This window comes from Cheilinus undulatus, linkage group 5, assembly GCF_018320785.1.
Source record: "Cheilinus undulatus linkage group 5, ASM1832078v1, whole genome shotgun sequence".
NCBI classification, from domain to species: Eukaryota; Metazoa; Chordata; class Actinopteri; order Labriformes; family Labridae; genus Cheilinus; species Cheilinus undulatus.
Window position 1 is genome coordinate 33,218,716 of NC_054869.1, and position 144,179 is coordinate 33,362,894.

The 144,179-nt window shown below is 37.9% G+C and overlaps 7 protein-coding genes across 17 annotated transcripts in view; 3 read left to right on the top strand and 4 right to left on the bottom strand.

The window, feature by feature from the left end:
- Window positions 1–526: 526 nt before the first annotated feature.
- Window positions 527–42,580, bottom strand: nsd3 (nuclear receptor binding SET domain protein 3). Of its 5 annotated transcripts, XR_005991898.1 has the most exons (26): window positions 37,202–37,709; window positions 34,122–34,975; window positions 31,616–31,864; window positions 31,365–31,527; window positions 26,969–27,123; window positions 25,975–26,598; window positions 25,730–25,889; window positions 25,544–25,644; window positions 23,492–23,537; window positions 23,250–23,380; window positions 22,500–22,625; window positions 22,282–22,408; window positions 22,000–22,200; window positions 19,062–19,241; window positions 18,305–18,451; window positions 14,976–15,132; window positions 13,293–13,495; window positions 13,089–13,201; window positions 12,862–13,008; window positions 12,654–12,776; window positions 9,085–9,201; window positions 8,849–8,990; window positions 8,635–8,741; window positions 8,342–8,546; window positions 6,089–6,529; window positions 527–5,930 (listed from the first exon to the last, which is right to left on the bottom strand). XR_005991898.1 is itself a non-coding variant. In XM_041787508.1 (25 exons), exons 2-25 carry the CDS (start codon window positions 34,929–34,931, stop codon window positions 6,264–6,266), a joined length of 4,800 nt encoding a protein of 1,599 aa, XP_041643442.1. In that variant the 5' UTR covers window positions 34,932–34,975; window positions 42,564–42,580; the 3' UTR covers window positions 527–6,263. The 5 variants fall into 5 exon arrangements, 4 of the variants coding, with proteins under 4 accessions (XP_041643442.1, XP_041643443.1, XP_041643441.1 ...); XM_041787508.1 differs by lacking the exon at window positions 37,202–37,709 and adding an exon at window positions 42,564–42,580 and having other exon boundaries at window positions 527–6,529; XM_041787509.1 differs by having other exon boundaries at window positions 527–6,529; window positions 18,305–18,328.
- letm2 (leucine zipper-EF-hand containing transmembrane protein 2) lies at window positions 41,647–60,598 on the top strand. The gene is made up of 11 exons (XM_041787511.1): window positions 41,647–41,879; window positions 42,608–42,676; window positions 48,114–48,654; window positions 51,374–51,517; window positions 52,441–52,584; window positions 52,895–53,098; window positions 53,467–53,586; window positions 53,736–53,855; window positions 54,797–54,901; window positions 56,317–56,385; window positions 58,080–60,598. The coding sequence occupies exons 2-11, from the start codon at window positions 42,630–42,632 to the stop codon at window positions 58,134–58,136; spliced, it is 1,551 nt and encodes a 516-aa protein (XP_041643445.1). The 5' UTR covers window positions 41,647–41,879; window positions 42,608–42,629; the 3' UTR covers window positions 58,137–60,598.
- A 6,185-nt stretch (window positions 60,599–66,783) lies between these two features.
- prnpb (prion protein b) lies at window positions 66,784–74,925 on the top strand. Of its 2 annotated transcripts, XM_041788597.1 has the most exons (5): window positions 66,784–67,093; window positions 67,683–67,735; window positions 67,854–68,031; window positions 69,743–69,842; window positions 71,977–74,925. In XM_041788597.1, the coding sequence occupies exons 4-5, from the start codon at window positions 69,837–69,839 to the stop codon at window positions 73,492–73,494; spliced, it is 1,524 nt and encodes a 507-aa protein (XP_041644531.1). In that variant the 5' UTR covers window positions 66,784–67,093; window positions 67,683–67,735; window positions 67,854–68,031; window positions 69,743–69,836; the 3' UTR covers window positions 73,495–74,925. The 2 variants fall into 2 exon arrangements, with proteins under 2 accessions (XP_041644531.1, XP_041644532.1); XM_041788598.1 differs by lacking the exons at window positions 66,784–67,093; window positions 67,683–67,735; window positions 67,854–68,031; window positions 69,743–69,842 and adding an exon at window positions 71,115–71,205.
- Window positions 74,926–76,563: 1,638 nt separating this feature from the next.
- On the top strand, window positions 76,564–82,189 carry LOC121510149 (prisilkin-39-like). Its single transcript, XM_041788082.1, has 2 exons — window positions 76,564–76,676; window positions 77,465–82,189. The coding sequence occupies exon 2, from the start codon at window positions 77,472–77,474 to the stop codon at window positions 78,660–78,662; it is 1,191 nt and encodes a 396-aa protein (XP_041644016.1). The 5' UTR covers window positions 76,564–76,676; window positions 77,465–77,471; the 3' UTR covers window positions 78,663–82,189.
- Window positions 82,190–86,645: 4,456 nt separating this feature from the next.
- sprn2 (shadow of prion protein 2) lies at window positions 86,646–90,639 on the bottom strand. The gene is made up of 2 exons (XM_041787424.1): window positions 90,577–90,639; window positions 86,646–87,184 (listed from the first exon to the last, which is right to left on the bottom strand). The coding sequence occupies exon 2, from the start codon at window positions 87,168–87,170 to the stop codon at window positions 86,646–86,648; it is 525 nt and encodes a 174-aa protein (XP_041643358.1). The 5' UTR covers window positions 87,171–87,184; window positions 90,577–90,639.
- A 364-nt stretch (window positions 90,640–91,003) lies between these two features.
- On the bottom strand, window positions 91,004–111,419 carry rassf2b (Ras association domain family member 2b). Of its 3 annotated transcripts, none has more exons than XM_041787997.1 (11): window positions 111,190–111,419; window positions 104,085–104,140; window positions 100,660–100,724; window positions 98,539–98,614; window positions 98,219–98,370; window positions 97,112–97,227; window positions 95,648–95,787; window positions 95,322–95,475; window positions 95,077–95,198; window positions 93,888–93,985; window positions 91,004–93,686 (listed from the first exon to the last, which is right to left on the bottom strand). In XM_041787997.1, the coding sequence occupies exons 3-11, from the start codon at window positions 100,701–100,703 to the stop codon at window positions 93,617–93,619; spliced, it is 972 nt and encodes a 323-aa protein (XP_041643931.1). In that variant the 5' UTR covers window positions 100,704–100,724; window positions 104,085–104,140; window positions 111,190–111,419; the 3' UTR covers window positions 91,004–93,616. The 3 variants fall into 3 exon arrangements, with proteins under 3 accessions (XP_041643931.1, XP_041643930.1, XP_041643932.1); XM_041787996.1 differs by having other exon boundaries at window positions 95,648–95,790; window positions 111,190–111,417; XM_041787998.1 differs by lacking the exons at window positions 104,085–104,140; window positions 111,190–111,419 and adding an exon at window positions 99,976–100,079 and having other exon boundaries at window positions 95,648–95,790; window positions 100,660–100,700.
- A 901-nt stretch (window positions 111,420–112,320) lies between these two features.
- The window catches only part of slc23a2 (solute carrier family 23 member 2), a 59,191-nt gene continuing 27,332 nt past the window's right edge, over window positions 112,321–144,179 (bottom strand). For all 4 annotated transcript variants that reach the window (XM_041787084.1, XM_041787082.1, XM_041787081.1 and 1 more), the window contains 13 exons: window positions 137,819–137,917; window positions 135,259–135,375; window positions 133,024–133,181; window positions 129,238–129,326; window positions 128,916–128,983; window positions 126,615–126,796; window positions 125,668–125,788; window positions 122,417–122,573; window positions 121,818–121,965; window positions 121,592–121,697; window positions 120,239–120,506; window positions 119,502–119,597; window positions 112,321–118,041 (listed from right to left, as the gene is read on the bottom strand). In XM_041787084.1, the coding sequence (XP_041643018.1) occupies window positions 117,764–118,041; window positions 119,502–119,597; window positions 120,239–120,506; window positions 121,592–121,697; window positions 121,818–121,965; window positions 122,417–122,573; window positions 125,668–125,788; window positions 126,615–126,796; window positions 128,916–128,983; window positions 129,238–129,326; window positions 133,024–133,181; window positions 135,259–135,375; window positions 137,819–137,917 (1,887 nt within the window). In that variant the 3' untranslated portion in view covers window positions 112,321–117,763. The remainder of the gene's footprint in view (window positions 118,042–119,501; window positions 119,598–120,238; window positions 120,507–121,591; window positions 121,698–121,817; window positions 121,966–122,416; window positions 122,574–125,667; window positions 125,789–126,614; window positions 126,797–128,915; window positions 128,984–129,237; window positions 129,327–133,023; window positions 133,182–135,258; window positions 135,376–137,818; window positions 137,918–144,179) is intronic.

Consider the following 144,179-nt stretch of genomic DNA (forward strand, 5'->3'; position numbering starts at 1 on the left):
CTTTATGAACCGGATATGGATCTGTGATCACTTTATCCGACTTGCCTAGAGGATGCAAGAAGCCACGTCACGTTAAAGGTTGCCATCTAGAGGTCAAAACACGGATGTTTGAATGACTTTAATTGCCTTGCAATTATGATTCTGGTGCTATTTATAGGCCTAGTTTGCTGATATATATCATAGGTTTATTTTATCAAGGTTTCTTTATTTTTGTGACATTTATACATGTTTTGAATATGTGAATGTTTAGAGAATGAAAATACAATGGCCTTTTATCGAAAGTTATTTCTAACTTTTACCTTACCTTACTTTTACCTAAAGTTACTTATCTGGTTAAATCTGAAACTTTTTGCAGACTGTAATGTCACAGTCACTTACATGTAAGATGTTTTTCTTAACTAAGGTTTACTCAGCTTTCATCAGATAAGTCAAAATATGTTAATATTTTAAACTGTCTAAAGTTGGTTGGGTTAAAATAATAATCTTTAACTCAGAGAACCTTTCACTGAGACAGAGTACAGCTTTATTAAAGTCAAACTTCAGGCATGTCTGAACTCTTCAAACTCAACTTTAGAATGAAAAAAGGACAGAATCAATATTTCCAAATAAAAAGACAGTCATGTACAAAAAGAGTGTCGTCTCAACAGTCACACACATTTAGAAGCAGAATTGTACAGGCAAAAAGAGCACGCCACAGTAACATGATCCTATGCAAGTTCAATGCAAACTATTTACAGGTTTTTCAACAATATGCAGTATGCAGTAACACAGGTTGAACAGTAATCAACATGGTATTTTGTGTTCATCCACTTTTTCATTGAAGCAACACCAAGAGAGATAGATACGACCCCAGTTAGAGTTACTGTAAGTAAGTTTACTACAAGTAAAAAAGAGATGATGAGTGCTCACAGAGGTGAATTTCATTATTTATTTCAACACTATTTCTCCTTTGACAGCATGTCAACTTGAAAATGTAATGACAGTCGGCAACATTGCACAATAACCAAAAGACATCACAGTGAAAATGAAACATACTCTTATACAAACAGGGAGGTGGTGGTCCATCCTAAATTTAAGTGTATACAAAAAATATTGATCAGTAAATTCCTGGACAATTTTGAAAAAAAAAAAAAAAAACATCCTCAGACATTTTAATGGTCACTTAAATGAGAATGAACATGCTGTCTCATAAAGAAAACAAAGTGGGGAACTACAATACAAATTAACTAACTGAACATACACATCAGATAATTTCTTTTAAAGTGAAGCAATGATTCACACCGAGACATAAATCAGGCATACGTAACACTGCTGCTGACAAGGGCAGAAGAGGACAACTGGCACAAAATGATGCATGATCATGCGATCTGCAGGTGCAAACAAAGAAAATAAAGGCTGTTTTGCACAATTTCCGTGCAATATGGTGTTAAAAAAGATACAAAACAAACAAAACTGGCATGAAATCAGGCAGTTCAAGATCCTCCAACAATTCACACACAGAAGTGGAGAAACCAGCGTCTGATGTTGGAAGCATGTGCGTCAGCCACCTCAGTGAAAGAAAAAGGCTTTAAAACAAGAAAACATTTTCAGTCAGACATTTTTCGAGAAGCCACAAACATAGGAGTCAAAAGGTCCTGCAGACTAATGATCACATATGAAACCTTTGTAAAAACAAACAAAATAAAAAACATTAATAAATAAAAAAAAAAGGAAAGAAAATTCAAGTTTTGACATTCAGACCATTTGAGTACGCAAGTGACTTGTTAGTAAAAGTGCCAAAATGATGCACCTACAATGATACAAGTACTGAAAAAAAAGGCGAAACTCTTAGAGAAAAAATTTGTCTCTAGAATATGAAGTTTGGCAAATGTGGGAGCAGTTCACCAAGAATTTGTCATGTAATGGGGTATAAAAGACCCCAAAAGAAAGAAAGAAAGGAGCCTTTAAATGCAGAGAACATATTTCTATTTGAATCCTGTAACGTTTTTAGCACTTTAAGAGCAGGTTATGCATAAGTTAAGGGCACATAAAATCAACATTCTCCTCCACAAACATTAAACGTGTACTTTCCCCCTGTAACTTAGCTGTGTAAAAGGAAAAATGTACACTGTTTTAAAGTGTTATTTCCCAAATATTTGCATTTTCTTAGTTTTGGGTGGATTTTTTTAGTCATATGTTTCAGACACAAATTATTATTCCACATCAGCAGTTTCTCTTGGATGATCATTAGATTCTGTCAATTTCCTACAGAAGCCAGAAGGAGACAGACATCCATTCATGTTATCCAGTCTTCTAATGATAATGAGTAAATTTAAGTTGCTTTCAGGAAATTCTGACTTATTAAGTTTAACAGCACTGGTTATCCCAAGGAAAATAAAGTAAAATAAACTATAACTTTGCATTTCCTCTTAGGGCTAACTTTCTGCATTCAATGGCTCCTGTTCTTTTTTGACTTTTTGTGGGCTTTTAATCTTGATGATTAACACCTTTGTCACTTCATAATATCTTAAACTAAAGATAAACCACTTCAAAACAACAGTCCTGTCAAATATTCTACAATAAAATAAGTATTAGGGTTCACTGATGAGGAGGAGCAAGTTTGCACAAGACAGCAGTGTTTCTGTTATTTGACCTGCTCTTGCTGATATAAAGAGTGAAAAAGTAGTAGATAGCTTTGAAAAGTAATAGTCATAATTTAAATTAAAAACCATTTTCCTCCTGCAAAAATGGCTCATATATTTATTCAACATTAACAGAAAAATATATTGATATCGTTACCTTCTCAAAGCACCTGTGATGAGTTTTTTGCTGGTTATGAAACACATTTAAATGATTACTGATTCTTCTATAAGAGCTATAAAAGCAAACCAGGCAATCAGTGCAGAGACTTACTTCTTTAAAGTTAGGTTTAAAACCAGTCACCTTTAAAGAAGGGAAGGTAAGAACCAGCTTGCTGTAGCGACGACTTTTGAAACATTTCCTTTCTAAAGAGTTGAAGATAAGAGAAAAATAGAGGATTGGGTAAGCAAAGAGGTGCAGTTTTGTCCATAGGGGGCACCAAATCAAAAGTGTTTCACAGGCTTTAAAGGGAGTCCTTCACATTAGACATTTTGACTTTATAAGATTCACATTAATCTTTTATAAGGATGATATACAGCTAAACACTGTAGTTCTATACATTCAGAAATTTAAAAAAAAGAAAAGATTAATTAACAAATTCGCTGCCATTGCAGAGCAATGTTCTTCCAATGAAGTGTCAACCTTAAAACCATTTTAATTTAACCAGAGTGCAGTTTTAGTGAAAATGACAGTAAGGAAGAAGTTCCTGTAATGTAAATGGAGGTGAGTACAATCAGAGAGATGTAGGAAGAACAATGACATCACTACCCAGAGTGCTTTGTACAACAATGGCATGTGAAACTTTCTTTTTTAAATTTCTCAATGTGTACAAATATAGTGAGTTTCTTATACATCATACATTTAAAGTCCCTGTAAAGAAGTGGAATCCAATTTTGTGTCTTAACACACTAGATATGTTGGAATAAAGTTGCTGTCAACAGGTGAAAACACTGAGATCTGCGTGACTGAATTGTTGATTTAGACCGTTAGAACGTTGTTCACCTCTTTCCTGGCTTGGTTTTATTTAAGCGGGGCAAATATAGGAGCCCATGACATCACCAGCCTTGATGGGGAATAACCCTGAAAAACTAGAGATTTTTGTCATGGCTGAAATTTGGCCTAGCAGTTCGTAACACAGCGTCCTGTCATACAACAAACCAAAATAATATATGTATTTTAAATCTTTTTACAGGGACTTTAAAAGACACCAGTGTTTTTCCTAATAAGGCCAAATGTCTTCGTATGCAGGGTACCCTTTTAAAGGTAGGATATAAAACAGGACCGTTGCATTAGACTAGATTAATATTAGCTAGGTGTACTGAATAGACTAGCAGCTGAGGTAAAAGCCGGTGTATCTAAAAAGACCCTTAATAAATTGAAACATATGGAAATATTGGCACTGTTTCAGTCTGTAGCTTGACCTTTAGCATATACAATTATGGAAGGCAGTAAAAAATCAAAACAACAATCAGACAGTAATCTGACCAGGGTAGCTTTACAAGCAAAAGGCTGAGGCATAAATATTAATGGATTAATGTCCTCCTGTGATGAATATTTGAGTCCAGGGTTTTTTAAAAAAAGCACAAAAACTGCTCTGAACTGAAACTTTACATTCCTATATTGAACTGCTTCACACTGCCTTTAACACCGATTACAGTGAGTCACGATACAGGGTGATGAGCAGCGGCTGTCACCAAATGTGGAATCATCACACCAAATGTACAGAAACAAAAAACGGATGCAATGACTAGATACAGATATATATATTTATATGTCATGTAAAACTCCCCATGTTCTTTTAAATAGTCTATTTCACTTACACCGTTGTGGAGAGGGAGACAAATTACTGCACTGGTGTTTGAGAAAGAAATTGGTATAAAATGTGGTGCAATAAATAGAAAAAATTTGGATTTGACAGATGAGAGATTTAAAAACACTGTACAGAAGTTTGTATTTATACATTATACTGAACTGGACTGTTGTTATACCATTACGTCTTTATATAAAAGCCCAGCCTTGAGCATGTTCTTCAGGTGGAAAATGAAGACACTCCTTTCCAGGAGTCTTTGTGTTAAGCCAGGCTGGCAGTCTATCCTACGTGTGCCCGAAAAATAAAATAAAAAATAAAAAACACCCCAGCATTTAGGGCACTTTCCTCAAAAAAACACCCAACCACGCCCAGCAAAGTTTCTGACCTTGAGGAAAAAAGTTACAACACAGTTTAAATTCCGACGTTACTACAAGAAGAGGTATCCATTTTGAAACACTTGTCTTATGTTCTTTACATTTTTTGTAAATGTACGACCTAGCTAAGTTGTGTAGCGACAAGCTGTGTAAAAGTGCTTTTCAGAAAGTTTGGCAAAACAAAACCAAAAAAAGGAAAAAGAAAAAAAGAGCATGAAAGCGATCACAGTACTCAACGTAACTGAAAACAGACTGCATCTGAGCAGTAGTTTGTACAGAAAAAGTGAACTTACGGCTGATAAACAATACTTAAAGACAGCACCAGTGATCACAGCTGAGCTCCTCGTCTATGATACAAAAAACAAAAAATGCTCAGAGAAAATGTGAGAAAAAAACTTCACAGAGAGATGAAAATAAAAAAACGATCTGTTTCTTGTTTACAAAAGCATTTTCCTTCTTTCGGAACAACCAGACAGGCGGAGCCGCAGCCCTCCTGATCTTTAAGTACTTTACAATATTATGAGCCAATTATGTACACAATGGCGAGTGAGACTGGCAATATGAAAATCACAAGTACTTCTGTAATGTCATACCATTACACTATTTACCATTATATTTCACCTTAATATGACTATTTTCACAAGGAGGTCTGCGTAATGCTTAAACACCTAAACAAACAAACATAATACACCACTCACCGAGATGAAGTGAGAGAATCCGTCTGTAAACATTAACAAACATAGATACTGTATATAATTATATTCATCTATACCCATAAGTATATTAAACCATGTTGAAGGAAGATTGGAATGTAGTGTGGTCTTGAATAAATTGCACTAAACGATCATTTCCTCCCTCAAGAAGAGATAAATATGATGACAGACCACGTCAGGAGTGAAGATCTGCTGTGGAGGAGGTTGGCTTGTCTCTGTACAGCCATCGTGTTTGAGAGATGTCGACCACAGAATACAGCAGGTAAACACAGAGAGGAGCAGCGTGGTCGCGGTGTTGGCGACGGAGAGGTTCTGCCTCCCCCTTTTGTCCTCTTCGTCTTCTCTCCACCTCACTCGTTGAGTTCTTCAAAGTGCCGGTTAATGACAACGGGACAAGACTTAAAATTTCCACAGCTGTAAAAAATACAAAAGGAAACATGATGATGTGGATGTGTGGGCCTTCAGTGGAGCTGCAGAAAGCGTTAGTTGGGTTATGGCAAGAAGAGGAGGGAAAACAGTGCGCAATTCTCTGCCGACACTCCATTGCTCTGCTCTAACCAGCTGCAGCTCACCACAAACAGCACCGAGGTGTTCATCGTCTCCTCTCTGAACAGGGGCCATCACATTGGTAAAAAGCACTGTATTCCCTTTTTCTAGCGCACTGCTTCCGATCAGAGGGTGACTGGAGTTGAGGAGACCGACAGGAGTGCACTTCACAGGGAATGAGGTATTGTGGGAGCTGCAGCGTCACTCTCTGTCCGGCTTATCTTGCTCAGGCTCTTCTTTCACTCTGACAGGGCTCAGAGCCGAGCGGCGTCGCTGTGTTGAGCTGGACTCAGAGCCCAGGGGATTGTTGGGGTTGTGACTGGAGCAGCAGGGGCGGCCTTCCAGGGAGGAGGAGGTGAGCGCCCCCGCCTCGTGATCCTGGCAGAACGAGCGAGGGCAGAAGTCACAGAAGGACGAGGCCGAGGAGTCGCAGATGCTGCAGTCATGCCACGGACACTCCCAACGTCCTGCAGACACACAGAACAGGATGGAGAAAGGGTGGCTTGTTAAATCTTGTGAGATGATAAAAAGGATACAAGAATCAAATTACTTTTGAGTTTTTTTATGTCTCAGACATCCTTAGATAACAAAACATTTGGCCTTTTAGTTCTTTTTTCTTCACGGTTTTAAAATTGATGAGATTAAACAATAAACTGGTCAAATTTATCAGATAGGCAGAATACCCCCCCCCCCCAAAAAGTAAAGCTGGAAAACTTGGAGCTCCCCCTACTGACTGACTGCACTGTGACAACTGTGCATCACTCACTACAACTGCCATGTGGAAATACGACAACAATGCATTTTTGTCTGTGAAAACATTCTAGCTTTATTTTGAAGCTGTTATCTATGTACGTTATGCTCACATTGCTGAAGCTAGCTTAGCTACAAGATACAGAACTAGGGAGCTGACGTAACTAAAGATAAGCTCACAAAGCAGATACGTATCAACGTATGTGAAAGTTAGCTTTAGCTGTGTTTAATCAAGCTCACGTTGCTAAAGCTAACTCAGTTACACTGGCTTATGAATTAAGGTTAATTTTGTAGCTAGTGCAAGTATTTTAGCTTTAGCTTAAGCTAACGAAGCCAAAGCAAGCCACCATTCATGTAACTCCTTCTAAAACGGGCCTATACATGATTTAATCCCATATTAGACCTCTGACCTTTTCTGTTTATTTATGAAACATTGCTTCGTAAGCAATGTTCGCAATGTGGTTATTTCATGAATTTAAACTTTTAGACTTTGTTTAAGAATAAAGTTGAAAAAAAAAACACCTTGAACTGCAAATACGCTGTACCTGCAAAATAAGGCACCTCCTTCCTGAGATTTATGGCGTCTAAGATGAACGGTCTGTAAGAGTGGCCGTCAGAGATGTACAGTCCTCTCTAAAAATCATCTACTGTGCAGCCAGTTCTACACTGACATATCAAGGTATTGAAGCTTTTCAGGTATGAAATTTTCATTACAAAGGACAAAGGGCAGTCTGTGTGGAAAAGGTCTATCGGCCATACCCTGCCTCCTTAATGTTAAAAGATTGACATGGGGTAAACTTCATAACATTTAAACACACATAAAATCATTCTTTTCAAAACCTGGATTCTATTGTGTCAATTGTAAACATGCTGTTTTCTGTACAAGTGTTCTTTTTCCTGGAAATTTAAATTTAGGTAGTTATTTGATGCCAAAATGAGCAGACTGCCACAGAAATCTGTTCTGCTATATGCTGTACTGACCTGAGAAATCTGAGGTTTGGTCAGTAAGATTACTGTGTGTTTTGATTAACAGAAGTGGCAGAACATCAACTCCATGACCCTACCAGCCAGCTCTAATCTGTGCAGGTCTCTTAAATGGCTTTAAATGGTTTCACCGGCACAATATGTCAGCACCCATTGGGGGTGGGGGGGGTACTTTGACATTAGTTTTGACCAAAAGAAGTAGATAGGGACATGTAGTTCATATTTTATGCATCCAGTTGATGGTCAGCTTGGTTTAGTTGGTCAAAAATTGGGGGGGGGGGTACAGTGACTTATGACTCTTTTATGATGTGGTCATGGGCCAAAAATACAAAAAAAGCAATTAGAATAAAAAAAAAACCATTTTGTTCTTGTATTAATTTAAGGGGTGAAACTGCAGCTATTTTAAATTTAGTGCTGTGTTGTTGGTCTGTTGTTATACAAGTCAGCATGGGTGATCATAAAGGTATGTGATTATAAAAATGTTGCCATTATCCATCTTGAGAGTTCAATGGATTCATGTCCACACAAGCTCATTTTGGCATTACCATATGGAGGCTTGGTGAGGTTGAGACACAGCAGGTGATACGCCTTTGGACAGTCCTTCCTGTCACACATCACCAGCTCTCCTCCCTCTCCGCACCAGAAACAGAAGTATTCATGAGTGTGTTTGCCCTCCATGCGTAGCTTCCTCTTCTTGGGCTTCAGCTTTGCATTCCTCGCCTTCTCTTCTTTCTCCATCACCACAGCGCTCTGAAGGAAACATCAAACACAGGTTCCAAAGTTAGACTCAGTCCAAAGCTGGTTTCATGTTGATGGGAGGGGAAAAAAATGTCCTTACTGTTGGCTGAACCCCGAGGAATCCAGAGCAGTTGTCTGACCCACAGTGACAGGATGTTCTCCTGTTGCCCACACAGTGCAGGTTGTAATTGAACGTTAGCTCCGCATCTGCAGGAAGAAGAAAAAAATTAAGAGAAAAATGCGCACCAAGCTTTGATGCTTTTAGAATTAGGAATTTAAAGGTAAGTTGATGAGTTATCTTCATGTGAACTCACCAGCCTCAATATCACTAAGGGCGAAGATTCCGATGCGTACGTCTCCGTTTACCGTCCACTTCTGCGTTTCACAGTTTGGGCTGCAGCTGTGGTTTATAAACCGAGAGGAGTTTCCTTTTGGGCCGGCATCGATCACACGGTCCTAACAGAACAAAATTAAGTTAATGGGGTTAAAAAAAAAAGGTAATTGAAGATCTTTACTCTGAAAACATGTTTACTGGGGTCTTTGATGCTACCTTGGTGAGGGTGAGCATGTAAAAGTTGGTCACATGGTTTTCATGGGCACGTTTGATTCGCTGCTGGCATTCCTCCGAGTCTATCACCTCTCCAACATACTCCGTTATAAAGTCACCCTGAAGGAAACAACAAACATTAGGTTACGTAGAGTTAGGCATCATACAGGCAATGTATCACCATAAGATTGTAATAAATTCAAAATTTATAACTTCAATATGATTCTGGGAAAATTAGGTGTACAATACAATACAAGCCATTAGCGCTAAATATAGGGTAATTTATTGTTTTTTTGTCACAAAATCTGCAAGCAAACTCCTGCAAACCACCTAAATTGGAAAAGTATATTGGCAACATTATCAAAAACATCGGCCATGTTTTTGCCCAAATTAGACAGCGCTTTCTCTCTCACACACTCTCTCCCAGTTAAAAATATGGCAGAAGATCCATAGTTTTTACAAAGTTTCTGAAATAGAGATTGAATGTTTTTAAAACGTAAAGTACTTTTTCAGGTACTTGCAGTTACCTTTGTGAAAACACAAAAGGAGCTGGATAAACTCATAAAACCTACCCCTTTAGAAAAATGTCTTATTCTAATACAAAAGGGGAAGGAAAACAATAAGAAAATAATCTCTAAATTATATAATATATATTTTTGACTATGACCCTAAGCAGTTCTTCGGAGGTGAGGTGGAGATGGGAGGTGGAAACAAATATAACTTAATTGGAAGATGATTGGAAGGAAGTGTGTACTGAAGCGTATTTAGTTACAGACTCAAACACGTGGAGGGAATTTACATGGAAAATGATAATTAGATTTTTTAGGACTCCAGACTTGACTTCAAAAATGTTTCAGACACAATCCAGCTCCTATTGGAGAAACTGTGGAGCACACGTTGCTTAATCACACTCATATTTTGGACATGTCATAAACTCTTGTCTGTTTTTGAGGGAGATATTTGATGCATTAAAGGAAATTTTTCAACACGACATTCCCCAGGATCCTAGAATGGCACTGCTAGGGGTTACACCAGGGGGTCTGAATGGGAGATCCAAAAATACTTGTTAAACATACTATTTACAGCAGCCCTGAAGTGCATAACCATAAGATGGATGAAACCAGACCCACCCACTTATAATATATGGATACAAAAAGTCTGAGATATCTATCAAATGGAACAAATCACTTACCTATTAAGACTCCAAAAAGACATTTTTACCTCGCGTTGAAAACCTGTTATGGCTTTACTTCTACAGTAAAGATGCTCTTTATACCGATCCACTGTATGAGTCATGTGCTATTCTGCTTTACAGTCACTGTGCCATATTATCTTAAGATCAATGCTGCACCTTACACCTGGACTTTCTAGATTGTGATATGTGTTGAGGGGTTTCTTTTTTGACTAAAAGGGACTCTATTTTTCTTTATTGTTTAATTTTATGAGTGCACAAATTATATGTATGGTTATATGTATATGCTTTTGAGTAGGTGTGTATAATTACATATATACATATATTTTTGTTTGACTATTTCTTTAAATTCTGTATTTTCTTTGTTTACTCCATATGGAATAGATTAATGTGATGGGTACAATTGCTATACAGCTGGAAGAGAAGGAAATGTCTATATTGTACTGCTGTTGATTGAAAAATAAATAAAAAATAAGTTAAAAAACAAAAAAAAAATGTAGAGTACTGAAAAATCCTGCACCCTTATGTCCTGGAATGATTTACAATTGATGAGAAAATCAGAATCCATTAGCTATTTTTATATTTTTGTTGCTTGTTTGGCAATAATGCTGCAGAGAGCCTTGACCTCCTCATTGTATTGTTTATGTCTGGTCACTTTGGTGGTGATTGCCCATGCTGCATTGGCCAGAGTGTTTGATAAAGCAATGTAGGCCTACATCTTGCCCTGTCACTATAAAACACATAACTCATGATTGCTGTATCCGATGGGGGACAAAAAAAAAATTCCCACTACTTTTTTCTCTATATCTGGGCTTAGGCTAGTCATCTATTTAACAACTCTAGCTGTTCACTTCCTCAGTTTGAATAGCATAACGTTTTGCTGTTGGCTTTTAAAGTTGGCTATGGACTTACCGTACCTAGCTGAAATTCTGAAGTGATTACATTCCAGCTACAGCACTCAAGTAAACCAGTCAGCTGCTCCAGGATGGGCCTCAAAAAGGCTTAAATTGAGGGGAAATCCAGCCTTTGCAAAAGCTGACCCAAACCCACAGAACTGCTTCCCACTTCAAAAGATCTGCCCCCACTTTTGGATGCTTTACATCAGTGGTTCCCAACCTGGGATCCCCCCATCCCTAGGGGGTTGCGAAAGATTTCAGGGTCTTAGTTTTTTATATGAGAAGACGAGTCCTAGGAAAAGGTTGAGAACCACTTACACTTTACATCATTCTTGAAGAGCCACATTTTCTCTTTAGCCCCTCTTTTCAGATGAGATTTTTTCCGCAATAGATTTTACTATAATTATAATTATGTACTGTGTATATTTGTGGGTATACTACTCTACTTTGTAAAGCACTCTAGTCAAACTTGGTTGTTTAAGTGTGCTTTACATATAAAATTCAATCTGAGCAAAGGCTTAGTCTGTAGGGGCTTGGTTTGGGAACCGGTTCAAGTCCTGATATGGACCAAGTAAGGAAACTAGGACTTGTTGCTGAGTTGCACTTGAGCAAGACACAAAATCCCCAACTGCCCATGGTGCCAGTCCTTGTGTGGCCCCCTCACTCAGACAGCTCTCGATTAGTGCATGTCTAAAGGTTTTGTTTGTGCATTCAGGCCTGTATGTGTGAAGTGTATCTTGTATAATACTCTGAAAAGTAATAATTTCCCTCTAGATCAATAAAGTTAATAAAATCATATAACTTCTCGAAACAACAAAAGGGTTGGAGTACGCCACTTGTTCTTGGAATAAAATTCATGAAGTATGACAAGGTTTAGAAATGGAGGGAAAGGCTGCTTTAAGTGTTGCTGCATCTACTATGTGGAACAATTTTCAAATAACGGCTAGGCGTCTCTCATGTTCATACACTTTTAAGGAGGTAGAGTCTGCACAACTTGAGAAAGAGGATTTCAACATCAAAAAAGACGTGTAATTTTGAATGTGTGATATGAGTGTTTATGTATCTTTATTAGTTTGTTCTTATTTTTTCTGAATTTATTTGTATTGCTGCAGGGCAACCCTGAAAAAGGGGTATCCTGGGCCCACAATTTTTCTTTTTAAAGGATTTTTTTGCTTTTATTTGATAGGGCAGCTAAATAGAAATAGGAAATTTGGGGAAAGGGAGAGAGGTGGAAGGCATGCACCAAACAGGGAAGGATCTGGATGAGATCCTGCAACCTGTGCATTGACTACAGCCTCTGTATTTGGGTGCCAGCTCTACCAACTGAGCCAGACTGGTGCTCGGATCCGCCCTTCAAAAGTAATGGATTTTAAAAAGAACAAGAAAGAGAATAAAGGGCATGTTGACTAAACTACAGACTAAATAACAGTGACATGTTGATGCTGTTATGGCTTAAAGGAGTGTAAATCATGCTCAACACCTACCTTCCTGAGAGCCTGGTTGGTTTTGAGGCCCCATCCACGGCCGTCTGTCTTTATCACTTCTGTCTCTGCATACAGACGCTTGGAGAAACACTGATTCTCACAGCTGTCTCCTGCAGGACACACCTGAAAAATACAACAACATTAATGTCTAACCATCTTACTAGTTTTATTACAAACAATAAACAATAAGAGAAATAAGCACACAGACCTGCGGATGACACTCGTACTGTAGCATGCGGTTCAAACACTGGGAGTGGAGACTGCAAGGATGCTCATCTGAGGGTCTACAGTTGCATCGTGGGATTTCTGACAAGTCGGCTACGTGTACCTGGACTTTTCCCACTGGTTTGTTGGACTGATAAAGAAAAAGGCACAATTATAAGTCCAACAAGAATGGAGAGATTTTTACAAGAGATACTCGAACTGTTAAATTACCTTGATAAACTTGTAGGGTGGAGGTTTGCGTGAGTTGCGTTCCTGCTCTAAAGCCTCCCTGCTCTCCCTCTGGGCCTTGAGCTCCTGAAACCTTCGAGCTGCTTCTTCCAATGCTGAAAACACCAAAACAACACGTCAGACATTCATCCTTCTACCATGTTTACTACGACAGGTTTGTCCTTAAAGAAAAAGGGGATAAATTACCCTTTTTGAATGTTTTGTTGATGTTGATTTGACCCGTGACAAAGTTCTTATCGTTCTCCACGTAGGGGAAGACCCGGCCCTGGTTGATCCAGTAGTAGTCATGGGAGCCGAAGAAGAAGACAGGGAAGTCACCGATATCGTGGCGAAGGCTCTGGATGTTTGACGGCACCAAGCGGGGGTTACAGATCTCGGCAGGCCACCACCTGCAAGGAAACAGATCAGGGAAATTAAAGGAGAGAGAAGACAATCATACTCTAAAGCTTTATTAACCTTTAGTAGTGTGAGACAACACCACAGCTTTCATGCAATTACTTTTCATAAATTATTTATGTATATAATGTTTTCAAACAGTCTTCCTGACAAATCCTGAAAAGAGTTTCCATCTATTGAACTATGACCTATAAGATCTAGATGCATGGCTTATGTAAATGCTGTTCTGGGGTTGGTCTTATTCATCTCACTGACACAGTTCTATAAAAAACCATACTAACCGACCAAAATCTACAAGATTTATATGAAAATGCAAAGCTCAGTCAGTTTGTAGAAGGAAAATGCTGTTGCTGCTGCTTCGCTCAACATTTCCTGAATATCTGCATCTAAAAGATCAAAACACATCCTGTTTTTATGTGAGTGCAAAGCAGACTTGTTGTGTTGAACTAAAATATGATGATAGAGGTTGTCTATTTATTTAACATTTAAAATAATGATAGGAAAAGATATCACCAAAATCACACGTTTCATTACTTTACATTTTAGTCATTTTGTTTATCTCTTGTTTTATCATTTTATTTTGGTTTGTTTAATGAATTATATTTTAATGTTTCAGCCGACCATTTCAGTCTATTCATTTATATTAGGCATCAGGTTAGATTAGTATCAGGTTAGTGTTTACTAGCCTATTTTATTGTTTTATTTTATGTTATTTACAATCTAAGTACTTCTTTTATATATTTATTTTATTTACTCTGCATTTCAACATTTGAATCCTACTTTCTTCATTTGCTTTTTAACGGTGTTGACAGCATTTCCTCAGCTCATTGGTTCCATTATATACTAAGCCTTTTACTTTACCATATTTGTTTTGACCTTGGGCATGCTTTTGGGATTTACTTTTTGTTTTCATTGACTTTCTGTAAATGTGGAGCACTTCACATTGATATAAATTTCTTCTTTAAAATGTTATACAAATATGGTCTGATTGATCACTAGATAGTATGCCTGTAGCCCACTTTTTCAACAAATTAATATTTTAAAAAATGGAAATATACAAATTCCCTTTGTAAATACTAAAAGGACTAAGGTCTTGAAAAAGACATTAACAGAGGTAAAGAATTATATTTCTTCTGAGGCTACTTTAAGATCTGTGGTAGTCCATCATTGATGCTCTCACATATTTCCAGCAGCAGGTGGTGTATGCATTTTAGAATAATATGTTCACTGTAATAAAGCAAAACTATGGCTGCACAATGTAGCTACACTATGGTCAGAATAATAAGAAAGGTAGCTCAAATGCATCAGCGATGATTAACTGTTAAATCAATCTTTTTTGTTTTCCAAAAAAAAGAAAAAAAAAAAGAAGAAAAAAAATCACACAAAACCTCTCCTGACCTTTTAAATGTAACACAAAGATTAAGTGACAGTTACTAAAACCCTCATCAGGTGTTACACGTGCTCACTGCGTACCTGTAGTTGCCCAGTTTGACCCAGACAATCTGTTTGTAGTGAGGCTTCTTCCCCGCCCTGCAATCGCTGCAGGACCACGCCCCCTCAGGCATCTCTATCTCCAAACACTCCGGGTGGAAGGACGCAGGGCAGGAGTCGCAGCACAGCAACTTGCCTCCTACATTTGTATATATGTTTGTGTGTGTGTGTGTTTGTGAATATGTGTGTGTGCATGCATTGTGGGAAATTGGTATGCAGAGAGAGGAGGAGTGTATAATTAGGTGATGCACCTTAAAACCTGGACAAACTCTGAATCTCATTTGCAGACAAGCCTAAAAACTTAAAATACTAGGAAAACCGTATCGACACAGGGATTATCAGGCTTTGATGATGTAAAATTGACGGCCTTGTTTAGAGAAAGGCTGTCATAAAAACATCCGGGTGTTATCTGGAAAACTAAGGCCAAGAGCTTTTAACTTCAGTAAAGGTAACATAATCCTATGAGGACTGAAAATAAGGTAAAAATCCCTGGGATGGGATTCACATGTCTGATAAACTCTCATTATAACAGCAGCATGTCTGGCAATCAGATTCAGAGCCCTGTACCCAGACCAGTCTGAGGGAAATACATGCGGCAGCACAGGAATAAAATCAGCCAGCAGGTTAACAATGAATGGGGGTTATAGTCCAATGACAAATTATTGGCAATAAGCAGGCATGCAGTCCTGCCAGTAGAGCAAGCTATTCCCATCACACATATTGCATCCTGCACTGACCAGCTTGCATGGAATCAATATTTTTCATTATTAAATTGTAATGGTTTTTCTTCTTCATTTACATAAAAGTCATAGCATTACAAAAGGTCAAATTTCCCCATTCTTGCTGTTGGGAACTTAAATGTTAATCTACTTCTGATTGGGTTTTATTCCATCCAAGGCAGGTCAAAGCTAAAAAAAACATGAGGTGAGCCAAAAAATTATTCCATTTAAAATTTTCTGTCAAAAATAAATTAAAACATTTGCAGTCGGCAAAGGGGAAGTGAGGCTAGACAAAGCCTTTCAAATGGAAAAAAAAAACAAGCCAGGAGTGCTGAAGCAGAGAAGCAGAGCGCCTCCAGCAGAGATAAGCTCCACAAACCACAGACAGAACCTGAACTAATCCAGAGCATCCTGCATCAGACTCCAGTTTACTGAAGTCATGGTAGTTTGACGACAAATCACATTTTCATACAGATTAAATCTTACTTCTTTGAATCAAAAGAACATTATTTTTTTTGTCTTCTGCATTTAAAAATACCCAGATTGCAAGTTACTGCACATCACAAACACGTCTGACAATGGACCTCAGGCAAAAACTCAATAATATAAACATTTGTGAGAACATGCTGCTGTTTTGCTGAGAGGGATTTTTTTGTTTATACATTAAAACTTTTAGTTATTTTAAGTTAATCAAAAAATTGGTACGTAGGTTACTAGCGGATTTAACAGTTGATTTTTGACATGAGGATTTTGGCAGGAACATGTGAAAAAATCCAAATGGGAAATCCTCACTGGTCTTTTGATGTAGATTATTACTATCTATTTTGCTACCGTAACAAGTAAATTTGCGACTGTCACGTGTCAAAAGGGCCCTTGAAAAAGCAGATATACAAGCTGCAGGGATGCAACAATAATTTGCTGTTCACAGTATGAAATTATCATGATTTTTAGGGTTTCCAAGCTTTACAAAAGTATTTTTCACAGTACATTTTCCAGACAGCATCACAGCAAAGCTCATCATTTCAGAAACACTGCTTCTACTGCAGGACAGTGAGAGAGTTGATCCCTTTCTTGCCTCTGTTACACCTCTATTACTATCTCTGAAGCCAGCACATAAGGGGGTAGGGTGGTACAATTTGAGCTGGTTGCAAATTTGTGCCTGGAAAAAACTTATGTTGTATAAAGTCTATGAAGTACGTAAGTCCCACATGGATGAACAGACATCCATGTAATTTTACTTCGTTTTCTCATTACAAGTAAATTTAGGTCTTTTTCTTAAGTTTGCAACTTATTTATCTCTGTTTTTAATAACAAGGTATAAGGTCTATGATGAGGTTATTCATCAAGAAACTCTTAAAACCTTTATGCTATCTCAGGAAAGTGGAGTAAAATAAAGTGAATGTTTGCATGCCCTGTAATTATACGCTCCAGTCCACTTCAGAAGTTAAACAAACTTAATTAGATCAAATTTTTTATATTTTCTTATTCTATTAGTTTTATCCTTCAGAATCATTGCTTTTAAGACACAGACACAGTAGACTTTTGTCCTGGTTGATGCTGAAATGCTTGAAAAAGTTATAACCCAACTCAAGCCAAATGCCTGCCTTTTAGATCCCATCCCTCTTAAAAAAACAGCAATGGCTTTTTGAAACATGATCTTCTTGTTAATTATTCTCTTCAGACAGGTGTCTTCCCTGTTGCTTTTGAGACTGCTATCTAAAACCTCTCCTGAAGAGAGGCAACTTGGATGCTGATCAGTACCTGACAATTACATACCTGTAGCTTTGCTATTTTTAAGTAAAATTTTAGAAAAGCTTGTTAAATGAGTAAATTCATTCTAGCATCATAAATAATTGTTGTTAATCATGTTTCTAAGATTGCAGGAGGCAAATTTTGAGATCACAATTAAATTTCAATTAACTGTGCAGCTAGAAGTAGAATGAGTTTGACTTCCTCAATATATCTCCATGACAGTCGTAGTGAAATTTCCCAGAGGCGAAGACATCACGTCTTGAAATTACACTGTCAATCAGCTTAAAGACACTGAGGTGAATTTATGCAAACCCTTGAACATTTTGAAAACATATTAGGTTATTTTGATTTTCAGAAATAAAAGGCAAAACAGGAATTTTCTTTATTTTTCCTCCAAATCTTTTGAAGGTGTAGTTGTAGAGATTTAACTTAAAGTCACTGACCAAACTTTTATTTATTTATTTATTTTTTGTTAAATCAATTCCAATAGTCTATATCTGTATCAGTCTTTTGTTGTATCACAAGGTATCTAACATCCCTAGTAAAGTTTGATAAATATGGCTCCTAAAATCCCTCTGATAAATGTAATCCAGAGCTGTTTTTGCATGAGGTCCACTGTTTTCTGTTAATGTGTCAGGGAACTTAGCTGAGGTTTTTTGTGCCGCTCTGCATTAGAATTAACTGCAGCTTTGACCAGTTAATTGGCATTGCACCTGAAGGCTTTAAAGAGAGAGATGCGTAAACGAACAAAAAGGGGGAAACTAAATCAGAAGGGGAGCAGGCACAACACAAACACAGACCAGTGGGACAAAAGGAGAAAGAGAAAAACTGTACAGTTACCTTTCCCAACATTCTTTTTGGTAGCTGACGAAGGAGAGGGAATCATAGGTAATTTCAACTCAGCACGATTTGACTCAGTCAGAAGGTAGTGGGACTTATAGGCATATGAACTTAATATGGTGTCAGTAAGGTCTTGCACTAACAGCCCTACACAAGACACACAGGAAGAGACGGGGGTGAGCCGCAGTCAAACTCCAAATTACCCAAAGAATTCACAAAAAGAGAAAGAACAAACACATGTGCTCTGTTTTGCACACGCACGCGCACACACACACATACACAAGAAACAAGTAAAACAAAGTTTGTCCCGACACAAAGAGGCCAAGCAGGGCACTCGACTTTTTGTTTAACAAGAAAAACATCAAAACTAAACTGCTTTAAAGCTCAGAACCCATCAGCATCAAGTTCAAAAGGGTCATTTTAAGTGCTGTTGAACAGCCTCAATCATTTATAGAATTAGTGTCATAATGGAAAAGAAAACACTACATTATACAGCTGCTCTCCATGAACAACAACCCCAAACATGAAACATGTAGTAACAAAGATTAGAAGATTTAGTAGAGAGGTTTTTGCATGAAAAACTTTAAATTAAGATAAAAAACTACAATCATGGAGGCTGATCCTGTAGACGCCCCAGTGTGAAATTGCGTTGTAAAAAATTGAAATTGTTAAGTGTTAGAAATAATTCTTGTGGTTTGAAATGAGAGGAAGAAATACAATCACATGTTTTGAAGTGCATTTTGCTGTGAGAGCTCACCTCGGGCACACAGGAAGCACCAGCCCACATTGACGGGGGAGCTGAGGAGGCCGTTCCTCTTGGCGCTTCCGTGGCTGCTGCAGATCATGATGTGATGGGTGAGGACGACGCTGCCTGCAGCCACACAGCTGTCTCCAGTGTGATAAGCCACCGGACAGCGGATGCAACGCATCAGGCGACCTGGACAGGGAGCAGAGGGGAAAAGATACGTTTTTATGAGCTTCTTATTCTTTCACTGGAGTCATTCAGCAGTAAGAAAGTACAGTGCACACAGACGCCCATGTCATTGCAGAGTTTTATAATGAATTAGGTCAGATTCCTTTATGGTTTCCAGCTGTAATTAAAGAAAGTCAGGAGGGAGAAATACAACAACTTTGTTCTTCTTTTTTGGCTGCTTAGAGAATCAAGATTTCTTTCATCTCTGTCCTAAATCTGGATTGACATTGAACACTCACACTTGATGTTTTGGGTCAATGGTAGGCCAGGGACAAAAGATAAATCTGGAGCTGAAGGATATTATTTATGATGAGACTCCCAAGGGGTTTAAAGGAAGTAAAAGAAACCCAAAAATTAGTGAAGCTTGGTGTATATCTTCCACTTTTTACAGTTTTAGGACAGTAGATACAAAATTATCTCAAGATGTTCCCTGGTACATTGCAGTTCTTTTCTTTCCATGATTCTTACACCTGGTCCTAATGCATTTTAGTCTGAGGTCAGGCTGGCCGAGTTTAGCAGAAAATGTCACCAAATATTCAAAAAAATAAGATTGTATTGCTCAACCATTGGAGGAAGTAAAGGTGTTAATTATTTTGAACAAAATACAGCACAAAATGCTAGAAAATAAGCACCAGAGCACACAGCTGCCGTTTATTTATTTATCTATTTGAAATAGCAGTCCTAATTTTCAATACAAAACTAATGCAGCAGGGTGGGAGATGAGCACCTGCCATCAGCCAAATGCAGGTATTTTTGAGCAGTGTCTGATGAATTTGCTCAACCTAATGGGGCAGGTAAATATAAGTAACATAACAGACTGATTTTGCAGGAGCAAACAGTGTCTTGCCTGTGTAATGTTTATAGTCTGCACCGTGCTGAGATGGTTTCACTTTCTATGACTAATTATTCAATTTGTAAACAACCCATATTTCATATGATTGTGATCTCTGTGTTTCATTAAAACGGATTATTTTATAGAGTAGCATATAAAATGAAATATAGTTATAATCATAAAACAATGATCAAGCCCAATGCTCATTAACAGTCAGACTGGTCTAAACTTTACTGACCCAGCCATGGATGTAAAACATGTTTCCTACTGACAAACAAGACTCCTGCTCTGTCAGACTTTAATTCTCATCATAATTCATATTCTTCTTCTATGTTTGATTGTTTATTAAACCCTTTCTAAATCCCACCTCATCACTACTAACTCTTTTAAAACTACTGATGTTTATAATCTGTTTTGCATGGGTTAACAACTAAATTTGGACAAGGGCTAGCTTATGTCTACGCAGACACTGTGAGGGCCAGCACATTAAATGAACTTAATAAAAGATACATTTTTGTCTAAATTATTGTATTTTCTTTAAAATGTACCTTATTTTTAGCCTTTCCAGTCCCTATTCACACATTTAGATCCCTATACAGCAAGCCAAAAGGGGGCGATTGAGATATTTAATCCACATATTTCTGGGGCTCCCATGTAGCTTGATGTGAATATGCTGCGTCCTCATTGGTGGAAAAACACATGAAGGAAAAGGATATTTTGTTTTAATTCTCAGTCAGTGAAGAATTCTCACCCCACCCCCCGAGCAGTTAAATTTATGTAGAAATCTGCTGCTTAAATCAAGAATGGACTTATGAGTATGTTCATCGTGCATCTTATTTGCTAGTAATGGTTTAAAAAGTTGGATTTTGTACAACTGATCAAACATTAAGCCAATCTTTGAAAAAATGTTGCATCTCACCTATCCCTGGTGTTACTTAAATATGTGGAGTGATCATAAAAGGATAGAAAGAAAATTACCCTAAATATAGCAATTTTTTTTCTTCAGCACTTTTTCCAAATTCTGTCTAAGCTTCTCGGGGCCAAATGAGAAGCTTTGGGGGACCTGATGTGGCCACCGGGCCTCCAGTTGATGACCAGTGTGTTTGGTATCTGTTGTGTCCGTTTATCGTCTATTGTAAGCTCCATTTCTCCTCCGTTGACAATGTCCACTGATGTTGTGTAGTTTCATTGAAGCCCACTGTGCAGCAGCGTCCAATCAGTGAGTGATATCCAATAAGGTGGCGTGTCTTTTTAGTGAAAAAGAATTTTGGGAAGTCTAATCTCATGTGTCTCAGTGCACTGGTCCTCAGACCAGATAAGAGGCTTTGGAGCCTTCATTAAGATAGCGGGTCAGAAACTACCTCCAGTTCAACCAAAGACCGAGGACTGATGAAACAAACAACTTGGGATGCTTTAAGACTCCAAGTTATGCAAAAGCTATATATGCACTATTCAATACATGTTTTTATAATCACAGTATAACATATACTGTAAAATATTATCACACATAACATTTTTTTCCATAATTGCATATGCCTAACAAGCAGACAGTCATTGAGTAACTTTACCCTTGACTTCTTGTTTTCATTCTTATTTTCTTGGGGAAAAAAACTTGTTTTCTTATGTCTTTGTCTTAAACTTGTCCCTCACATATTCTGCTGTGTAGGTTCAACCTTAGCCCTTGCAGTTTTTAAAGTTTGAACTCTTTCTCTGTTGGCTTTTGTTAATGACTGAAGGTAGCAGCCTCAGATGCAACAGGAAATGAAAGTTATGGTTTTGTTTTTTTTTTTTGTTTTTTTTTTTTTTCAAATTTGCTGATGAAGCACTGCCACAGATTAGAACAGGAAATCAAAGAAGGTGAAAAGAAAAACAATTTATGTGCTGGTTTACCTTTACTGGCTCGTTGCAGGTCTCTCTCCAAGCAGCAGGTAGAGCAGCTGTGCTGAGGGCAACAGAAACCTCCGCCCTGATTGCTGGTGGTTCCTGGAAGTTTCCGGACACAGTCTTCATGGTAGAAGCAACCACATCCAGACACAGAGCAGCGTGTTACCTCCCGGCCTGCTGTTTTACAGCTAAAACAAGGATGATTACCTATAAAAGTAGAGACACAGAGTCATTGTTAAAATAGAGGGAGCACAGCAGGTGTAAAAGTGACGCTGTGTTATGACTCACCATTTCTACATTCCTGGCAGATGTATCTGCCTTCAGGTAAAGATGAGAGGCCGAGACACTCAAGGTGAAACTGTCTGCTGCAGTCGCCTTCACACACCACCAGACCTTCACCATACACCTCACAGATCTACATACAGAAACAAAAAGAGAGGAAACTGAACCATCGTGTAACCTTTAAGAAGACAAGACTATGAAGCTGTATGAGGAGCAGCACTGACCTGGCAGACAGTGTCTCTCTTGCCAGTGCTGCCGTCCTGACGGGACAAACCCGAATCTACAGACTGGGTGTCTGAAGCATCTGCGTCTGCTGCTGCTGGACTGTCAAGACTCTTCCCAAACAAACCCTGAGAGACAAGGCAGAGTTAGCATGAATTTTCACAAGAGATGAAATCCAGCTCACAGACCAACCAGGTGTGAGGTCTTAAATGGAAAACTGTTATTTTCAGTTTAAATAATGTGTAAGTCCTTTTCTTGATCAGATATTTGTTCCAGAAGCTTCAGTAACATTACTTAGGCAGGGGTGAAATTTTCTAGTCTGTTGTTTTCACAAGAAAATTATTCTTAACAATAACACATCTGACAAGTTTGTAGAGCTGTCACACTTTATCATGCATTTTACATGAGGAATGTATTTAATTAGCACCCTTGTTTTAGTCTTGGCAGTTCAAAGTGCCTCACTGATTACTGAATGATTACACAGAAAGTTTAGACTTCAATAGCAAAATGTGTCAAAAATATTAAAAGATAAAATAAAACTAAATAAGAAGACAACATTTAAAAGGCAAATTGAAAAAGATGGTGATGAATGGAGCATCAGTGCTCATCTTTCACAATAAGAGCACAATGTGATGTAAACTTAATGTATATTCTCACTATTTTAAGTTTTATATTGGAGACATTTTGTTACAGGAGAAATACTTTTTTTCCTTGTGTGGTTTGCTTTTCATATTCCTGCTTGATAATCGTACCTGTGGGTCATTGAGACCTCTGGAGTCTGAATCGGAGGTGTCTCTGTACTGAGAAGAAGTCATCTCCACATCTGTTGATGCTCTGCTTCTCTTCTTTAGAGGCTTGCAGGCATCTGAGATCTCACTGGCTCCTAAAAAGATCACATGGGGTTTGATAACAAAAGGACAGATTAAACTTTCTATCAGTATAAGGAAGAGCGAACACTGAAGTTTTGATGAGAGATAGAAATGAGGTCGCTTACCTTTCTGTGAGCCAGTCCTAAGTGTGTTCTCAGGAGCCATCTCAGCCTGTGGACAAATATGGACATTTATGTTTTCATTGTTGGGGTTTTGATTAACTTAGCTTTAGGAAAAAGAGAGAGAGTTGAATCTGGCTTAGCTTTTCTCACAATGCAACTCGATTTTTTTTTTACATTTAAGCATATATACCTTGTCGATGACTTTGTAAAAAGCAACCCACAAATAAGCTGCTGACTGACACAATGTAAGCAAAAATTATGACTACTGTGTCAAATTTCATGTTGAATTATCCTCTTCATAAAATTACAGCCTTGTGAAACCTTTATAGAAACAGAATGGCAAACTCATAAATCCTGGATAAGAGTTTTAGAACTCTAGAAGGGCTTGTCAATAGGATTCTGTGTGTGCATATGCATGTATTTCCCTGTGGGAAATAAGCCTCTGCCACCAGCGAAATGCAGGTACTTTTGAGCATTGCCAGGTGAATTTGTTAGGGCAGGCAAATAAAAGTAACCTACCCTAATTCTTTACAGTAAACATCATAGATCAAACTCATTCTCTCTGCTTGTTCCTACTGACTTCAAGTAGTGGACCTACATGCTCACTGACCAAAAACCCTGCCTCCTCCTCCCCGAGTCAAATGTTTACAGGCCGCTGTGTGCTACACTGGTTTGACTCAGTATTATATGAGAGTGGTCTTGTTATCAGTAGCTATTAGCTTAAAAAGCAAATAATTGTTTCAGCAGATATATAAATTTTTGCTATTTACAGCTAATATTTTGGCTGTAAAAATCTGCCTACATCAGCTGTAAAAATTGGCTTTACAAATGAATAGGTTAGTGGATTTTTAGGGTGTGTGGTTTATAGGGAGCCCTATGTCAGCTGAAGTATTTTTCTATAATTATTATTCCTTAAACTTTAAGGAGTGTTTATAAGATAAGATAAGATTTACATGACTGATATTCATTCATTTGTTCATCCTTGAATGTTAAATTGTGTGTTTTAGGTCTGAACTACATTTATATATTGGTATCTGTACAAGTATTTGCTAAAACTAATTTGCTAATATTGGTTTAAAATCCAGTATTGTGCATCCCTAGTTCTCTGCAACTGGTGTATCTGCTAAAGGTGTGTTTGAACCAATGTCTTGCTTGTCCCAAGTTCAAGGTAGTCAAACAAAGCCTGTATTTTGGCATGGGACTGCAGAAATCATGCACCAAATATTAAATTCTCACAAGTCTGGCATTCATAATGCAGGAAAATGCTGATGAATCTACAGTGCCTCTGTAAGAAGCAAAGCCAACATTTTTATGGTCAATTTGTTTGTTAAAATGGAGTGGCTGGAAAAAAAAACCCTGGTGTGCAGCACATTCAACAACATAGTGTAAAATTTACCCTAAAAGGGATTAACAGATAATATCATCCTCTGCCTCTTCAAGCTTTACCAAAAACCTTACATTTGAAATAATAATTATATTTTTTTGTTTTGTTGAGATGTATGTAACTAATAAAAATATTCAGTTGTTCTTTAAGAGTGGTGAGTTGTTGCAGGAAAAAGACTGTGGAAACAGGGTCAGAGAGTGTCAGGAGTTTGTTGTGATGCAGTGTGTCACACAGTGAGAACTCCTGTGAAGCTCAGCCATCATTTTCCTGCCATTAAACTGGCATCCCAGTGTGTGGAGCATGAGTGGCGCCACGTGGAGCACAAAGTGGAACTTCTCATACCTACAAAGTTTTACCATGATCCTATTCTGCCCCTGTCACTAACTTTGACAGCGAACAAGTGCAATATCCTCATCACTGCCTCTCTGAGACATTTATATCAAAAGAAAGACATTACAAAGGCTTTAATATCCCATACTAAGCTGGTAATATTAATGGGGTTTTAAGTACATGCTCTGATCAGGAACAGGTATCCACACAGAATATGTTGCAGCCATTTAAGTTTGATTCATCCATAGGAGCATTTATAATATATCATTGTATTAGCACATTTGGACCCAAAGGCGTCATGTTTTTGTGTTTTTTGTCTGGTTATGTGTGAGGACTGATACCTGTTCTTTTTTGGTTTTCTTCTTAGGGACGGGATCGTTGCCCCTCTCTGACTCTGACCTGCTCCTGACTGACCGCCTCTGCAGCTTCCTCTCCTGAGAGCCTGAAACACACCAGAGAAATTAGTCCACACCTCAAAGATACTTTAAAAACACACAAACACAGACGACATGTCTGTGTTTACTTACTGTGTGGACTACTGTGGTGTGATCCAGGAGAGGACGTCTGCTGCGTTCCTCCTTCTTCACTCCTCCGACTGGCGGGAGATCCTCTTCTCTCCTCCCCCTCTTCCTCCCCTTCATCCCCATCTTCCTCCTCCTCAGGACTGGGCTCAGGTTTGGCTCTATCCTGCTGAAAGCATTACCATTTAAAACATCTGTTCAGGGAAATTCTGTGTGTAAATATTTTTTCTGTCTGTCTTTGTTACACAAACCTCAGGCGAGCAGTAGCCTAGGTCGGGCTGTCTGGCCTCACGCTCCACTCTCTCCTCCTTCTCTTCTTCTTTGTCTTTCTTCGGTGATGTAGCAGCTTTTTTCTGCAGGAGAGGCCAGTCACACTTAGTGATCTCCACATTTAACCTCTTCATGGTGATGGAGAGAGGAAGCAGCTTCCTGGCAGCTGCTGTTTTCCAGGCCCTGACAGGAGGCGGTGAGTCCTGCCGTGTTCGAGCCTCATGGCCAGAGTTCTGTTTCGGAGAGGACGCCTTACGCTGGTCTACCTTCTGGTTCTTCTCTTCATTCGAGGCTTGGGAGTGTGTGTTGTCTTCAGTGTTTGACACACTACACTGTCGGCGTGGGAGCTGCCTACGTGGCGGCTGCTCTCTCTCTGGTGACTTCACTGCTTTGTCTTCTTTCTTGGTGACTGAGCCGCGTCGGCTTCGTTTCTCAGGTCTGATGTTGGGTTTCTTGCTAGGCGGGGCTTCAGCAGGCTCAGGGTCAACATAGATGAAGGTGTAGTTGTCAATTCGCTCCTGTCGTGTCATCACAAAGGCATCCTCTGCATGGCCGACGCCCACCTCCCACTGAGAACGCTCCCGCTGAGGAATAGGCTTTAGGAGCTGGAGAAGAAAACATCAAAAACATCAACAACAAAACTGATAAACTTGACATATAAAGAAACCCATTTCACTAAGGACTTGATGTTAACATTAACTTTACAAATATGTTTTTATGAAACATCCTCTATGATGATTTAAAAAATGATACTAAAAATAATGCAGAAAAATGAATATCACAGGCTAGAAGTGAGGCAACTTCTTAATATTTACGTTCCTTTATAACCACTCTGCTTTGAACTCATGTTTTATAATTATTACCCAGATAATTTTCCCCAATAGATAACAGAAAATTGATAAGGGCATAGACAAATTACTTCACTCATTCTATTCTTTAAAAGACATCAGAATCAGTGAAAGCATTTGTGCATACTTTGCTTTTCTCTACAGGGTTTGTGGTCTTGCGCAGTGTCTCAGCCTGCAGCTCGTCAAACTGTTTCTTCCCCTGGTATATGACAATCCTCTTCTCATGGATCCAAGCACGCTCAGCAACGCTGCCGAAGAACTGGACATGATACTCCCTATGACCTACACATCGACAGAGAAAAGGAAGACACGTTGAAAGTCTTTCATTTGTAAGTCTGCACAAGGCTCTCTCTCTCTTCATTGATGTAAGGCAGGGGTCTCAAACTCATTTAGGGTAGGGGGCTGGATTTGCTCCAACAAGACTTCCTGTGGGCCGGACAATTTTTTAGCAATATCAATACGACCAACGACTGATATATAGGCTGCTGTAATGTAAAGAGAAATGATCCAATAGTAGATGCAGATAAAATTTAATGAGTGCTGCATGTTTGCACACAAAAGGGTTGATTAGCTACTTTAGAAAGAGAATTTATTTGCAAGTAATCTAAACAGGCCAGGCAAAAATATGCTGTCCTTGTAACAGATGACAATTTCAACAGGTTTTAACGTTTTTAGAATCCACTGATGACGAATTTACAAGACTGGATTATTCATTAAATATACATTTAACATGACTGTTTATGGATTTAAAACAGCAACCTGTTCACAAAACCTGATCTAAGCCCTATTTCATCTGACCTGGGATCAGTGCACAGAGTCCAGAGAGGAGAATGAGAGAGAGAAAGGAGGGAGGGAGGGAGGGAGAGAGAGCGAGAGAGACAGGATCCTGCGAAGATTCATCTCACTGCTGCTCTATTACTGTTTACAGAGCTGCAAACCCTCACCTGCAGAGTGAAAACTTGACTTTAAGCATATGTATGAGCCCTACAGTCATTCTTCTGCATGTCCACTCTATCTGAATCCCCTGACATCCCTGCATGCGTCATGAACTGGGGCATCTCCTACGTATTTTAGCGCTGCAACAAGACTAAACATGCCGACCTCTCATGTCATAGGACAGCCTGTGTGCAGATTAGGATTAAATGTTCAATTCAATGTCCTTTTTACACTTAAGTGATCAAGACCATAATTTCACTTCTTGTTGACATAAAATTAAATTGTATGTAAATAAAATTAGTTGATATTAGTTTGGCATTACAGATTGTAATAATGAGGGATTAAATCAGTTGGGATTGAACTGAGTCGCTCACCAAAGCGAGATACGATATCTGTGTTTGTGGCTGACGGAGTATTATGCAGGGAAAGTATTTGTCATCCTGAGCGCAGATGTTTTAATCCCACTCAGGAGAAAAAGTTTGGTTTTACAAGGACAAAAATTTTTGGATGCCTTTATAGACTTATGTAAACTTCTATCCATATCTCTGACCCTTTCTGTCACATCAGTTATCTTTGAGTGCAGTTTCTTGTGTCTGCGTCGTTTAAAGAATGGGTTGAGAAACAGCAGCGAAGACTCTCACACCAGCAACCTGGTACTGCAGGCAATAAATTCAGACAGAACCCGAGCCCTGGGCCAAGCAAAACTCACTGATGCCTTCGCCCTCAACCATAACAACCGGAAGATTGTTTTATTATGAAGACATCGAAAGAGCGTGTTTTTTCGGCTTCAGGGTGTTAATTACATGCATTTGGGGATAAAGGCAACTATTTTGAATTCTTGTTCTTATCTCTGAATGCTTATTCAGATTATGGATACAATATTAATTGACAAAGAACAGAAAGACGTCTTGTACACTGCAGGGCTCCAAAAACACAGTTGTTTATTGCACCAACGTGACGTTTCAAGCAGAGTTGCTCTTTATCAGACATGTAATATGAATTGAGCCTTTTGTTGGCTTTAAAGCTGCAGTGTTGTTGATTGGCAGCAGAAACTGGTTGAATTTTGTAACTGAGGCTGTTGTGTGCGTGCATTAAATGCGCAAGCCGCACTAACACTACACTTTGATGTCAAGTGGGGGGGCCTCAAAATATCTTCCTGCAGGCCACAATTGGCCCGCAGGCCGCGAGTTTGAGATCCATGGTGTAAGGTCACTGTAAAAGGTTTCACTGTTATTCCTCATTAACAAGGTTTTGTTGTAGGAAGTTTGTTGTCATGAAGTTTGTTGTCATCAATGTTTATAACATTCTAATGAGCAGAATCTGACCCTTTAATGAGGTTTAAAAGAAGCAACAACATGAGTAAACTTTAAAACAGGGATGCCTGCACATAAGTAGATGAATTCAGCGTTTATGAACACAGCGTATGCTTCTGCATGAGGGTGAGAGTGCAAAAAGGAATGCCCGTCTCTGTTCTGCAACGAGCAAATCACACAACTGTGTAACAGAGCCGTGCATGCCCGAGCTTACACACACACCCCGGTGTCCCATAATCAGATGGCAGCCGCTGCCCGAGCTGCTGCTTTCAACGAAACTTGAAATTCTGGATTTCTTGGTTCAAAACTTTGTATTTTCTAAATGAAATCCAGGGGAAAATGACATGAACATCCATTTTGATCGATTAGATCCAATAGACTTTTTTTCCTCCATATTTCTAGTTGAAGGTCTGACTTTAAGCAGTGTCACAGCGCACATATTTACGTCGGAGGTCGGAAACTTCAGAGTACCGAGCTCACTTGAACACATCATGGAACTTTTCAGACGCTGCTGTGAGCGGAGATGTGTCTGCTCCCTCCTCTCCTGTACAGAGTGTGATCAGCTCTCTAACCTCGCAGTTTCTCCAGTTAATCCACATTATTCTTTGTTTTACCCCGCTGTTGTTTTCTCAGATGAAATGCCACTTGATTAAACCGCGCTGGTTTTTAAATCTCCCATTTATGGAGACAGCAGCGCACACTCGCCGTTGCAAAATGCTGTGACGTCCTTTCACACTTGTTGCAGAAAAGTCTTAAACAGCTCTGATACTACCTCTCGATCTGGATCAGAGGTGGGGCGAGATCGACCCTCCATAGCGGAATGGTCGCTTTCATACAGAACGGCGTTGCGGAACGAAGGCGTAACAGATACAGAAAAGAGGCAGTGGGAAAGCAGCTATAGAGAGGCAGTCCTATTTATGAATCCTGGATGGTGCATGTATTTTGGGATATACACAATGATAAAAATCAAAAGAACACGAAAAGTTTGGCTTTTTTCATAAAGTTTACTATGCTATGGTGGAGGATTGTTGAAAAGAGTGACGTGCGACATCAATGTGCGCAATATGCCTCAATTTTTCATGTGATTGATTTTTTGCTTTTTTGAGGGATTAACTAATAGAAGTTAAAGCATTATTTTGACAGCACTTATGTTCAATAATCTAAAGTATTAAAAAAGGAAATGTTTCAAATTGTACCAAAAAGAGAGCAACTTGCAGCCAAATAATTGATTTTTGAAGTCCTGCCTCTTAAGATAGATAGAGACAGAGACAGAAAAGGGTTTTGGCTTATCACCTGGGGTGACTAATGTTTCTAGGGTGGTCCTGCCCCCCTCCCCCCCTGGATCTGCCCCTGTAGAGGAAACAATCTAATCCAAAAGATAGTGCTGAAATATTCAAAAATATATGAAGATGAATTCATTACAATGGGAAAATGTCAGTGGCACTAACTTTTGGGGTGTTTTTTTCACCAGGCAATGCTTTTTAATCAACACATCAAATCATTAACCCATGTGCGTTTCTTACATTCAGAAACATCACTGAATTAAAATATGTTGTCTAGCCAAGTTAGAGATGCTAATTTGTGCTCTTGTTTCTTCTCATCTTGAATATTGTGATACCTTTATCACTTGGCTTAACAAGTCCTCCCTTCAACATCTTCAATTGATACAAAATGCTGCTGCAGTTTGTCCTACAGATGAACTCAAGTTATTCTATATTCTCTACACTGGCTTCTATTACATTCAGAAAATATTTTAAGATGCTAGTTCTTATTTATAAGAACTGCGTGATCCGGCACCTGGGTACATCGCCAACCTGCTCCATTGCTAGGTAACCATTAGACCCTAGTTATCTGAAAAGGGTCTTCTTGTCCCTCAGGTCTCACAAACAACCAAAGGTGACTGTGACTTTGAAGCTGTGGCCCCAACTCTCTGACACCCTTCCCCTTACAGTGCACTCTGCTTCCTCAACTCAAGCTTTTAAAATGCAGCTCAAAAAACATTTCTTCATGTTGGCTTTTAACCATGTGAAGTAATTCTGTACACTTGGAACTACTTGTATTTTCTTAATCATTTCTATGACTACTTCTGTTATTACTGCTGACTGTGATATTTTGTGAAGCACTTAGTGAAAGGTAAAGTAGAAAAAAAGTTTAGTTGCTTTGTTATTAAAGACAGTAGAAACCATAAAAATAGAATAAAAAGTATATATATATTTAAGACAACAATGGATGATGGATGTTTGTTGTTTTCATTTCCTGCACGCATGTTTGTACCTCTGGTGTTGATGCGAGTGTGGACCTTCATCTGTGGATCAGAGGACACCATGCAGGGCCACCAGGGGTATGTGCCCACCTTGGACCACACCAGATCTCCTATCACAAACTCCTTACAGAAGCCAGTCTCCTGAATCACTGATGGATGGTGGACCTTAGGAACCTGAACATGAATGAGTCAGTGTTTACTACGATCTGTGAGCAGAGAAATCAAACTGCTTTGGAATAAAAATGAAGAGTGGAGCTCTTGCCTTGGGCGTCTTTGGTTCAGTTTTGATAACGGTCTTCTGAGGCTTCTCCGTCTGGACCGGGAGTGTTTCTGTCGGCTGAGGCTGGATGTGGACGTCCTCCGTTTGGCCCGCGGTACCTGTCTGTGTTTGGCTCTGGTCCAGCTTCTGTTCCTGGACCTGCAGCTGCAGGCGCGCGCTCTTTTTCCTCTTCTCCTTCTTCCTCTCATGTCTGCGCTGCATCTGAGCGGCCTCCTTCTTCTGAGACTCTTTCTGAAGATTAAAAAAAAAAAAGAAAAAAGGACATCAAGAATTTTTTTCTCTCTCTCCTTCTTTTGAGTTTTTCCATAAAAGTAACCCAAAAGTGGATCTGTTGTCTTCTGAAATCAAAACTTCCTCAGATATCCACTTCTTAACTGCTGTTGAGAAGATGACTGAAGGTAACCAAGATGCTCAAAGTGTAACAATTCCATATTTTAATTTTAATCAGAGAGATTTCAATTCTCCTTGGTGTGTGATCTATTTTTTTCTGTGGTTCAGTAATCAAAGCTTTGTAATCTTATGTAAGATATGCTGCTGTTTGTATGTGGAGCAGAAAATGAATATGCAAAAATGTTTATTTTTTTAAGCCAGAAAATGCTCATTCCAGCCTCTTAACATAGAAATTTCTTCTTTTCATGGTGTAACATAAGGGTAACCAAATATGTTCAGCAGCTTGAACATCACCTTGAGCTGAACTTGTAAACTGCAGTTTTTTTAGCCTTTTGTCCCCCAAAAGATAAATTGATTAAAAGACAAAGTATGTGTTTTATACTGAACTGTCTGGTTGTTGGTAGACAACTACATTTTACAATCTTTACATACATTTTATAATCTTTGATAAATGCTATAAGTAGACAATTCTAACAAATAAACAGCTCCTTAGTGTAGGGCTAAAATGAGCATTTTGATTTAAGATCAGGCTATTCTCTTTCTTTTAATGCCACTCAAATCAAGTGAGCAGAAATGCCTTAACATGTAGATTTGTTGTTTTGTAGACATTAATAAAAACTTACAAAGACAAATGGAGGTTTTTTTTTTTAAAAAAAAGGAACATGGGATCATCATTAAAGTTTTTAGATTTATGCAGACAGTCTAAATAAAATCAAGGAAACATGATTATATTCATGTGAATCCATAAGACAAGGTTAAAGTCCCTATAAAGCGAAATAAAAACTTTGTGTCTTGATCCCAGTAACCTACAGGTCATTAAAAGTATCATAACAAAGATTTGTGCCAGAAAACAGTTAATTTAATCCTAAACTTCTGTCTCTCTGCTCTGGCACAGAGCCAGGCAGCTGAGCTCTGATCAGAAGCATTTTATTTACATTTGAGAGGATCTTATTTCCTCTGCAGCTTCAGCTCATTCAACCTATACGCCAACACCATCCAAAATTTTACTGCCTCATTTTTCATGATTTTTATCCCTAATTTTATCAATTTAGAGGTGTTTTCATGACTGAAATTTGGCCTGGTGGTTCATAACACAGTGGCCTGTTGTACAACAAAACTAAAAAAACATATATTTTTAAATCACTATACAGGGAGTTTAATAGCTACAAACTAACCCAAAAACAAAGAAAGTTGGAGAGGTGAAGTAGTTATATCCATTTATTAAGAAAAATATAAAATTGTAGAGCTTTATCCTGAATTTCTTGGGTTTATCCTCAAAGCTTTAACCTTTGTATTGACTATCCTGCAGATTACACTCTAAAATAATCTCTTTTTTGGTTGTTTTTGAAAAAATATTAAGAAAGAGTTGTTTGAAACATGTTAAAACTACGACCCAGAACCAAATCTGACCTCTTTAATGTACTTGTTTTTTTTTAATCAAAACCAGAAGATTATCCATTTATAATGAAGCTAAATAGAGATGAATTTATAATCCTCTCCTAGCACTGGAGGTTCCACTAGCCAGGCCTTGGAACTTCCCAACACCTCCTTAATGAGAAGCTGTGACCCAAATTTATTTAATAAGACTATTGGAGTTCAGGCTGTCAATGGAGCAAAACATATGATTACACAATTTAAAAGGACAAAACTAAAAATTTAAAAAGAAGATCATTACATGCATGTTTACATTTTATGTTGGCTTCCTATTACAGCATGTACATTTTGGTTTTCTAGAGACCTCAAGAAACAAATACAATATCATGGGAAAGCCAGCTTTGTTATCCTTCATCAACTAACCCAATAAGTGTAGATCTCAAGAAAATCTCCAAAATTGACTTATCATGGCGACACAGACTAAAATAAAAACATGTCCACTAAGGGCTTCTGCACATCACCAGTTGAGGGCAACTGTACAAGAGCATACTTAGTATTTCAAATGAGAAAAACACTGAGCCTTTCAATTCATAAAATATAATTCAATTTTTGCTCAATAATGTTATTTTTTAATTCAAAGACATTAAAGATTCTAAGAGGACACAAGCACTGAGTCTAAAGTGGTTCAGTGTCTGTGCGTCGTCACTTGTTGTTGGTGCATTACCTGCAGTTCTTGCAGCAGGTCTCCACACAGTGCAGATTCAAACAGCTCCTTCCCATTCTGATATGTCTTTATGATCTTTAGCTTGATCTCAGGGGAGCTGGTTTTCTTCAGAACCCCACCAGGGGTGATGGACGGAGTGTGGGAGGGCTGAGAGGAGGGGGTACTGTCCACGAGGGAAGGGGGGGGACTGGAGGAAGGCAGGTGCAGTGGAGGAGGAGGGGGAAGAGTGTGGGTCATGATGTGAGGCGTCTGGGCGAGGTGGTGCTGGGGGGGCAGCGCTGGATGCGGAGGACTCACTGGGTGCGAGTGGGTTTGTATGTGAGGTGAGTTTGAGTGGAAGTGGTGCGCGTGATGGTGGTGATGAGGGTGATGGTGGTGGTGGAGATGTGGGTGGTGAGTGGGCAGAGGTGGGGACACAGGGGACAGAGGTCTCTCCTGGAGGCCCGGGCCCCTCAGGACTGTGGCCTCTCCTGGCAGGAGGCCGTGCTCGGCGTAGCTCCGGATCGCCCCGTAGCCGTTAGCCGAGCCATTGGGGAACTGTGAGTACATCGAGAACTTAGCCTGCGGCTCGTACATGCCCAGCCCCGGCGGGTAACCATTGGAGACCTGTGACATGTCCTCTGGAGCCGACGGTGGGTAGGAAAACTCTGCATCCAGGGCAGCATCATAGGAGGGTCCACCATCCTCGCCCGGGTCACTGCCGGTGTCGCAGGTGCCTTCCTGTCTGATGTTGGCTGAGTCAATGAGCTGAGGGGGTTGCTGAATTGTATTTCCCATGATCCCTTGCATGAAAGAGAAGGAGAAATCCATTGTTGGGCTCCTGCATCCTTAACTGTCTTTTTCTTTGACTGGACCTGTTGACAGAGAGGTATGCATATAAATAAGGCACGGGTCGGCTTTCAAATAACTCAATATTTTCCGCATTTATACAGCAAAAAGCCTTAAAAAAATAATAGAACACAAAGCACCAGACTGAAGCAGTTCATCAAAATCTTCTCAATGCATGAACCCTGCTCTCAATGTTTTGTATTTGTCTTCTTTGTTTCAGACAGGCGAAGTGTATTCTTGATGATACATCATATATACTTTTCCAAAAGCACAGACAGAGCAAACCATACTCCCTTTTTGTCCTACCATAGTTCCTGTGTGTCTAAAGTTTAAGTAATTTTATCAAATACAAACAAGCTTTGAAAAATGTACTGTATGGGTACAACTGGACATACAGAAGTAGATTAAGACTATGTTCAGCAACAAAAAGACATCAAAATCTGCTAAAACTGCAAGACCCGGGTATCCTGGTGGCTTTTCGTTTACATCTAAAAGCATTTGCAGGCCATATTCTTCTCTTTCCTATCTGTAACTGTAGTTTTAAACTGTCCACATAGGGCCAACATTATTAGAATATTAATCTTTCATGAAAAAAAGAATGTAGCACCTGCTCTTACATCTTAATCTGATATTGCACATTAGTGTGGCATATTTGCAAACAAATTTGCACACAAGGTAAACAAATTAACTGCCAACAAGTGAAGTGAGTAGTCCCACGTATTGCCTGGCAGATGACACCAAGCTCTGATGCTTGGAGATATTTTTTGATATGTAGCACCAAACAAGAGAATAAATCGAGTATAAAATCCAACCTCAGCTCCTTACATAATGAAAAACATTAATGGACAATTTAAACACTGTTTATAATCACTTCATTAAAACAAAACCAGCACAATTCACTGGCTCCTGTCATATATTTGATATATCGTTGTTTGGCTAATAACAGAGTATCTTTCAGTAATGAGCTGTTAATATATTTCACCTTGCAATTCGATTATGTTTCCTTGTTTTTAGGGGAATTTTGATAGCACTTTTAAACTTCCAAACTACTGATAATACAGTTGACAAAAATGCATTTTTAAATAATGTACAGATAAAATTATTTACAAATTAAACAAACAAAGGTAAGCTAAAAGTGCAGACTGAATGTGAACCAGCAGAAGACATTGTGAACTTTATAACCAACACTTTCTAAAAGCAGGTCAAAAAAACCCTCAAAGTTCATTAAGTTACTCAAACAACACAGAAAAGATGACTTCTTATGTTTGATAACCATTATTCACCAGTGTGTCACCTCCTTTCACAAGCTTTGATCATTTTAAGCTTCTTAATTTAATCAACACAAGCACATGGTGTCCTGCTATCACAAACAAAACAAAGAGTAGAGCTACCAGACTATATTTAGTCCTCTTTTACTTTAATTATTTTAATATCCATTGTGGTTAATTCACTAAATTGATTAAATTGAAAGTGTTGGGGCTTGAATGCTCAAAGCGTGGAGACACTAATCCCTCAATAGTGGTTTGAATTGTGAACAGGCAGCATTGGCACAGGTTGATAACGGTGATGTAAACATCCATAAAGGTGTCAACTAACGGTCACTAGCTACTTTTATCGACTGGTTGTGTTATTTTGGTGCATTGAGATCTGCTGTGGTTAAAACTCAACAGTCAGTGAAAGGAATAATGTTTGATTATTTTAAAATAACGACTGCGCAGACAAAAATGTACCACTGAATGATGTTGTAGCTCCCTGCGATGTTAGCCTAATAGGCTACCTGGTATCAAAGGGAAAAATGTCCTTAAAATATATGAACCGTTAAAACCGTTAGGAAACAAACACGGCTCGAGGACATAGTCGTTTATCTTAAGGTTCATGCGACTAAACGTCTGCACGTATTGTTTATCCGTTTATGAGCATCACACATGGAAGAAGATGAAAGGCAACGCTAATGCTAGCTAGGCTAACATTCCTTTGCCAATATGGCTGCCTTTGCCCCTTTAAATCAAATTGTCTGCCTTGATTATACCTCCATCACAGGCGGTTTGGAGAAAAATGTGACTGGATGTATGCTAGCAACGAGCAAAAACGATCTGTGTGGAGACAAGAGGAGGAGGAGGGGGTTCAACAACATGCATCTACCGCGGCTATGGCAAACACGCTTATCGCTAAAGAGGGAGAGCAAAGGAGCAGCACAGATTTTGATGCCGAGTCGAGAGATGCAGGGGAATAATAACATAAAATGGCAATACCTTCAGCGTGTCCCATTCTAAACACATACACCAGCCAGCAACGTTTCCTCGTTTAATCTAAAAGGGGGTAAAAATAAAAAAATAATCCAGTAATTTAGATAAAGCGCAGGCCTTTTCCTTTTCGTTTTAACGCAATTCTCCACAGAGAGGAGGAGGGGGTGTTACGCTATCTGGTCGCTGCCCAATCCCAAAGCTTGGCTCTTCCTCAGTGTAGGGGCTGGAGCATTTAGAGAAAACCCTGCTAACGTTTCACACAGATATTTTCAATTCTCGACCCCCTCCAGTGCGCAGTCTTCTTCTTAATAATAGTCTCTAGCTCCCTCTTCCTCTGGTCTAACAAAAGCGCCCAGCCTTCTCAGTCCCAGGCCTGCTCAGTCGGATCCAAGCTCAGCGCCAAACCCCACATCGGACCGAATGGGTTATAATCGGGAGCACCGCTGGATGTGTGGTTCATCCCTGTTAGCAGTGCCTCAACGGGAATAGAGTGTGGGCTTGAGAAAAAAAAGGAGAAGAGGATCAAACACTCGTGATAGCAGTCACACCTACACTAATGTGAAACAGGAAATTCGTGTTATTTTAGGGAGGGTACAAGGAGGATGTCTAAAACAATCCCCCCAAATCTAATTTTAAAATCCTCATAATTACACAATAAAAAAATTGTTGCAACCAGTATTAAATAATTGTTTTGATTTTTTTTTTCACCCTGACCACAACGCGATGCAGTACTGTAGTGACGTTTGCACCAGCGTCTCTGATTGGGTTTTATACGCCTCCTCGCCTGATCTAGAGCTGAGAGGAGAGTAAAGGAAGTACAGACCCCTCACTCTGTCCTTTTTCCTGGATCTTGCAGTTTTTAACAGGGGTTACCAAACTATACCATGTATTGCATTGGCATTGACATTACGATGGAGAATATATATATATATATATATATATATATATATATATATATATATATATATAGTGCTTAACAAATTTATTAGACCACCTGTCATAAAAACGAGAAAACAAATATTTTAGAAATCTTTCAGAAACTTGATTACAACTAAAAATGTTATTGTTATTTATTTGGCAAATAGCAAACTGAAATAACTAAATAGTCCTTTTTTACACATAATAACCAAAAAACTTCATATTTTGTCTGGCCTCCTTTGGCCTTGAGAACAGCTTGCATTCTTGCTGGTATTGTTTTTATGTCATTTTCCACAGTCTCTTTAGTTATTGAGTTCCAAATAGTTTCTAGCTGTTCCCACAGACTTGCTTTAGATGAAACTTTTGTGCAATCAATCTTTGAATCTACTAAATCCCAAATTTGTTCAATAGGATTCAAATCCGGACTTTGACTTGGCCAGTCCATCAGTTCCAGTACTCCACATTCCTTTTTCTTGGTCAAATAGTCTCTGCACAGCTTTGAAGTATGTTTGGGGTCATTGTCTTGTTGGTATATGAACCCACGACCAATCAGATTCAGTCCAGAAGGGATTTCATGATGCACTACCGTTAATTTTCACTAATTTGCCCACGCCGTATCAACAAATGGAACCCCATACCATGATAGAGTCTCCACTACGTTTCACTGTGGGTGCAATGCATCCGGCATCAAAACGTTCTCCAGCTTTTCTGCGAACACAAACACGACGATGCTGACCCAAGAGTTCAAACTTTGACTCGTCTGTCCAGAGTACCTTCTTCCAGTCATCAACAGTCCAGTGTTTGTACTCCCTGGCAAAGCTGAGGCGTTTCTGGATGTTTGCAGGCCTCAATAATGGCTTCTTAGCCGCTATTCTTCCCTTTAAGCCTTGCTCCGTCAGTCGTCTGCTTATGGTCATTCTGGAGACTTTCTCAGACTCTGATCTAGAAGCATTTATCTCTGCCTGAAGACCAGCAGTGATCTTCCTTCTGTCTCTAGTACTTCAGATCTTGAGGTGTCTGACATCTGCTTCAGTTAACTTTGGTTTCCTGCCTCTTCCTTGGTGCATTTTGTAAGTACCAGTCTCGGCAATTGACTCCAAAGCATACTTGACCACACTGTGAGAACACTTTATGTCTTTCCCTATTTGTCTCAGAGACCATCCAGCATTATGAAGTGCTTTAATGCGGACTCTGTCATTTTCAGTGAGCTCTCCACGTTTTACCATTTTGAACAGGAATGAGGAATTTCAAACTGAATTCACCTTTTTATACCCAAATTTGAGCCGGCTCACTGGGCTTCTCTGAGAAGTCCGAAATTAATCAAACATAACATTCAACCACTAAAACTCATTTTTCTGTTCAGGAATGCAAGTAAATAACTATAATTTGACATATTAATCAAGAAATGATAATGTGCTTTACTATTTTTTCAGTTTTTTTGTAAATCAGTAAATTTGAAAATTCATGGTTAACAATAATAATTATATTTTAGCATTAAAAATATCATTTGGGTTAAAGAACTTCTACATATTGGTGTATTAACCATTGCAGAAACATAAAAAATGATTTTGGTAATTACCAATGCTGTTAATTTAGGGCAGCTGTGGCGGTGGTCTAATAAATTTGTTAAGCACTGTATATATATCCACTACTTACATCAGTCTTTGTAATTCCTCCTTTAAAAATTCAACATTAAATTTGAAAGAAAGTCAGAAATTAAAGTAAATCTAAAGACTGGCAAAGAAAAAAACATTGATTTCAGTATACAATGATTAATAACACCAAAAAGTCACGTGTTAAGGTATTATTGCCCAAATAATAATTTTGGTTTGTTTTATTCTCCCATTTTCCAACCTCTATCTTTCACAACAACCCCTCTACCACCCCTTGGCAACCCCCCTTGGGGTTGAGACCCTCCATGTAAAAACATTTTACACATCACTATTTGTGTGACAGTTTGTAGATAAAGATGGGCTAAGGTAAGACCAGTATTGCAAGGAATGGTCAGCTACTGTAGTAGTCATAGTACTGGGCTGTTGTAGTTCATCTGTTTGAGAAAACTGAGATGTTAACAAAGAAATGGGGGACTATTTTTCTGAACATATCATGGCTGTTTGTATACTAACAAAAGGCATCTATATCGCTGCTTTTCCATGGTGGTGCACCCCGATAATGATATATTTAGCCTGCTGCTGGAAAACATAATTACTTAAGGCTTTGTTATTAGCTCTGGGGTCTTCATTTCACAGATAACATTCTTGCACTCAGATCTCATGATAACAGACTGAGAATAGGCCTAAAGGAAGTACATCTAAAATTTATGACTAGCTGGCCCATATATGCGCTACAGTACATATGGCATGGCCTTTTGTCCTTTGGTACAGTCAACGTTTGTGACTTCTCCTCCTTTTTGCCCACAATACCTGAACACTTTTGTATATTTAATGCTATAAATGTTTGAATGCACAGTAATTTATACGCATTAAAAGCAGCATGATGTACACTAATCCCCATAGTCTAGTGTCATGCCCTGAAGATTTGTAGTTTTATTGTGCATATTTTTACACAAAGCTGATTGGATTTAGCATGTTTTGAATGTTAACCAATTTTTGTTCAATATGATATTGCCTTGTGAAATCCAATCTACAGAAGTCTTCTTGTTGCAAGTTAGTCCCAGACTTACGTTTTCTTCTGGTTTGGTTCATTAGTAACTAACTGTCATGTAAGTAAGTCACTAACACTATTTCTCTCTCTTGCTTGCAGTTTGGAATCTCACAATGTTAGAAATAGAAGGATATGTGAATTAACTTTTTCTGGGAGCAAAGTTAACTTTTTATTTCTATGGCTAAAAGTGGTTGAAGCCTGCACTGGGGGGAAAGTGGCGTATTTTTCTTTCACATCACTTGTTACTATATGAGGTCCAAAAGTTGTACAGTGATTAAATGTCTCACAAAGCCAACCAGCGTGTATCTCTAATTATTTGCTATCTACTTTTCAAACAAATTACTCCAGCCTCAGTGTGGATGTCAAATATAATCTCAAAGCTTCTCACAGAAAGATTTTAAGATAACCCAGTCTATTTTTAACACTACAGAATTGAAGATAAAAGACAAAGGGAATTTTGAATTTTGAAAATTGGATATCAGTGGGAGAAGAAACAATAAAGTTATTTTAAAAATCCATATTTCTAAATATGTGTATATCTATATATATACACACACACACATATATGTGACCAAAGAAAAGGATACAAATATGTTCAAAGTAGTAACTTATACTCTATCATCGTAGCAACTAAATTAAAAAACCGAAACACAATTTTATTCAATGAATTTCAAGGTTCCCTCAAAAATAGATCATAGGAGGCAAAAAATAGCAGATTGAAGTATGCTTTTGCTTTTCTATTGAACGGAACTTGGGACTGATTTTTTTTTAAGCAACGAGTAACTCATCTTTCAGAATCTATGATCTTCGAAGGGGGCGAGCACAACATCCACGCATGTACAGTGTGACCTTTCAGTGCAGCTGCCTGCGAAGGCTGCGCGAGCAGAGTCAACGGTCGGGAGCAGGAACACGACGCATCCAAAGGCTTTAACTATATAAACCCACCGTAAATGGGTTTATTACCACACCAGTCGTTACTCTCGCCACTCCCGTATACCTCGAGTGATTGTTGTGGATGGATTATTTTATTCACGTCTCACCAAGAAGCCTTAACAACGCCCAGTCAGCAGCGGCAGCCATAGCTCCGTCATTGACGCTGGAGGTTAGTGGGCTCGTCATCTGCGGACTGCCATTTCACCAGCTAGCCTAGCTAGCCGCAAGCTAACTGGCTAACCGGCTAGGCGAGATGAGGGACTTAGCTAGCTGGTAGTGAAATGCTAGCTAACGTGAACCTAGTGTACCTGTAACTTCCGTATGTTTCTGGAGTATTCTTATTTGGATAGTTTCAGCGGTGTTTGGTATTTTTGTTTGGGCGTCGATTCAGTGGCTGACTATCGTAATATTGCCGATATTTGCTGAGTTCAGCATCAAGTAACGTCTATTAAAAGCTAGCTAAGGCTATGTTACCATAGAAGGAGTCCCTTGTTGTAACATATAGACCCATTTTTTCTGTTATAATTCTTGGTTTGAGCCTTTGTTGGTTTTAATTAAAATATCTTTAGAGTTAAGTGGACCCGGTGTGATGCGGTGTATGACAGACATGTAACGTGAACGCGGTGGGCTGCCGCTGCGTAGTTACATAATATTGAACTAACGTTGACACGCTGTTCTGTGGGGTTCATGCTCATGTTAGCTACTTTATAGTTTGTCATTCGTAGTCATCTTTCAAAGCAAAGTTCCCATATTACTGTCTTTAGTTGTTCTGGATTGGGCAGAAGTTGTTCGCATCGAGTACTTTTCCATTCAGCCTGTTGCTGCACCATACTAGTGAAATGTAATAAGACACCTGCACGCTCTCTCTCTCTCTGTCCCTCTCCATGTGTCCAACAGGATACCGTAATCTGCTCCTGCAATGGCCGTCTTTAGTCATCAGGTGCTCCTTGCAGTCACACGAACTAGGTAAGTAATTAGCACATGGCTATACATGACTTTAAGATGCTGTTAAAGTAAAGCAGGAGGTCTGGCGATGTAAAGCATGCGGTTTCCTTCAAAGTTTAGGTACATGAACAACTGGTTCTCTTCCTAAAGTTTAGTGGTTGTAATTACAGGCTCTAGGGTGCATTCTCAGTTGTGTTTTGGTAAAAAGCACCGGGTTGTCTCTGTTTACATAGTGTCTGATGCAGTGAAGCCTGTTTATTGTAAAATATTATAACCTAGTCTTAAGATAAACACAAACAATTGGTTTCTACTGATGACGCAAGAGTAAAAACGGTCCTGTAAAACTGGACTACCAGAGTGAGACCTCCAGGAAGCACAGTTTGCTTCATAGTGGCAGCTGATAAGATGGATTTGTTCCTTTTTTCAGACTTAAAATTTCAACATGATATTCCCAAGAAAAGTGGTCACATCCTTACACAACTCAGTATTACATTACAGTTAGGCAACAAGGGTATGTAAACCATGGTAATACAATACATACCAGATATTTTTCAGCCAACTGGAAGACTTCTCCTTATTTTTGCAGTAGTGAATTATTTTTTTTTTTTATATTCAAAGAAAGAATTACTGTTCTGGTTTGTAACAGTAATAAGATAAAAAATACAGAAATAAAAAGACACGCCATTAATGTCAAACTTTGACATTAATTTGTGTTTTGCATTTACATTGCATTTCTTGTCCATTTTTCTTTGAACCACATGTGTAGCTGTACAATCCAGATGAAAAAAAAATAGCTTGATGAAGAGTTTAGAAAATGAATTGTTTATCAATAGTATCTATGGAAGTATTGAGCAAAGTACTCAGATCTACATTAAAACTATCTCTCTAAGGCATCAAGAGGAAAAAGCAACGACTCAGAAATAAAAGCTTAAAAATGAAAACAATGAGACTTTAGTAAAAGAAATAATTTTAAAAACAAACAATAATGTTAAAAAACAATCAAGGAGGAGAAAAGACACTTGAATAAAAATACCCATAAGATATCACTGACTTTGCTTATCTTCAGACTAACCGTTTAGGGACTTGTTGTTCATGTGTCTTTTGAATTTTAAATATAACCAACAACTTACTAAGCAGTTGTATGCAATGTGTGCCATGACTGTATAATATATCTATATATCTATATCCAGACTCCATGATACTTTGTGTGAATTCTGGGTGGGACTTCCTGTTCATTCTGTCACTGAAAACAGAGCCAGTGTTTTTTATAGATGCTCTAGACGCTAATCCTGATTATAAGGGTGATTCAGAGATTAAAATGTGTGAAGATCATCTGTTAGACCTCATCAGGATAATGTGATTATTTGTCTGCCTTCAATTATCAAGGAATTAGAGGACAACATGAAGAAATGGCCCCAAACAATGTGTACTAGCATATTTAGCTAATTTTATTAGCTCCATATTTGTATACAGTAGTCACTTTTTTTAAAAGGTGTTGGGACAAAACATAAGATACTTTAAAGCAGATGAAGAGCCCAGTCAAAGCCTTAACATTTCACATCACTACCCTTGGGTTTAAGTTTCAGATTCGTTTGTCCTGCTGTTAGCAAGTGGCTAACGGTGCATCATACTTAAATGTGCATGTACAGTTTGCACAAAAACACAGTAACTCAAATGGTTCACTGCTGTTTCCTTCAAAACAAGCACTGTGAAAGTTCAACATGACTTGAGCATGTATGCATATGCATCATAACACATTTTAGCCCTTTGAAATTCTCATTATTTAACAAATCAGTCAATCTGCTAAAATGCGATTTTACTGATACCTTTGATTGGGGGTCATGTGGGGCAGCTCTTCAGGTTGGAAAACAATGCATTCGGACAGGAAACAGCGTTTTTAACACAGCCTTTTTAGCCAAACACTTAATTTCATATAGCTGTATTTGTAAAACTGCAGACATCTGAACAGGCACTAGAATGCTACAAAGACATTTAAGAAAAAAAGGAAGCAGTGTTTGCTAAATTTTTTTGGCAAATTCCTTTCAAAACAACCTCAGTCAGTGGTGTTGCCACCACTTTAAGCTTCACTTAAAAACACATCTACAGTAGCACCCATAATTGTTTAACAGCATTGATTTAAAGAGACAATTGATTACTATTACTCGACAAAGTGCTGTCTATCTCAAGAGGTTCAAGTCTCCTGAGAAATTGAAGTGACAAGTGTTTTTAGATGCACCTGAATAGAAAGGCCAAAGTAGATTTTTATATATATTTTATAGCAATCAGCAAATTAAATCACAAGTTTTTATACTGACTTCATCTGTTAACCATGCCCTCATAACCTTGTAGCATAACCTGTAACAGTAACTGCTTGTGAAGTGGTTCAGTTGTATTGACATGTGAACACTTTGATGCTCACACTACACAGGTGGTATTTTACCTACTCAGCTAGTTAACCATTAAACAGAGACATAGGACGAACAGCTTATATAACCAGGTGGAATAGTTTTTTTCTTTTTAAAAGTGCTGAACATGCAGACAATAAGAAGCATTGAGTTAGACAGGGTTTCAAGATAAAATGGCTTGCAAATATGAATGAATTAATGAACGAAAGAAATTTATTTCAGTTTACTTGCACAAATAAAGCAATTTACAGGATCAGTGTGAAACTTCTAAATTTCCAAGCTAACCGAAAGGGTGTAGGCAGAAGCTAAAGCTTATTATAGCCTACCCCTCTTATTTTACAAAAACATAACCATCACAGAAATAATTGCATAGCAAGAACAATGCTGATGTATTGTTGTTTACATTCATTAGAAATTTATGCATAACATATTCATATTAACTTACATTTTCCACATGTATTTCAAAACCAGTTGATTTTTATACAGTCTTTTGAGCCTTATTTTGGTGGCTGTGAATATATCCGACCTGCCCAAGTAATGTCGGTTTGTGGGAAACACACACACAACATTTAGACTTCATAGTGAATTTAAAAAAGTACTTGCTTGATTTTTATATATATATATATATATATATATATATATATATATATAAAACGAAATATTTATTTTGAGGCTGTTATATCTTTTATAAAAGAGGACAGTGGGTAGTCAGAAACTTGTTGAGGGAAAAGTGTTAGGAAAGACATGCAGGTAAGGAGCTATGGCTTCTATATGGCCTTCCTATGATCAAAAAACATGAGCGATGGCAATTATTTATGTTCTAAACAGCATTTCAAAACTCTGTAGTATAACACCTAAGTACAAGTTGCCCTTGAATAAACACCTTGTTACTTGAGGATGATAACTAGACACTGACCTTTTTGACATTAGCTTTGTACATTTTTCCTTATAGAGATACACCAATTGTATTTAAAATTAAAATAAAAAACAGGGCAGATTCAAATTATTGTGTCAAAAATAACAATTTAGCCTATGGTGGATACCAATGTGTTTTTCATTCTTTCTAACACCCCCACAATGCCAACGTTTTCTTTCTCATCTCATCACTCATGTCATCCAGTGTTAATTTTGGCAGCTATTTTTTATTTTAGTCTCAGTTTTAGTCCTTAAATCAAATGCATTTTAGTTTTAGTCACATTTTAGTCATTTCTATCCTTCTTAGTTTTAGTCTAGTTTTGGTTGACGAACACTCAAAACATTTTAGTCTAAATTTTGTCCATAAAAAGTCCTCACATTTTAATCTTTACTTTTAGTCCAAGCACTTATTTTCTTGCCTTATTCTGGTACCAAATCATGTTAGTGTTTTCTGTACACTCTGTCAAACCTGGGGTCCCTGTCTCCTACAGCTGAGAAGCAGAATAGCTATAGAAGCATTATTTTTTGACATATTTACTCACAGTGGAGAAATATCAGGGATTTCGAATGTCCGACAAAAACTACATTACATTTTAGTCTAGTTTTAGTCATCTTGACAAAAAATAAACTTATTTTTAGTCTGTTTTAGTCATCACAGATCTATTTTTGTTAGTCTTAGTGTAGTTTTTGTCATGGAAAAAAAGGCTGTGGATGAACATTTTTAGTCATAGTTTTAGTTGACAAAATTAACCCTGATGTCATCACCCGTGAAAACAGAGCTGACTTTGTTTAACATGTCCCATCCTCTGCCTAATAATAAATCTGTTCTCTGAATTATCTGTTAGTTGTGTTAAAGGCAAACGTTAAATTGTTAGGACACAACAGGTAAACATGTGTTTATATCTGTTCATGCCCACATTATTTGCCAATGGCTGCTGTTTGTCAAAAGGGCCTGATGCATCTGTATATCCCTATTTACTTAAGTCTGTACAGTGCATTCAGATAATATCCACAATAGAGCCCGACTGATTGATCATCGGGCCAATTAATCCGGCCAATTATAGCATATCACAGATTAATCAACATCGGCTGATATGTAGCTGATATATGAACTTATTTGCTGCACGGAGGTTTTGTCGCCATGCTCCTGTGTGTGTGTCCCTGCTGAACTCAGCCTGAGTGCCTGGCCCCTCCCCCTCACACACAAACAGCTCTCTCTCCCCCATTCAGGCCAGGTCCACATGGAGATGAATTCAAAAGTATATGCAAAAGTTGTTTTTCGTATCGGCGTTTCATCCACACGGAAATGGCGTTTTGGGCGACTGTCAATGACTATAAATATGTCAATATATCAATGAAAATAACCTAGTAACTCAAAAATGTTTTTATTTAGTAATATTTTTAATCATTGGAGAACTTTTGGAAGGAGGTTACAGCATTATTTATAATATAAATGTAATTTATTCAGCCTATTTATTTTAATACAATTTAATTTTAAAATTAAAATTACATTTTATTTATTTGCTTCAATTACCGTACCGAAAACATACTGAATCGTGACTTCAAAACCGAGGTACTTACCGGACTGAAATTTTTCTGTACCGTTACACCCCTAATTCAAACCCCAGCAGTTGATCATTTAAAACCCATTTCTTCTGAGTTTATTTACAATTATCACTTGATTAAACACAGTAATTAACTACAAAGGACACATGACAGTAAAACACAATGTTAAGTGGGACAAATTACCAAAAAAGTTGATACTCCTGTATGATGATAATAACATCTTGTTTGTACAGAAAAATGGCAGACAATTTATACATTTAAAAAGCTGTAACAAGTTACAGAGGGTTTGGTTTTTAAGTTTAGGTTATTGTAAAGTATTTGATGGCTATCAAGAAAGGGGCTTTTTGTAGAATAAATTAAATGTCTTTTAGATTCCCTATGGAAATATTAGAAGCTTTTAAGAAAAAAACCTTCAGAAACTTAATAAATCAAACAGTTTTCAAAAATCCAACTATGTCATGCCTGTCCACTCATAGATTTGAGAGCTACTATTTATTTCTCTTACTTTTCTGCTTACATTTCCTGCAGGATATTATGTAATAACTAACCAGTTTTTCTCATCTCATCTACAGGGGATCATATCTGTTATCCAAGAGGCAAAGCTGCTCGTCTTTGTCTTCCAAAGCGTATCTCCACATAGACCCTCCTCGCCACAGCTCGTCCTTACTCACTCTCAGGCACTCCCGCTATGGCTATCCCCACTGTTACAGAGGCCACGCTCTCAGCCGTAACCACAGCTCCGCCCTGCTCACCCGCTCTCTGCACAGCACAGGTGTGTGGCTCCAGGACATAAAGCCAGAGGACACTAAAGCGTCACCAGCCGCCACACAAGATGCTACAAAAAAGGACTCGGTTGTTGCTGCAGCAACACAGCCCCAACCTCCATCAGCTCCCGCTCCAACGTCTGCCACCACTGCCACCACTACAGCGGCCGCTGTCCCTTCAGCGCAGGAGAGGGCAGTGGTAAGAAAGGCTCTGCATCTCAGGATTGTGGATGAATTAAAGCATTACTACAATGGCTTCCGGTTACTTGGGATCGACATCAAGATTGCTGGCAGGATGGTGTGGAGGCTGCTGCATGGACAGTTGCTCACACGCAGGGAGAGGAGACGGGTAAGATAAGCTAAATCTATGCAATATGGGTTTACAGTATTCAGTCTGTGCTCTGTTCAAGGATTTCTTTATCTTCAAATGTAATCCCTTGTAGAGTCAGGGATTTACATGATTTATGGTCATTACATTTTTGTCATACATAAACAAAAACCAAGCCTTTATAGCCGTGGGAGAAGCCAAGACAAAAATTGTATTGTAAAATGTCAGACAAGAACACAACTGCCTACATATTATGGCAAACATGAAGCCGCTTTTACCTTTTCTTAAAACTCAGCACATCAGTAATTAAAGATATTTTACTTACACATGTGGGTCTTAAAGCTGTATACACTGATCATAATGTATTTTTTCTATTTAAATAAGTACACCTTCACATTTCTGATAGCGTTATTGCTGAAATAAACACAAAGTAATTGCCATCCCTAAATTTGTGCTGGTAACAATACCAGCTATTGAATATTTAACTTTCTAGGCTGTTGATCAGAGGAAACCAATTCTCAACATCAAATTGGGTTTTGTGGTCTGCAGTTTTCCTTAAATTTGGAATTAATGATCATTCATATTTTAATAGATGTCAAATATGTACAAGTTGAGATACACAATATACATTTTATCGATTTTGTCTGACAGTTCTAATTCTATATGTAATGTCTAAAAATCTAGCTAAAAATAATCAGAAATTTTAAGAGCTTCATCCTTATACAATTTTCAAATTATTTGATTGCCTGTAGCTAAACCTAATTCTAGACTCCTATTTTTGTCCCATATGAAAAGCTATGCTTCAGAGAAACCATTACAAGACTTGTTTTATATTGAATATGGCTCAAAGTAAATTCAAAAACAGATCTTTGGCTGTTCATTAATTCTGTTTCACATCAGTGCTGAACTGCTTTTTAGGTTTTTATAAGGTATTATTTTATCTTGTACCAAACCATCTTTACTCACAGGAATTTAAAGTCTCTGTTCTTCCTCTCTCCTGGTCTTTTTTATTGATCTTATGTTGCCCTCAGGTCACAGCAGAGTGTCTGTCTGGCTCATTTATAATTGTCTGGTTTCTTTTTAGTCATGACAGAAAACTCAGCTCGTCTTGTTAGTCTTCCGCTAAGTTGTGTCAGTAAAATCAGCAGGACATGATTTATGGTTTAAGTGCTCCTTTTGTGTTTTTCACACCCTAACGTCAATAAGGAATGTGTACAGTGTGTTCCCTATGTCGTAGTGTAATGCTGCAGCAGCATGGTTTGCAGCAGTGTGGTGAGGGGAGAGACTGACAGTTCTGTAAATGATAGTTTTCTAAGCTTTTTTAAACTTTCAGTGTGTTTACCACCTTATTCAGCTGACAGAAAGTAATCTGGTAATCATTTAAGATGCTTTTAAGTCAAATCCTGAACAATACTGACAGCATTTATGCCGTGAGAATAAGCTGCTTTGTTTTAGCAAACTGAAACTTGATGATTCAGTGCTATTGTTAGGACAAAACCAATCATTTCACTGCAACTGTTAGCTCCAGATAGGTCTAGTTTGTTTCCTTTTCGAGTCAAGGATCAATAATGAAAGTAAATGTAGTTGCCCCGGTCTCTTTCACTTTAAACTCCTGAGCCTAGGCTTATTGTAATCTTGGTACATGGCGCCCTCGATTTAAAGGAATATAAGGCCAAAAATAATGCTTTGTATGTCTTTAAGGAATGCAAATCAAAGGGTTTGTTTCTGATGGAATTAACTCTATTTTAGTTTTTCATTTTTTCTTTGATTGTTGACTTTTAAACTAGAACTTTATAATTTTGTTAATCTCTAAAGCTAAAGCGTCACTAAAGCTAAAGTGTCACTAAAACTGCTGGCTTTCAGTGTTTTTGTCTTTGGACTCTAGAGTTTGACCATACATTGCTGTATGTAATTGTGATTTTGCTAACTATTTTGCGAGTCTTCAGTATGGAAATGTGTTCTTTTTTCTGTGTATTTTTTATGTAAAAGTAGTATCTTCACACTCAACCTTTTACAGTACAACTGTTCTTCTAACTGTGTGTACATCTGAGCACATTTAAGCAGAAACAGAAGGGAATATTTGAATACACTGTAAGTAACATTAGCTTGAATTATTTATTAAAAGGCATGGGAGGATTTCCCCTCAGTTGTGAAGGGAAGAAGGGAAAAAGAAAGTAAACATGTTAAAAAGTAAAAATGTTAAAAAATGTTACAAAAATGGAGTCCAGCCTTATAGGTTTGATATACTCAATCAGTTTGGTCAAGATTCTGTAATAGCTTTCTTTTGGGAAATGTGTTTTAAACAAGTTCCAGGTACTTTTTTACAGTTATGAAACACTGATCACATGTTGTGGTCGACTGATGTGATCTTGGTTGTTTCAGTGGAACATGAAAGTGTTGTTCACCATCTACGAACATTTATGAGTTTCAAACTGAGTTGTAGATTTTCTTTCTTTCTCTTCTAGCTCTATGCAGGTTTCAGATGTCTCTTCATGGAGTAGAGACACTGGTAGATCATTGGAAAAGAACATAGTGTCACTGCATGTCACTGACTAATGTATATGTGTGTGCAGACTTGGTGACCTAAGCAGTCCACATACCATGGTAAATCTATATTTGGGCTATTTTAAAAGAGAACTGGCAGAGCGTCAGGGCACGTGTAGTATATCTTACATGTTGACATGCATCAGGAGACCACCTACTTTTGTGTCATTACAGTCGTTTTTCTTTGTGTTACCAGCTGATGAGGACCTGCGCCGACCTCTTCCGACTAGTTCCCTTCATGGTGTTCATCATCGTTCCCTTCATGGAGTTCCTCCTGCCTGTCTTCCTCAAACTCTTCCCAGAGATGCTGCCCTCCACCTTCGAGACAGAGTCCAAAAAGGCATGTGTTCATGTACACAAAGACGCACACACCCTGCCGCCGCCTGCATGACCTCCCAGCAGGGTTCATGATGATTATATAACCTGTCAGATATGTCTGCTGATCTAAGAAGCTCTGTCCACACAGGCACATGACTTTTACTTATCTAGGTGATTTACTAATTTAGATTAGTGCAACATAAACAGGCTTACAAAAAGCTTCAGAAACCCAGGCCTGCTCTTTCAAGAGCCCCCTATTTATTCTTCTGTTGTTTCATTAATTAAAATGTTCCTTCATTCCTTTTGTTAACATTTAATCTCCTGCAAAAGAAAAGCAGCAGGTCTCTGTTCTTGGTCCAGTCAGCCTGTCAGCTCCGATGTTCTCTGGTCTTTCTGGCTGAATGATTCACGGATATGCTCCTGTGCTTCTGGACAGCTTAGACGTGTCCAGTCTCTGAAAATATGACTTTACATAGGAAGGAAAAAAGGATGAAGGCATGTTATGATGGAAGATAAGAGTATGATGACCAAATCAGGTGGGAAATACCGGGGAGAAATTAAAACATTGGAAAAACAAGATTTCATGTGAAATACATGCCTTTCTTTTAAATGAAAATACAAATAAAAAAAGCCTTTAAATCGTTGTCAGGAGTTGTATATTATTCAAATCAATTCTCTCTGATGGATTGGATCAATTTTAGTCTGTTTTCCATCTTTGGAGCCACCAGCGTATCAGGTTCTAAGTTTTATGTTATGATTGTAGTAAAACATTCTTTATTTCTTCATGTTACAATATCTTCAACTGAACTGTTGTATGAAGCTCTGAGAATGTAATCTTTGGTGTAGAAATCAGTCACTGATAACAGTATATGTTGTATTTATTGCAACTATTGCTGTGTCCAAAGTATCTATATTTTCATATTAACTGTTTGTTTCTTCTTACAGGAGGAGAAGCAGAAGAAAGGTCTGGCGGCTAAGCTAGAATTGGCCAAGTTTCTCCAAGAGACTATTGCTGAGATGGCTCGAAGGAATAAAGCTAAAGCTCTGACTGAAGATGAGACGCAGCGCTTCTCCACATATGTTCAGAAGGTAGATTAGAAAAGGCTAAGTAAAAATCAATGGTAGCCCTTGCACCCATAATATACTGCTTGAATTATGTCCAGTTGATCAGTAAAATCTGTCTTATTGATGCTTCTTGATGTCTCTTGTGTTCTGTACTCGGTATGATCTGAATGTTACCTGTCAGACTTCTATTTTTTTAATCTAATACTTGAAAGCTTTAATGATAAATGCAGTTGTACAAAAAGAAGGTAAAACCTTTTTAAAGATTGCCTTAATAATCAAACATGCAGTCTTAAATCTTTTAAGTGATATATTAAGGACTCTGTGTTCCTCTCAGGTTCGAGGCACAGGGGAGCAGCCCACCACAAAGGACATCGTCCGGTTTTCCAAGCTGTTTGAGGACGAGCTTACGCTGGAGCACCTGGAGCGCCCCCAGCTGGTGGCTCTGTGTAAACTGCTGGAGCTGCAGCCCATCGGCACCAACAACTTGCTGCGTTTTCAGTTGATGATGCAGCTCAGGACCATCAAAGCAGATGATGAGGTGAGGCGGAGTACCTGGTAATTTTTGTAGCCACTGACTGTTTTGATTATTAGATAGTCATAAATAAAGGTCAACTCTTTTTACAGACTATCTTCAAGAAACTTGAAGTATCATTGTAAAATGTTGACCTTCTTATGTTGCCCTATTCACATTTTAAAAGAATACATGCATATTTTACATATAAGTGAATGAAAAGAAATATGCAACAATGTGCAATCGTAAGTGTTGCCAAATTTGAGAAAAAGTCAGAAAGAATGTACACTTTACTGGTGACTTGTATTATAGATATTTAACTTGATAAAGATTTGAATAATTATACTTCTGGATGTAGAGTCACTGTCATATCTCAATCTTGTGTGTTGTCACAGATGATTGCAGCAGAAGGTGTGGCAGCTATGAGTGTGTCAGAGTTGCAGGCTGCGTGTCGTAGTCGTGGGATGAGGTCTTTGGGTCTCACCACTGACCAGCTACGCCAGCAAATGCAGCAGGTGAGCAGCTGGACACTGATTTTTAGCTTTTGTTAGTTCTATGTATTACATTGACTAAGATGAAGATAGGCTTATGATATTTTACTCATATTATTTAAAGAAGCAAGAAGACTTGCAATATGTGTTTGATGAATCAATTTTTCTTTTAGTGGCTGGATCTTCACTTGAAGGAGAATGTTCCTCCATCACTGCTGCTGCTCTCTAGAGCCATGTATCTGACCGACCTCAAACCAAAACCCCCAGTCATCCCACCTGTTCCCAAACTCGAGGTTCGACCTTTACACACTACTTACAGACTGTACTGTTACATATTCACTTAGAATGTACAGCTTAGAGAAATTCATTCTCAGCTTAACATTTATGCTGTTTAAATAGCTGGTATGTAGGTCCTGGTGTTGGGTACACTCTGTGTTTGATCTTTCTGTAGGGGAGCAAGAGTGGTTTCATAACTACTTCTTTTGTTTCTGGGTTGGAAAATATAATGCCAACCATTACTCACCATTATTATCGCCATTGCTGTTACTTTCACATGACGAAACTTGATAAAACATGGTGAAGTAGTTCTCATCAAAGCTTCCAAAATCAGAAAGAAGCATTCATATAAATGTGTAAAAAATGTGTGTACCATCATACATGACAGAGAAAATAAAGAAAGTTGTAAATGTACAAAGTATATAACATAGTTGGTCTAATTCCTAAGATTATCAGATATCAACATTTTTTCTCAGATGGTTTCTTTTGATTCATAATCTGAACAATCATAAAAGCTCTAAGAGTCATGTGTGGGGACTTAAAAATCCAGTTTGGTCATTATTTTGGGCAGTATATGTTTTCCACAAAAATACTGTGTCAAATCTCTTAAATTGCATCCATGTAAATATAAATGCAAATGCTCTCTTTTATAAAAGTTTAACTACTGAAGACTAAATGTTTTGTGTATCACTCAAACCTGTTTTGAGGATTTGATTTACACAAATTGCACACAAATTAATAGTGAGGTCACACAGTAACAGCATTTGAATGTATTATATCCATGAAAGAAATGGCCACTTTGTACAGGAGCAGTCCAGTGTAGAAATGAAGGGGCAACTTCAAGATTTTAAGAAGGCTGTGTGAACAACAGCAGCCACTTATCAGGGAGTACACCAGAGTGAGGAGGTCTTTAGAAAAGTTTGGTCATCTTTTTATATGTTTGCTTTTATTTTCACAGAAAGCTCCTCCTCCCCCTCCCCCAGTGGAAAATACAGGAGCAAACACAACCTCAGTCACCACTGATATGTTGGCAGATCCTGCCATTATCATCAAGGAAAGACAGGTCAGTGTTCAGCACAAACATGAAATGCACAACACCACGAGAGGAGATGGACAGAGAGGAAACTGGGTCAGAAACATTTGATTCTACATAAGGAGGTTATGTTAAACTGATGAGGCTGTTTATGTAGGAAAACGTTGAATTATTGTGTTGTTCTGACTAAAACTGGACTTTTAGAATGCAAGTAAGCATGTTAGTTTGACTTAAATCATACTAAATCTAAGTTCTTGAAGTTGGACTGACACACCTAGATAATAAGGTTGGAGGTTGATTTTCTCTCACCTGTAAACCTGTGTACCTCAGTCAGACCAGACTGGCCTAACCATATTGGGCATGCTCCACATTCCCTGTGTTGGACTTTGACCCATAAGTCAATACGTATAAATGCTAAGGGTAGCAGAAGTTGTATTGTTGTCTGCCTTTGGTTATCATTGTAAGTGTACCAAAAGTAAAGTACAGAGTGTGTATGAAATTTAAGAAGCTGCGTAGTTGTTCGTGGTTTTGACTTTCAGCATACAGCTAGCTAGCTGCTTGCTAACTTGTTAGCAAGGTCAACTTGAAGAAGATCCGACAGTAACTAGCTGCCTACCACACCTACTGTAGTGGAAGCAGACAAGCTTCTGCTGTGGGTTTGTACTGGAACAAGGACAGTAGTCCCATCAGATATCCCAATATAACCATAGCTTGACTTAGCAGTGCATGTACAACATACTGATTATTTAAACCTGAGATATTCACAGATACAGAGATGCACAAATGTATGAGACATGAGAGTATTACAAGCAAAGTTTCTTTTAGCAGCCATCTTCACTTTTTTCACAGTTAATGCTTGTTGCTTATTTATGGAATCATAATCACGTCTCAGAGCAACCTTACAGTGTGAAAAACTGTTGATCCATGGATATACAACTGTTACTAAGCAACAAGTCAGCTCATCTCCAAGTTTGGGTATTTTTTAACGCAACAGACTAATATTTACTTTTTGATTAAGACATTCTCCAACTTCTAAAGGGGATTTATCTATATTTAAGGCATTAACTTGTATTCTTGTTTTTCACAGTCAGATTTTGTAACAGAATACAGTATATCTTTAAGTATTTGTATAAAATAAAGAAATATATCAATTTTTTGTATCTGCAAATACAAAGGTTCAGACATGAGAGAAATACTGAAACTTTCATCAAGTCTTGACAAGAAATAAAATATTTCTCTGTGAAATTAAAACCTTGAGTACCGCCTGACTATAAAACGCATAGTAAACAGGCTTGTTTGTCTTACCTCATGAAAAGTTTGAACTTGTGGAGGTGCATGGTTTTCCCATCTATAAATGTACAAATGATCAGAACCCATACATATAAACATGTGAAGTGATAGCATACCTAGGAACCTTTAAACCTTTTTGTTCTTTTGTTCTGTAGGTAGAGGAGTTGAGAGACAAGGCCCCTGTGATCTCAGACAAACCTCTGACTCCTGCTGAAGTCCTTCAGGTGAGCACCCATTTCTTCTTGAGATGTGTTGGATCCACAGAAACCAGTTTGAGTTTGATGCTACACACGACTTTATAATCCAGTTAACTCTTCCTGCCTAGGATCTTTTTCACATGACACGCTAATCTGTAGCTTTACAACTGCTGTTATGGAAGAGCAGCTGCAACACCAAACAGAGGTAGCTTGAATACAGTAGAGAACGTATGGACAATACTTGGAAATTGGTTTAAATAAATACAGTAGTTTTTTATTTTACAAGATGCCTCTATGAATGCAGAAATATTCTGGTGAAGTCAGAATAACATGTCTCAAGTTAATCTGTGTGAGGTTTAAAAATAGCTGATAAATATAGACCCAACACTGAGACACGCTTCTCAGTGATCTTCTTAAACAGACTAGTCGTTCAAAAAGATATTACGCCACATCAAACCTGTGTGCTGTTTTTCATGCAAAGTGCAGTTTTCTTATTATTCAATGACATGGTTTTTATTGTAATACCAGAAAATACTCATTTTCAAACACTTTCACCAGATATCTGTTTAATGTTTATTTGTATACAGGTACATCTCAAAAATTAGAATATCATGAAAAAGTTTAATATTTTTTGTCATTCATTTCACTCATTACCTGTAAGCCGTAATCATCGACATTTCAAAAAATAAAGGCTTGAAATATTTCACTCTATGTGTAATGAGTCTATATAATGTATGGGTTTCACTTTCTGAAATGAGTGACAAAAAATATTGAACTTTTTCATGACATTCTAATTTTTTGAAATGTAGTGTAAAGTTTCAAGTATGCAAACCTATAAAAGACAACACAGCTTTCATAATGGACCTTTTAAGAGTCATATATCTTAATAAAAAGCACGAGAGAAGGTACTGAACACAAACTAAACAACAAATAACAATAGGAAGAAAAAAACACTGAGGTATGAGAAATGTTATATAACATGACCTCAGATTTACAGGAAACAACAAATAGTCAAAAGTGGCAGAATCTGAGAGATGCTGCTGCATCAGTATGAAGAGCCATTCTGAAACTGATTTAAGTTCAAGTCAACAGCAGCTTAACACACCTCAGCAGGACAGAGATGAAATGTGAAACTTAAAGGAATCATCTTTTTTAATTTTGTAATATTGTGATACAATACCGTTATCGTCAAAGGCAAGAAAAATACTGTGATACAGTATTTAGGCCATATCACCCAGGCCTAAAGACCGATGTAACATTACATTTAATTCTTTCCTCTGCTGATAGCCATGGATGTTGACTTTGTGGTTCAAGCAAAAGTCTCAGACAGTTAAATGATTTTTTATTTAGAGAGCTCAGTAATTTGGGAAATTATCTCAGTGGTAAAGCACAAACAATCATTTGTTTTACTTGTGCTGTTGTACAATATCTCAAAAGAAAATCTGTGTGCTTCATGAGGTCACAGCACTGCAGTCAGAGTGGAGATTCCATGTTATTCAACTGTCTGAGACACCTAACATGCTACAGTGATGACCAGTTCATGTCTGGCTTGTGACCCTGTTATCATGCCATGTTCCCTCACACTCCATCCCATGATGCATCTCACTTAGCGGTTAAATAAGTTAATAAAGTTGTTCAAAATTAAAAGATTAAATAGAAAGAATGTAAAGGGAAACAATGGATATTGATGTGAAACTAACTTCTCTAACTTCTTCCAACAGGCTAAAGCAGCCACAGAGGTGACCCAGAAGAGCAAGATGAGTGCCAATGGCGTGTAGAGGAGCAGGAGCCTTTAGACTGAGTGGGGGATAAAGATTACACAGACCTGTTTCCTAAGGAGGGGAAAGAGGAATGGCAGGGATGTTGTGGTCATCTGATGGGCCAGTGATGGTCTGCATTTCAGTAGCCTTCAATTGTTTTAAAGCTCCTCCATAAACATTCTTTCTCTCTGGATCAGAGGGACTGGAAAACACTGGATCTGGTCAGCCTTCATTGTTCAACTCATCCAGGAGTCCTGCTTTTTCTTTGTCCCTTTCTCTTTGAACACCCAGGAGAGGTCTACTTTATCTCAGCGCTGCCATGGCCGCCCTGCTTTCACATTTGTGCACTCCGTTTTCTGTAACTCCCCATTTTAAGCTGGACTAACCAGTCTTAGATTTCACCTGACTGGCAGACCACTGGTGGTGTTACTATGTTGACCTTGTTTCCTGAAAGCAACACCCAAACTGACCATCACAGCCTGATCAACTTACAGAGTCTCCCTGAAGTCTAGATGGTCTCCTTCTTCTCCTCCTCCTCCTGTAAATTTGTAAATATCCTGTATATTTTTGTTTCTGTCACCACAGCAGCAGCAGTGTTGTACATTTTGCTATGCAAAGGCCTAATTTCTCTCAAGAACTCTAGAGTTTTTCTCTTTTAGCTAATTTTATTTTGTTTTATTTGGAATATTTTCACTCCTGTTAAGGATATGAGAGAACTCTTTTTGTTTTTTTCTGAAACGGTTTTGTCCATCTTTTTGGTTCAGTTGCAGTCCTGACTTTATTTTTACTCGGTAATCTGAGACCAGGCTGATGTGCAACCACCTAAAACAGCACAACCAGAGCCTGCTATAGAATGAAAATGTCAAAATGCCATCTTATTTCTCCAGCAGATAGACATGCAGAATTGGACCGGCCCTGTGCCTGTTTAATATTTTGTAGTTGCTTCTGCTGTAATTAGTAAACAAAAACCTGCTCATCATTAAGAGAGAACTCACTCCTTAAACCCAGAGGTGGCTGGGATAAAGTGCAGTCTGCCTCCACTCTAAACCACTAAGCGGACATTCCGTTAAGAGAAATGCAATGTTTATTTACATACAGAGTATATGTATTGTGTTTTAACACTATGGCGCTACAAGTTCTTGAAACTGAAAACAGACAATACTTGATGTATTATTATTAATATTGGAGAGAAACTTAAATTTTTAAGCCACAATAGAGATTAATGTTATTTTTGGTCTTGTGGCACTGAAAGAGGTAAATGTATAGCATTATGACTGTTTCGCCTAACACAAAGTTTAATATACAACCCTAAAATTTATTGGAAAGTTTACAACCTATACATGTACTGTATAAATACAGTTTCTGTGTGTTTGGCTAAAGTTTTGTAAGCTTCCTATCCTCCCTGAGTATTTTGACAGAGCTGGAGTAACTGATTTCATTGCAGCTGGATGAAAGTTTTTGTCTCCACACCATTTTTATCATAAATAGCAATCCACAGACACCTTACAGAAGTGGATAACGAAGAATATTTTTAAGCATAAAGTTGCTGACAAAGGTTTATTTTATTGGTTTTACATATGTGCCTAAAGTTGAAGGGTGATTGTGGCTGTATTTTTCATCAGATAACAGGTTTTCTATATTTACCATAATCAGCTCTTGCTTTGGTTTGATATTTTACCTCATTATCTGCCTAAAGCATCCAGTTCCACCTTCTATCTTACCTTGAATGTCTCCTCTTTCCCTCCCCACATTTGATCCAACTAAAAAACAAATAGAAAATGATTTTTTTCCTTAAAACCAACTGGACTGATGAAAAAGCAGTCACCCGTCAGACAGCTAGCCCTTGTGACTCAAAGGGGAAATCAAAAATGAGAATCAGAGTAGTAGCTTTCTCCTCTCCATTTTGTGCTGCTGCCATATTTATAGAAAGACATTTTGAACAGAAGTGAACTGATTTTTGCAACACTTGTGATTACTGAGCTTTGTTGCTGAATTATTACTCCCCAGTAGTGCTGTTTTGATCCATTGGAGGTTTTTTCCTTTTCTGCAATGATGCTTAAGGATTAGAGCGCTGATCAGCAGTTTGATATTGTGAATTGCTAAACTGGTTCATGTGCCAGTCCTGCCACACTTCATAAATTTAAATTGCGTTCTTCTGCACCTACAAGTAATTTTCATCTTTGCATCCGAAACAGCATTCCTCTTTTTGGAACTGTGTTTTCTCATTCATCAGCTCCATAGTGTGTGTGTTTTAACAACACTGTGCCTGTCTGGAAACTTTGTGGTCTACTGATGTCACGGATGTTTCAAACATCAGTGATTTGATGTGTCCTCTGTCTTAAGGCTCATTTTCTTTTAGTTTAAAATTGCACTGCTGTCCAGTTACTTCTGACCCTGTATTGAATTCATGCATCACTTTGATATGGCAAATAAGTGATGGCGAAAATGAATACACATGATTAAATTCATGAAACCCCTTACAGTTGTGTCAAATCTGTCTTTGTAAATGAGACCTATGAAATGAGTAAAATAGACTGTTCAGCCTGGAAAAAAAATCTACAGTCTCATATTGGTGATGAAAGACATAGTGCATTAACATTTAAAATTATTGATTTAAAGAAACAAAGAACCAGGTGTATTATATAATTTCTTTGCAACACTGGTTTGATTGTATTTTTCAAACGGTTTATATCCTCATTAAGGCAGGTGGGTTCAAAACTCGCATTGGTACTGAGTGATGTTTGGCTTTTCATGGCCAGCAGGTGGCACTATCTGCATGCACAAATTTTTACCAGAACCAGTTCAATGCTTTTGCTGCACAGTATGCTCTCATCACATGGTGGCAGTAACAGACAAAAAGGGTCAGAGAATTTGACCTTTCTGTATTTGGGAGACATCTCTGAACCAGCACATTAGCGACTGTGCCACAAGCCTGGTGTACAGCAAGGTGCAAGGGCCCGTTCAGTGCTGTTTGCAGCCCTAGTATTAACATTTAGTTGCTGATTTCAAACATGTAAGTGTTATTGATATGAAAGAAAATAAGAAATGAAGAAGGGGGGAAATACTTCTTCACAGCACGGTATACTTGTGTTTCCACAGATTTTACTCAGTGGAGTAATGGCATGGATTTTGAAAGACCAGCAGTCCAGCACTAACATCTTAGTCTCCTTCAGACTCTTTGACGAAACTTAACTAACTTTTCTTCAAAGTTTTTATCAAGGGCTTGATTTTAGCTCATCTTAAAGTCCCTCTAAAGTGATTCAAAATATCTTTATTCTAGTTTTTTTGTAAGACAGGCCACTGTATAATGAACCACCAATCCAAATTTCAGTCATGAAAAATATCTCTTAAGTTTATAAAATTAAGCTTTAAAATCATAAAATGAGATGGTAAAATCTGCCCTGTGTGTTTGTCTTCTGGGCTCATTTGCAGTTTAAGAATATTACTGCTCAGTGAAATAAGACACTCTATTTACAAACCACAAATAAGTTTAAAAACTCTGGCTTGTTTAATATTTCTTCATTTAAACACCATACTTCTACTAATTTATCTCAAACAAAAATACAAGTAAATTTTACTATTTTAGATGTTAATTTATAGAAAATTATAAAAATAAGGATACATTTTTTTAGTAAACAGCACTTTCAAAGTGCTGTACATAAAGTTAAAATAATGAAAAATTAAACACTTGATAACGTTTAAAAATCTAAAATTTACTATAACTAAAGAAATGCTTAATGATTAATTAATCATGATTAATCACAGCATAGTGATGTGATTAACTTGATTTTTTTTAATTGACAGCACCCCCCCCCCACACACACACATATCTATCTATCTATCTATATATCTATATATATATATATACACACACACACACACCTGTACTGTCATCTGATTTTTTTTCCAGAGGAAGCAGAAATTCCTTCAAGTGTTTGATTGGTCACTGAAGCTCTCATTTAATATTGATTAAATAATCTATTAACAACTGACTTACATAATATATTGGGCATGTTTGTAGTAGTAACACAATACGATTTCTATACTGTATAGGTTTATTTTATACAGTCAAATATGCCTATAATTTTGTCTCATGGAGTTTCTATTGTTAAGAAAGAAAAGCATACATGCCAACAGTTTTAATTATGACAAGTGTTGACTATTTCTTTAATAAAGACAAAGTTCACGATTTGATAAAAGTATGCCTCTATATCACTGATTGCCAGGAGCAGGTTGCCCGTCCTTCCAGGTCATTCTTGTAAACATGATAAGGATGCTTTGTGGGATGTTCTGAAACCTTAGTATGAATTTCCAGCCTGATTAAAAAATGAACTGATTTGATGTTGGAGATCGAAAGTAAAGGTCAAGGTCACTGGGACTTATGTTCATCCCTAACTTGTAAACAAATCTAAAGAATGCTTTGAGGCATTCTCTTCAAATTTTACTCAAATGTCCTATCAGACTCAGGGATGAAGTGAAAAGATTTTCAGTGGTCAAGGTCATTGGGCCTTACTTTCATGCAAGGTTTCAACAACTAGATAATGCTTGATGGTTTTTCTTTTTTGATTTTCTTAAAACTTTGCACAAATGTTAACTCTGTCTAAAGGATGTAGCGATTTCATTTCAAAGATCAAATGTCAAAGTTGACTTTGCAAAGATGATGGTATTTTCCTTATCCCATGTCTGTCATCAGGCAGAGCCATCTTGCAGACAAAATCAAAATATCTTGTTAATTTTGTTGCCCTATGTCCCCAAGTATAATAGGGATGCTTCACTTATAATATGTTTTTTTTTACTGGCACTGTAATTCTTTAAAAAATCAGTTTGATGAAAGCTATTATTACAGGTGATAGCCCAGGTAAAGGACTGATTAAGGAGTCCACCACTCTGTTTTCCTATTTTTGCTATAATAAAAAGTAAATAGATGTTCATCATTCATTCATTTAGTCATGAATTTATAACAAGTGTGAAAGCTTTGGTTCAAAACAATTACTCTAAGGGCTAAAAAGGACTTTAAAGGCTTGTAGTTTTGAGGTTAACTTTTGGTTTTGTTGGTATTGATTTTCCTGTTTTTTTTTTCTTTGATAATGTTTGTTCAGTTAATGACCTGCTCCTAGAGCTACTGTCAATAAAACTAAACTAACCATCAGTCAAAGAACACATTTTTAATAGAAAATTTAGGCCTGTAGATTTGATTGTCCTGAAAGTTATAGCTTATTGCTCTGGCCACTAGATGGAAGCAGTGCAGCGTCTTAAACTGCTATCAAACTTAAAAAAAGATCTGATTTTCATCCAACATGTTTTAATGAAACTCTCTTTGAACAAATCAACAGTCAGTCCCAGGGTAATTCAAACTTGTGTGCATACAGTGTGTTTCTGATTATCATCTTACATCACAGTTTTTATACAAAGCAAAATGAAGTCTTCTACATTATGCTTACTTTTCAGGGTATAACACATTCATCTTTAAAAGAAACTAAAGTTTTAGCAGGATGAGTTTAAATAAAATTGCTACTGTTTAGATAAAGCAGTGACTTTTTTTTTCAAACTGACAAAAAATAGCCTATCTGTGGAATTAAAATGCATAAAACAACATTATCTTGACTACTACTACTTGTAAAAACGTAATAAACAAACAATGCTCCAAAGTATACGGCTATTCAAAAATATACACTCGAGTTCTGACATTACAAGTAACACATTCATACTGCGGAGGAATTTTTTGGTCATGTATTACATCAACGTAAAACCAGGCTATAATAGCCTAACCGAGTCAAACTTTCCATTTCTGATCAACCTTTGGACGAAAGGAACTGACAGTTGTGTCCAAGGACTTTACATTTTTCACACAGGTCTACCAGATGTGGTTTGCCTTTACGACGCTTTCTGTTTCAGAGGCAGCTGCATAAATGGGTAAACATTGACGTATCAGTTGAGACGCTCCTGTCCCATGTTGGCCCAGGAATTACCGCTCGCCCAGTTTCTCTGGCACCCGGGGCATAAGAATACCCCAAAAACCCGTTTATTTCCCTGATAAGGAGTCAGGGGAGCTGCAGGAGCCTTTTTCTTCTTGGACAGTTTACGTGGCATAACCGTCCAAACTTTATGTGCTAATTATTCAGGAGGAACAACTGCTCAGATCCTGAACTGAACAGGTGGCGCGAAAAAGCCTGCTTGCTCCGTCTCGCGAGAGCCTGCGCGATTTTAGCTAGAGAGCAGGATAGATGTTTGTGATGGGAAGTTTGGCTCTTTTCAGAGAGCTGGCTATTTTGGCTCGGCTCCCAAAGAAGAGCTGGCTCTTTTGACTCCCAAACGGCTCTTTATTCAGGATCTTTTGTAGCCCTATATTTTACCTGAACTTTGCAAAAAATAATGGTTAGTGTATTGAAAACCCTTTTGCATTCAGTGTTTTTATGAGAAGCCTTATAATTGCCTAATTTTGTGCATTTATTCTGTTACAAAACCATTCTTAGGTTTAGCATTTAAATTCCACTGGTTAGAGTTAGAATTAATGCCAAGCGGATGTAGACGTGTGTTTGCACATGCGTAGGATTCACGTCGTGTGTCTGCTTGTGTCTGTGCTGTTTCAGTAAGACTCACCTCCGATCAAAGCTATAAACACAGACATGTCCATCACATGAACCAGTGAGATTATGGAGCTATAACTGAGAACATAAATATGCATCCTCCACGTTTCAAACAACACTCTTTTCTTAAAGTTCTCCTCTGAGTTCTGAAAATGTTTGATTAACATTGATCTGATCCTGAGAGCTGTGATGCTGTTGACCCAGGCTCAGTCTGTCACACACACTGAGCACAGCAGAGGTGTTAAATACAGTCTCACTCATTTTTTTGAGAGGAAAAATCTCTCCCTCAAAAAACAAACTAAACGAGATAACCTAATCTTCATTTTGAACAAAACTGTTGGCATATAGTTTAACATCTGGTTAAAGCTGTGTTTAAAATACTGCAGTCAGACATGAACCATATAGAATAAAGGATGATCTAAAAGAGAGGAGATTAAACTTCTACTCATGATTTAGCCTGGGTCAACTCTTTACTGTATTTCTGCTGAAGTGTGAGCTGACTGTAGACTGGAGAGGTTCATATCAGATAGAAAACACTAACTTTTATTATTCTTTAAAATGTTGGCTATTAGGAACATCTGACAGGATTTCATTCCTACTTTAAATTTGATCTTATACAGAAAAATATTATGTGGCTTTTGGACTCTAGAAGATGGTTTGATTTTGTGTTCAGATCATGTAGTCTGACCTTATTGACTCCAATCATGGGAAACAGTTAATTGATATGACTAAGATACATATAAAACTTTATCTTTTAATAGTAGTATAATGGTCATAAATATAAAACTCCTTGTTTTTATATTTTCCTCTTTCAGTGGAGCAAACTTCCATCCAGAAGTAAAAGAGTGGAACAGAGAGAGAAAGAAAGAAGATAAGAGGAGGAGAGCAGAAAACAGAGTGAGTCAGAAATGAGTTGATCATCAGAGTATAGATGTTAAGTCCCATTTGAAATTCTGTTATATTTGCCTTTGGGAATTTTAAAAACATACGTAATAGGGTTACAGGTGTAAACTCAACACTTATGTGTTTATTATTAGATAAGGTATATGGGCTACTCAGCACTTTAAAATGATCCAAATTGTTTTAAGAGGTACTTTTAGTTCTCCCAAATAAAATATGTGCATTCCATGAATACAAATGGCATAAATCAATGAAAATAGCATCTGTAAAGCAGGAAAAATTTCACCAGGAGAATGTCCCCAGACTCCCCTAGTCTTGGGCTAAGCCCCTAATGTTGGCAACTCCTAGCTCCGCCCCTGCTCTGAATGCTTACTCATATTACAGATATAATATGAATTGAGCCTTTTGTTGGCTTTAAAGCTGCCATGTTGTTGATTGGCAGCAGAAACTGGTGGATTTTTTGACTAAGGCTGGAGTGTGCATGCTTAAAAGGCGGGGGTAGCACTAACACTACAATTTGGTGTCAAGTGGGGGGCCACAAGATATCTTAGCCCACGGGCCGCAAGTTTAGACCCATGATAAAGGATTTCTTGAGATCCTATACTGTATAGATTTAAGTTATATAACAATAATTATTATTATTTTTATGATACATTTCATTTATAAGTGCCTTTCTAAGCACTCAAGGAAACTTTGCAGATTAAAAACTGAGGAGGATCATAGCTGTAAAATGCTTTATTAGGACTGAGGAAAATGAATCTGTACAGTTTTACAATAACTTGGCCAGACCCTTTGTGGTGTCATTGAAAGACTGAAGTACTGACAATTGTACAGAGAAAATGTTCCCATCAGAACAGTTGCAATATGTGAAAATATGCTTTTATGATGTACAGAGATTAGATATTGTCATCAACATAATGACACTTGTTGTGGAATTTTTTTTGATATTCATATTCATATATTCCATTTTTTTATATAAATGATGCTTTGCTGACATGGAACCTCTAGGTTGTGAGACATTAGATAGGAAACCACCAACCCTAAACAGTTGGTTCACGTAGGAAGTTGTATAAGATAAAAACAACTTGTCTTGACTTGTTTTCACACCCACAGAGGAAATTGCATGACGCAAGGACATCTTTCTAACGGCATCTTACTTTTGCAGAAGCAGTGCAGAATGCAGAAATGGTGCCAACTAAGGTCCCTGCCAACTAAGACTCAAAAATTTTTGGTTCAAAAACGAAAAAACGGAATAACAAAAGTTTCTCCCATTTTTTGAGTCTGGTTTCAACCAGGAAATGGATCTGCCAGAAAATACACTGACCTTTGAGAGTCTGATCAGAGATTATAACTGAAAGGAAGCAATGGTCTGAACACAGTTTAATGCCTGCAGCTTATTTTGAGGAGACGTACTCCCAGCTAAATAAGATCAGGCAAGGAGGTTTTGGGTCAGTTTATGATGGATTCTGCAATGAAGATGGAGTACTAGTGAGTATCTCACACATATTTTCACTGCCCCACATACACTTATATTATGGCTTGAAATCTATGCATATTTCAAACATAAAATGACAGTGACAACAATGGCAGCAGCTAACTTCACTTACTTTGGATACTGACACTAAAGATATGGTAACCGTTCTTACTTAAAACTTTTGTAGTAAAGTTACTCCGCTGTCCTGGCTAGGGATAGTCAATAAAAGTATCTCTGTATACAGCTAAAATCAATCAATGCAAATAACACTAAAAAAATATTTATTTCATAAGCAGCAATAATATTTAAGGTGACACCTACAGACTTAATACTGCATCTTTCTTGAAAAACAATTCAAACTTTTTGACTGAATGTAGAGCATGCTGATAGACTTTTCTAAAGTTTTGTTGGACTCTTAAAGTTTCCATTATGAACAGAAACCTCACCACAGTGCGGTCTTTATCACACTATGAATTCAATGAGTATCCATCTCACATAAAATAATAGTGATCATATTTTTAAATTATTCTCTGGTCCTTAGTAAAAAAAAATGCATCGAACAAGAAAGTGTAAACAAATTTTTGTGTGTTTGTGTCTTGTAAGTGGCCTTTGAATATGCAAAACCAAAGCCATCAGACGTCCAACAAGATGGAAAAGTGAGTAAGCTGATTGTTGTCTCATAACCTGCACTCCTGCTGTTAATTGCACTTATCTTAGACATTCATGTTTCTCTTTTATGGACAGCTCATTTTATCTTTGCTTTGTGTTTCACAGCCACTAAAAATTCCCAAAGAAATCACTCTACGGCAGAGAGCCACAAGAGGACCTGAAAAGTCTGCTGTCATAGGACTTTTGGAGTGCTATCTCCTGGGTAGGGAGGCAGTCATGGTGATGAAATGACCAACTCTGTGTACTGACCTGGTATTCTATTCTAAAGGAAGACAAAGTGAAGGTACTGAGACTGGACGTTACATTTACGTCATTCATCTTCATGTACATTGTAATTATGTGTAGAATTTTATTCTATTGCTTAGATTTTGCAGATGTACTATCTCAAACATGCAAGAGCACGTTTTTTTTTCTTTCTAATTTTTACTATTTGAGTATGAGCATAAAAGGAAGTATGCCTCTCTCTTTTTCTCATATCATACCTTCATGGCTTAGCTGTTCACAGCAGCTACAGAAATGCACCAAAAAGGTGTATTTTATCCAGATTTAAAACAGGAAAATGTCCTGGTGGAGTTACACTCTGGGGCCCCCCTGTGACTTTGATAATCGTCTTTGTCTGTGGGATGTCCCAGATGAAGAAAACCTTCTTCTTACAGTGGTTATGATATTTAGCTTGAGCACTGACCAGCTTCTGTTATGGCAGTGTATGTGTGCAGACAAGATCATGAAAAACACATACTTTAGCTCTAACATGAGGTCTGCATGTCTAAATAGTGTCTCCTACATTTGAGGTGCATTTTAGGCACCAGCGAGAACTCTAGAATCCAAAGTTCTATCCTCTCTTTTTTCCCAGAGTGCATTGATTTCCTGCACCTTTGTCTGGCAATCTTCCCCCAAGACTGTGGAACCCTCTTGCAGCTAAAGGCCCACCCCTGGCTGCAATACATCAAGCCTACTTCTGAATGAGCCACCACCTTCCCTCTTTACCTGTTAAACTTAAATTTCATCTGGGCCTGCTTCTCTCTTCTGCACATTTTTCCTCAAAATTACTTAAAATTTTCATAATTAAATCTGCAAAAGCAGGTCAAAACAACAAATGTGTGCATCAAATGCACTTCCGACTGAAATGAAACAAATTTGAAGTGAAAGCATTTGGGCAGCATGGTGGTGTGGGGCTTAGACATGTTGCCTCACAGTAAGAACATTTGAATCAGGGCCTTCTCTGTTTAAGGTCTGCATGTGATCCCTGTGCATGCATGGGTTTGGCTACATTCCACAAACCAAAGAGTTGCAATTTATGTTGACTGGATATACGTACTAAATTGCCCTTACGTGTGAATGGATCAGTGCTTGCTTGTCTCTATATGCCAGCCCTCAGTTTGCCTGGCGATCTTTTCAGCATGCACTCCACCTCTTGTGGGATGACAGCAGGGATGTGCCCCGACCCCCCCATGGCTGTGAACGGGACACACAGATTAGAGAATTGGGGGATGGATGCAAAGTAGCATAGCAACATACCATCACACTGAAAAACTGAATTAAAAAGTCCATCAATCGATTTTCTACACCGCTTATCCTGTTCAGGGTCACAGGGGGTCTAGGGCCTATCCCAGCTGTCATTGGGCAAGAGGCAGGGTACACCCTGGACTGGTTGCCAGTCAATCTCAGGGCTGACATACAGACACAAGTGACCAGGCACTCTCACACATGGCCAATTTAGAGTCTCCAAAACAGCACCAACAGCTGTGCAGTTGTGCTGCCTGAATTGATATGAGTATAATGTCTAGACAGTTTTACTTAGTTTTTACTTTTTGTTTTAAATTTCAATTTAGTTTTGATTAATTTTGACTGCTGTTTTGTAATTTTTTTTTTATTTTGCAGAAATGCTTTTTTTGGTTCAGTTTTCATTACTTTTAGATTTTTTTGGCAATATATGATACCTGTCAGGGGTGAGAACCAAAAGGGCTTTTCAATATTTCTTTAATTTTTTTCAGTTATTTGTTTGCAACTCAAGACCTAAACTCACCACTGTGTGAAGTCTTCTTCAATCAAATCAGGAGATTTTTCGCTTTCCAGGATTGAGTGTACATGTCAGTAAGTATGCTGCTGTTAAAGACTCAAACTAAGGATATTTTCTCTGTATTTTTAGTTTAGTTTAGTTAGTTTTGTAAGCAAAGAATTAGTTTTCATTTTTTGTAAATGCTTAGATTTTAAATTTAGTTTCAGTTAACTAAAATGATTTTTGAATTTTAGTTTTATTTAGTTAGTTAGTTTTAGTAAACTATAACATACCTTGATCAGGATAAACCATAGAAACACAGTGGACAAGGCAAACTGTCAGACAAACTTGTCAGGTGTCACTTTATACTGTATTCGAGCACCTGCCTCGGAGATGGCGGAGTGATACACATTATAAATAGTTCCACTGATCAACACTCGTTTGATCTAAATTAGAATAGTTTCCTAAAAGTCATGTATATATTATCTTGAAATAAAAATTATTGTATATAGCGACATAGTACTCGTTAGTCTGTAACTAAAACAATAGCTTAGTTAGCCTATTAGCATAACATACTAATGTAAGTGGTTAACGGTTGATACCCCCCCAAATAAGTGACTTGATGAACAAAAAAATGACTCTTTGCTTAGAAATAAAAAAAAACTACAAATGAAAAAATACCGCCACACACAAAAGGGAACTTTAACTGCAACAATAAGAACTGTACGGAAGAGTATTAGGGCCATTGAAAAAAAAATAATTTGAGACTTTTTTTATTTTTTCAACTGTAAGATTAAAGTCAGAATTCTGAGAAAAAAGTCAGAATTCTGAGATTGAAGTCAGAATTCTGAGTTTAAAGTCAGAATTCTGAGTTTAAAGTCAGAATTCTGAGATGAAAGTCAGAATTCTGAGAAAAAAGTCAGAATTCTGAGATTAAAGTCAGAATTCTGAGATTAAAGTCAGAATTCTGAGATTAAAGTCAGAATTCTGAGATTAAAGTCAAAATTCTGAGAAAAAAGTCAGAATTCTGAGATTAAAGTCAGAATTCTGAGATCAAAGACAGAATTCTGACTTTAATCTCAGGATTCTGAAAAAAAAACATCTGAGACTTTTTTTCGTTTAAGAAATAAAGTCAGAATTCTGACTTTTTTTCTCAGAATTCTGACTTTTTTTTCTCAGAATTCTGACTTTAATGTCAGAATTCTGACTTTTTTCTCACAATTGAAAAAAAAAATTGTCTCAAAATATTTTTTTAGTGGCCCTAATACTCTTCTGTTCAACTGAGATGTAAACCGGCTGTAAAGTCACACGCTAATGTGGTGAGCAGGTGGGGGGGCGGCTGGTTTAAAAATAGTTACCCAGCTCCGGGAAGCTGTGGGTGGATACAAAACTTTGGAAATCACGTGGTCAAGGAATAAACGACGAAGTTGTAGCGACGTTAGGAGGCTCGACAGAATCGTATGTATTTATTTGTTTAAGAATATTACATTTCAGAGGGGTTATGGGGTTGAACGTTTCTTTGATTACTTTTTTAGCTGAAGGTGTGAAACCTATCTTAACAGCTAGATGCTTAAAGTGTTGCCTTGTGATAACCAGGAGGTAACATGAATGTTACTGCCTGTAAAGAATATTTTTTGCTTGTTTCAGGACTAAATGATCCAGGTGGCACAGTTCAATGAAGCGGACCTGTGTAGAAACAGTAGGCCTACCTTAAGCTAATGGATACCAAATTACTGCACGTGATCAGCAGCAGATGTAGGCCATATCTCAGTTTGTGTCGATCATGACATAATGTATATATCGTTGTTAAGGCTTTGCAGAGGAACATTTGCCTGACTTTAGTGAGCTGAAAGTCTGAACAGCCAGTGCTATATTAAGCCCAAGAGTTACGCGTGGACCACCCCTAGCCTCATGTTGAACCCATGGAGGATTAAGATAAACAGGGCTTTATGATGCAAAAAAAAAAAAAAAATAGATCACAGGAAAGTATTGAAACATTATTTTGTTGAATACATTATGCCTAAAAATACTTGGTAGACCTTTGCAGGAAAGTATAAGAATATCTTGTTTTAAAAGTTGCAATGAGCTGAGTTTATTGTGTTCTAACTTGAACTGTTTGCTGTGTTTTCTGTTTGGCAAGTAATATGCAGTTTTACTGTTTCCAAACATTTTGAAATGAGAAAATACTAAAGCCCACTATTATATTCTCTCAATCTTTTTTGCTACCAGTTCCAACCTGATCATCTCTGCAGTTCAGAAATGAAGCTGAATGTGATTGCTCTGGTGAGTCTGTCACTTCTTGTGATTAATATCCATTTGTCCCTGGCAAGGAAAGGGAGAGGTGGAGGGTTTGGTGGAAAACTTAATCTCTTTAAGAAGACCCCAAAACTAACCATTAAACAACCAAAACAACCCAAACAAAGCAGCAACATCCCTCAGCGACCAGGGAGCTACCCGAATCAAGGAAGCTACCCAAACCAAGGAAACTACCCTCAGCAACCAGCCAGACCAGGGGGCTACCCAAACCAAGGAAGCTACCCTCAGCAACCAGCCAGACCAGGGGGCTTCCCAAACCAAGGAAGCTACCCTCAGCAACCAGGCAGACCAGGAGGGTACCCAAACCAAGGAGGATACCCAAATCAAGGATACCCAAGCTACCCTAACCAAGGAGGATACCCTCAGCAGCCAGGAAGACCATGGGGGTACCCCAACCAAGGAAGCTACCCTAATCAGGGAGGTTATCCCCAACAGCCTGGCTATCCAGTTGGGGGGTATCCAGCTGGAAGTTACCCAGCACAGGGCTATCCTTACGGAGGAAGTTTTGGCAGTTACGGTGGTTATCCAGGTGGATACATGAACTACAACCCAAACAACAGAATCGCAAGTCCACACTATGGTGGGAGCTTTGGATATGGGGGGCATGGTGTTCGGGGTGGCTCTCCCTTTTCCCACTCAGTTCAGCAGATGGGGTATTATCCCAAGGATCAATCCAAGGGGTTTGGGCGCAGTGCGATGATGGCAGCAGCTGGAGGTGCAATGGCAGGAATGGCCTTGGGCTATGGTTTAGGAAGATTCCCCCGACCTCACTTCCACTTTCACAGCCCCCAAGAGGAGTGCTATTACAACTACTACATGTACAGAAGGTATGGTACCAAGTCTACAGATACAAATGACTATGCCAGAGACTATAAGTACAACAAACCTCCTACAACCTATGATAGCTTCATGGACTCCTGCATGAAGAGAACAGACTTGCTGCCTGCAGAGAAACCAAAAACCGAATCAGCTCCCACTCCCACTACAACCACAACCGTATCAGATACTTCTATTACTACATTGAATGCTACTGCTGCTGGCACCAACAGTAACGCAACTCAAAACAACACTTCTGCAGACAACTCCACCACCTCTGCACTTCCAACTCCCCATCTAAATAAGTCAGAGGCAACCTCTGTTCCTGTAGCTGCACAGGCTATCAGAGACACAGCTACTTTTGATGATGATGATGATGATGATACAGTCAGCATTACTGAGATTGGCTACCCTGCGCTGATCAATCAGCTGAAGGTCAGGAGATGTGTGGAGCTGTACATGGCTTACTCTGACAAGTACTTAAAGAAAACGACTGAGCCCAGTCCCACTGATGGAGTGCAGGGACAGAAGATAGGCTCTCAAGGGCTTTTAGCTGTGGTCATCAGCACTGTTTTCATGCTGCTAAATAGTAACATACTGTTTCTACTGCACTGACACCTTTATTGGCAATAAAAGGGATGAAGAATGCAATAAAAGCATAGAGTAAAACAATGGGTAATTATTATGTAAGGAGGAATCGGTCATTGGCACTGTACTAATGTCAACATGCTAAACAGCAGTATGCCAATGCCTTCATTGGTATTGAAAGTGATGCTAAAATATACATTGCAGGTACAGCAAACTAAATACTAGTGAGCCTGGAACCGAATATGTTAAGAAGCCTAGCCTAATGGATAATTCAACCGCTTTTCTCCCTCATTATGAGAAATTTATCCATGAAACTGAAACATGAGTTTACTGTTTAGTAAACACACCATATGAAGTGCTGTTTTCAACAAACAAGGTTCTTTCATTCAAAACAAGAACCAATCCACGCATGGCAGTGGGCCTGGTCTCTGCTGGACCTGGAAAATGCCTAATTGTGCCACAACGTTACATCAGGGGTTGGTGGAAAGTCAGTGAGTTGAGCTTGGGCAGTTTAACTCATAACTGCTAGCAAAGGATAACCATAGTCCATCACAAGTAAGCCAAACAAAACACGAATGAGAAGGGCAGCTCCCAGTAGCAGATTACACTGCCCTTATGAAGCGGTCTTTAACATTCAGTGTTTCCATGGTAATGACGAATAAGTTGTGGCTGTCACACCTCAGCCACTTTAACAATACACGTCCAATTACAGTTATGAACATTAAGAATTCCTCTGGTTTTAATAACTTTTGGAAATATTTGAAGTAACGTAAGACCTCAACTAAAAATATATGTAACATAGGAATTCTCTCTTTTTAAATTCATACATTTCAGTGAAAAAATTCTACATGTTGGAACTTTATTTTACTGATCTTTTGGAGTTCAATATTGTGCCATCATCCCTTTTATTTTCTGTTGTAAAATAATTTGTTAAGCAAGTAAATTGACCAGATCTATTATAGGATATATACTGAATAGGCCTTGAGTGTAGCCTTGCCTAAAATTTCCATTCAGTGCTAATTAGCATTATATTTGTATTTTTTTTTTTTCCATTTGTTGCAGATATTTCCTCCAATAGGTTGGCACTGTTTTAAGTTTGTGGCAAAGCTGCTTTGTTTCATTGTGTCTAACATGTGGCATACTATTTTATACTACTTTTTTCCTCCCTCTCTTATTCTGTTCAGTAAAACTCAGTGTTTTCTTGCAATGTTGAGTGATGTTGGATTTAATCATGCAAGTTTTTGTTGTTGTTATTTTCAGATAAAAATGGTGCATTCTCATCTGGTTATTGTAAAGAAAATAAAAAAAGAAAATACTCAACCATTTTTGTTCAATCTTATTTTGTTCTCCTACTGTCTGGGTGTGTCCTTACAGCTCCATGCTGCAGTGTTGCTGTCTGCATGCTTATACACTGATACTGTATCTATTATTGTGCTCGAGTACATCATTGCCACTATTTTGTGTGACCTAGTTAGACGTTTTTTTATGTCTAGTTCATTATTTACTTGAGTTGCACTTTGGCTTCACTCCACTTGAAATAAATAAAAGTCAAATCCCATTAATTTAGTTTTTATTCTCTGACTCAAAGTAATCCTTGTGTTGGTATGATGAGAAATATACACAGAATATTTAACATATATTTTTGGAAATCCTACAATTTGTGCAACATACAGCCCATTTATAGTTCCTCAGATTTTGGTGTTTACAGGATTATAGAATTATTCCTGATGGGTCTTAGATGGAACATAAGTAATGACCAGTAGGTGGAGTCAGTTGTATTCACAAGTATCTTCAAAGTCTGAGCTCTCCATTGCCTAAAAGTACCCACCTTCTGCTACTTCTGTAGTCTTCTGGAGCTCAAACACGCTCAAAACTCATAATTCTTAGATATAATATTTAAAAACAACGTGCCAATGTGAGCAACTAGTTTGTTAAGCAACCATTGTCTGCAACATGCTGCAGGACATCATTTTACAAACTAACTATATGGAGTTGGCTTTGGTTGTTGACTGAACTGAAATTGATTACTGATTAATTATTGATCTGTGTACAAAAATTATACATTATTTGATGTATTTACAACATTGGAAATGTTTCAAACTCCAAAGGCTGAGCTTGCTTATATATAGAAACACATTTCATTAACAGTTGTTGGAAATTTTCGTAGTTGCACTGTGTTCTGGGGGCTGTTGTATGCAAAACATTTGTATCTATTTGTATTTGATAATACCTTGTTAAAATTCCACATTGGCTACAATACGAGGTAAAACTAACTTGTTAAATTTAAAAAAGAAGGTAAAGCAAGTTGATGAGGATGTATGACCTCAGTTAGTCAGGTTTTTGTTTAGTTCATGATTTTTGAATACCACAGGGAAGCTGTTGATTGAGGTACAATAAGTCTGGAAAAGTCTATCGTGTTCTTTACACTTCTAGAAACACTGAAAGACAAATAAAGAATATATGCTATGTCTTTGAGTTTACATTTAAGTTTGTCATAAGTAGTTTATCTTTGAGGGCATGCAGATATTTATCTAAGCAGTCGTAATACCACCAGGCCTCCTCAGTTAAGTGTAGAAGTCAATTTTACAAATCGACCCATTTCAATCATTTTTATAAATGACAAGTACCATTTTATGATTAATCTACATTGTTGGGCCTGCTGTTGGAGTATGCTATTTTATTTAATTACCAAGCTTGATATATTAAAATGCTTTTATTGTGAAAAGCAGATAAGTTAATACAGTCGTTTTATTTAAGATAAATGGTAGTGGAGTGAAAGCACAGGATGTTCCTATGAAATGTAGGCTATCAGTGGATTACATTCACAAGTCAGAGGTCAAGCTAAATACTTTATATCTGCTATTCAGTTCAAATGTAGGATTCCCGTTACTTGTTCCGTTCATTAACTATTCACAGCACCTGTTTTATTATCCATCCCTTCGCTACATCGCTTTTTTTGTTCCTATTTAGGATCAGGGCCCTTTCACTGTAGAAATTGCTGTTGTGCTTTTATTAAACCCCGCCCTCCATCATCCGTATCCACGCAACCGTCACCCCTCGCGGTGTGTTACGTCATAAAAAACCCCCGTCGCATCCGTTGGTTTCTCAGCAGAAAACGTCTCATCCTGATGGCATTGACGTTCAAACGGATGGAATAACGCGGAGCAAAACACAGAACGGAAGAAGCATTCAAACGGCCACAAACTAAGGTGAGGTTCTTCTAACTACCTGGACATTTATCATTTTAACATTAAATTTAACCTACATCGTCCCTCTTCGTGTTAAAACCGTAAGATAAAGCTCACTGGCTCATAAATAATTACACGGCCTGGTTAATTTAGCCCGACTAGCGCCATCTTTTAGGGAATGAGGCTGGGGAAGCTTGAAGACAAAAAAATTAGAAATACAGAATTGACAGTACAAGGTCAGCAATGTACGTCTACGTTAGCCTGTTTATTAATAAACAAGGTGAGTTTGCCGGCCGTGTTAGGAACTATCTTCCAACATTTGTAAGGTGTAAGATGTTGTAGCATTATGTGCATGATCATGTACCTCGAGGTGCCCTGTCTTTGCCACACCTGTTTTCTGTTTACCTGCTTTGGCTGTCTTGCTTCAATACAGAAGGGCCTGACTTTAAACGACAGGTGTTAATTTGTATGTGCAAATTAAGCTGAAATGAGTTTATACTAAAATGTTTTGCTGAAACATAAAGGTTGGATAGCCCTTTTTTAAATGAGACAAGACTTTAAGGATTAATGGTTAAATGTTAATGTTGATCTTTGAACACTGATATTTTCTGATAATACATAGTCATGCCATGATTTTAAGTTGTTAAATACAGGGGTCTACGACTGGTAGTGTCATAGGGGCATTCATTATTTTCATACAAAATTACAAAAGCAACTGAAAATACTGTCTTTTATGGTAATGTGTTGTTAAACATAAGTATTTCCTTTTTTTCTTCAACTTTTATCAGCTTCTTTATTTCCTCCCACAGGACAAAGATGAAGCTGGTGTCCCCAGTTTTCTTCATTCTACTTCTTTTGTTTTGTGTCCATTTTTCCTTGGCAAAAAGGGGGGGAGGCGGCGGCTTTGGAAAAGGCTTCGGTTCAAGGAAGACTTCTTGGTTTGGCAAAAGCAACACTCAAAGTAAAACAAGCACAGGTCAGAAGGGCTCTGTCTCTCAGGGTGGATACCCTAAACAGCCTGGGCAACCAAATCCAGGAGATTACCCCCGTCAGCCTGGCAGAGGAGGCAACAATAATCAATATCCAGTACAGGGCTCCCCATACGGAGGGGGTTATGGCGGTCATGGAGGTTATGGTGGTCATGGAGGTTATGGCAGTTATGGAGGCTATGGTGGTTATGGTGGTTATGGAGGTTACCCAGGTGGATTTATAAACCACAACCCAAACAACAGAATCCTGAGCCCACGCTACGGTGGCAGCATGGGCTACTTGGGCAACAGAGCTACAGGTGGCTCTCCCTTTTCACACTCGGTTAACCAGATGGGCTATTACCCCAACGATAGATCCAGAGGGTTTGGACGCAGTGCGGTGATGGCAGCAGCAGGAGGCGCCATGGCTGGAATGGCCCTAGGCTATGGTTTAGGAAGATTCCCCCGACCTCACTTCTACTTTCACAACCAACAGGAGGAGTACTACTACAACCACTACATGTACAGAAGATATGGTACCAAGTCTGCTGGTACTAATGACTACCAGTACAGAGACAACAAATACATCCCACCACCTGATTCCTATGACAGCTACATGGACTCCTGCATGAAAAGAGCAGACATACTTCCTGGAGGGAATCCAAAACCAAAGAACCAACCAGCTCCCACTCCAGATGCTAACAGGGTGGACAACACAACAGAAACAAACTACACTGCATCAGAAAACTCGTCAAACATTCCACCTTCGCCTCAAAGTCCTATGAATCAGGTGGATTCCAATCCTGCAGATGATGATGATACAGTGAGCATCACTGAGATTGGCTACCCTGCACTGATTGAGCAGATAAAGGCCAGAAGATGCTTGGAGCGCTACATGATTTACTCCGAAACATACATGACCAGACAGACAGCTGATGGGGTGCAGTCGCTGGAGATGGGCTTGAGAGGGTTTTTAGCTGTGTTCACAGGTACTTTGCTGATGCTACTAAATAGCAACATGCTAATGATTCTGCACTGAAGCCTTTGATAGCTGTGAAAGTGATTAAGAATGTGACAACAGAAATGAGGTAATTGACAGGAAATGATAAAGGAGAGAGGAACATCTCACCTTTAAAGGACTCTTATATTTACCATAATAACAGGACGGCCAATTTTCTCTCAGTAAAGCTAAGCTGGGAGCTCAAATGCTGTTGCAATGTCTTACTGCTGTTGTTCCAGCGTCAGGAAAGAGTTACACAAAGAGCATCAACTATGAGTTAAATGGAAGGACTGCATAATGAACTATGAATCAGACTTTGAGAGCATTAATCCATTAATTGCAATTTAGGACCATAATTAGTGCATCATTTAAAAAAAATTCATATTTAATCTTATGCTTTATTGTCACTTTCGGCACACTTTGATTAAGACTGCAGCCACAGAGATGTAAAATTGGTACATCATTGCTCCTTAGTGTCTCATTTAACTTTTAAAAACCTCAAAGACAGCTCAGTGAAAATCTCATTTATCTGCCCCATTTGTCATCAAACATTAAGCTTTTTACTTTTCCTCTACATTCCTTTTAAAGCCATTACAAGTTCCTTTTTCCATGGTTATGTTCATGTCATAATCTTTGATTAACCCAAAGTTCTTCATTGTCTTTCAAAATAAAAGCAGGTCTGTATCCAAACAGGAAGTGAATTGCCCTTTAATAGAGTACAAAATCCAAAATGAAGCAAAAACTGTTTTAAATGGAAAATAGTGGGATTTTGAAATGGTGAGATAAATTGCAAATAACTACAGAAATCCTCAGATTAAACTAGACAAAAAAGTTTTATACATTTGACAGTCATGGTTATAAATGATTTAAACTGATAAGATTTGAATTAAGGTAACCATGCCTAAATTGAAGTATAGAAGTATAGAACAAGGGAAATGGTGGCACCATGGAGATGTGAGGTTCATCTTAATTAGTAAAGCAGAATGTTTTAAGTAACCAAAATATCCCTGCATGTAGAAAGTTTTCACTCCTTTTGACCAATTAGAGAAAAGCATTTTATGCAGTGTTTTTTCATGGTGCTGCCTCTCGTGTTGGATTGTATCTGAATAGACTCACGGATCAAAATAACTTCTGTTAATCTTTAAAGAGGGACAAAAATGTGTGAAAATGTGTCGGAGCATTGTGATTACTTGATAACCAAGGCCAACACCCTAAAACTTACAGTGTAAAATAACCACAGTGGCATCAAGTGGTGAAATTGTCAAGTCCATGAGATACGTTTTTTTCAAAGATATATATTTTTGGGCTTTTTATGCACCTGCTGATAGAAGAGGACGATGGGTAGAATTGGAAACAGGGGCGAGAGCGCTGGGGAGAGACATGTTGGAAAGGAGTCACAGGCCAGACCCGAACTAGGCCGCCCGTGCGTATGGGGTGAGACCCAACCACTTGGTCATCGGGGCCCCTGTCATGAGATAGATTAATGTTAGTTTATTGTTGGATGACTAAAATTAGTCCACCCATGGAAAGCAAAAGCTTGAGTCCCAAGAACATCCTCATGCATTTTTGAGTGATGTAATCTGTCAGAACCTTTCAAAATGATACATCGGGACAACAGGATTTACAGAAGACTTTACACTTAATAGGAGCTGGGTATTTTATTTTAGCTGTAACTTAATCCTATAATGAACTATCAGCTTTTGCAACACCTTAAATGTGAGGAAATTTCATTGTAAGGTAGACTAGAACTTATGATAAATTAGACTACAGTTGAACTTGTGCATAACTGGTGGAGATATTCATGTTTTCACTCTGATTTTTTTGTGTTTAGTCTTAGATCAGCCATTAAGTATTGAGGGTATGATGATAATTTTTCAGAGACTGTCTGCTTGCACCACTTAAAACCTTAAACAGTATAATGACACTACATACAACAGCATTTGAGTGGCCAACTGTGAGCTACCGTTAGAAGAAAATGGCTGCTGTGTGAAAATATTCAATTGTATGTATTTTTACTTCATTACTTTATCTTTATATGCCCACACTTCATTCTTATATGTGCTTATCAGCCGCCACAGACTGTTTTACTGAAGCAGAGTTATGGGCATGGTCAGAACAGAGATGCACAGTGTTGAAATTAAATGCCTGTGAAAGATGGAGTGCCCATTAACATTATGCTGTAATGTTTTGATCGAATGAGGAGCCTGACCCATTAGTTGCCTTTCAGATTCAATTGAAGATGCCCTCTAACCAGATAGGTGCTGTGTGTTTGTTTAAGCGTTGTGTGTTTGTTCAGGGAAACTGGCACAGTTCTGTGGTTTCAGTCCCTCTATTGTCTGCATCTGTTTGGTGTCAGAGCCAGCACAGTCTGTCATTATGCTGATCTGTTTAAACTGCTTTGCACTGATGGGCACTTTGTTACAGTGTGATAATATCATATCCACTCCAGTTTATGTTGAAGGGCTGTCTCATTCAAACACATACAGGAGTCATAAAACAGTGAACTATAATGCAAAACAAACAATAACTCCACTAATACTCTTATGTATCTTCTATCACATCACTACTTTAGACTAACAGGTTTTACACTACAAGTAATTTGAGATTAGTATCTGTATCAAATCAAATCTACTAATTCCTGCATATTTAGGCTTTATTAAGTGTATATCTTACAAAGCATTTGAGCTAAAGAAACTCAAACCTAAAAACTCCATATCTGCCAATCTATTTGAATAAACAGACTATAATAATCATGCTTCAGTCCTAACACTTCTTACATTTCCTCATTTAAATCAGTGCAAAGCAAAGTACAGCTTTTCAGGGTCTTCATGTAATTTGTCCTTAATTTCACTTGTATATACATGTTTGTATTTACTGCCATTCTTTGTACAGTATGATTTATATTTTCTGATATCTTTTATATATTTGCCTCGATCCTCTCTTTTATTCTGTCTCCCTCTACTCTTCCCTGGCTATGATTGCAGAAGTGCTCTTACTACATAAACCCTCCTGAAGTACTGATTTGAAGCAGAAACAATCTTTAGAACCTCCTCAATGTTTTTCTGCATTTGTCAAGATTTAACCAAATCACAGAAGCTGGTGGTGGCACAGTATACTCTCTAGAGCCTAATTAATTAAAGAGATTTCATGATAAGACACACTTTCTTCAATAAGTGACATTTCGTATCCTACACTTCTTTAGACTGTTTTCAAGTGAAGATTGAGGTTATCAACTTGATATACCAAATAAGATTTAAAAGCCAACCCTTCTCTGGTATGAATCGTGTCTGTGCTCAGCAATAACACAAATCCCCTCTGGATTTATCCTTTTAGCTTGCAGTCATGACCACATTTTACTCTCAACCACATCTGTACCATTACAACAAAGCCTTTTTGTGGATCGATTACATAACAATCTCTGACCACAAGTGGAAAAAAACCCTACAGTGTACCTTTCATGTGGTTTTATATGCAAAGTTCATCATGTCAGCTTTTGAATGTATTTGAATGTGTATCACTTAAACACATTTGAATTCTTGTCTTGTAAAATAAATGTACAAACTTAAGACATTTTTATTTGGTGATGTCTTTATTTCTCACAGTATCACATATAGTTGAAAAAACATTTGACTAAATAAGCATTTTAAAGAGGACTGATAAACAGTGATTTAATAGTCAATACCAGAGTGTAGTTAACATGTAGCATTTTTGTGGTGACCTGATCTTAAATATTAAGACTGAAACCACGTAGTATGAACTTTAAACAGGGACGGATTTACAGGCGCATCTAAAATATTGGAATATCATGAAAAAGTTACGTTTTATCCTGAGATTTAATTCAAAAAGTGAAACCTCCATGTATTCTAGATGTGTCATTATAAAGTGTCACATTGAAAAAAGACACTGTTTTAATCTTGAAGATTACAACTTACAGCTCACAAAAATCCACTATCTCAAAATATTAAAATATCACAAAACATCAGTCCAAAAAAAAAAAAAAAAAAAAAGATTTATAATGCTGACTACAAATGACTTCATACAGTGCTTAACAAATTTATTAGACCACCTGTCTCAGAGACCATCCAGCATCATGAAGTGCTTTAATGCGGACTCTTTCATTTTCAGTGAGCTCTCAACGTTTTACCATTTTGAACAAGAATGAGGAATTTCAAGCTGAATTCACCCTTTTAAACCCAAAATTGAGCCAGCTCACTGGGCTTCTCTGAGAAGTCAGAAATTAATCAAGCATAACATTCAACCACTAAAACTATTTTTTCTCTTCAGGAATGCAAGTAAATAACTATAATTTGACATTAATCAAGAAATAATGATGTGCTTTACTATTTTTTCTGTTTTTTTGTAAATCAGTAAATTTGAAAATTCATGGTTAACAATAATAATTATATTTTAGCATGAAAAATATCATTTTGGTTAAAGAGCTTCTACATAATGGTGTATTAACCATTGCAGAAACATAAAAATGATTTTGATTTTACCAATTTTTACCAATGCTATTAATTTAGGGCAGCTGTGGCATAAACCTTACTTTGGGTGGTGGTCTAATAAATTTGTTAAAGAACTGTATATGCAAGGTGGCATGGAGCCAACCAGTCTGTAGCACTGCAGGGATGTTATAAAGCCCAGGGTGCTCTGACAGCAGCCTTAAGATCATCTGTATTGTTGAGTCTGGTGTTCCTCATCTTCCTCTTGGCATTTCCCCCTGAGATTCTCTATGGGGTTCAGGTTGGTCCACCAGACTCTGGGACCTTGATGTTAAGGAAATTTCCAATATTTCTTTTATTTCTAATGCTTCAGGTAAGTTATTCCAAGGTCCCAGGTCAAGATGTACAGTCAGGAGTGGAGACTCTAGGGGTCTCTCCTCTTCTCCCAGGTTGATAGTCTAAACTCACATTCTTGAGTTAGATAAAATGCTGTTTGTTCCTATAGTCAAGGATTGTTTGTGTGTCAGTGAACCTTAGACAGAGACAGTCTGGTTCCAGTACATATTTTGAGTTATGATCAAGGCTAAGGTATAAAAAGTTGAACTACTTTGGGCTTCGTTAGAAATCTGGCTTCGACCTCACACCGTGTTGATGTCACTGTTTCTCCTTGGCCAAGACTAGTAAACAGCTCAACCTAAGTCATTTCCGTCTCTCGTGTCTCTCTCTTTCCTCAGGTTTTGGATTAGTTATGAAATATTTCTTTATCATTTGATTTCCAAATAAAATGCAAAATTTACCTTCATCTGAAAACCTGTAGATAAGTGCAAAGGTGTGTAAATGAAGCAGAATCTATTGGGGAATATCACACTTTTGGTTCAGATGCACTAAATACCACACTCAGGTTGAGTAGAATGTCAAGTCTGTAATGGCAACAACATCTCATGTTAAGACAAACCTGAACACAGTTGCGTCAACACATTTCTCTGTTTCGTGTCTGAGAAATGATGCCAGATAACTAAATGTGACAGTGACAGAGACAAATCTTAAGCTAGACTCTTACCTACAACAAGGTAAAGCTGGCAGCACCACAGGTGGTACACGAGCTACAGCTCTGGAGCTGCTGCCAGAGCACAGCCAGGAGTTCAAACCTGTGCTGTGGTGTGATTTAATCATCTGTAATCTTGTGAGGCTAACAGAGCCTGCAGGCTGGGAAATGTCATCTGACAGAGTGAGTCATGCTGCACCCCTCGAACTCATAATGCAAACTGATGATTAAACTGCATTAACAGGGCCTGCAGCAGATGCTGTGCAAAATATTTCATGGTTAGTGTTGAAGGAAATGCAATGAAGTGCTGACAACATACATAGGTTTGGATTTTGGTGCACATTGTTCTGCGACTCAACTCTTCGCATCAGCTGAGTACATGTAAAACTAAAATATACTTTAAAAGATTCTGAAGTTTAATCGTTGTACCACACAGATCTTCAGCATTTGTGTTAGTGGTCTGCATCCCCCTCAGCATGAAGTGGATATCTGGGGATTCCTTGACTTGCTATCAGCTGCAGGTGGATATGCAAGGAACTGCAGATTTTTTTTTTTTTTTTTTGCACTTCCAACTTAGCTTTTTTTTTACACTGGAGACTGCAGCTTTAGGGAACCACAAGGCTCCATATTAAGCCCCTTTTCTTTCCCTTGTCTATACTTCTTCTGGGGTTAATTCCATAAAACATGTCCTCTATTGTTGATATGCAGATGATGCCACACTATACCTTCTATTGAAATTTTGTAGTCTGAAAAGGGTAGCACCCAATCCTTTCTTAAGCACTTCAAATAAAATCCTGGATGGCAAAAGCTTAACCAGAATAAATCCACAGTCCTGCAAAAATATCCAACCATTTTCCTGGTCCAGAGTGAACAAGCAGGACTTAAAACAAGCAACAGTGAGTAACAAGTCTGGTAAGGTCTAATGGTCCAGCTCAGCATAGACGACATGGTGTAGGTCTAAAAAGACCCCAAAAGATCAGCATTTGAAACAGCAGCTGACAACAAACAATTTGATTCTGTAACTTCACCTACAGTAAATCAAGAACCAGATTTTAAACTTTTACAGCTTTTCTTAAACTCTTCATTTATTTTCAGCATCTAAACAAGTGGAACATTCATGTTTATTCTGGCAGATGATCTCCTTTAACAAAAATGAAAACAATACAATCAATACAAGTATTTGTACTTATTTTATTTATATAATTTTTCATGTGAAAACATATTTAAACCTTTACATGAAAGTCTACCACATGGAATCAAATATTATCTTTAAAGAGATAACTGTATAAATACAAGCAATAAACTGAAATGTATTTTAAAAACAACATAAGAGTAATAAAAGCTCCTGTGAGAAGTTCTGAACTGTTTGTGAAACAGACTAAAATCATCACTGATGGTTCTGTATGAGCTGAAAAACAAAATACATCATCGGTAAGAAGACTGATTATATTTGTTAAGTTCATTATAATGTCTATCACCCCAAACATGAGATGTCAGACGAGGCGGTCAGCAGCATGCTGCAGAAATGGCCTTTAATTTTTTGTTTTGTTTTGTTTTTTTACTGAAAAGATTTATTTTGAGTAATGTGTCTGCATTGTGCATTTGTACAGCATTCTGTCTGCACCACACTCCCAAAGAAGTCGCTTCCTTTTTTTTCAGTCTTTGTATTTCCACATCACACGCTACAGTCCAAACAGAAGCGCCATTCTGCTGCACTCTGCTTGAAATGTGGAGCAAGCCTGTTTTCAGCTGAGCTGCTGCCAGCATGAGTCTAGCTGAGCAGATCAGAGTGACCCAGACAGGAAGTCAGACATGGGAACACACAGACCACTCAGTCAATTTCAGAATAAAAGACCAGGTACAGACAGCAAATTGTTTATGCTATCACTATATCATACCTGAGAGAACTTGGTATTTCATAGACTGATCTAGGTGGCACCAGGTGGGCAAGGACACGATAGTTGGAGCACAACTGGGCACACAAACCTTGAGGATATTGTAGGTTAGACTTACATAATAATTCCTCACAGGAGCTTTAATGCTGAAATAAACTGAGAAATGGCATTCTCATACATAGCTGCTCTTTAACCCTAGGTTCTGGTGTTGCTTCATGAGGTAGGCTTAACATTAGCATAAATTACAGTAGATTTATTCCCATCTATATTTACAAGTTGATCATGAAGGATAGACAAAATATTATAAACCATCAAAGGTATAAAAACACTGGCCACATTAAAAGTAAGGGTATATGTGGGAAAAGCTGAAGTTAGTCATCAAGTTTAATGATCTTAAGTTTAGCAGAAGGGCTTCATTTTATCATCACAACTCCAGTCACACTGATGTGGTAAACGTCAAATTGTTTGTCTTCTCTTCACAGACAGGGCAGTGAAGTGTGGAGAAACACACTGGCCACAGTTTTTCTTTGCTCCAGGGTCATATTTTGGGTCATCTTTGACTTTAAACCACAGCTCTGCCTCTGTCAGGCTGTGTATTTGTTTTCAGTCAGGGGCTTGGCCTGTGCCTTTGTCTCCAGCTCTACATGAGTGCCACCCAGTGGCCCATCAGCAGGGACATCAGGGAGCCGATCACTATGATGATGCTGTTGTAGATAGGCCCGCTGGATGCTCCTCCGTAGTAGTACTCCATGTCTCCAGAGCCCTCCTGATCATATCCAGGCCTGGGTCCATAGCCTCCACCTCCATATCTGGGGTAGCCATAGCCTCCATATCCATACCCTCCACCATATCCTCCATATCCTCCATACCCTCCATACCCTCCACCATATCCATACCCAGGCCGGCTCAGGGCGGACCCCAGCACTGCTCCTCCTATGGCCCCTGCTGCAGCTGCTCCAGCCACTTTCCCTGCACTGGGTCCGCTGCTCTGGGCAGGTCTGTAGGCTCCACCGCCTCCACCCCAGCCCCGGCTGTAGCCTCCTCCACCACGACCAAAGCCGCCACCTCCTCGACCTCCACCACGGCGGGCCTCAGAGCCAGGTACCAAAGCAGAGAGGAGCAGCAGGCAGAGGGCCACAGTGAGGGGGAGCCTCAGGCCAGACATGATCTCTGTATCCTCTGAAAAAAAGTCAATAGAAATATTTATCATTGGAGAACATTTACACAGAAAAGACTTGTTGAATTTAGCTGCACCTGCTGTTTAATTTTGTCAGTATTTAAAGCCTTTGTTTAATCAATGTGTCAGTGCCTTGGTACTGTTAATATACAAAGTTAATTATTATGGGAAAATCAAACACATTAGACTAGAAAGATGAATAAACATCAAGGAGTAGCTTGCATTAACTTATACTACAAATAAAGGCAATCTCAAATACAGATATTTGTCATTTTGTACAACTGTTACATGTCGTTGCACTTCTAAGTAAGAAAAAACATGTCCATTTAAAAAAAATACAAGTTAAAAAAAAAAACTTTTAAGCATGCATTTTGAAAATTTGCCACTCTGGGATGTTATTACTTTCCTAATATTGTTGTGGTTTTATGTGACCAAATGTAGCACAGTTTACACAAGGGATTCTCAAAAGCCCAAATGGGACAAGTACTGGAAATCAGTAGTAGTTAGAAACGCAGTGCCACATATATTTATTTTTATACTTAAACAATCTTAATTTTATCATCTCTATTAAATAAAAAAATATTCTTTTATTCTTTTACTTCATGTCAGACAAGCAGCACATAAAATGAGGCTAGTTATTCTTGAAAAATTCATAATCAGTAAGGAAAAACTGACTCAGACATAAATACACCTTTATTTAAACTGAATGCCTCTTCATTAAGAAGTGAGACTGATGTTCTTTGAGTGGTACTTTCCTGAAGGCACACAGGTCATAATAGACTGTTGAGATGTTCTCATCACAGCTTTAGTCCTACAGCGTGATATTTTTACGCTGCTGATGACTTAGAGCTGGACGGATCACTGGTCTTAATCCGGCTTTTTGAAACACATTTTACACAAGCACCATGACGATTTCACCCCGAGCTGATCTGAGATCAGAAACAGTCAATAATCTCTAACACTCTTCCATCTGTTTGATCAGTGGACTAGACCTGCTGCTGTGATAACAAAGGCGACAACGAGGGACTCCTCATGGCTGTTAGTTTTTGTTTCCTTTGTTGAATCATGGAGAAAATACAAATTAAATATGTAACTGTTATTTATAGAAAAATATAGAGTTTCAGTGTTTTCTATAATGTCTTACATGTAGAGATCCTAAAATAAAAACATTATTTTACACTTATTTTAACTTAATATGAAGTCTTTATAATCAGGATTATTTCAAAGAATATTATGATTTGGGCTTAAATGTAAAGATGGAAATGTAAATATGCTTGAGTAAATATCAAATATAAAAGTAAATATAATAATATGAAAAAAGCACATAGATACATCTTTTCCTTCAATGATGCCTACATAATTTTAATATACACCAACACTCTTCGAATTATCAATATATACATAAGATAAATGACAACGCTTGCTTGATCATCTTATTGTTTTTTTAACTTTATTTTTAATTCCACAACCCCACTCCAAACAAGCATTACCTCGATCTCTTTTTTAATGTGATGCATTTCTTGTAGCTCTTACCTGACTATAGATTATTTTTTTTGTTTATACTTTAGCATTTTTACATGACAGGGTGACACATAAATCCAAACCACGACCATGAATAATACCAACAACTAAAAAATAAAACAAGAAAGACATTAACGCATTTCATGACAATAAAACATATAAGGAGAAAATAGAGTACATGTTGTAAAATATTTCTTTTAATATCAAACGTTCCAGATTATCCTGTACAGGGCTGACATGAGTTTCAGATTAAAACAAAAACATAGAATTTAATTGCTCTGATTTAAATGAATATTTGTGATGCTGAGATGTACTCCCACACCTGAATTGAGAAACATTTTTGATAACCTCCTAGCTCTTGATGTGTACACATGTAAGTAGAGTTTCTAAAAATAATCTCCTGATTTCCATTAACAGTCACAAGTTTCCCTCACTGAAAATCTCTGCTGTGTAAAATGTAAAAAAATCAAGTCCTGATTACACCGCTGCTGTTGAACATTTTGTCTGACACCTGTCCTTACAGGTAGCATTTTCACACATTAATATAACCATAAAGAAATGTTTCATCTTGGCCCTGATGTTAAGATTTTTAGAGTGCTGAGCAGTATCCACTGCACTCCGATATATATTATACTATTTATAACAGCAGTCTGTTATTAATAGCAAAATAAAGTATATTTTGATGAGTAAAATATTACTGCTATAAATATGTAAACATCTTTAAGTTTAGACTTGTTATAGAGTATTATTCAGCTGGAGGTTTGACTATTTAGTCCTGCGTAAATGTTCTGAATCCTCTTCCCACCAATGACAATAGCAGCTATAAGCACCATGACATCATTTTCTGTGCCGTCAACAAACTCCCCAGACTAATCTGTGTCCTCCTAACAGGAGAGTTCAGCTATAATTACACTGGGTCAGTGGGAATAATCCAGTCACTCTCAGATTATAGCTCCAAACTCACTAACAAGATCAAAAGAATTATCATCATCATCAAATCTGATCAACAAGGAGCACTCTTAAAAGGCTCATCATGTTATTGACAGCTGAGGTTTTACTCATTCTAGCAGCTAAGGACATTTCCAATACATCCAGTTCACAACAAGAGAGATTCATTCATAAAAAAGGGCTGAGAAAAAGACAGAGCAATACCCAAAAGTCTTCAAAAGTGAAAAATCTGTGCAGTTTTATGACTATCTTCAAATGTATGGCCAAGTCAAAAATGATTTAAGCTTATGCTAAGACAAAGCATTTACAAGAACAAACAAATGACAAATAAGTAATACATTGTATGAATTATGATTTTCTATAAAATCATAAAATGCTTTAAAAAACATTACATATTTTTCAAATTTGTTTCAAAGGCTGGAAAATATGAAAAGTCAAAATGTTGTATTGATTTGTTTTTTTAATTATTATTTTATTTTTAATTCACTTTTGGACATTTGTATTTAAATTTAAAGCCCTTGACTGCAGCTTTGCTACAGTATTTTAAAACATTTTTTCTAAACTGTATGATTATAAAAAATGAATAAATAATTGTAGCTTGAATGATGTTTTTGTTTCACTGTATACAGTTTACAGTGAACTTTGAAAACTCTCAGAGCTACTTTGAAAAACTGATTACATTAGTGACAAGTGTATGACGTTTTATCAACTTAAAAAAATAGGTTGTCAAGATAATGTCAGAGCTTAACTTCAATTGACTCAACTTAATTCAATTACTTTTTTATCAACATTTTATTAGATCTTCCAACTATTTTCTTTTTACAGTGAGTGTAGAAATCCTGTTCTGGTCCAATAGGTCCTATAGGTAAACAATAAAGAACTAAATGATCCACAATGTGGTTATAGTAACAAAAATGGTACTCACTTAAAGTGTTGTGTTTCAGGTGATGATTTGTCCTCTGCAGAAACCAGAGCAAGTTTGTACCAGTGTTTGCTGCTCAGACTCCTCTGACAGTAAGAAGTGTGTTTCAGGGCCAACCTGTTGTCCCACAGACGATCTCTGTCAGGTGGAGTGGATCACCGCGTCTCATTCTTGCTCATTGGCTGAGTGAGCGTTTAAGCTGCCGTACGCACCACATCACACATAAATACCTGTGAGTGTGTTTCTAATTTAGCCTCCATTATTCAACGCCCCACTGAGAGGATCGTCCAGAACACTTAACGAGCTCTCCAGAAGCTTCCACTACATCTAGTCGTAAATTATACAACCAGATTTAAAGGTCATTATGTAAGGAGCCAAAGGAGGCCTTCAGCCCAGTGACCTGAACAAACAGAGGGAGATTACACATGTATTTATATTCATCTTTTCTAAACATAACTTTGTTTTATTAAATAACAATCAATGACAGAAAAAACTCCACAGTTTACAAACAGTGGAATGAGTTTTTCACATCTTGAAGGTTAAAGTTCCTTCTTTTCTTCTTTTTTTTTGGAAAAAGACACAATACAAAAGCAGGCAAGAGTCACTAAAAATACAAACATGCACACTCTCAGAAACACACGCACACACTTGAAGGTATTTTTGACAATGATATAAAGTTTCAAACAGACAGCATTAACGTACATCAGGGTATGAAAATAACTTTTATAACTCATCAAATTCACCAGTCAGTCATTAGTTGATCATTATTTTGTCTTTCTCCGAACACAAACAAACCACTCGTGTTGCTCATGGGGAAAAAACTGTGCTTTAAATGCTCATTCATTCATTTACAACATTCTTCCATTAAAAATCCACAGCAGAATTCACAGTCTTTTATAAACTCACTCTGTCATTTTACCTAAAGCCTTGTATCTAAAGTCTATCCAATGTTCTTTTTGTTAGGAATGCAGGGCTGCAGTGATACCAAATGTTTAAGATTTATTGTGATTCTTATAATAATCAACATAATCAATGCCTGTTTGGATACCAAGGTTGACAAATTTCAACATATAGGGTCTAATTACTGGATAATGTCTTGCTTTAATTCTAAATATGCAGGCAAACTCCTGCACGCTATCCAGCCAGCACAAGTACGCTGGCAACAATGCTCTACAGGTGCTGCCAAGGGATTTGTACAATTAAATCAGTGTGCTCTCTCTCTCTATCTCCCTCATGACGGCTTTATTTAAAAATATAACTACAGATCTATAGATTATTTTGTAATTTCGTAGGTATTTTTTTCATACTATTGATTGTGTTATCCAAAAGTATGAAGGTATTGATAATTTTTGAACTTATAAGAATGATGACAATGATTTCTCTTAACTGTGCTTTAAAATCTCAACAAGACGTCTTTTTAAAACTATATAAGGCAGTGATGCAATGAGGCCAAAAATGAAGAAAAGACGCGAGGTGTCACAATCAGGACAGATTGTGTCTTATAAAGGAACAGTTTGACATTTTGTTGGACGTTTTAGGATATAATCTTGTTAAATATATGGCTAAGGGCTTGATGTGAAGATTGGTGAGGCTCTCGTGTCACTACACCAAATTTAGAAATTAAAACCAGTGGTGTCAGTGAGGCCTTGGCCACTTTAAATTCCATGGCTAGAAATAGCCTGGATCATAAACCTGAAACTTAAAAAACATTTTTGATTATTTGAAAATAAAGAGATAAAAAATTTTTTTGATTCATTTGGTCTAAGCACTGTTTCCCAGCAGTTGGGTTGAATCTTTTCTCAAATTTTCAACTTATTTATCTCCTTTACTCTTGATTACTAAGTTGTTTTCCCCAAGATAATGAGATAATTCTTCAAGAAACTATGAGAACTTTCATGCTTTCTTGGGAAAATGAAGTCAAAGGTATAATGTATGCTTGGATGTGCTTTTCAAACATATTTGTTTGTCCTGCCACCTGAGGTCAAAAGTGCAACATTCTTTATTAAATAAACTGAGTGGTTAAAAAAAGTCTTAAAATTGGACTGAAAGGTTTTGTGAGTGGATTTTTCCCCTTCAGACAGAACCCACTTAAATATTTCCCCTTGTTATTCTGTGCTATGCTAAGCTACCCAGATGCTGGTGGTGTTTACACAAACAAAAATAAACATCTAATTCATGCCAAACAATACCAGAAAGCATTTAAAAATGTCAAAATAAACCTTCAGATTCAATCGCAAATGTTGTCAACATTCAGCATGAATGACTGCAGAAAGACTGGACACAATAACAAGAACACAAACAGATTATCTGTTCACGCAATTCTCATCTACCTTGTGAACTTCTCAGCTTTGAGGATGAATAGAATTCTGGATTACAATATGTTACACATTTTCAAACAGTAGGGAAAATAAAGGCACACAGTCTGATGTGAGGCCAGTGTTGTATCTGCTGCTCCAGCCTCAGCTGTTTCACATTTAGGGTCTGTTGTGGCTTTACTTTACTATAGTTTTAGCTTGTTTTTGCTTTAAAAACATGGGATTTCAGTGTTTGTGCTTGGAAAAACATTTGAACAGGCACTTTACTGCAATTGTATTCTAAGATTTTGTGCTTTAACTTAAGTCTGGGCATCAGTTCACTGTTTGGAGGGTAGATGCAAAACAGGAAGTTTGCTTTAGGCTCATTTTGTCAAATACTGTGCTGTAAAAATGACTCAAGAGCTGAGGAATGTCTTTCTGAATGAACAGCTTGTGACACATGAAGAAAAAAAGAGCGATCTGGACTGAAGAGTCTTAAACAGACTCTGTGGGCTGTCATAACCCAAGGATATTGCTGAAAAGAAAACAACCAACATGCACATAATTTTTGCATGTTTGAGTTTTGTCTGTTTGTTGCATTTTAAAAACAAAAGTCCATGCAGATGCAGGAGCTCAGAGGAGCAGGTAATCAGTGAAACAAGTACACTGAGTTCTTATTAGCTGGTTCTTGGTCACTCGGCCTGCAGGGTGCGATGATGTAGGAGACTTTTTACAGTTTGATGTTAAGTTTACATACATGTGGCCCCTTCTGGAAGACAACTGAGCTGCTTCTCAATTATACACCGCAGATCAGTATACCTGAAAACGACAAGACAAGAAAAGGAAAGAATCAACATATGCTGGGCTGAACTGCACAGATTATTTTAAGTAATTGTTTGTATTCTTTATTTGCTGATCATTTGTTTGGTGAATAAAATAGATGAACACTTATTCAAAGTTAATCAGCTTATGAACACAAACATTTTGGAGATGTTATAGTAGAAAAAAACATTAAATTACCTTCTTCTGAGTTTCTGCACTTCTCTGTCCTCTTCCTCCTTCAGTTTAGTGATGAAACTCTGCAGGACAGGCATTTCAAACTTGATGTACTGTGCCACCTGGTGGACAGGGGGAGAAATAGCAGGACAAAGCACAATGAAAAATTAAAGGGGAGCCATTAAAGGTACGATATGTAGAATTTTCACACTGTCTACACTGATTAAGAAAATGATGATTCCTGTGTATATATTTTTAGTGGAGTACTTGCATTATGTCTAATATTTCCAACAATTTTCAAAGCCAGAGAAATACTTGTGATTTCCAGTGTCTTGTCGTGGCGGCCACCATAACAGAGCCACAAAGACATGTAAATCACTGCTGTGGAACACTGGATGTTACATCAAAGACTTCTTCATAACAAAATAGAAGCTGCCTTTCTGTTGCTGTATCTCATTCATGTTTTGTGCTGATTACTTGTTTATTTCCTGCTATCAGCTATGCATTCTTTTTTTCCAAATCCTCTTTGAAAAGTGGAACATCCCCCCAACCCATGGCCTCGGTAATGTTGTGGCCTCACCTCTTACTGCTTTTCAACAAAAACTGCACCCCATAAGGAGTATTTACTTAAAGGTATACCACCACATTTTGTTCTGTTGATGAATTTCACATAATTAGGGGGAAAGCTGTGGCCTCACAGGGTGCAGGTGGCCTGGTGGTTACCTTGCATCCCATGTGCAAGGGAACCTGGGTTCTGGTCCAGCCTATGGCATTCCCCACTTTTTCCACTGTCCTTCTCTATTAATAAAAGCTTGAGAAGCAATCTTTAAAAAGTGGCCTTCCTCACTGGTTTAGCTCAGTTAGAAGAGGAGGCATAAGTATGCAGATGCTGCAGTCCTTGATGCACTGGTTACAGGTTTCAGTCCTGATCCTGGTGCTGTTTGGTGAATGTCTCCCCCACTCCCTCATCCCAGATTTCTCCCTCTCTAGCCACACTATCTCATAAAGGCAAAAAGCCCCTACAAAATATATTTTTTATTTATATCATTTGTCATCTATAGTCTAGTTTTGATTGAAAGCCCCCTTGCAGCAGAATTTACATACTGTGAATTTGAAAGACGCAGACAAACATGTTAATGTATTACAGTCAACTATCTGAATCTTTTTGCTAAACTCTTTGTAATTAAATGTTAAGATTGACTTGATGATTTACATCATACGTGACTTCTTCTCCCAGATCTTCTTCCATGAGGAAAATCTTGCAGACCTGCTCACATGGACCCTGCATCACTCTCAGCACCAGAGGATAGTCACTCCTTTTCAGTTTTACACGCTCTAAAACATCAACAACAGCATAAAATCAGTGGTTAAGAGAACCAAAAATATTTTTAAATAAAGTGTATATTGAAATCCACATCTTGACAAACAACAGCTAAAGAGAGAAAAATCAACCCTAACCTCCACTGGCATGGACGAGGTATAGAGCAAATTCATCTGGGCTGTTTTCAATTTTAAACTTGTTGAGGAGAACTCGGAGAACCTGAGGTGTGGTCATGCAGCTGTTGATCCGCACGTTTGTCACTGAGCCATAAGCAGGAGTAAACACTGCTGTCTAAGGAAAAAAAAACACCACACATTAATTCACTTTCCTAAAAAACTTAATGCACATGCTTGAATTCAACCACATGATCGACCATTGTGGATCTGTTTGTACTTGTGATTTGAAAAGTTTAAAAAAATCACTTAAAAAAACGTGTTAATGATTTCTTCAATTGTGGTTTCACCTTATGGTTGTAGAAGTGTCCGTTGATGGAGAATCGATGGCGTCTGATTTTCCTCTGGTCACTTGGTGATCGCCGCTGCCCTCGTCTTAGCACCCCAGCATCACTCTTTGTTCTTAGGAGCTGAGCAGAGCTCTCACAATCTTCTGTCCAGTCAAAACAATGTCAAAGGATTATTTAACATGAAAGGAACACAACAATTTTCTTTCATTGCTCTACTGAACAGAATCCCCAAACTCTGTGGCTTATCTATATAACTGTGAGCATATTGGAGCTGACTTTTTCCTTATGCTTTTGGGTCAATCGTGGCGTACGTCTTTGTCTACATTCTACGTCTACATTCAGTATGTGCCTTACTCTACTCACTGAAACCTCAGTCCCTGTTACCACCAAGTTTTCCTGGAGGTCTGTTGTAGTCACTTGAGGGTTTTTCACAACCTGCCTTCTCAGATATTTGGTTGCAGCCACTGATAGCTTCCTTTTTTCTGCCCATTTCCAGGTAGTGTCAGCACTGTTTCTGTCACTTTGAACTTTGAACTATGCTTTCAGTGGTGTCTCTAGGAACATTCAGTGCCTTTTCTATCTTTTTGTATCCCGTTCCTTGTTTGTGAAGGGCAGTGATCTCTTCTTTTAACCTTCTTACAATTTATTTGACTTTGCCATATTTCTAACATGCAATCAAACATAACACTCAACAAACCCCTTGCAGTTCAGGTATTTCATGTGTTCAAGTGGCATTTTCAGTTTGATTTGGAGAAACTACTTGAAGCTGTTGCTGTGTGGAGCTATCTCAATTCCTTTTATTTGATTTGATCAGTGCAAACAGCTGAAAGTCTGTAAATTTTAAAAATAAACCTGCTTTGCAATGGGGGTTGAATAATTTTGATCGCAGCTGTATGTGGGATGAACTGGAGACTGAGGCCCATGCCAGAAGACCATCAAAATCTGGAGGGGCTTGAGAGATTGGCCGAGGATGAATGACCTGGAATTCCTCAGGAGACGTGTCTGAGACTTGATGAAAGCTACAGTAAACAACTGCAGGCTGTTATCCAGCAAAATGAGACACAACTGACTATTAGCATCAGGAGGGGCTAATAATCTCAACCCTGGTAGTTGCTTTTGTTTGAAATAATATCGTTTCTGTGTCCAAAGTAAAATAATGTAAGCATTCAAAATAAAACTAGGATGTTTGGAAAAGCTGCGTTGAAAACTCTTTGCTCTGTTCAGCAGCACTCGAGAAAAATGGAAATTTTCATAGGGGGCTAATATTCATCATCATCATCATCATCATCATCATCTGTAGATATGAACGTAACACAACAAACAATAGATATAAACGTGGCCATATGTGCATCTATTTGTAGATTCTTCCATGGCAAGGATGCATTTTAGAAAAAGTGCCAAAAATGGTCAAACCTGAGGCACATTTAAAAACTGCCATGTTTAATTGTTATCAAAGCCACTCACCATCTGCAGGTTCCTCCATCACACCGTTGTTCTCGGGTTGACCTTCAGGTGGCGTCACTTCCACAGTGGGTGGCGTCTGTTCTGTGGTCTGCTGACCGTCTGTGTTATTTGGGGAGCTTTAAACAGAAAAACAGAGCGAGTTGAGAAGATGGCCAAGACACTGCAGAGAAACAACTGAAAATACTTTTGAGAAAGTTTCACTGTTTTCAGACCAAAGTGAGCAGAGTTACTTTACATATTAGTACAGTTTGTAAATTTGGCAACAATATGAGAAAACGACCTTGTCACAACTACAAACTCTGATGCAGAGCTGCATCATATCATTGAGATAAAACTTGAGGTACATGTACGGTATATACAAACTTCATTGGTAGAGTTTATTTGTGAGAAATGGTCCTGGAAACTGCTGTTTCTATGCTATGTCTGAGATTTCCGGTCATTTGTGAATTCCTTTCCAAGCATATAAATCATATCAGAGTGGATTATTCTGCCTTTTTGGAGGTATTTGTTTCAGAAGTAAACTTTAATTATTTATTTATCTTTTGCTTTAAAGTTGACCTCTTTGCTGCTACTAAATACTGCTAACAGACTCTGGCTGATTTAGTTCCATCTATGTTGAAGTCAGTTTTAATATAGTATTTATGCGTCCCCCCCTTTCATTCAGTTTGTATGAATTCAGTCTGTATGAAACACCCAGCTGCATGCCCTTGAGCTCTGTTTTCCCTGGATAACAGATGAATCAAGAGCTCTTCTGATAAATGGGATTAGAGAGCTGAAATTACGCTTCAAGCCCTTTGTCACAAATTGATTTGTGGTAGCTCGAGTCAAAATCTAAGCATGTAGCCAGAGGTGTAGGCTGAAATGTTGACTTTGTCTACACTGCTGCCAAACGGTTATGCATCAAAGACAAGCGTGAGAAACTGATCATGCTTATGTAGCACTGAGCTATATAGTTAAATCAAGCTACATTTACACGCAGCAATGAAACATTTAATTGAATTTTCCATCAGACAAACTAGACATAATCTATATTTGCCCTCTGCTGACCTACTGTGCATCAACATTTCCGGTCAGCAGGGTGTAACTGGATCTGTCTGCACCTCTTACCCTTGACTATCCAGATTGCAACCCGAGTGCCAGGACGTAGAGGAGGGGGGCGGTCGGATTCGCTCATGGTCATCTTGCATCTGAAGCCTGATTGGTCGGCGCAAGCCCCAGAATATATTCAGCAAGCCCTCGACAATCAGCTCTCCCTCTTCCTGTTGGCAGGGAGGAGCCGTGATCAATATTAACTCAGACATTAACAACCTAAAATGGACAGTTATTACCCCTCTGGGTGTGGGGTTAATGGGGAGGGGATATTATATTACAAATGATTCAAAAAGGGTGACAGGAAGTGGTGAAGAGTGGAGATGTCTTTGACCAACCTCTCTGTGTCTGAGCTGTAGATTCTGTCCTTCATAGTAGATGTTGTAAGTCTTCAGATGTGAGAGGACTGTGACCCTGGAGACACAGATGTTAAATCACTAAAGAGGAAAGCTGTTTAAAGGAGCATTACAATGAATTCAGTGTTATCACATGTTGGGACACTGACTTGCAGCAGTCAGATAAAAATTTCCCGTAGCTGACTTTTTTCATCTTTTGAGAACAACATGTTAAATTCAGACTGATAATGTAGTTTCTTCCACTACAGGTCTTTAAATGGAAAGAAAAACAAAATATATACAATTTGATGAAGTCTTGAAGTAGAATGGAATCTGAGAAAACTATTCCCGTCTCTGTTTATCTCCCTGACTGGACTTGGGACATGAATTATGGTAATGTACATTTTGGCACTTAAATGAATTCAATGGAAGTGAAAATATAGCTAAGAAAATCTGTTTCCCAGTCCCATCCTCCACCCCCATAACTGGTGAGTTATCTATAAAGCTGGGTGTACACTCTGATTTTCCAGACACAGATTTTGAGTTGCAAGACTCACTTGGAAGTTAGGCTGACATTCAGCCAGATCATACGTCTTTGGTGCAGGTCTGTCTGATGGATTTTTGGCATGTTTGATATTTTGGTCATACAACTGTGACAGCAAAGCTGCAAGCAGATTCTCCAACTCCGGGGATTTTTTTCCTTCGTACTGTTGGACAGCATCTTAAATCACCATGACAAAGGCAAGAATGCTTTGCTCGTACAGTGTGGGCGATCAAGTCCTTCACAACCATCAGACTGTACAATATCAGCACATAAATTGTGCATGATGGTTGTGCGCTATGAATGTATCAGTCGCACAGTGTGATCTGATCTCCTACCACGACTGTTACAGAGTCGGCTTGAAATCGCACAGGGTACACCAAGCTTAGGGTTTCCCTGACTGCTAGTTTGATTCAGACCTGATAATGAAAAAGCAGGGTGCTCAGCACTCACAGACAAGGTTCAGATCAAACACTCATTTTTTTAGAGGAATATTTGTCAATATAATGTCAATATTGGCAATCATTAAAACAAGTTATTGTAGTCCAAAATAATGAATATTGTTACATGCTGTTAACTGTGCAAAGCAGATGAATTCGCCTGTTTCCGTGTTTCCCATTGGCGAATCCATCTTGCAAAGCTCCCATCTGAACAGATAAGGTCCTGTAAGACAGTGGCAGGACCAATCAGGAGTAAGAGGCAGTACTATTGGGCGCGGCGGAGTCATGACGTAAGCGAGCAGCGACAAGAGGCCGGTGCAATTATGGTGGAAGAGAGATTAGCGACACTGCTAAAGCGTCAGTTTTATCAGAACTTGGTGACATTTATCTGTTAAAAGATGAACAAAGAACAGCAGTGAGTTGTTTTCTTTTCAAAAATGACAAAAGTCGTGTACTGACATGTCTACAGTCGCCATAGTTCGCATTATGCAGTTCTCTAGGGAGTTTCCTCCTCGGTAGTAGTGCAAACCTATGGCGTCACGTGTTTTGTTGCTCTGATTGGCCTGTAAAGATGAGACGGACAGAATGTTCATCCAATCACCCTCCGAGTTTTTTTTCAAAGGCTCTGCCCTTCCCCAAACATAGTGTATGGGAGGTTTTCCAGATGGGTGTGTGAAACTAATCTATCTGGTGTGTTAGGTTAACACGCTGTTGCTTAAAGGGTAGAAATCACTCAAAACAAATTTTGTGAGATGAAGATTAAGATTAAGATTAAGACAAGTAAGATTTTTAAATTTCAAAACTTGCCTTTGCCATGTCTGCATGGCTCTTATTTAGCTAATAACAATGAACAAGAGAGGCTTAAAGCAGTCCTCTGCTGGTTGAAAAAAGCATGCATATTCAATATAAATTCTTTTCAAACTTGATTTCAATTGTCAATCATTGTACCAACTTTTTAATTAGATTTCAACATATTGCTACTTCATTGTTGGCAAGTTGTCTGCCATAAAGTAAATCAAACACAATTTGGAAAAACAGTCTAAAAATGGACCATAGTGTAAATGAAAATGAAAAAGAATATACGTATAAAGCCTGTTTGAATAGTGCATGTATGTTTGTGTTTGAGATGCATTCAGTCCTTACTTGCTGATGAACTTGTTCTCTCCAATCTGAACCCCGTCATCCATTCTCAGTCAGCATGAGAGGAGCTGAGAAACAAAGAAGCAACACAGAGTTAACATATTTTTTTTCCGTCTGATTAAGTCTCATGACTCCTCATGACCTGCTGCCAGACAACAAGAAGAGAGGGAGCAGTCTGAGGAGGAGATGTAGCTCTAGACAGTAAAAAATAACAAAAGTCTGTATCAAACTTCCTGTTAATGTATTTTCTTTAACATACAGACCTATTCATAGCTAAACCACCAGTTAAACAGCTGCTCCTTTTCATCCTCCGCCTGCCTTTACTACATCATTATGTCCCGTCACCACTTTAATTCTCTCTTTATGTCTTTGTCTGTTTTTAACACATGAACACTCAAGAACACGTACGCACACATGCAGCTGTTTTACATGGCACTCTGCCACCAGTGCCCCGTGGAGTTTCCTTTCCTCTTTGCAGAGCAATGTGTTTGTGTATGTTTGTCTTTGTGTGTCTGCAGACGAGGCAGGACAGAAGCCTTGAGGAAGAAAATGAACAGGTGCAGCCCACATGGGCCACCCGCCGCGCCAAATCATGTCAGCTGCTTAAACATTTATCTCCGAGAGGGCTACTGGCCACACACGCTCAAGAGTTTATCTGTTATACATAAATCTACAACAATATGTCATGGAGTTTCTTTCCATAAATACAAAATCCCGATTTTAAACACTTGTTAATTCCAAATACTTTAATTTCAGACCTTCTTGCCATGCAAATAAATCACAAGTGTGACTCATGGAACATTTCAAACTGGTTAAATAAGTTATTTGTCTTTTGCCTCTGATCACACTTCATTTTTTTTTTGTGAAATAACACTGCATTGGTGCTTTTTAACCACTTGCACTATGGTGTTAAAGATACACTGAATTGGTGGATTGGACAACATTCACAGTTCTCACTCACTACTCAAAAAGAACATTTTAGGCATCCCAAAACTTTCCTTTAACTCTATCATTTCACCAAAAATGGGATTTTTATGAGTATGCTAGCTCATGACCACAACTAGAGAGTACTGATGCCCCTTTACATCAGTTTAACATCTGTATCAGCTGATTTTGGACCTGTTGTTAAACATTGGCCCTTCTGCAAATACTGTGCCATAAATCAGTGTCAGTAGCTGATGTGTATCTGTTGAGTCACACTGATTTGAAGCAGTCATCAGTTCGACAAACACTGGTTTGTTTTCATGGCCAATAGTGGAAGAAGATGTTAGAAGTTTGGATGACAGATCAGTGACATACAGTTTTTAAGACATATTCCAGAGAAATTTAAAGAGGAGGGACTATTAACAGTTTAAAAAATATCAAATCATGTCAAAAAAACAGGATAAGTTTGGAGGAAATAATCAAATAAACATCTGTATGGATATTAGCAATTGGCTAAATTGTTATTTTAACAACAACATTGTTATTTCAGCCGTATATTGTGTTAAGCACCAGTTAGCAAATGTTTGCTCACAAATGCTAAACTTCAATGTACAGCCTACATAACAATCACTAGAGCTTAAATCAGGCTCAAAATTATTTCAAGCCTGACCCTACCCAGACCTGCACACACTCTTCCGGCACGTCCCGGCCTGTACCATTAACTGTATTTATGGACCTCGGCACGATTTGAACCAGAGACGCACAGATGCATTAGTTTAACATTTATATCAGCACCAGCCTTCTGCAAATAATGTGGCATGAACAGTGAGTAGTAACTGATGTTTACACAATTTGATGCTGACATTTAGATCAACTAACTGCTGATTTAATTTAAGATATTTTTTTTGCAGGACAGAAAGAGTTAACTGTTTGGAAAACTCTGGTCTTAATGATAAAACATGAGAGAAAATGTTGGAAAAGTGGGATTCTGACACCAAAAGAAGTACTGAAAAACATTGGTATTGGACACTGGCTATGTTATTAACACTGGTAGCTGTATTGATCCTTGTCTCAACAATCGGTGAATCCCTAATTCTAACACATTTCTTTAAAATACACTGGCCTTTAAAATTTACTAAATCTTAAACTAAAATTCAGAGTTGCTTGAATGACAGAAATCTGTTCAGATGAGAGCATAATGAGGAGCATATATTACAGACATCACCTGTTTCATGTTTATGCCTACACTAGTCTCCACTTACCTCACTGGTATACTGAGCTGGATAACAACAGATAATCAGCTGAAGTTTTTACTTCTTTTTCTTCAGTAGATGCATTATTACACTCCGCTCTCCCTCACTTGTCTCCCACTGTAATATTTCCGTGTGTTTCAAGGCCAGCTCAGACTATTTCCGAAGTAATTCTGCCAGATTTTGGACCAACTGCAACATTGGAGCTCATCGTCAAAACTTGGGCCAAATTTGGAGTGTCAAAAACAACAAACGGTTGTAGTATGGCATCATTAACGGCGAGTCCAAGATGCCCCACAACCACGATTTGACAAGACTAGCATGTCAGAAATTTCTTGTGTCGTCATCTAGTTTGACACCCTGACCTGACATCAATGACATGAATCCTGACGCCCACCTATAGGAGAGCGTTTGCTGCTTATCTTGGCATCTTCATTTACAAGAGTCCCTACTTTTTCTCCTTCTGGGCTACTGATGAGCACATTTTATTTTATTTCATTTACATTATCACACGCATACCTTATAAGTTCAATCAGAAGGAGAGCCAGTCCATATTGTTCCCCTTTTGATACAGCCATAATTGTTATCCATAGCCCAATTTCTAATCCATAATTGTTCGTTGTTTTTGTTTTTTTAATGAGCAGAGGACTGCAACCCAATCCAACCTCTAAAGCTACACACTGGTAAAATTATAGTTAATGCTACATAGTTGCCTCTCATTTTAGGTGCTACATTTTATTGTTAAGCTATTTTTTTTATTTTTTTATTTTTTTTAGATTTTGAGTAATGAACGCATAATAATTGGAAAACCTGCTTTTCATCCAAGACAGCCTGATACATAAGCTGAGACCTTGAAAAAAACAAAATAAAAATTACCCAAATGACAAAACTCCTGTCTGAAAAACAAATTCACCTTTTTAGTTTTAAATAAAGAAACCTTAACCATGAGACAAAAACAAGTACAATAAAATATATGACTGTATGTCCACTTAGGGCCTCCATACGTCACAGACGTATTACCACATTTTTTTCCAGGCACACATTCTGACCAACTGAAAACAGCTCTGTGACCCACTTTTGGGTCCCAATTCATGGGTTGAGAACCACTACTCTAGACCACCAAGTTCATTGCCCTATTCGATAGCAAGTCCCTCTATTTCATACAACAACTAACTAAATGTTAAAACAGTCAAACAGATATGTCTGCCGAATGAGACCATACACGTCAGGAACAAATCTTAACAGTAGTCTTACCGTAGTGTAGACGATGTGTGATGCTGTTGAATAACCAGAAGGAGGGAGCTGCAAATCTGGAGAAAGAGAGTTAAATGTTAGACATGTAAACCCTGAATGTACGCTCAGGTGATGGTTACAAATGACCCAAGGGGCTCTCTCCATGCAAATGTGACAGTGAACAGATGAGAGAGGAGTGGCGGCATTTAAAGGAAGTTCTCCCCTTCCGCTAAATCACTTCCTTCTTTACTCAGTAAGTCACACAGGAAGCTGACACTCGCCTTTACACACATTAAAACTTCCTCAATTCAAGAAACTCTGATTAGCTATCATACTTATCCAAACACACACAGGCACACATACAAAGCCTGATAGGATCTTGATTCAATTAGTCCTGATCCAAACAGACCTTTATCTAAACACACTGTAAACAAACATATTAATGAAGTTACAAAGCAGCGTTAAACTCACAGTTCTGATAAAGCTAGCTGTGGCTGTCAATCTCTGGAATAAATGTGTCTGATAATTGTAGAAGGATTAAATATTAAACACCAATCAGCCAGAACTCCTGCCAAGGTCTATTAATATTTCAGCACCTATATTAGTCCTGTCAGATGCTCAAAAGCTAACCATTCACTGTCACAATGGAGATCATTAGTCTTTAATGGTGCGGTTGGTCAAGGCCGGCTGTGATCATAGACTCATTAGCGGGGGGTGGCAGTGGTCTGAGACAGACGTGACGCTGTCTGCTGTAACTGTCTCGTAAGTCAAAGTGAACTTTAAGTCAACTTTGTAATCAGATACCAAAAATCGATCACTCCACTGAGATGTCAACCTCTGAAACACAGATCAAACAGGCATTTAACCTTTAAATCTGCTGCTCAAAACTCACTCATGTTGTGATAAATGTGGTCCCTGTTGGTGAAAACATTCTTGTTTTGGCTTTATTTGTGTGATAACTTCATATGATTCAGAAGGGATTCCAACTGTTTACTTTCGCTCAAGATCACAGCGTTATGGCAAACCCCATGATAGGAAAAGCAGTGAGCTGGGAGACATTTTAGTGCAATATTGATACTCAGATACGTATCATCTGGAGTTTGTGTTTATTATAATAATAATATTTGGACAATGCTTTGTTTTCCCTTGCGGTTAAGACCACCATAATGGATGCTCTGGACTTTTGAAAACAAGTAAATTCTCATGCAAATATAAAACCAAACTGATTGTTTTTACACTAATCCTGGGAATGTATGAAGTGTCATTTCTTATTAAAAGACAGGAAACCCCTGAAATGTTAGATTTCATCCAAGCACAAACATCCGTAGAAAACTTTACCTGAAATCATTAAAACATTATTTAATTTAGCAGCTGGGTGATGGGTGACAGTTAATACCAATATTCTGTTCTGAACACATAAAAAGTATTCAGATGTAATATCTGCTTCCAGGAACAAATCAGGATTTTAAGGAAAACTGAGGTCATGAGTCAAAATCCCTCAAAGCAAAGCTCCTTTTTAATTCCAGAAACCAAAAATAGCTGAAGTATTTTAATCATCATGTCATTTTCTGTAGATTACTGTTTCTCTAATTATTTGGCAGACTTGATCATTTACGTAAAATGTCTTAAAGTAAATCAGTTTGGCTCTGAAAACAAAAGGATTTTTCTAAGATTATATTTTGGGCTTTTTGCCTTAATTTTGATAGGACAGCTGAAGAGAAAGGAAATACTGAGATATAGAGTGGGGAACGACATATACCAAACAGCGATGGGATCAAGATTAGATCTTGTGACCAGTGCGTCAAGGACTCTAGCCTCTAGGGGCCCCTGCTCTAGCATTTAAGCTAAACAGACAACCAAGTAAAAAAAACAAAACAAAACAAAAAAAATTTGCTGAAAAAGTAAAGTCAGAGTTTCAATTGATGAAAGTATATTGTTTAAAGTACAGGAGGTCATGACTTCAGTACGGCAGCTGTTGCTAGTCAAAAAGATTGGCGAACAAAGAACTTCTAACCTATTGTGCCATGATAACCACAAAAAGAAAGTTTCTGACTATCTTACAGACATATTTCTAATAAAAACATAATTTCTTTAAAGTAGGGATGCACCGATCTATTGGTTCAACATCTGTATTAGCCAATATACATCAGCCATTGGCCCAATTATGTTGCGTAATCAGATCTGTTACCAATATTTTGTATCCAAAAAGTTTTATGCTGGCATCTGGTATATCTAGCCTCTGAATCAATAAGATATTTTTATAGGACAGAAAAAGTGACCAGTTGGAAAACTCTGATCTAATTTTATGGTCAAATGTGAGATAAAGAGTTGACTTATAAGGAGTGTTACACCAAAAGACGTTGGTACCGGCATTGGCTTAATTGTTATATTAAATATTGGCTTCAGTATTGACCCCCTTTTTTTCAATTGGTGCATCTCTACATCAAAGCACTATAAGCTGCCAAGTATTGATATTAAAAATCAATATTCTGTCTGGATTTTAAAGCTCAACTACTGCAGATTACTAGAGCGTACATATTGGCAATTTAAGATAGGGGTGTAACGATCCATCGTTGTATATTGATACATTGGTTGGTTGATTTATTGTCCAATCAGATCAATAGAAAGTCAAAACATCAATCTACACATCATCTTCAAGCTACGCTCCTACAGTTTCCACCCTCCAACAGTGTCCTCAACAAGCTAGCGGCAGCAGCAGCTTAAAATCTGCAGCTGAGGGAAAGAAGGTACCCACTCTTCTCCCAGCTGTGCGGACATATTTCAGACAGAGACCACACTAGGGCTGACTTCTTGCCTTATTTTGCCAACTACGTCTGCATTTTTATCTGTACAGAACCGCTGTATGAGATCGTTCATGGATAAGAGCCTCTCTTATCTCATTTTAGCTAAAGTAGCACAAGTGGTGTCTGACACAGACTCTATGGATAAACAGAGAGGGAAAAGTCCACTGCTGCTTGCTGCCTTGGTACACAGATTGATGCCTGACATCAGATTTATATCTTGATTAGATTTCTAATGAAAACATAACCAGTCTGAACTAGAAGTGGTTAAAGAAACAGGACAGCTGCTTTCTTCACACTCATCCCCTTTTGTCTTGATATGAGGCTGCTTTGAAGGGTCATTTGAAATAAAACTTTGCTTTAACTCCTCCATTTATCAAAATCAAGATTGCAATAAATTAAAACTAATGTAAATTCATCACTGTAACATCACATGCCACATATTTGACCTAATTTAAACCTCATAATGTATAAAACAAAACTACAAATGAACTATATGCCACATTAATAGACCCTGACATAAAGTATGAGGGACTAATAAGACAGAAATAACTATTCAAGTCCACATGTGTGTAATTAAGTTCAAGAAAAATACAGAAACCTTTTAGTAATTAAATTGCAGAAACTACTTTTATTCTGTAACCGTGTGAAATTTGTGCATAAAATCTCCAGATATCGATTGTAGGCTAATATATCAAATCAAATCAAATCAAAACCGGAGCGTGGCAGATTTTGTTATATCAGAAAATATTGTATCCTTGTCCAAAATATCGATATGGCATTGTGATGAAACAGGTGATTTACACTCTAGTTAAAGGTGGGACATTTATGCACAACCTGCGATGTGAAGTACAGGAGGCAGAACGGTGAGGCAAGGTTTTTGAGCTGATCCACTGCAGGAGTAACAGAGATGTAATAATGGTGGCAAAATGTAACGCTGGAGCTAGCAGGGTGCAACGGTGTTGTATGTAAGCACATGACTACGCCTATGTAGGTGAAACCTCTGCTCTGTGTTTACACGATGTGCCTCGGGCGCATCGACAACACTGCAACCCAGTGTGAAACCACAGACTCTAACACCAATACCGCACCACTGTGGATGCAATGTGTAAGTGAAAACATGTCATTATGTTGTAACTTTATATTTCATGGGCTACGCCATCTATTTAATTAATTAAGAAAAACATAAAGATACTGCAAAGTAACATCTTCATGTTCACTTATAGCTGACACCAGGGCTAAAAATATGGCAACTCCTGTTTTCACTAACCCTAAAATGGTTCAGTCTATACTTAGACTACACAACGTCACACAGCCGAAGTGTAGCTATATTACTTCTTTTGTTACACCAAAAGCCCAAAACTCAGAAGGTTTTATTAGCATGGCATTTTGAGAAATTACTAAAACTATCTAATGATGCAGGGCTCAACCAATGTTTACTTTTCAGGGCTGACACTGATAGCAATTATTAGAAGTTCATGAGACTGATGACCGATATTTGGAAGGGACATGCATTTACAGTAAAATGAGCCTCAAGTGTCAGTCAAATCAGTGTTACATTTACAACCTATGATAGGCCGCCTTAAAGCTAGATTACTTCAGCACTAACTATGAAAGATGAATATAGTGATTACTCGTAGGATGTCTAGCCAATCAGATAGTGTTGTGGGAGACTGTGGAGAGTGAAACGGCACCAGAGGAGAAGACACAACATCCAGTAGAACCAAAGTAGGGCACTTTTTAACTAATTAATCAAATCCATAATTAGTCAAATAAAACACTGAAAGAGATGATCAGCTAGATGACGATAATTAGTAAACACTTAGAATGGTGATATTTCTTCTACAAATCATTGCAGCTCCTTAGTCCACAATTTGTCTGTATTAAAATGACTTCTTATCTAGTAATACCTATTCAATCATTATTTTCTTTTTGAGATCTGTTGTCAGTTCTAGGGGGGACTAAGTCTTGTTTCTGCGGATATGATCTGTATTACATTTAGACAGCAGAGAGCTTTTTCTGTCTTTAGGACTGAGAACATGCAGCCAAAGTGACGCACAGATAACCGAGTCTGGTCTCAGCTGAGCAAGGTTATAACAGTTTTTGTGTTTGATTTCAGTTTAGTTTTTATTAGTTTTGACTGCTGGTTTGTTAGTTTAGTTTAGTTTTTATTTTGCAAAAGTGCTTCGTTTTAGTTTAGTTTTTATTAGTTTTAGTTTTTTATGGATGTCAGGGCTGAGTGAACGCAATACATTTTTAAAGACATATTCAAACAGGCTATTCTTCACTTATCATTTTATTTACTTGATGATGATGTTTGAATACAACTCCAGACATAAAACTACCACTGTGTGAAGTCTTAACCAATCAGATCAGGCATTTTTACACTCCCCAGACTCTGGTGTAGGTGCCAGTCAGAATGGTTGTGTCAAAGACTAAAACTAAGGATATTTGTCTCCATTTTTATTTTAGTTAGTTTTGTAAGCGCACTATATAGTTTTAGTTAGTTTTCATTTTTTTTGGTAAAGCTTAGTTTTTATTTAGTTTCAGTTAACTAAAATGATTTTTGAATTTTAGTTTTAGTTATTTGATTAGTTTTAGTTAACTATAACGACCTTGCAGCTGAGGGAGCTCTTCTCTGCACAAATGTAGAACTCCTTTTTCAGTCTCTTTTTAACAACATCACACAGTTCTCAGCCTCCATCCTCCCATCTTTCCTCATATATTTACACCTCTTTCACATTCATCTTTTCATGTTTCCTGCTGTCCTATTTTCTTGATAGGAAAACTCCTCCCTGCAGTCTTGTCTGGTTTCTTCATTCAGCTTCCTCACCCCTCTTCTTGTGAAAGACAAGAAAGGCCTGCACCATGCTACTGAAACTCATGACCACTACTTCCTGACACCCCCCCCCCCTTTCATTGACACACATGCACGTTTGTTTTCTGCCCTCTTGCCCTGCTGCCTCTGAACCTCCTCTGTCAAAGTCTTTGGCCAAAATGAAAGATGAATAGCTTTAAACCTCCTCCTGTCCTGCTTTTAAATCCACCGCTACCCCTGCCTCCAACCTCTACATTACTCCTGCTCTGCCTCACTATTGTCACCATTGTCATAGCAACATCGAAAACATCTAAGCTCCAGAAACTAGCTCACAACATGGAGCCAAAAATAGTATGTTTGTCTCTTCTGCTCCTTATTAGGCACACAGAGATTGTTGAAAATGTTGCAAGGCTTGATATGAATCTACATATGGTGCGCAGAATCTCTGGATCAGTTGGAAAATATTTTTTGGCCCTGAATTGACTGCAGAACTGAAACGATTAGTCAGGAATCTATCTGCAATAACAGGGCAGACACTGCAAATATCATTTCTTCCAGCCATTTGAATATGAGTATTTTGGTTTTCTCATTTACCTGTGAGGTTTAACTGAAAGCAAGACATTGAAATATGTTGCAAGCACTCTGAACTCATGCACTTACGTAAAAATAAAACACAGCACCTGGCAAAGATGCCTTCCTTTAATGTTCAACAATGCATTGATCAGTTATCAGTTGCTGAATGAACTTTAAGATCTTCCTGAAGGCTTTTGGTGCTTTAAACTGGAGTGTTTTCACGAAACGCTCATGTTTATGTTGGTTAAATAGCATGCACCCCTCTGCAAATTGTCAATTAACAGCTTTAGCAAAAACTGAATGTTAGAGGTTCATGATGGCAGGGGAGATGCCGCTTTAAACTGTATTATTTTTAATAAAGTGTACATAAGAACCTGGCATCCTAGTGCACAATCCTAGCCAAAACATTAGGTATGCACTTTTATGCAGAGGGTCTCTCCTAAAGCACTGCCTCTGTCTGGTGAGGTTTATGTTTGCTGAGAGGAATCTTAACTGTCTACTGCTTGTTATGTAACCTGTTTTACTAACACATTGCTTAACACAAGCCATGGTAGGGACCAGCTGTGATTAACAAACGTCATTTATGTCCATTTATTGTCGAGATTTAGGCACAACAATCTTTATAAAGTGCTATGAAGCATGTCTAGTGTCACTGTCTGCATACCGTTTAAGTACGACACATACGTCCAACACTCAAGATTTATAAGCAATGTGTGTGTCCTTTTGTGATTTTAAATTAAAAAAATAATGTTTTTATTTCGTTTCATGTTTTTAGAAATGTTTTAGTTCTGTTTTTATTGTGTGAAGAATCACGGTAGCAAACTACACCCAGTCAAAAGCGCCACATCAACCCCATCATCGTGATCAGCCTACTCAGCTACATCGACGCTTCTGTGTGATTCCTGCCGACTTTAGAGAGCATAACTCGGCTTACCTCTCCCGGGGAAGCAGGTTCTCCGATTTAGCAAGCTCTCTGTTTCGGTTCTCCTCTTCCAGCTCCTCCGCCGTCTCTCCTCTTCCTCCTGTGACGGCGGCTTAAGTGTCCATTAACGGTAAACTCCTCGGACAACTCGCTCTCTATCCAGCCGTTGGTAACAGTCACTGGGGCGCGTGCATCCAGGAGCTGGTGCTGGTGGGAGGAGGAGGAGGAGGAGAGCGCGAGAGGTCCATCTGTTGTGGCGGAGCTCGCGGCACAGAAGCGTCAGGGCCTCCGGCCAGGAGCCAATCAGAGAGCAACCCTGACGCCCCTTTGTTCACGCTGCGTGCAGAGATGAATGAAAACACTCCAACAATAGGAGAAACGAGCATGCGCACAACACCATGATGAATAACCAGTCATTAATATTCAAAAGAAACTAAAATGCCTGACATTCTTAATGCCACCAAAACTTCATATATTCGAATAATTATTCAGTTGAAATAAAATAAGTTTATAGATAAAGTCCTCTTTTACGAGATGATCTTGTTTTTGACTTAATATGCGGTATTCAAAGATTAGCATTGGTTTATTTATTTTTTCAATTCCCAATATTTTTCCAAACGGAAATAAGACACCCAAAAAATTTTGATAAAAACAAAAAAAATAAAAGGAGTGGAGTCCAGAAAAATTCGGAAACAGATTGGAAACTATTGTAAAACAGTTATTGTTTTGTAACTAAGCATGAACAATTAATGGCCATTTCAGCCATTTTCATATTTTAAAACGTCAAATATTTGCTTTTTCCGGCTTCTCAAGTACACATATTTGCTATATCTTAATCATTAATGATGGTATGCCTTGCCCCAGATTTTGTACATGACTGGATAACCAAAGTGTTTTAAGAATTAGCTGAAATAAAGCTATTTTTGGTTTCAATTGATGACTTTCTACTTATTTAGTAGAAATGTAAATTGCAATGCATTTTTTACACAATTTTTCTATTATTTTTTGATCAATGTAATTCTTTCTTCAATAGTGCATAGATTCTTCTATCCACCATCCTGATATTTGGGCTTCACGTTTATCTTTTTGTATTTAACCAAGGCACATGTTTCAGTTGTTGATCAATAAAGACAGTAGACTGCATTCATTCAGTAACATCTTATTAAATTGTTTTAGGAACAGAGCATAAAACATCTTGTTGCTACAATATGTTTACACAATTTCTCTTTCAGAAGGTTTAGCAAACTTTACTCCATTAAATATACATTTTCTTGTTTTTTTTACATCTATTTAAAGTTTTTCAGCTCATTCTTTCATTTATACTGGTAATGTGTTAACATGGACAGAAAGCAATGTTAGAGTAAAAAAATACAATATGAAAAGGTCCTAACAAACAAAAAGATTCCACCAAACCACAGATTCAAATAGGATCAAAATGTTTTTACTTTTAAATAAAAAAGTAAAACAAAATGGTGCGATTCCAGCATGACTTAAGATTAAAAATCATGATTTGTTTCTTACAAATATTTGCTTGCAAAAACATGAAAACGATGTATAAAAAAACAGAAACATTGAAAGAGATAAAACACTTAATACATAAAAGTATATTCTCAGGTAGAACCCCCTTCAAAATAACTGAAAGGGATTGATGTCTTTGTGTTACACACCTTTGGCCACCTTCTTTAGAGCCACCTGCTGGTTCCATTGATTTTATGTCATTCAAGTCAGAAAACCATCAGGAAGAGTCTGGACTGTGAGATCCAAAGTGTTTTACTATAACTCTCTACTGCCATGAGAGAAAAACGTGTAAAAACAGGAAGGTAAAAGTTAGAGACAAGAGGAAGCTGCCTTTAGACACAAAGACATCCAATGTTCATGATAAGGCAGTCTCATCAGCTGCCGAGGACTTTTATCAGGCTCTTAACAAGGTGGCCAGTCGGTGTCTTCTCCTGCATCCAGACACATTAACAGTAAGAACTCCCAGGGAGGAAACCAGGTACACTAAACATAAGAGGGCACCAATATGTTATCACTGTAGGGTAGTGGGGGGATTGGAGAGAGTGCTGGGGAAGAGAGAGGATGTGATGGGAGATGTAAGTGCTGGTTGTATAAACAAGACATGACACAGAAAACAAGGTCCAACAATGTGCACGTGATTAAAATGTGTGCATCTGCATTTACTGCTAGAGGTGCCATAATGGTAAAACCAGCCATGAATTTTTACTCTCTCTCTCCAGGAGGCGGGGCTTCTCTCTGACACTGTCTACACTGCTTATTTCACTGAAAAACCTCTACATAAGCTTTACAGCTACCAGTTCTGAGTATAGCCCACACTTCAAGAGGAGGGATGTAGATTGACAGTTTGTTCTCGTATCATTGGTAGCTTGCTAGCCTTAGCCCCTTTTGTGACTTCACCTCTCCCTGTTTATTTCACACAAATTCTACTGTGGCCTAAAAAAGGATTACATTTTTAAGCTTGTGTTTTATTTCTTTCTGCAGATGCATGTGGGATACCTTATTTTTTTAGAAAGAATCTATCTGACCTAAAATATTGAGACAATTCCAACTGATACTGGAGCAATACAAACCCAAATGGCTGCTCCTAATTCAAAAAATTAAACCTACTTACATATGATTATTAGATTAAACAGTAACTCATGCTCCATAAAAATGGTAAATAAGGCTGCTTTATTATCTAAAACCAGACTTTATGTTACATAATTGCTAATTGTTGTCTCTTAGAGTATTTGGTGTGTCTAATGAGAAAGCTCAACAGACAAAACAAATGGAAACCTCTATAATACCAGGCTTCAGAATAGTAATATGGTAAAGATAAGCATTTCCACAAACTCTGCAGGTATTGCACTGATTCTTGAAACCCATCACATTCTGTAACCTCGTCAGGGATTTTAACTGTAACTAAAAACTGTTCCCTTGCAGTATTGAAGGGTCAAAAACTTTGTTATAATTTCAACGTATGAAAATCTACAACTACACTCTGAAAAAACAGGTCAACACTTGGGTCCTTGTTTCCAACTGAGTGGACCCCTTTCTGTTGGTGAGTTCCAGATGACCTCAGAAAGTCTGAGATGCCCACTGAATTCAGAATTACAAATCTGAAACTCTGAGGAACTTCAGCACTCCCAGATACCAACTTGTAATTACTAGCCTGGGTTAACTTGGTTGTGATGCCATTCCCAGGTGCGACACCCGAATTCGGAAGTACATGGACCACAGCATGCGATCCATTTTTGGTTACAGCATGTGATCCATAGAATGAGTACTTTCTTATTTCTTGTCAGTACATTACAGCAGGCTAGACAAGAAAAGCACAACAGAGCATCAAAGTCTCTGTCTACAGTAGACATCTGCCAAATCCCAACATTAAAAAAAAAGATAAATCCCAATACTTTGATTTAAGCGCAATATCTTATTTGAAAAACACTATGAGCGAATGAAATTAATATCCAAAATACCCTGTTTTGTACCTACAAATCAAATTGTCACACTGCTGACTTAATGATGGGTCAAAGATGCCTTTTATAGGTCCTTCATGATGTATATCCCTACTGAGCCATTAAGCCACACCTATAAAACAAATATATAATAATGATCTCCTTTTGCCACTTTTGATAAAATCTGTCGAGTAACACTGAGTGATAATGAGGTCATACATGGGGCTAGAGCTAGCCATGATATCACACTAAGGCCCATAATTATTTAATCACAAAGACATTTAGTCACTTGTTTTCAGGTCAAACAGAAAAATGTTCACATTTGACCTTATACTCAAATCAGCAATCTAGTGATATTATAGGGTCTCAGGCTGGTGAGTGTTACTCTCTCCTAACCCGATGTTCTTGGCACTGTTAACACGTGCAAACAGTACTTTAGTAAAAAGGCCCTGACTCTTACGAAACTATCCAGTTTAACATTAAAAAGTGTTCTGTCTTGTTTTTAAAAAACATGATATAAATGGAATGAAATAGAGGCAGATTAGGTTTGAGACGATCTTTAGGAAAAGCTGCTGAACACCGACTGTAGTTGAAGCTGAGAGGCGGAGGAGCAGCTGTTATCATCATCACAGCCATCTCTACAGTAAACTAATAAATAGACTTTCATCATTGTGCAACAGACACATAAACCTGCTTTAGGCAATCATTAAACATTAACTCTCTTCTCATAAATAAATAAATAACTTGAACAAAAGTTTAAAAGGAAATTTGGGATTTAAATTGCCAATACTTGTAGAAAAGTTTTGGTATATGGTAACAGAGCAGAAGAAATACAAATGAAGATTTTTCATTATTTTGGTTCAATAAAAATCTCTTCAGGGCTAATAATAATAATTAAAATTAATTTTGTTTTATGTCTTAATTCACATTTTGTTGCTCTTAATTTTTACATATGCAAAGATCAAAATGTTATGGCATCATTTCAAAATGTTTTGTTTTTAAATCAGCAGAGGCACACAGTGAGGTGAAGACTCATTGTTGAGTCAAACTTTGTGCATCAATTTTAAGCCTGCTGATGCTCCAAGACTTCCTGTTTTTTTCAGTTGGATGTGCCAAACTACAACCGAATAAAAACAGCACCAAACATAGCATGCAGCTGAGTGAGGGGGAATGATGGGGGGAGACGTACAGCAGACAGAGGATTGGAGGAAAAGGAGGAATGTAAGGGAAAGTCAACAAAGCAGTTAAAGTAGTAAAAAATATCAATGACATCATATAATCATGACAGGCTGCAGCAGAAATACACACTACACCTGCTTAAAAAAAAAAAAAAAAAAAAGTAAAACCTCCCCACCCAATATATATTTAAATACTCTATATATGCAAACAAAACCACCACCCTTACCTGACGCTATAATAATGCTGTGGCTGACTGAGCACACATGGAAATATCAGGTGATTTTGAATAGTAGCGGGGGTGTATTATTTATGTTGCAGCCTTTTTACAGTAAATCCCACATTAACACACATTCCTTCTTTAAAGCAGCGGACTAGTGACAGCTTAAAACTGAGGGACAACCCACACAGAGGGTCAGAGATCTCACATAAGGAAGAATATTTGGAGCAACATTATGCAACTATTTTATCCTAAAACTGAGTTGTAGAAGGAAGCATTTTTATCCTGGCTCTGCTACTCCGAACACCTTTTCTTGCATTATAGAATCTGAGAGTAGTAGGGACGATACCATGAATGCAAAGTTTTACAGAACTACTTCTGGAAAACATCTTAGGGAAACTCTCATTAACTTGTGTTTGCTTTCTATTCTTGGTAGAGACACTGAGAGAAGAAGAGTCAGATGAGGTTACTGATGGGGGAAAGGGAATGAGAAAGAGTTTGGGTAATATGCCAGTCAGAGTAATTCTCTGACTGGCAAATTACATTGCTAAAGTCCATTTTGTAAGTAAGATTTCTTTGAAAAGGCCACATGTCTGTGTTACTTGGTTTCATCAGTGTATCAAATGCACTGCTGTCATCAGGGAAGTAGAGGCATTACTACAAGCCTATTTTATCAAGTACGTGCCTCTAAATGTAATGGAAGATGGTACAATAAAAGACCTTTCACATAAAATTATTAACTTGTAGTAATCAAATAATAACACCTTCTAATCAATAACACCTAAAATCAATTTAGTTTGGTTTAAAAAAGGTTAAGTCTCAGTCAAAGGCTTATGAAGAGACATGTGCTCAAGGTAGAGAGTAGTCTTGTAACTGATGCGTAATACTTGGATGTAAACTGTACATGTTGTGATTTCAGCACTCAATGACAGAAACAGGAAATGTGACGTGAATCATAAGATGAGCTTTTGTGTGACGTGATAGTAAACGGGTCTCGGAGGAATTTCACTGAAGAAACAGGGGCACATGAGTTGTGGAGTGACATTCTGGTTGTTGAACTCAAGAGGCAGATAGTGCAAAAATAAATTTCACAATCACTTTGCATGAGTAAGGGCACCTGATGAACCACTTCCATCAATCTGCATCACCCTGACGTGCATCGGAGCGCTCAAGCTAGTTTTAGCGAGGCTTTTGGCGTGTGAGCCTGTGTGTGTGACTAATGTGACTGCATAAGAAGCTAGAGATAAATTATTCATAGAAGACTTTTCGCATAATCCTGATAAAATCTACTGTGCTTTAGTAAAATAGATTTTATAAAGGACCCAGGCAGTGATCATCAAACATGAATTTGTTTTAAAATCTGTTATCTGGATTAAAGTGCAAATAAAGTAATGCACAGATTTGTTTTTTTTTTTTGTTTTTTTTGTGCACACACATGAACACACACCAACTAGCCTCGGCACGGTGACATCTTCTATAGCATGCTGTGACTTGCTGTAGCATGCTTTAAATAGCATAGTGGGAAGTGGGAAAAGACTGACACGAGCTAAAGAAAACACACACTGGTGGGTGGGGGTGGGTTGGGGTTTTGGTGCATCACATTTTCTTCCACACAATCTTGAATCCTGCACCGCTCCTGTCCTCCACTCTCCCATCCTTTTTTCTTAGTGTACCATCCCTTGCTCCCCAGATTTAGCCACTTTAAAGATTTTTTTTTTCAATGGCAGCCTGGAGGCTATACCCGACTCTCCCCCGCCGCTGTGACCCCCTCCCCTCCGATTCCTCCACCTTTCACTCCATCCCCATGTCCTGTTCTGCTCCCGCAGGTTTCTCGTAGCCTCCCCCACTGGTAGCCCGTGAAGGCAGGGCTGATGGGGATGTACTTGAAGATGGGATATCTGCGGATGAAGTCCATCCCAAACGGCAGATCATAAGACCTCATCCCCTCCAGTTCTGCTGCACTGAGACCAGTGCCTCGTTTAAGCTTCCTGATGCCTCGCTCTTCAGGAGTACCTGTGGAGAAAATGAACATAGACCTATGAGAGCTTCCCTAAATCCACAGTTTAAAACAAAAACTAGCAAGTAAGAACATGATCTACAAAATTATATGATCTGAATTTATTCATTTTGTTCTTATAGACTGCCATAAATGCTTGTAGGTTAATCCTCTGCTGTTGAGTCTGGTTACAGTGGCAGCAGATCAAACCCAGATGTTATCCAGCTCTCCCTTAGAGGACTGGAGATGTTCTCAGGAAATAGTGAAGATGTAACAACCCTTACATGTTCAGCCTTTGTACTTACACTTGCTCTATTTGCAATTTGAACTCAGACTCATCATGGTTACCTTCTTTAAAAAAAATTCACATTCTCTTGACTACCATTATATCCTCATAAATACCATTCAAGCATCTGGAAGCTGTTTGCCAAAAGACATTTAATGACAAAAAAGGAAGCCAACTTAATGTCTTTAAACTTAAGAAATTATCTAGTTTAGAGAACTTTTTTATTATTACAGTTGATGAAATCCTTCTGGAACCCGGGTAGAACAGCTACAACAAAGCAGCAGATAATGGTGATCCTAATAAACTAAACCAGTGCTTTTCAACTAGTGGTCAGGACCCAAAAGTTGGTTGTGGAGTCCTTTCCAGTGCGTTGCAAATATCTGCCAGGAAAAAACATGTGGCAAAAACTCTATGTATGCAAGCCCTAAGTAAATATGCTGTAAATTCAAACATTTATTTTTAGGTTTTCCTATGATAACCAGTAAATAACCAGCATTTGCCGCAAGAGTTCTTCTTATTTATCTCCTTTTCTTGGATAACAAGGATAAGATAACAAGAAATTCTTTGAGAAACCAAGAAAATTCCATGCCATCTCCAGAAAATGGAATAAAAAAAGATGTATGTATTCATGTACTTCTGTAATAAAGTGCTTTTGACACGTTTGTTGCATCCTGTCTCATTTTATTTTGTTTTGTTCTTTTTGGGGTCCAAACTGCGTTTTTCATTAAATAAATTCTAGTGGTTAGAAATTTTTAAAACCTGGGTCTCATTTTCTCTTAAGGGGGCGTTTAGTGGGTCCTGATGCCCAGCCAATTAAGAACCACTGAACTAAACTAAACAATCTTTTTAACTTAGTATTGCCAAATTAGATAGTTTCTGAAGTTAAAATTAGCATGAAGCAAAAATAAATCTGTTAGGCAGTTAAATGTAATTTCTCTTTTATGTTAGCAACAAGCCAACAAACTCAGATGTTCATCCCAGTCTATTTCTAAGAATCTTACAATTTTCTTTTAAGTGACCCCATTGAAATGCACATTCCACTGTTGGTATGTATTGGCTTTAATTGTCAGCAAAAATGTTCATATCAGCAGATATCAATACGCTATTATCTGCTAATAATATCGTACACCCCTAATAAAGTCCTTTTGTAGTTGTCAAAAGTGAAAAATAAGAGAAAATCAAACACTTTACCAGGAATAGTGTTGTCCAAGATGAAGGCAACAGAGCCTCCAACAAACATGGCAGTGGTGAGGAGCACATTTAACACTTGGTCAATCTCAACAATGCCTGTGAAAGAAAAAAAAAGAGGCTTCATAACTGACTGAAAAAAAACTTAGCTCCTCTCATTTTAAAACCCAGCCATGAACTGATGCTATAAACCAACAAGAGAGCTGATTTCAGTCATGTAACTCCTTTGTTTTTACAACACATTTGAACTCAGCTGGTTTTAAACCTGCAAATGAAATGCCAAAAAGAATGGGCAAATCAAGGCAAACTGAGTTGAGTCAAATTGAGGCCAAGTATATTCAAGTGTGTGCTCAGTTTAGTGTGGGTTTATGCATAATACACACAATCGAATCAGAGTTTATCTACAACATTAAGCAATGTGATAATGCATGTGTTAAGTCTAATGTACACAGAAAAAGGTACGCCAAGGTCTCTTAAACAGACAGAAAAAAAGATGAGCTGACACTGCTACACTGAATAAATACCTTGGCAGAATCCCAGAACTGAAATTTAAACAGCATGTAGGAGTTTTCCTGAAATATTTGGTAAATAAAAACATAATATTACCAAGAATTAACTAGAATCATATTGAAGTTAAAAATTCTGGGATTATGACCACCCTACTCATGACTGATTTTAAAATGTAATCTTTTATGACATCGCTTTGATTATATGTTGGGATTTCTCCCCATTCCACTCACCAGTAACTAGTGGGTTCTGTTTGAGGTAGCTGGGCAGCATCAGACCAAAGAAGATGGAGAAACCCAATACAAAGAGGTTCCTGGAAGAGTTGAGGTCAACAAACTGCAGGTTGGACAGTCCCACCGCTGTGATCATACCGAACAGGGTGCAGAACAGAGCACCCAGCACGGGGTCAGGAAGAGACGCAAACAGGGCGCTGAATTTACCAATGAGCCCCAACAGCAGCATCATGGCAGCTCCGTACTGAATCACACGTCTGCTGCCCACCTAGAGGACCAATCAGAAAGCAGGAAAGGAAGAGAAGGTCAAGACGAGTTTTAATGAGAGACAAAATCAAAGATTCGATAAGAATGGCTGCTGATTAGAGCGTCACAAAATGGAGGTAAAAGCTTATACATTTATTTAGTACCAGTAACTCTTTAATGCGTTTTCAAGTGTGTGGCAATTTTGAAAAAATGCATTGCTTTAAGCTGCAATACAATAGAAATGATCTCGATAGGCCTAATTTTTACCTGTCTGTTTTTTTCACCCATAGTTTTATGTTTCAACAATTTTATGTTGTTAAAACCTATTTCTAGTCACATTTTTTCAGTGCTGTTTAGACTTTTGCTGTGAAGCATTTTGGGCTGCACATTTATTTTAAAAGTGACATTCAAATAATAGGATTGCATGATATTAGCATGATATTAGGTTTTGGCAAATATAAATATGATATTTTGTCCATAAAAATCTGCCTATATCAGGTATAAATATTGACTGTATGTCTCTCTCTTTATTTGTCATCATTCTTTTCATTTTAAAGTGTGTTGTGAGAACTGAAATATGTTAATTTGTTCATCCTCAAACTTTTAATTGTGCGTTTTAAAGACAAGTTTTAGGTCTAAACTACATTGAAATATCGGTGCTGGCTTAAATTAATATGTTAATATTGGCATATCATACATCAGCAAAAATCCAATTACATGCATTCCTTACAAATAAAGTTGGGATGAGTAATTCACATTACCCATTTGGTCTTACTCACTGGCCCAAACCCAAAGATATTCAATGGAAAAAGTGACTACATTATAATACCAAATCTTAAGTCTAGTTCTCAGTGAATGCTCTGCATTTTTATTTGAAAATAAACTGAAATATTTTATGATTATGAAAGTATTTGACAACGTTATTTCTGCTGAATGGCTTAAATAAAGAACTCCTCTAAACCTTCACAGTGAGAAAAACATTTGAATGGTAGGAAAAAATATGTAATCACACTGAATAATGTTTCTCTCTTTAAATCAATCAAGAAAAGGACACCAATAAAAAAGGCAGGACATAGAAAAAAGACTATACGAGTTCAGGTGTGTTACCTTTGTGATTCCCAGAACGCCTATATTTGGACTGGAAGAGGTGGAGCCATTTCCTGTCCCGAAAAGACCGTCCAGAACGCAGGAAATGCCTTCTACAAATATCCCCCTGTACAGACGGTAGAAAAACAAACTCATTACAGTATCTAAACACAGTAAATTGTCCATGCTGCAAACAAAGTGACAGATAAGGCAGACTGAGTCAGAAATAAGATATATGAAGAGTTACCTGTTGATGGCATGGATTGGTGGTGGAGGAGCACAGGAGAGACGTGCACAGGCGTAGTAATCTCCAATAGATTCAATGATACTGGCCACCACGGCACTCATCATGCCGATCACACCCGCAGCTGTGACTGTAGGAAGACCCCACTGGACTGCAAAAACAAAACACAGCATCAGCGTTGGCCTAGAGTCAGAGAGTAAAACTTAAATTACATTTTTCATCTCATAGACTGGCAGGGGTTCAGCTGCACATGCAAAGAATTTTACCAGTAATTCAGTCTTTATTTTATTTCGTTTTCAATTTCGTTTTCAATTTCGTTTCCGAATTTGTTCTCCCCTAAATAAAACTGTGGAGCACTGCAACACATAGCAACTAATACTTCCCTCTACTATGTAGTTTCTGTTAAAACACTTTTTGTGGTGAGATTCATTCAGTTAAATGTATAATGTGATGTTATAAAGCTCGGAAATGCATCTCATAGGGTGCCACATCGTTTCTCCTTTTGTCAACAACAAGCTGATTTTCCATGCAGGGAAGTGGGAAAAAAAACACTAGATCCTCCTGTCCTCTCTCGTCCTCTTCCCCTTTATTTACATACTTACAGGGGTATGGGATTTTAAACCACGGTGCGGCAGCAAGGATTCCTTGGCGTGCATCTGTGCGGGCGTAGAAGCCGTACTTGTCCGTCTCCGGTGGGAAAACATCCGTAACAGTGAAAATGAAGCATAGCAGCCATGACACCAGAATGGCCATGATGATCTAGAAGCAGGAGAAAATAATACACATACAACATAAACACAAGCAGACACTTAAAAAAAGCACTGAGACTTACTGAAATAGCTCAAAAAGCCCTGGTGAAATGACTAAACAAATGTAGCCACCGCCAGTAAGGAGAAGACAGAGATTTTCGCTAAAATGACTGAAAATTTATTGATGATAAACTCCAGTTCATTTATCCACCAAACAAAAACATAATCAAGCACAACAGCCGAGCTCATCAACCAGAGATGAGGTCAGAAATCTGTCATTGTCCGTCTATCAAATGAACAAACAGACAAAATTACTGCCCATTTAAAGGTGCGTATGAGCACTGTTACAGAGGTGAGCAGCTACATTTAAGTTTGTAAGTTTCAGTCACCTCAGTACAAAGCTAAGGTCAGTAAACAGATAAATCTTGATTGGTAGTAGGAATTATCAACAAATCAAAGCCTGATAATTCAACTTAAAATTGTTCTGACATTTTCCTTTCTTAATTCAAAATTTGAAATCTGGCTCCAACTAGGGATGAATATCAAGATTGTACAGGTACCAATACACCTGATACCATCGGTACTTCTTTTTGATACCCTGCCAGCCCAATTTGACCCCCCCATACATCAAATGAAAAGAACCAAATATGTTTTGACAGGGCTTTTCAAAGGGTGGGAAAGTGAGCCTCCCCTAGGAAAAAAATCATGTGTTCAATGGACCCCCAACCGCATAAAAAAATTAGATTAAAAAAATTAAAACAACTATATTTTCCAACATTTAATGTCTCATCTTTAAATACTTTTATTTCAACATTTTTATATTTTATTTATTTTGGTCTGCACATCTTACTCAGGCAATCAGTTATTTAGTCTCAGTAATGAACGTATTGCCAATACTCCCTGAACTATGAGTCTGAATCTATGCAGTTGATGCAAGATTGCATAACTTCAGATCATTCTCTGCCTCCAGTCTTGCCTGGTACTTGCTTCTGATCATTGTTGGTGCCAAAAACCTGCACTTGCAGAGGCTTTTTTAGTGTTTATGGCGCTAAATGTCTCAGTTATCTTCAGTGACTGAAATTCCTTTTACTTCCAGTAAAAAATCCCCCTGGTTTTAGTCATTACTACATTAGCGCTTTGTCTCAATATGACTCCAAGGCTTACACAGCCTCATGCTGTCATTAGCTTGTACATCTCTGCATATTAAACGCCATGGCTGTTGAGCAACTTCAGGACCAAGAAGGAAGATCCTAACTTTAATAGCCGGCTCTATAGTATAGTCTCTGTAGTAACTATAGATCTGTACATTTTGCCTCACACACAGCAAAAGGCAGCAAAGCAATGGATTAAGGATTATGGATTAAGGTTCTGTGCCTCCCTGAAGTCCAGTGGCACCCCCAAGGGGAGGCCTGCTTCAGATTACAATTTCCAACTGAGTGAATGATCACCCTGTCTTACTCATTTACTTAACTGTTTTATTTGTACGTAACGTCAGTATATGAATTTTGCTAGAGTCTCTTAAAGAAGCTACAACAGTTTCCCTTTCTTATCTTTAGTTCAACTGGAATCTTTTCTAAGGTATTTCTGTAAATCATTAATGATACTCAGACGGCAAGACCCAACTTTCAGCACCCTTTTATTTCATAAAAGTATCGATTTAGGCACCGACACAGTATTAGAAAACTCCCAAATGATACCCAACCCTAGCTCCAACACTTCAATTTCTTGTTCAGATTATCCCTTATGAGCTAAAATGTCAAAAAATAATTAATCAGCATTAATTGCAATGCCGTCAAGGTCCATAATCAGTGCATTAGCTTTCTAATTGTATGCTTTAGTATCCCTTTCAGCTTACTTTGGTTAAGTCACTGCAATGCCTCCCTAAGGCCACAGTGCTGCTTACAGCACTAATCATTCTACACTGAAAAACAGCTGACAGATCAATGGACAAGAATCTGGCCTGTGGCACTCTTCCATCCCTGTTTCCAAATCTGTCCACTGTCCTCTTCTGTAAATAAAGGCATAGACAGGCCAAATATAAACATTAAAAAAAAAAACAAAAGTCATCTGCACCTCATGTTGTCTAACATTTCATTTTTTACTGTACCTTATTTCCTGTACTATCTATAACAAGTTCCTTTCTGTGTTCAAGTTCATGTCAATGCTGTAGTTTAAGACAAAAATCCAATATGAACAAAAACATTTTTAAATGTAGAAAAGTGGAATATGAAAATGTGACAAAAGAGAGATAAATCATGATTAACTACAGAAATCCCGAGATTAACAACAGTTTAAAAAAACAGTAATTATTTGATAGCTCAAGTCAAAAATGATTACATAAGTGTTGTTATAAAAAAAATTAGTGGATTTAAGGCATCTAGCTGTGAAGAGTTAATGTCCTTATGTTTCACTTCTTACTATAAAAGCAAAGTTTTGGAAGTTATTGGAGAAGAAGTCTTTTTTACATAAATCCAGAAACAACTGCTTCTAAGAGATCAAATCAGTTTTTAAGGAACAGCTTCAGATCCCTCTCATTTTTGTATTATAATCAGATATGTGAGACAAAAAGAAGAACGCATGGCTTTTGTTTTACTGTGACATTTATTATCATCAACAATGTCTTTTTGGTAACTTTAAAAGCACATTGTGCAAAGTTTACGGTTTATAAGTGTAGCAGCGCCTCAACGGACTTGTGGAGTTAGGCTTCAGTGTTTTACTATTTTTACAATAAAGAGTCATCCCTCTGAAAAAGCATCGAAAGGTATTTTAGGAGAATGCTGGATGAGAACTTGGCAACTTAAATGCAAAAAATGTTTTTTATGTTACATCACCAGTAGAGGGCAGACAAAGCCAGGTTTACACAGTGCACAAGGGCTCTGACAGGGAAAACCTCTAAACCCCCCATTGAGAACAAGATTAGTTTTGTTGAATTATTTGTGATTTAAAGGAGGAGTACAGTCTGTAGCTGATGTAGGAGGTAGCTGGAAAGAAATCGGGGCTGAATTCATTGAAAGGGAGGGGAATATTTACCTAGAAGAAGACAGTTTATGCAAAGACGAAGAGCTAAAGTGTCTCTGCTTTCTATTAGTAAACAGTTTACTTACAGGAAACATTTTGAAGACCTGCAGCCTATAGGAAGTCCACCCTTTCTTGGCTTTGTAGACTGGCAGAGGGAAGTGAACGTTTCTGGCATACTGAGAGAAAAGCAGCACCAAGAAGATTGTTCTGTGGACACAAACAATCGTCTTCAGTTTGGTGGTTCACAGTCAAAAACAAACTTTTATTAGTTTTCTGTAATGCATTTTCTCCTGAGAGAGAACAATTCTGCATCAACAAGATCCATGTCTTCCTGTCGATGTCTCACAGGAACCCCAGAGGCTTTACCACCAATCAATTATCTTAACTGGCTGAGAAAGTGCAAATCAGTGGCAATTACCAGCACATATCCTCCGTCTCTGTGGAGGGAGAGGAGAAGCCCTACAGCTACAGCGTAAACATCTGTGACACAGCAGGAACTGATGTCACACCACCTGAACATCAAAGCTATGGAGTGGATCTTCCCCTGTGAGTCCATACTCAGTATTGTCGAAAAAACACTCCCAAAGAGCTGCTTTTATTCCCACACTGCATGCTATCATCTGTTTAAGAGAGAGGCTTATTTTGCAGATACAATTTGTGTATCAGTTGAATGGTATTAGAATTAGCTTCAATCTTTGTCTTTAAACAAGAGTTTAATGTAGAACCCCACCCAAAACCTTTTGTACATAAAACATTGGCTGTGAATGAGATATCTGTTTCCTAATGAATGGAGAACAATGGTTGGACAACGTTTGAATCCAATCCTGTACAGAGGTTTCGATGGCGACAGGTTTCCATTGCAGAACAAAATAAAAACCAGTTGTACCACTCGACTGCATTATCCTCTACAACTGTCATCTCTATGCTCAGTATGTTCCTGTTTTTCTCTAACAAAGATTCAAAGTGTCTTCTACACTGCTACACTGCAACATTACTTGGATGTGTATTTCATGACATCTGAGTCTGAACTTACAGCATAGCAATGCCCCAGTGTTTTCCTGCCCTTTCTCCTGCGGCCTGGAAACCAGACAGGCCGATGAGGGCCACGGTCGGGGTGATGGTTAGAGGTCCGATGTATTTGAGGAGGAGTCCAGGCAGGCCCAGTGCTCCTATAAACACCTCGATCAGGGAGGATACAATGATAGCACCTTGGATCTGACATGACAAGGAAAGGGTGTAGAAAAAAGGTATAAGTGAATCGGTAAACATATTTCTTTAAGTATGAAACACTCACCAAACATACCCACCAAGACATTACACAATAACACTGCTTTGTTTACTATAAATCACATCTGTAGCACATAAAGCTCCGGCTAAGAGGACTACAACATAATGCTGGATGAAGTGGCCAAAAGCAGATTTATATTAAAAAATCAGAATCTTTGTTCTAAAAATCTACAGCTTAACCTCCTGCAGCTTTTGTTATAAAGCCCTCCTTCCTTAAAGGTGGTAAAGAGTTCCTTTGGCATCGTTAAAAAGAAGTAAAAACATTATCATAAAATTAATATTAGGTTTTATATGACGCATCCAGCACAGCTTCGACAGATGGCTGTTCAATATGAGTCTGGTTCTGCTTGAAGTTTCTACCTGTTAAAAGGAATTTCTCCTTGCCCCTGTAACGTTGCTAACATTTAGCAAAGTTACAGTTAGAAAAGAGTATGGTCCAGACCTGCCCTTTTTTTAAAGTCTCTTGAGATAACATTGGTATTAAATTGGCACTGTAAAATAAAGCTACAGGCTTAATGAGAAGAATCATTATTACACATATTTGAATAATGAGGTCACAGTTAGATCTTAAGATAGACTATACTATACACCCAATGACTGCAGGGACTGGCTTCAGCCCACAGTAAACCTGAATGGATTAGTGGTGTCGATAATGGATGGATATTGTCTGTAAATATCAGCAAACATCTGCTGTAATTATTGGCTGTATGCACGAATAAGCTTGTAAGATTTTAGACAGGACCAACAGACATATGTCAGCTGAACTTTGTCTTTGTTCATCCTTTTTCCTTCAATTCTTTAATGTATTCTAGGACTGAATTTTTTTTTGTTCACCCTTGAAATTTTTCCATCTGAACTACATTTACATATCACTATCAATATTGGCATCAGCCAAAGTTAATTTGGAAATATAAGGATACTGATTATTGGCAAAAATCCAACACTGTACGTCCCTAGTTAGACAATCCTTCTGTAAAGATTCTGATCATGAAAAAAACCTCACGTAATAGCGCTTCTATTAAATTTCCTGAAAATGAATCAATAAAAACACAATTTTCTTCCCTAAGGTTATAATTTCAGACTTTTAAACTTCGATAAGATACCTGCAAAAATCAAATAGGATTGAAACCTGTTCCAATAGCACAGCTACAAAACCAGAAATCTCATGTATCTAATGCTAAATTTTTGAAATGAACCGATGGCAACATATCAGGATCAATATGAGCACATATCAAAACACCAACTAATTTATGCAATGTTGTCAGTTCTTTTTTCTCTTACTGCAGCTTTGTTTAAAATTATGACTTCAGAGCTGCAGCATTTTTTTTTCTAAACTTTTGCTACTTCTCGGTACAATCAATCATTAACATAACAGATTTTAAATTGAAGCAAATGTTATCAAAAGTATTGCAATGTTTAAAATGTTGGTATTTGTAACATGGAATCAAATGATTCAAATGTTAAACACAGGGACCAATTTGTTTACATCCTGTTTGAAGGAGATGTGCTTCCAGATTTATCTCGAGTGTGCATGTTTAAATCAATACATCAAGAGTGATAATCCCATTTATTCCTTCCTTGTGTTCTCTTTGTCACCTCTGATCACCGGCACGTTTCTTCTGCCCTGAGCCCAGTGATGTTCACCAACATAATCTGATTCAGGTTGATCAAATTTGGTCTCATTCGGTCGTCACGTAACAACAATTACTCAAGGGGCTTACGCAAACATAAAAGGTTAATTCAAATATTGAGCTCCTGTCACATAAAACTAAACCCTGTGGCCATACGTGAACAGTGATGCTCTTATTTAGCTCTTTGTAGCTTTAACTTATTTGGCTGGTTGAGCTATGAAACATCCTTTATTAAACTGTAGTTGTGTAAAAAAATTGAATAAGGAGTTATTCAAGTTAAATTAAAACCATGTTTGTGTTCTAATTTTTGCTGAGTTTGCTTCATGTTCCAGAGAGCAATAAGTTCTGCTTTGTTCCTGATCTGTTTTGACATATTTTAAGATAAAAGACTCTTTATTTATCCTATTTCGTCTCACCTCTCGTATCCTGGGGTGCCAGATGTGCTCTGTGTGGAAGAGCTCTGTGCTGTTAAACACTGGAACCTCTGGTGATGGAAAAAGAGAATTGATGAGATTAATTAGACCACTGTGTCAATCTGCTATGAATATGGAGCAGCCAAATAAAAACCAGTTATCCCATCAGGGACTTTGTTTAATTCTAGCTTTAACACTGAAAGCATTTGGAGTTAGGATAAAAGTAAGCAAAGATAGAATAATCAACACTTTTTAACCTCAACATTATATCTGACAGGCTTGTTTGTGTTGAATGAGTCGGAGAAAGTAGACATGAGGGGTTTACCTGTGTTGTTACACTTCCATTTGTCCAGTGACAGGATGGCCCGGGCTGGGGCGAGGAAGGCAAAAGCACTGGCCTGGAACAAAGGCAACCTAAGGACAACAAATACACCAAATGATGTGACACCTGACTGCAAATCATTCGACAAATGGAGGTGTAACACAGTGCTTTAAACACAAAGAAGGTACATTCTGCCAAAAGTGGGCTCTCAATCATGATAATAACAAATTAGGGGAGTAGAGATGGTTGGCTGGTTGGCTTAGTTCCTCTCCTTTACTTACTTCTTGTTTTGAATTGAGGAGTCTATTCAATAAAAACTTACTAAGCAGTAATCCACCATTTTGTTTTATGGATGAATTTCTCATAATGAGAGTGAAAAGCTTTCAAAAGTGACCTTCCAAGTTAATATTGTCAGCAATTCGAGAATGCTGTGCAAACAGCCCATAGCCTGATCCAGGAACATGAGTTATGCATTATGAGGTCAGTGCTTGGTTATTATTCAAAGGTTATTTTCTGACTTTCATACTGGAATCCTCTTGGTGTTTACTAGTAGTTTGGTAACATGTGGTCAGTTTAAAACAGAAGAGTGCAGAGTGTCAGCTGATTGCTGCCCTACAGTTGCCGCCTTCCTCTTTCACTCAAAACCATCCAGAGCCACTCATGCACTTTTATAAACTCATAACATGTCATGTTTTCTGCAAAGGCTGTTTTATGAGCGATTAAGATAATGGCCAACCACCGTCTAAACCAGGGGTGACCTTTAAAAACTGCAGCTGTAACAAGCGGCCTGGACAGCTGAGGGATATCATAAGGTGGATCAGAGATAAAAACAGAATGAATGAACTGTAATAATGTTACGTCAGTGAAAATGCCACAGACAGAAATAGAAGTGAGTGAATGAGCCAGAAAAGGGAGGGATGACATTTGTTTTCTTGAGAAAGAAGAAGGAAGAATTTATGGCAAAACTGTCAGCAGTGCAACTAATGTTTCATAACAGACTCTTTACCCACAGTCTGATTTTGGACCAAAGTCTGAAACAGATTTTTTGTCAGAACAAAAAAACTGACAACATAAAGAGATTACATTCAGTTATTACCATTACAATTTTCCCTTATTTTGTCAAGGTTTATCTTTGGGCTTTTGCCTTTTTGTAGATAGGACAGTGCAGTGGTTCCCAGCCATTTTTCTTAAGGGCCCTCCCATACTCATATCTAAGAAAAGCAAAGGCCCCCCATGACCCACACAGAAAAAATAAAAATCAATCTTAATTGTTTTCATTACCAAAATCCAAACAAATTTGAACACTTTAAGGAGCATAAAATCTCTATATAAAAAAAAAATGCTACAAACACCTTCAAAGGTCATTTATCAGTCTAAAAAAATAGCTTATCCAAAAGGAGTTCTTTTAAAACTTTCACTTATTCAGTAATAAAAAAAAAATTTCTGTGCTTCCATCTGATTGGTTTACCAAGACAGAGGAGGAAAAATAAAGGACAATATTGGCAAACAAGTTTTAGTGAGGCATCAGTCAAGGCCGTGGACTTGGTGTCAAAAAGAACAGCCAGTATTTCTGTATGTCTTTGGTTTGTCTGAATGAGCTGATTTTATCAGCAGCTGCTTCAGTCTGGAAACAATAATGAAACAGAATCCGTCACGACATGATGGAAAGATTAGGTTTATTGATAAAAAATAAATGGAACAAGAGGCTGAACGCTGCTCTTTATTGGAGAATATAACAATTCAGGACACCCTGAGCTGGCTTCCATAAACACAGTGATCAAACTATAGTGTAATATTCATAGCAACAGATCGTCTCTTGTATGGATGATAACGTTATTACTTGTCTTGCATGGTATTTAATAAGTGTTCGAAAGAACGCGTAGAAGAGAACTGATTGGTCCAAAGTTGAGAAAGTTGTTATGCAGGTGTCATTTAGCATTTCTTATTCTAAAAGCAAACAAGAAGGCATAAGACCTTAGAATTTAATAAGATGACTCACTAGTCACCAAACGTATATGCAGACCACATCAAGTTATGTTTGAGAAACCAAAGATCAGCTGGAAAAGGCGAACTGTGATCAGCAGATACCAGAGGGTGTGAGAAAAAACAAGAACCTGCAAGGTAAGGCGAGGACACGAGCAGGATGGAGGAATGCATGTGATGAATGAGGAGGTGACATGAGGTGAGAAATATGCATAAAATGTGAAAAAACAAGGGGATAGATACACAGAATGTAATTAATCTGGTGTTTCCTTACATGTGCATACAGGTATGGCCAAATGCAGGAACCAACAAAGATTTTTGTGCATTTAACTGACTATAGTGTCAGCGTAGCCTTTGTTTGTCTGTACATGATGCAGTAGCTGAAGCACATTAAGTTAAGTCCTGCAGTGAAACAGTTCCTTGAATCCCTGCTTCCTCTGTTCTGTGTCCTAAATCCAGTGAACACACTCATTGCAATGGAAATTTGGCTTTCAACTTTCCAAAAAAGGTGTCTGAGTTACACCACTGCGGTCACATGAACAAAACACAGAACTTCATATTCACTTATGTGCGTGTTAGAAAATATGCTTATAAAACAAACTAAATCTGTATTAACCAATCGAATTGTAAATCACTCAAACACTCAGTTCTTTAGTGTTTGAGTGATTTACAATTGAATTGTAAATCACTCAAACACTGAAGAACTGAGAGCAAAATGCTGTTTTTTTCTGTTGCTTTCATTCTTTATATTTTAGAACAACAGCATTTTCACCCATCCAAGCAGACACACAGAGCTGTCACTGTCTCACTACTTCCTTTTATCTGTTTTTTTTTTGCTACATTGTCATGCAATTTTGCTTTTTAAATCTGTTAATGTAAATATAAGCAGGATTTTGTAAAGCCTATGATGTGAAATGTACAGAAGAGCTATGATTTTTGTGCCAGTAATAACACATTTTCATATTTCTTGCCCTATCTAGAAATGTGCAACTTCAGTTTTATGTGAATATATTTGTTTTAGGAGGCCCTGTCTTTTGTCTGACAAATACTGTAGATAACAAACACAAGGGCATGATATTTTGATATGACTCAAATGTTTAGCCCTCTTTTTTCCAGCTCTATTAAGTAAAAATGACTTGAAATCCGATCATAAATTTGTACTGGAATGAAACAATTGCTTCTACATTTCAATGAATTTTTAATGAATGTGATTGTAGCTATATATCAAGATTTCAATCAGATCATCTTGCAACAAAGAGATTCCAAACTTATAGTTGTCTATGGTCCTTTCTTTTTGTTTGAATAAAAACAGCTAAAATAGTCAAAACAGACACAACTGTTAAGAGAACTGACTGGAAATTTCAGTAGCAGCTTACTTTATACTCAGAATAATCCTTTACAAACACAACAACTGGCGAGAAATAAAACTAGGAATTTAAAAAAACATTAAAGTGGAGATATTATGTAGGATAAAAAGGTGACAGAAACACTTTATGAACCATAGGTGATTCCAAAACAACTTTGCATTAAAAACTGACACTTTTAGAGTACAGGGAACACACCAGTAGAAAAAAATGATGTGAAGGTGCTATCTGAATAAGTGTGCATCCACTGAAAACACACCCTACATTGACATGAGGAAGAAGGATTAAGACTGAGGAACTTCCCACTGACAATGGCTCTTATTTGAAGTGGTACTCAGAGATTGAAAGGGGGGCAGGAATCTACTAAGTGACTGGGAGTTGTGTATATTCAAGCATCCTTTGTGTCCACTTCAGACATACATTTGTGTGTGTGTGTGTGTACCTGCAGCCTAGTGTGGTCTGTAGCAGGGTGGTGATCCCCACGCAGAAGAAGATGGTCCCGATGAGCTGACTGGTGGCCCACTGATCGAAGCCAACACACATTGCCTCAGCGAGCAGAAATGGCACCGCGATAGTTCCACTGAAACACGTCAAATAGTGCTGCAAGGACAAGAATGTGTAGATTTAGTATGTAAATGTGTAAGTGTGAGTCTGTTTTGTAACTTGAAACTGAGCACAAAAGATAACATTAACACAACCATTAATTTTGTTCTAAATCTGACTAACTTTTTTAGGATCATTACTTTTAAGGCATATTAAACCTGTCTTAGTTTGTCATCGTCTTTAAAGACTGGGTGTTAGTTCACAGAATTTAAATGAGAATTGCATCAAGGGACAATTCTTGCCAATGAAAACAAATTCAACTTGAGATATTTTTTTAATTTCAATAAGAACAGGTGATTTTCCATCAGGTTTTTAAATGACAAAACAAATTTAAGGAAAAAAAACCTTAAACAAATATGGTAAAAAAAAACAACAAACAGAGAATGATTAATTATCATTATGGTCAAAAACTGCTAAACCAAGTTTATGTAGTAGTGTGTCATTCAATACTCTGGCGTCTTTATCCACAGACGCTTAAAGCAAGTACATTTAATCAAACATCCCTACACTGGAGAATTATGCAGTTAGACAACTGGGTGCTGATATTTCAAAATAAGTGATGGTTCTCTTACAAATCCATGACAGATGTAAAGATGGTATAGCTTTATGAGGGGGGTTTTCTACTCTACTCAATAAACAATACAGGCAAAAAAATCTCCAAATGTCACTTATGACTGCAAAAGAAATGTAGCCCAAGCTGGAGTAATTACATACTGTGCTTACACAACAACGCAGAGAGAGTTATAGTTAAAAAAAAAAAAAAAAAACCTTTGGAAGGAACACTAATGTTACTATTTGAAAGTATTTCATTATGTTCAGTTTTGTGGATATTCAAAAAGACAGATGATTAAGATATTTGTTTTGTTGTTGGCGGTGCCTCATAGTTGGGGGCAGGTTGTCTGTGTGGGGTGAAAGCATCCTTTCTCCTAGGCTGCTATGCTACAAATGCACAGATTTAAAACTGTGATGCTAATGCTAACAAAATGTAATGTTCTACACCGAGTTCACAGGTAGTCAGGGGGCAGTGTCAGTCACTCTACAACAGAAGTGCTCTATGGTATCATAGCGGTCATCTGCTCATTAAAGTCAAAAACAACAAACAAGAAACAATTATGGACTGGATTATGGATAATAATTATGGATGTATTAAGAGGAGGACAATATGGCTGTCCTTCAGATAAAACTTGAGGTATGCTTGTGATAACATAAGTGAAATAAAATAAATTGTACACAAAAGTCCCCTGGAGGGAGAAAAAAGAGGGACGATGATGACAATGATGCAAAGATAAGGAGCAAATGCTCTACTGTTGGTAAGTGACTGGATTCCCATCACTGACGTCAGGTCAGGGTGCCAAACTAGACGACACCGTAGGAAAATTAGTTTTGGTGATAAGCAATGACGTTGCAGTCGGAAAAAAAAACGAAATTGTGTAGTCTGAGCCAGCCTTTACTCAGCTGTGCTCTTTTGTTGGGGTAAACATAAAACCAAAACAGAAGAGATTCAAACAAAAGATTCATAATCTATTTGTAGTGCAGAAGGCAGCACAGCAGCTCTTCAGCATTGGCGGTAAATGATATGTTTTCACCGTCAGCACAAAGCAGATGTGGCAGTTCCCTTGCTGCCGACTGTCTCTGTTTCGCAGGTACTTAAGTGCCCACTAAGTCCCTTGCATTGTGTTGTCTTTTCTATGTTTTACAGACACAAAGGAGCTTCTGAGAGGACAAATATGGGCTGTCACAAACACACATTGTGTCATTAACCCACTCACTAACCAACAACACAACCTCTATAACCCAAATCCTATTTCTACGTCTGTGTCCAGGTAGATAATGAATAATATTGTGACTGGTGGAATGAAAAATATTATATTTATATGACAAGCACGTGCAAAGAAATGTGACATTCCTTTATTATACAGGACATGTGTAGGTGTGTATTTTTCAGTTATTATCGTGACACTGACAGATCTGCTATTCTTGCACGAGAACATTTAGATGATTCCTGAAACCTCCTTTAAGTCAGCCAAGCTTCATGAACAAAAAAAGAAAAAATCAGTTAAGTGTGAGGCTTTACCTGTAGACCTAAGAACACACACAGGTACCAAGGTGGAGTATCTTCAATGGTGTAGATCATATCCATCCTCCTGGCATCCATACTGTCTGTGCTGTCTAACGTCTCAGACATTGAGCTCTAACAAACAGTGACACAAAAGAGGATGATCGGATGTTAGTATTTCGATTTTACAGACATGTTTACTTTGCCCTATACATTTCTCTTTCTGTGAAGAGTCAGAGGGATTATATAAGGGGAAAGTAAAGGAGCAGTAGAGAAACACTGTGGGAGAAAATATAACACATAACTTTGTTCTCTCAGCAAAGGAAAATGCACAGTCATGGTGAGATTGACAAAAAACAAAGATGATGAAAGAGGAAAGATAACATGGACACAGATTGATTAGTGAGACACTGCTTTTGGTGTTTCTCCACAGAAAAGACACTGAAGATGACTTGGCATTTTAAAAATAAGAATTCAGTAAGGATCTTTGATGACTTCAAAAATCAAAGCAAATGGTTAGAAATGAGGTTCATAAACAGCTCCTGTCATTTTAAGAGGAAAATACAGTCTTTTTTGAAGATATAACTGGCAACTGGTGATGACTTGGGGATCACAGACACTAGGCAGTCTGTGCCATCTCTACGCATGTTCAACTCCCCCAAATCGAGATAACCCCGTGCCACAATCAAGTAAAGAACACTTCCCTGGCACAAATGGAAGAGGTGGGCTTCAGTACGGTATAACTGTCATGCACATGTACAAGCATGGGTGTTCAACATGGACATTATGTATAATCAATATGACTGTTTCTCTTGACATATATTTTAAACAACTGGGGAGTTCTACAGAATCACAATAGAGTATTTCTCCATTGTGCTAGCTCTGAGCTCGTGGTTCTTGTAAACTGTGTGATTCATTTTATGATGTGATGATATATCTGTGCTCAGATCTGATTGGGCTTGGAGCAGTGTGAGTGCAGGCCAGCAGGGACAATCGTGTTTTAGCATGGTATGGGGCAACTGTGCCTGGTGGGAGTGCACCCTTGGTCAACGTCCTATTTAACCCTATTCTTTATAAGGTTTGAAGAAAGCAACTTAAGTATGAGCTTGTCATGAGCTGTGGGTAGTGACCATGAAGTAGGTATTTCTGGCACAGCTTCACCAACTTCCAAGGTGCATGGAGGATTAATAGTCTCGGAGGAAACCTGATGAAGGCTACAAGTCGAATCACTTTGATCTAAAAAAGTTGTTCTCTTTACTACAAGTGTCGCTGGAGTTTTCTGTTCCTTAGGAGGTTTGCTGAGCTCAAGCCTTGAGATAGAATGAGAGGCTCAAAGATCCAAGGGAAGACTGGAGTAGAGTCACTGCTCCTTTGCATCAAAAGGAGCCAAAAGAAGTAGTTCAGGCATTCGATTAGGATGCTACTTATGGAGGTCTTTGGGAATGTACAACTAAGAGAGGACCCTGGGATAGACCCAAAATTTGAAGCAAGGATTAGATATCCCATCTAGCCTGGGAATATCACTGAATTCTACCAGGAGGAGCTGGAAAACTTAGCTAGAGAGAAGGATGCCTGGGTTGACTCTTTTACTTGCAACCCAACTCCAGATAAGCAGAAGAAGATGGGTGATTAGGAGAAACGTATGTTGGGTGACTAGAGAATAAAAACCTCAGGGATTATAGTTTATATTCCCTACTACAACTGTAGTTGTAGTAGCTGGGGGGGGTATTCTTTATTTGTTTTGACCTCTGGTAAAGCTTAGAAAGAAATTCACAGTAAAAATTCACAGTTAAACACATACCTATCTGATTCACAAACCCAACTACACAAAAACTGAAAAGAAGAACATTTTTTAACAGTGTTCCCTTTCTAAAAAAATTTGTTACTGTTAGCAAAGAGTTCATCTTTGCACTGGGTTATATTTTCTAATGTAAACACTTGGGACAATTTATCTGAGTGACATCAGCCTCACTGTTTACTCTCCTCGCTGCTTTATGAGAGCTGTTGACTCAAACTGAGCATTTTCCACAGCCTCTGCTTCAATTTCAAAACCTACAACAGAGAAAACCCAACAAAGATTTTAATGTGAAGTAGCACAAGAACAAATAAATCAGAGCAGTGACAGTTAGCATTTCCGAGGAAACGGGGTTTTATTTTTTAATCTGTCAGCATGAAAACCTGTTCTTATGTGTGGAAAACTACTCACCCCACATGACTTCTGTAACGGAACAACGCATGCTTGTTTGATTGCATTGTTAACTGATATAGCAGTTGGTGTGCCTGCTGTAGTATTAAACCACACATGTTGTTGTTGCTATGGTGACCTAGATTGTTGCTAACTGTACTTAGGCTGAAAACACTAGGATTACATCTTTACTGCTGTGGGGAAAAGGTGAGGGATTCTCACATATGTGATTATGAGTAAGCTTTTGTAAACCATGTGACTATGTGTCAGTCTCCTCATATAGAAGCTCACTCTGGACTAAAATAATACTTCCAGTAAAAAAAGAAAAAGAAAAGAAGAAAAAAAATATATATGTGGTTAATCTTTCTATATTTATTTTTCATTTAGGTTTACCTTTTCTGCTCCTTGATTCTCTTTAGTGTAGATGGCCATCAGCTCTGTGTTCTCAGTATCCTGGTCTCCACTGGCCCCGCCCACTCCATTGACCACAACCTTATCACACAAACACACAAACAGCTTAGATTTTTAATATCTTATTTCAGTCAATGCAGTGATAGATAAGGCAATCTTAATTACAATGTGAAAAAGCATTCTGGACCTAAGCATACTGTAGATGACGCACACAGATCTTACACATTATTAATCGGCTGATAAAATAACAGGAAAGACAAGCAATGTGAAATCTGAGATAATTTTACCAATGCCGCTCATAAGGGGGGATAAAGGGAGAGCTTTCAGGGGCCCAGTCAAAGCAGGGGCCCATGGAGGTCAGCAAAACCATGGTTAGCAGTAAAGTTAAGCTGTGATAACCACATACTATTTCCAACCTGAATAATAACCACTCTTATCAAAGTAACAAAAATGAATTTCATTTATTTATGCTGAAGTACAATATAGCCTTTTTAAAAAGGTAAACCCCTTTTATAAAAACAAAATGTTAGTAATGTGGACACTGAACTATTAGGAAAGTTAAGTTAGACTCTATAGCTAGGCAATGATGTGCACATATGGTATGTCAGGATGTCAGAAAATAAAAAAGAAGAAACTGAGACAACATTTTTGGACATAGAGTGAATAACTGAATAATTGTGAAAAGAGAAAAATGGGTGAAAAATGGCAAGAATGGGTTGAAATAGTTTTAAAAATGTCAAAAATTGGTTAAAAAAAAAAAAAAAGTACTTCAGCACTACAGCTTCCACCTCTGGAACACTCGGCCTGCAGACATTTGTAGTGCTTCATCTTTGGACATTTTAAAAAAAGTCTTGAGCACCACCTGTTCACCACAGCCTACAGTCCTCACTAAACAACCTCTTACATTCATCCTATCTCTCACATAGTCTGTCCATGTCTTATGTGTTCTTGTAAAGCGTCCTTGGGTTCCTTGTCGATCCTCAGATTCAGGAGGAGCAATGTGGTTTTTCGTCCTGGTCGTGGAACAGTGGACCAGCTCTACACTCCCGGCAGGGTCCTGGAGGGTGCATGGGAGTTTGTCCAACCAGTCTACATGTGTTTTGTGGACCTGGAGAAGGCATTCGACTGTGTCCCATGAGGAATCATGTGGAGGGTGCTCTGGGAGTATGGGGTACTGGACCCCCTGATAAGGGCAGTTTGGTCCCTGTACGACTGGTGCCAGAGCTTGGTCCGCATTGCCGGAAGTAAGTCGGATTCGTTTCCGGTGCGTGTTGGACTCTACCAGGGCTGTCCTTTATCACGGTTCTGTTTATAACTTTCATGGATAGAATTTCTAGGCGCAGCCAGGGCATTGAGAGCGTTCGGTTTGGTGGCCTCAGGATTAGGTCTCTGCTTTTTGCAGATGATATGGTTCTGTTGGCTTCATTAGGCCGTGACCTTCAGCTCTCACTGGAACGGTTTGCAACCAAGCGTGAAGCGGCTGGGATGAGAATCAGCACCTCCAAATCTGAGGCCATGGTCCTCAGTCGGAAAAGGGTGGAATGCCCTCTCCAGGTTGGGAATGAGATTCCCACCCCAAGTGGAGGAGTTCAAGTATCTTGGGGTCTTGTTCACGAGTGAGGGAAGAATGGAGCGGGAAATCGACAGGCATGTCTGGGCTCTCCCTTAGAGATAGGGTGAGAAGCTCGGCCATCCGGAAGAGACTCGGAGTAGAGCCGCTGCTCCTCCGCTTTGAGAGGAGCCAGATGAGGCGGCTTGGGCATCTGGTCCGGATGCCTCTTGGACGCCTCCCTGGTGAGGTGTTCTGGGCAGGTCCCACTGGGCAGAGGCCCTGGGGAAGACCCAGGACACGCTGGAGAGACTATGTTGCTCGGCTGGCCTGGGAACGCCTTGGGATCCTCCGGGAAGAGCTGGACGAAGTGGCTGGGGAGAGGGAAGTCTGGCCTTCCCTGCTTAGGCTGCTGCCCCCATGACCCGATCTCGGATAAGCGGAGGAAGATGGCTGGAGAAAGGGTCAAAAAGTGGTTAAAAAACCTGACAAAAATGGGTGAAAAAGGGCCAAATCTGGCTAAAAGTGGACATTAGAGATTAGAGAACAAAAGTCGGATATAGTACAAAGAACGTTTAAACCAGGTTCATGATTAAAAATATCAAGGTTTGCATCAAAAATGATCCCAAACTAGTAATATTTACATTATATTCTACATTCATATGGCACATCTTGTGTATGCCTACACTACAAAGCTAGCACTGATAGCACACACCAGATATCCAAAGAAAAATCCCTTGGTGTAGGAATCAAATCAAAGGCTTTTAGAGGTGAGTGCAGGTCAAGTTTCAAACTGCATTAGCAACATATGGCTGAGACTGGTAGCGCAAGGAGCAGTCAGGAAATGGAGCATGCCTAGCTATGAAGATCTATATGTGGGTTATATGAGTAGATATCCTAACTAAAAAGCGAGAATTCATCCAAATCAGAGAATTGTTTTTTTTTAACCCAGTCCTAGCATCTTCCAGTTTTCTCAGGATACTGTATGGATGTCAGTGCTTGTGGGAGGTAAAAAAAGGTGCAGGAGAAATGGCTGTCTTCTTTCTTATCTTTCCATCTGAAACAATACTAAAGTTAATGTGTGCATCTTTAGGAAACACTGCAGAAGCTTGGTAAAATGCATTAGCTAACTGGTAGATGAAACAGCGGTGAAGAGCTTGTGAAAGTGTGCAGAGCAGAGATGCAACACGTAGAAAGATGCACATCTTCTGCACCAATCAAACAAAATCCTGTACTTGCTTTAGTGTCTGAGTAGAGGTGTTTGTATGTTTCTCAGTTGTTCAGAGTGCTGTGAAAGATTCCGAAAATAGCCAACACATTGCTGAAAACTGCTCTCTCAATCTGATCACCCACTTCTCTGCACTCTCTCTCTCCACTTGCAGCAGATTTTGGTTGAAACTCAGACTGTATATCTGTTGTTTCTTTCAGAACTTTAGTACTTTTGGTATCATCAATGTAAAAAGAAAAGATACTGTATTGTTAAAAGCAAAGGGTGTTGAAAAAGTTCAAAAGTTTCAAAAAAAAAAAAAATCCAATCTTAGTGTAAACATATGAATGCTGACTCTTGTTTTAAAAAATGTAAAACCCTGAAAATCTGAAAGGATTTCAGTCACCAGAGTAGTGATGTGAATCAAAAAAGACCAAAACATAATAACCTGAGGTATACAAACATTTTCCCAACAAGATGCAAGGAGACTAAAGCATTCAAACACCCTTAACCTGCCAGGAAAGACAGGCTACCATTAAGATGCTTCTACTGCCAAGATTTAAATGTATGTATAATGTAATGTACAGCCACACTTTACTCCTGAGGAAAAGGAAATACCTCTAAATGTATTCATACATTATTCAAATGTTTACATGCTTGACTGTGTCTACTGAGTTTACTAGTGTAAAGACTGTGCAGCAGAGTTTTGACCAAATGTTGGACCCAAACGTGAAACTTCAGGGTCAATTGGGGCACAAACATCTCCCTACAATGCCTAACTGGTAAACACAAGTGTATTAAATACGAGGCACGTTTCATATTCAATTTCCTTTGCACTGATTAGACTCACTCACCATCTCTGTCTTTATTTCTATTTTCAGAATGCTTTGTACTTTTCAAAAGATTTTTTTCCCCCTTGTAAATCCATTTCACAGCATGCGAGACATTAAGTATGAGAAAGATTGTTGTTGAAGACAATGAAATGATCATGAAGATCATAGTGCTCATCTGTTTTATACAGAATTAGATTTATATTAAACTGAACATTCAAGGTTATTTTCCTTTATGTGTGTGTATTACACAGAGTGTATTTCTTTCTTTGTAGAGGAGGGAAGTTATGGGAAGAAGATAAAGGCTTAGGGCACATTGTGTCCTTTTAATTGATTGTTTACAATCAATTAAAAAATGTGGACAGTTGTACGATCAATGAAATGAAGCAAGGTGCAATTAATGAATTTTTTTAGTGTTTTGTTAATTTTTCTTATATATAGTTGTTTCTGCACATCCCAGAGTCAGTTTGGTGGCTTTTTAAAGCACACTGATCTTCACAAACTCTTGACACAGACATCTGGCTATCTATAGTGGCTACATTCTTCACTAGGTTAATCTGCTTATTGCTAATTTTCAAAGACTGCAAAATTGCTCTGGACAGTTTCCACACAAGGGGTTATAGAAGTTATTTGGCTGAAAAACTCGCAGAAAATGTCATCCTGCTGCAAGAATAAGCAGAATTAATCACCAGCTTAGATAAAACAGTCAGCTGGGTCCCTACACTGGCCATCACAGTACAAGAATTTTAAAATTCAATATGTTACAAGTAAAAATTAAATACCTGTGTCAGTACCATGGTAACAAAAGTACTGTAGAAATCTTCAGTGTGCGATGTCAACTTTTTCTTGTTTTTAATTACCAGAAAACTGCTGTCCGTTTTGCTGAATTCATTTCTCTCCTATGTACCTGATGTATTTTTTAACGACTTTGTTCTTTCCAATACTATTGATCATTAATATAACAGAGATTTATACTTTATGGATACCATGTGCTTTTAAAACAATTCAAAGTGTTAAAAATTTAACTGTAGTACCAACATTACTGCTGCTTTGACCACAACATACTAAAAATGACACATAATTAGTAGGGCTGTCAAAGCATTATATTTATAGTCAGGGTTTACTACTTCTCTGTAGTTAATTGAAATATTCAAATGTTGAAATTCCAGTAATTTGCACTTACATGTTTTTTTACACTTTATTTTAGTTTGCATTTTTATGAACAGATAAGAACAATGTAACAATACAAACAAAAAGTTGGTCAACCATCTATCTCAGCACACGCCAGTTCATATAATGGTAAACTAACCATTATAATCATCTTGTGAAAATTTCCCTCCCCTTTGATTAAGCGAAAAAGTCATTTTTGCCATATTTTCAACACCAGTTTCAATATCTATCCAGTCAGTCTCTGTTGGAGATATGGGCTGCAACCACCTTCTCCTTACTGCTTTTTTGCTAGCTGCTAGTAGTAAGTTTATTAGATACTTATCCTGTGCTGAAAAGTGAGCAGCAACGTTCCCCAAATAAATAGTTAAAAAAGAAAAATCAGTCTCATTTTTATCTCATTATTAAAGTGAGCCCAATTAGCAGGTATCTAAAAACATTTTTTCCACATAAGATTTTTCTGATATTTTCTTAAAGTTCTCCATTTGAGGAGATTGAGCAGTAAGAAGTAATACCAGATCGATACCAGTTCTTAAACCTTTCTTGCTGGTATAAAGTTTGGATCAAACGCTATCCACCTTAGCTGTCTGGACTATCTCTCAAGTGATGATGATTTACATTCTGTTGACCAGAGTCTGAGAGGGAGCTTTGCACATTGATTTAAGCTCTTAATGTGTTTCTCATATAAGGTTTTACTGCCAAGTAAGGATTGTACAGGTATTTCTAACTGTAAGGTTTCCAGGTCCTTCCACTTTGCTGTATACTCTATTAACAGCAGCATGCTAAAGGCCTTAATTATGCTGCCTTGTAGTAGTCTATCAAGCATGGTGGTGATCTACCCCCCCTTCTCTTTTCTTAATTGCAACATTCTGAACTGGATTCTTGGTCTTTTAAAATCCCTTGAAATCCACTTATCCCAGTCATTAAATTGTTTTGGAGAGACCTCAACTGGTAAAGATTGAAAGGAATAAAGCAATCGGGAAGCATATTCATTTTAACTGAGTCTATCCTATTGTGCATATCAAAGGGAAGTTGAGGCTAACCTCTCCATGTCTGACTTGATACTCATGGGACTAAAGTTGCTATCATATATTCATTTAAAACTGTGGATTTGTGTACCATCTTAGATATCCTGGTTTAAAACAGACCTGCCCTTATTTTGAAAGAAAATATGGAACTTCGGGTAGATAAAAGGTTATGACATGAACTAAACCATGGAAATTGAAAATGAAATAAGGGAACAGTAATAAAGGTTAATATTTGATATCACAAGGTGCAGGTGATTTTTGACTTGTCCAATGAGCAGTGTGGTTTTTATTTTAAGTCAAATGAAACTTCAAAGAGCAGTGGCGTTCTTTTTTAACATCACTGTGGCTGCAGGGAGACGATGCAATGGCTTAACCAAAGTGTACTAAAAGGAGCATGCGGTTTATTGTGATAAAAAAAATAATCCTGTCATTATTTATCTTAATTAATAAAACTTTAAAATACCAACCTGCAAACCATTGGATTTAGTTAAGAAAACAGTTTTATGTAAAGTTTTCTTTTGGTTACCAAATCCATGGTCTCTTTGGCTTCTTGGTGTAACAA

Bases quoted from the DNA above. Each gene is read 5' to 3' on its own strand.
- nsd3 (XM_041787508.1), bottom strand. From the start codon at position 34,931: ATGGATTTCTCCTTCTCTTTCATGCAAGGGATCATGGGAAATACAATT. The intron at 25,645-25,729 runs GTAAGTAAACAC...GGTGTGTTTCAG, and splicing joins ACACCACAGTAGTCCACACA to GCTCTCAGGAGAGGAAGCTG. The intron at 8,991-9,084 runs GTAGCATCAAAG...TTGTTCTGTTAG, and splicing joins ACATGCTCACCCTCACCAAG to GACCGTGTGATCGATGCCGG.
- letm2 (XM_041787511.1), top strand. From the start codon at position 42,630: ATGGCCGTCTTTAGTCATCAGGTGCTCCTTGCAGTCACACGAACTAG. The intron at 51,518-52,440 runs GCATGTGTTCAT...TTCTTCTTACAG, and splicing joins TCGAGACAGAGTCCAAAAAG to GAGGAGAAGCAGAAGAAAGG. The intron at 53,587-53,735 runs GTGAGCAGCTGG...TTTTTCTTTTAG, and splicing joins TACGCCAGCAAATGCAGCAG to TGGCTGGATCTTCACTTGAA.
- LOC121510149 (XM_041788082.1), top strand. From the start codon at position 77,472: ATGAAGCTGGTGTCCCCAGTTTTCTTCATTCTACTTCTTTTGTTTTGT.
- sprn2 (XM_041787424.1), bottom strand. From the start codon at position 87,170: ATGTCTGGCCTGAGGCTCCCCCTCACTGTGGCCCTCTGCCTGCTGCTC.
- rassf2b (XM_041787996.1), bottom strand. From the start codon at position 100,703: ATGGATGACGGGGTTCAGATTGGAGAGAACAAGTTCATCAGCAA. The intron at 95,791-97,111 runs GTGAGTGGCTTT...TTGACTGGACAG, and splicing joins GATGGAGGAACCTGCAGATG to AAGATTGTGAGAGCTCTGCT. The intron at 93,687-93,887 runs GTAATTTAATGT...TGTCGTTTTCAG, and splicing joins GTGCAGAAACTCAGAAGAAG to GTATACTGATCTGCGGTGTA.